The 143,826-nt window shown below is 44.4% G+C and overlaps 5 protein-coding genes across 6 annotated transcripts; 2 read left to right on the forward strand and 3 right to left on the reverse strand.

The window, feature by feature from the left end:
• Positions 1-6,229: 6,229 nt before the first annotated feature.
• LOC311498061 (rho guanine nucleotide exchange factor 26-like) lies at positions 6,230-30,897 on the forward strand. Its single transcript, XM_084558500.1, has 15 exons — positions 6,230-6,399; positions 6,864-8,382; positions 8,940-8,991; positions 9,080-9,222; positions 11,388-11,444; positions 11,690-11,850; positions 14,450-14,602; positions 14,726-14,855; positions 15,387-15,461; positions 15,653-15,742; positions 17,181-17,335; positions 22,331-22,540; positions 28,463-28,533; positions 28,750-28,854; positions 29,174-30,897. Exons 2-15 carry the CDS (start codon positions 6,952-6,954, stop codon positions 29,314-29,316), a joined length of 2,976 nt encoding a protein of 991 aa, XP_084414626.1. The 5' UTR covers positions 6,230-6,399; positions 6,864-6,951; the 3' UTR covers positions 29,317-30,897.
• A 245-nt stretch (positions 30,898-31,142) lies between these two features.
• On the reverse strand, positions 31,143-53,884 carry dhx36 (DEAH (Asp-Glu-Ala-His) box polypeptide 36). The gene is made up of 26 exons (XM_084558499.1): positions 53,146-53,884; positions 51,862-52,019; positions 51,580-51,693; positions 51,227-51,434; positions 50,844-50,882; positions 50,511-50,681; positions 50,330-50,409; positions 45,180-45,254; positions 43,750-43,916; positions 43,570-43,651; positions 43,320-43,460; positions 42,810-42,915; positions 39,757-39,844; positions 38,893-38,948; positions 38,678-38,742; positions 38,080-38,223; positions 37,539-37,656; positions 36,427-36,525; positions 35,659-35,832; positions 35,439-35,525; positions 35,244-35,327; positions 34,997-35,096; positions 34,790-34,880; positions 33,468-33,588; positions 31,896-32,048; positions 31,143-31,801 (listed from the first exon to the last, which is right to left on the reverse strand). The coding sequence occupies exons 1-26, from the start codon at positions 53,422-53,424 to the stop codon at positions 31,562-31,564; spliced, it is 3,240 nt and encodes a 1,079-aa protein (XP_084414625.1). The 5' UTR covers positions 53,425-53,884; the 3' UTR covers positions 31,143-31,561.
• Positions 53,885-59,701: 5,817 nt separating this feature from the next.
• Positions 59,702-69,008, reverse strand: LOC311498793 (putative G-protein coupled receptor 149; the record flags this gene model as incomplete). Its single annotated transcript, XM_084559527.1, has 5 exons — positions 59,702-60,214; positions 61,069-61,212; positions 65,833-66,335; positions 66,492-66,666; positions 68,040-69,008. 5 exons carry the CDS (start codon positions 69,006-69,008, stop codon positions 59,702-59,704), a joined length of 2,304 nt encoding a protein of 767 aa, XP_084415653.1.
• An 18,751-nt stretch (positions 69,009-87,759) lies between these two features.
• On the forward strand, positions 87,760-119,181 carry LOC311498446 (neprilysin-like). Of its 2 annotated transcripts, none has more exons than XM_084559039.1 (23): positions 87,760-88,567; positions 91,926-92,102; positions 93,362-93,397; positions 95,699-95,860; positions 106,587-106,667; positions 107,130-107,225; positions 107,311-107,429; positions 107,532-107,600; positions 108,168-108,302; positions 108,883-108,984; positions 109,106-109,242; positions 109,351-109,444; positions 110,114-110,242; positions 113,327-113,425; positions 113,522-113,599; positions 113,821-113,924; positions 114,251-114,309; positions 114,408-114,527; positions 114,815-114,948; positions 115,369-115,434; positions 115,985-116,080; positions 116,259-116,335; positions 116,515-119,181. In XM_084559039.1, the coding sequence occupies exons 1-23, from the start codon at positions 88,525-88,527 to the stop codon at positions 116,612-116,614; spliced, it is 2,313 nt and encodes a 770-aa protein (XP_084415165.1). In that variant the 5' UTR covers positions 87,760-88,524; the 3' UTR covers positions 116,615-119,181. The 2 variants fall into 2 exon arrangements, with proteins under 2 accessions (XP_084415165.1, XP_084415166.1); XM_084559040.1 differs by lacking the exon at positions 87,760-88,567 and adding an exon at positions 89,394-89,816.
• Positions 119,182-136,314: 17,133 nt separating this feature from the next.
• On the reverse strand, positions 136,315-140,076 carry LOC311498608 (extracellular calcium-sensing receptor-like). Its single transcript, XM_084559270.1, has 9 exons — positions 139,708-140,076; positions 139,520-139,606; positions 139,292-139,399; positions 139,004-139,170; positions 138,414-138,891; positions 138,108-138,338; positions 137,899-138,022; positions 137,323-137,795; positions 136,315-137,233 (listed from the first exon to the last, which is right to left on the reverse strand). Exons 1-9 carry the CDS (start codon positions 139,984-139,986, stop codon positions 136,793-136,795), a joined length of 2,388 nt encoding a protein of 795 aa, XP_084415396.1. The 5' UTR covers positions 139,987-140,076; the 3' UTR covers positions 136,315-136,792.
• Between the last annotated feature and the right edge of the window lie 3,750 nt (positions 140,077-143,826).

Below are 143,826 nucleotides of genomic sequence, written 5' to 3' on the forward strand. Positions count from 1 at the left end.
AGGTCCGTGTCCATTCTCTGATGAGGCAGAGGTTGTTTTGGAGGCACAAGCACGTTAGCTTGACTTTAAACTTACTTTTTTATGTCCAAGCAGAGCAAGCTGTGTTGGGAATTACCTTAGCATGAACACAGAAACATCTTTAAGAGAAAAAAAACAAACAAACATGCTATTTCTTCCTAATTTGCTCAAAGGTTTATGCTGTGTTCTGCCCGTCATTCATGTCTATTGAGTTGCAGAGATATCTCTTTATGATGTTGCTGTCAAAACCTACTTTTGCACAGATTGCAAAAATCTATGGCAACATAATAAGCTTCCACTGCTGCTTCCAGTGACACAGTCAATGGACTGTACTTGCTTGTTGATGGCAAATGGAACGGATCAGTTTATTGACTCAAGCGTGTAAATACGCTATAAGACCAGTAGCTTCCCAGAATAAATGATTGTGAACATCTAGCGCGTGGCATTTAAGTATTCAAGGACCAGATGGGCTGCTTAATGCACCATTCTGTTTGTTATATTTATCTGACAAATACTTTGACAAGAATATATTTTTGAAACGATCAAGCGTCTCAAAGTGGAAATGCAGGCATCTGCAACTGCACGTGTGCTTCTCTCTCGCTCTCTGTAAATACGCCTTTCCACTGTTTATAATTTGCATTATTTCAGTTGGCTGGGCAATGCAATATTTCTGAAACCATCCCCGCTAATCTATCAGGAGGCCTGATTCAAACCGAACCCAGACACCTCTGGGTGTTACACTTCCCGACGTCAGGACACAAAAACCGAGAATTATTCAGCTGTCACCTCCAGCTTTGATCTAATTCTGCCTTCTCCACCCATGCCCAGCAGTGCATGTCTCGATGCCACATCTACTGCAACATGCCAACTGCGGTGACATCATCATCCCGGGGCAGACGGCCAATGAGGGCCCGTGGGGGGAGAGTCAATCACGGGTCACTGCAGGAACGCCAGCCAATCGGCACAAGCCAAAAGGCCTGTAACCATGGTGATTAGCCTGGGTTCAAGCCGTGTATATGTGGCAGATGCCCCCCCGTGTCGGTTCCATATGCACTTCTGTACATAGACAGGCCCGCTGCGTTAATGCTCTTTTGTGGGTGGGTATATGCATGAAGGGGCACTCAGCTGAAGGGAACTCACTCGCACGCAGTGAGCTGTTGTTCTAGTTTTTTTTTTTTGCATGCATGCATAATGTGATCAATACATGTATTAGACAAGGTTGCTTCTTTTTTTTTTTTTTCTTTCCTCTCCGGCTTCCAAATGCACTTCCTGATTGCCGCACACTTTTCTTTCAGCAACTTGCAGCCACGGTAATTACAGTCGTTAGCTCTCCTCTGCATTGTTCTCCGAGAGGATGGATGAGGAGACGTGTGGGTGGCAGTGAAGGGTGAGGGGAGGGGAGGCAAGGACAGCGAGCAAACAGCACCGCTGAGTAGGAGAGGTACAATAGGCTGTGAGTCAGAGGGAAAACAGGAGCGAGGGAACAGAGAGAGGTACGCCGACAAAAGGTCAACGTGTGGAGGGCTTTTTTAAAATGCCAGAAGACTCAGAGAGCTCGGGAATGTTGCAGTGTGCTGCGTGTTATCTGTATTATGACTTTAATGTTCATGCTTGGCAGCAGTGACTCACGCAGGTAACTCAAGGTGAACAGAGAAGGAGAAGAGAGAAGTTCTGCGAAATGTTCCAAACCTGTTTGTACATTTGAATAGCTCGTGCTTGACTTGTATTTTTAAAGGCAAAGTGTTCAAAGTTTGCTGAAACAAAACTGTCTGGCTTCTTCTCTCTCTTGCATCTTTATTCAAAGATTTTTCTTTTCCTTTTTTTTTTTTTTTTTTTTGCCACATCTTCATCACAATGAGAAAATGATCTGACCCCTGAATTCTTGCTGCGCCCATTGTCTGCGACTGAACTCCCTGAATTACATGCCGCGCCACTTTTGCACAACAGACACCACAGTCATCCGAGCTATTTGTGCACGCAGCTCTGACTTCTGACTCTCCTTCCATTCTTCTGCGAGCGGTGCGTGTTTTCACTTCCCTCGCTTCTCGTCTCATATTTTATCACTCTCGCAGATTCAGTTCTGTCAACATCAGATGGGCCGGAGTGATACTGACACCACGAGTGCGCGCGCGACTTTCATTCGGTTGGCGGCTCCTTGCTGCTGCGCGCCTTTGCAGGCCGGATAAATGATTAAGTCTCAAAGCGTGTAAACATGCAGATGGTTTTCTTTTCTCACAGTTTGGGAGATAACCTACTGGGAATTTTCCTTCAAGCCCAGAAAAATGGAGATGAGTGAGATTTCATCTAAGGTCCTCACAGCCATTGAAAATGATGAGTACCAGAGCAGTTCTGAAATCCCTCCGCAACAATCATAACACAAATTATTATTTATGAGATAAAACTTGCTGTAAATACTTAAAAACACACCACATGTTAGCTTTTACTGACAACGAGTGAGCTGACTTCCCCCGTGCGTCTAAAACATGATTTCACAACCGCTGCAGAGACGTCTGCCTTGCAAATGCAAACAGCAGCGGCGCACGCTTTAGGTTGAACCTGGCAGGTATTTAAGCCGCTTAAATACAAAAAGAAGGCAGGTTAAGGCAATAATCCTTGGGACTTGGTAAAACAAGGTGTTCTTTTATTGTCATAATGCGCACTACATTTAGGGTATTAAAGCGCCTTGCGGGTGTTAGAACATTCATATGGTTTGGTCCGTACGTGTTTGGACTGATACGTTTTTTTCATTTAGGCTTTTTATCAACACGTATTAAGGACGCAGATATGGATACGAAAATAAGGCACTGCCAGTAAACGGTTGTAAATCCTTTGCCTTCCCTCCAAACAGATAAAATGACAAACAAATGTACAACTGTAGACCTAACTGTATGTATTATTTTCTTTAAGCAAAGATCTAGATCGTAATTGTAATTATTTGAAACATGTTACAAAATAATTCATATCTCCTTTTCTCTTTAGGATGAACTTGATGAACTATCGGCGCTAAGTCACTAAGCTTGTTTTGGCTTCGAGGGTAGCACATAGCCGAAACAATTATTTACTGGTTAGCTGTGTAGAAAACAGTCCTACTAAGCCCTACACTGATCTGCCACAACATTAAAACCACTGACAAGAGATGTAAATAACCTTTTCCATCTTGTGACAATGCAATGTTCTGCTGGGAAACTTCTGAACCTGGGCTTCATGCGGATGTTGCTTAGACACGTACAACCCAGCTAGACCAGACCAGGCACCCCCACCCCATAGCAATGACACTCCTTGATGGCCGCAGCCATCCCCAGCAGGATGCAGCCTGACACAGGCAGACAACTAAAAAAAACAGTTTAGGAGCAACTCAAAAAAACATCAAAGACAGCACAAGGTGTTGACCTGGCCTCCAAATTCACTAGATCCTAAACTGATCAAGTATCTGTGGGATGCACTGGAATACAGAGGCCCCTCCCCTCAACCCATAGGACCCAAAGGCCCGCACTAACAACATACTGTTGCCAGATACCACATGACACCCTCAGAAGGTCCATGTCCATTCTCTGATGAGTCACAACTGTTTTGAAGGCACAAGGGAGACCTGCACAATATTAGGAAGGTGGTCATAATGTTATGCCCGATCAGCGTATATGTCTATGCATCTTGCAACCATACTTCACGAATAACCTGGAAACATTTCTATTCCCCACATATAGTTTTTTTTTTACTCTTTCTTCGCAGTCACTTTCGTCCGAGACCTTAACTTAACCCCAGGTAGTTTTAAAGCAGCCTCTGTCCAGACAAGCAAAAGCTCACAGCGGCAGACGAAGCTAATGCTCTTACCTGGTCAACCTTTGATGTGTGGAGAAATAATACGGATATGTGGAGAAGCTGGGAGTGTAGGCGCTGTATAAAAGAGCTTGGCGTGGTCCGTAGACATTCTAATGCTCCACTGAAGAACATACCGGTTACTCACCCTGTTCTTCCTTCTTGTCCATTGATCCATGAAGGTTTGTCTCTTTTTCGACAGTCCACGAAGAGCCAGAGTAAGGATTACAGTCTTTATCTGGGCCGGGGCCTCGGGGCATCCGGGGTCTTCCATTCGGAGGTAAGTGTCTTGTGTGATGACAGAGGAAGTATGCTTTTTTTTTTTAAACCAAACAGAAGGAAATATATAGCTCCTGTAAACAATACAACAGGATAGGCTGCTGCACTTCCTCTATAGAACATAATGAGGAACAGTCTCAGGGGATCTGAGTGACAAATACAAGCAGGGAAATATAAAACAGCTTTGCGAGTAATCGATGGCGATAATCGTGATGGTGATGAGGCTGCTTTGGGTTTTCTTGACAAACGCCGTGGCGCTAGTGTTCCTAATATCGCCGTGGATTTATGGGGCGAATTCCCGCATTGTGCAAGTGATTAACATCAAGATGGAAGATGAGGATTATTGAGGCAGGAGTTTTTGAATTTGCAAAATGAAGCAATGATGACATCAATTTTCAGGATCTGTTCCAGAGCTCAAGTTTAATTAACATTTTCACCATGAAAAATAGGGCCGCCGACTGAACTGTGTCTGTATATGAGGATGCTGTTTAACCCTCAAGACTTTAATGCTTGTCAGCGTTAACTTCTGTTAATGAAGATTCAGAGATGGAAATAATAGAGACGGCCCTTGATCTGCCACTGGCCCGGGAACCACAGAGAGCGTGGGCTAGAAACAATTTGCACTCAGGTTACACATAATAGGCTGCCAAATCTGGAGAGTGATGACAGACTTCCCAAAGCCTCCTCCGAGTCTCATCAGTTTCAAATGAGGTGTGCCGAATAGCAAACACAATCGCGCCCCCTAGCGGTGAAATATGGGAAGTACTGACGAGCTGAACGGGCCACAGCACACACACACGTTGCTCCAAATAGTACAGGCGCATTTACAGCAAGGCCCCAGTTAGCTCCACTGAAATGGCTGGCATCAGTTTGGGAGTTTTCGTGTGAGCAGTCAATCTGTGACTTAAGTTGCTGGAACTTAAAGCGGATCGTTGAGTTTATTTTAATTAGAAAACACTTATGTCACACACCCAGAGTTGCGCAAGGGGAAAAAAATGCACTGATGCACGAGTTAACCATAGACACGCGTTGCACAACATTGGAACGGGAATGAAAAACAATAAATCCTCCAAGATCATATATTTACACTCTATATAGAGACCCCCCCCCCCCTCCCATTCAACTCCATTTCCAGCAAACAACATGTTTTGTTTTACATGTTGTACTTTCCAGCAGCTCTTAGGCCTACTAGTAACGCGCTGACAGGCATTACACAACAACCAGCTGATGCGATTTTAATCACTGTTTATCAGCGTCCATCGCGGCTGCGTGTGGCCGTTGCAATTTGCACCACCGACCACACGATGGCGCACGACAGCAACGGTCACAAACACGAGCGACTTTAACAGCCCACTTGATTGTATTGTATTGACGTTGGCTCAGGTGTGTGCAAAAAAATCTGCCCCAGTTAAAACGAAAATAAAAGTAATAAATAAAAATTAACAAATAAATAACTGTAATGTAATGTAACGACTGGGTCAGTACTTAGATAGATAGATTTTGCCAGTTTGATGTCAGTACCATAATCTGCTCTGTCCAAATGTATAGAAAGAGTTGCAAACAAAACAAAACAAAACAAAACAAAACTATATTCGTCGACAAGTAGAACAAATAGTTTACAGGTGGTAGTGCCCCCATAGAGCTTTGAGTTCATGGAGTTAAGCCGAGTTGCCTAACTGCACAAGAACTAGTTCTCCTAGATGCCTCAAGTACCTTGAGAAACTTTTACGCAGGCAGACGAGAGAATTAGAGTTTTACCAGGCAAAGAAAGGACCCAGAAAAAGTAGATGTTTTTCTTTTTCTAATAAATCCAATCTGTATGAAGTTGGGCTTTTTGGTAGATTAAACTATTATCCATTATACAAGTGAATAACTTTGTTTTAATGTCAGATGTGGTATTTGTTGTCACCAAAATGTCACCTGAAATCCACCGGATTTAAGTTCCTGTGAACTTGGGAGTGTTTTCGTCTCTCTACCTCTCCCTCTCCCTCTCCCTCCCCTTCTCTCTCTCTCCCTCTGCCCAGCTTCTCTCTGTCACTCCCTCCCCTCCTCTCCGCTCTGGAGTGGTAGAAACTCCTCTGCGCACTCAGCGCCGCTTCAGACGCGTCCTCCGCTGCGCGCACGAGTTTCCAGTCGATCAGTAACTCCGAGCTCCGCTTCCACAAACACTTGGTTTCGATACAATGCTGGGGGATCGCCAGTTGTCGCCATTCCTCCCAGAGAGGGTTGTTTTCCAGACGGCGCAGGTACAATGATCGCATTCCGCAGCGGATCGACCGATTAGGGGTAAGTTTGTATCCAAGAATTAACCTGCTGAGAACTTTCTTCTACCCGTTAATCAGAAAACCTTATGTTTATTTACAGATTTTTTATTTATTTTTTTGTAGCGAAGCACACAAACAGAACCAACTTGAGTTGAGATACAAAGAGATAAAAAAATAAATAAACTTGGTCTCTCTGTTGCTCTGTGCCATTGTTTCCTTTAAAATTACAGTAATTGCGCTCAGCTAACAATATCTTGCCTGCTTTGTGCTTGTAATTGGGGCATTTCACCGCAGTGAACATATACAAAAGAACCCTCAGCTGTCTTCTCTGGCTTCCCTTCAGTTCACCACCAGTTTCCCTGGTGGGTGTTTCTTAAAGTTTAGTTGCCAGCGTCTATATTGGATCCTTGTTAATGAGTAAACTGAGGGAATTTGGACAGGGCATCGAGATACTGACTGTCTTTCCTCTCTTTTGTTTATCTTTAGGGGTGAGATAAGTTCTCTCAGGGCCTGCAGTGTTTCCCCTGTGACCTGCGGTTTTGGACACAGATAGTGAAGAAGATTCAATAAAGCCATGGATATTGGTAATGATGTAGATTTGTCCAACAACAACATCATGCCTTTGTGGAGACGACGCACGGACAACAGCAAAAGCTCCCAGGAGTTGGGCAAATCCAAACCGCGACCCCTGAGCTATCACTTAAATGGGGTCTCGACCACGGACTTTCCTGTGGAGGACAGCAAAGGCTCCTTCACCTTGAGCCAGCCTTCTGAGAGGCTGTTGGTCGCGCCCTCGCGGGCTGACACAAACACCGTGGTGCTAAAGCACATCCTGAACAAGCCCTCAAAGAAGTCCCGAGTTGTTCGAAGCATCAGCATCGGGCAGTTCTCCAACGGACGCTTCGCTCTGTCCAAGTTTAGATCTGATGATAACAGATCCGCTTCGCTGGACAATAGGGTGTGTAATGGAGACAGGATAAAAGCGACTAATGGAGAGACGGTGTGGCCTGAAAAGCATTTCGAGGATCCCCAGACACGCATGTCCAGTCAGTCCAGTTTGAACTCACAGAGAGACCAGATTTCTTTTGGGACGGATTCACCTTCTCCTGAAGCTTTTCCTCCTAACTCTTCCTCTCCTGTTCAGTCTCCGCATACACCTAACAACAACCACTATGAACTCTCCTCCCTTTCTTCAACGTCCAGCTCCTCTCCTCCAAGCCGTCGTACCCTCACTCCCTCCCACAGCTCCACCTCCAGCATCCCCTCGCTCTCTTCCTTGACCTCCTCAGACCCCCCGACCCCGCGCTCCCCATCGCCGGTGGACAGGGGGCAGGTACCACTCCGACAGTCTCAGCCACCCTCGCCTGCATCCTCACAGGACCCCAGACATGCCTCTTCGTCTTCCTCCATGTCCACCTCACCCTCGCCGTCACTTTCCCCATCTGCCTCTCCTTCTCATTCCATTGTTCTCAGCACCCACAGCCCCGCTGCCATGAAAGTGGGCACCCAGCAGCTTATTCCCAAGGGCTTAGCGTCTGATATTCGGCTGTGCAAGGCACCTCCCGCTGGAACGCAAAGCCAAGGCTTGGCAGGACTGCTGGGCTTGGATCAGTCAAAGAGGGCGTTGAAAACCCTCAGCATGGTGGAAACAGGGGCCTACTTTTCTACAGGAGGGGGCCGCGGCGAGGGGGCAGACGGGGAAAGTGAGAGCCCGGGGACACTAAGGAGAGGCTTGAGGAGTACGTCCTATAGGAGGGCAGTTGTGAGCGGAGTAGGCATGGAGACGCCATCGTCAGATCTCAAGGCTCAACTGTTGGGCCGGCCCGTCGTCAAAGGATCAGAAATTGACGGTCCGGCTTCACCGGTTAGCCCAACAGGTTCTGGCACTGCTAGCCCTAGAACTGCCAAGCCTAAGAGCCCCGGGACACCCAAAACGGCCAGCCCCAGGATTTCAAAGCCTGCAAGCCCTGGAACGGAAAAGCCTAAACTCAATGGGAAACACAAGGTGGGTAAAACTGTTTGTCCAAAACAGGTACTGGTTGGTTGGGAAGAAAAGCTTTAAATTCACTGCTTTTTCGTGAGACACTCATTTAAAAGGAAGGGATATATTAATTTGGCTCTACCGAACCAGTTTTAAAATTGCAATTGCAAAACTCTGCAGTTAACAGTGCATTTCATTTTTACCAGGATTATATATGATCATTCCCAAAGCCGTGGATTTCCAGTATTAGCGGGCTGAAAGTCCAAATTGTTAAATTACGACACAGGCAGAGTATTGTGGAGCAAACTTAGCAGCAGCAACAGGACTTAGGACGAGGCCTTACAAGGAAACAATCAATGCGCTTGTTTAAAGACAATGACGTAATGTGACACTGCGCCCTCACTTGCACGCTTAAATACACAGTGGATCTGTAATTAGACGGGGGTCAATGAGGGAGGTCTTCAGAGAGGGCGCAAGCGGGTCACGGACAGGTGGCAGAGGTGCACGAGTGGATTTCATTTAAAGTCTGTGTGTGCCTTTCAGAGTTTGCCACTGCACTGATGCTCTGTTTTGTTTTTCAGAGTCCAGATAAGAAGAGACTTTTGACCAGTCAGCGGACCTTTGACAGCGAAGGTGAGAAACCGCCATCTGTTCTGCCCCACTCTTTCGCAGACTGTTCCTTTTTTTTTTCACAATATCTGTCAAACAAAATGTGTTTCAGAGGAGGAGCTGTACCAGAACTACCAGGAGAAGGCCTTGCATAACGATTCGGACGAGGACGCCGATGCCAGACGACCCAAACCCGATGCCGGCATCGTGGTGCAGTACCGACCCATACGTACCTCCTGGAGCCAGCTCAGCGTGGTTAGACACAATAACACTCACGCAGACATACATAGAGTCGTGCTTGCTTACATTCTTCCTCTCGTAGCTTCCTTCTTACTCTCTACATCCTGAGCGAAGACAGAAAGCTGAGTGTTGCGGCTGCTGTGCAGTCTTGGAATGCCAGTGCTCTGAAGAATGCTGTCATATCCAGTTTGGCCACAGTCCGTACCCATCCTCCCACCACTTCTGCTCTCCTCTGGCCCGCGCTCTGTTTATCATGGAGTACAGGAGCAGTTCTTCTAGGACTCGGGCAGGCTGGGAGGCAGACGCTCAGCCAGACCCACAGGAAGTCTTGGGAGCGCTGCCGGGCTTAATGCCAAAGTGTTGGCAAACTCTGCGTACTCGTCATACTGCAAATATGCTTAAAATGTTGCCGCTAGGGAGACATGTGGTAGCTGTGCATTACATAATATAGTTAAGGAGTGGAACTGAAGGACGGAGGAATATATTGGACGGGACTCGGCTAATTTAGTTTTCTACTAAGGCATTGCCATCTGTTTGTTTACTTGTTGAGCACTGGAAAGTGTTCGGGAGCAAAACCAGGTCACGGCAGAGGTTGAGGCAGTTAGGACTGGTTCAGAAATTGTTGTTTATACACACAGAGAGACTCTAATTAATGGGGAATTAGATTGAAACTGGAGAAGACGATCAGGAATGTCTTTCTGTCAGCAAGACAGAGAGGTGAACTGAGCACAGTCAGGCCATACCAGGCCTCTTCTAAAATAAGCCTCCTTTTCCATCACATCTGCCTTACAGCTGTGGATTTGTTTGTGTCCATCTGTGCAAATGTGTTCGGCCAGACGGCACATGATGTAACGCCGAGGAATCGATAGCCACCCTTTCAGACTTTGAAGTAAACGCTGACATGATTTTGTCGTTGTCGTGGTGTGGCAGGAAATTTCCAGCGAGGCCTAGAACCAGATGCACAAGTTGTCCTCATGCGCCTTATCAGCACGTCTCCTGGCACGCAGCTCCTCCCTCCTTCTTTGCGGGCACCTTGTTATTCACGGCTGGATGGAACATCGCATCCCAGAAATGTAACATTTCCTCGGAACTGACTCCGAGCACTTTTGAGCCACCTCCTCTCGTCACGCGGAGGTTGTGTTCGGCGTGAAACGAGGAAACAAATTCAAGCCACAAAGAAAAACTGATGATACCCAATTGATTATGTTCGAGGCACACCCTGTGAAAGTGCGAAACAGGGTCAAGTTCAGTTTGCACGGCAGACTGCGTTGTTGCTAGCGCACTAAAACCTTTCAAGTACATAGCAACAGAAGCCTTTGGAAGGTAGATTTGACAGAAGAGAAAGTAAGAGTAACACTTACAACCGTGCATGTGAAAGGAATCAAACCAGAGACCTGCAAGCGATGTTTGATCCGCCGCAACTTTGTTTGCTCTCAGTGTTTGCAGTAGAGTGTGGTGTAGATACCCCTGCAGAAGTGATACTGCCTGACCGGCGGTGGTATCACTTCCTCGTCACTTTATACCTGAGCAGAAAGAGAAACTAGTGGACGCGAGGAATAAAGACTGCTTGTCTGAGGCGGTACAGCGGAATTGTGGACTTGCCCAAGGTCGTATTGGTTGCGCTGTATTTGGTGAAACATGAGAAGCAGGAGAACGCATGCTTTCGACTCAGCTGGCCTTACATTCAGTCGAAGAAAGCCACAGCCTGATTAATTCAACAGCCCTCCACACCCGGCCCATTCCAAAACATCGCTTTGTTTCAGTCTTATTTAAATATCTGTGGACCGAAACCTGCCAGCCACATGCTTTTCTGCCAAATTGCACTTTGAAAGCGAGCGTAAGAATCGCCTGTACCTACGGCGTTTTTGTGGCCACAACAAATTTCCCCCTTCCCTCCCCTCGCCCTGTGCCTCTTTATTCGGCGGGGATGTTTCTTTTCCCGTTTCTACATCAACTTCATCGGCTCCCCATTCACTGTGGTATGCAAAGTGCGTCCTCCTTTGTGTGTGGGGGCAACAGCCAGACAAAAAAAAAAACACAGGGGCAGCCCTCACCCCTGCTATAAATGCAAAGAGGGGAGGGAAAAAAAGACCTCGTCAAACAAGTGTGACTCTGTATTCTCTGTATTCCCTGTGTTTAAAGTCTTTTATGACTTTTTTTTTTTTGTCTTTTCTTTGTAGGTAAAGAAAAGTGGCCTGTCTGACCAGATGACTCAAGAGGAACGCAAAAGACAAGAGGTAGGAACCATATTTTACTCTTGCATCATGGGCTATTATTGCAATGCGAAGGAGGGAGGACACAAACCCAAGTCTAATTCATGAGTAATGTTGTGTTCAGAGACATTCCAAATATAATGGAAGCTGACTGGTACGCCACTTGTTAATGATGGGCGCTTTTAGTAAATCAACACCAAGGCGGGGGAAAGTAAACATTCAAAATGTTTTTTCTTTCGCGTGACTTCCCCGTTGCGTTCCCTTCCCAGGCCATTTTTGAGCTGATCTCGTCGGAGCACTCGTACCTCCACAGCCTGGAGATCCTCATCCGCATGTTCAAGAACTCCACGGAGCTCAGCGAGGCCATGACCAAGACCGAGCGCCACCACCTCTTCTCCAACATCGCAGACGTCTGCGAGGCCAGCCAAAAGTAAGTTCTGCCTTGTCGTTTGCTTTATAATTGTCAGGGGGGGGGATTAGTTGCGTTGGTTGCTGCTTATTGTTTGCGGGCATCGCTCGGCGTGTCAGCGTGTGCGGTTTATGAGTAATGAGCTGGATAAGTGTGTGTCTCATTTGAATGTAATCGAGTGAATCCAAACGTTCCACGCGAGGTGTGTCTCTGAATATTTTTCCACGGTATGCCTGTACCAGTCACTCAGCGATTCTTGCATTGTAGTCAGAGCCGTTCTCAGCGTGGAAGGGATTGTCTTCGGGCAGTGCTGGGAACTTGTGTGTGTGTGTGGTCACATGTTGACAGACAGAAAACAGAGTCTGGGAAGAAGTGAGTGACACAACAAAGAACGAAAGGCGTGATTCTGGTTGTCAAGCCAACACGAACACTGAAGTGTTGTATCGCTCCCATGTACATTCTGCATTACCTTCAAGCACGCAAGCACAGACTGGGTGTTTCTTTTTTTAACAGGTGAAAGGTTCAATTTTCCAAATTTGCTTCTATGAGCCTCCCGAGTTTACCCGTCAGTCATGATTTTTACAGTGCGCTGTGTAATGACATTCCTGGCCAGGGTAGCCGTGAACTTCTAAAGGATCCTATAAACTGATGGAACAGCTCGTGCATTAGAGGCCCCTGAAAGCTGAGCCTGATGAAATCTGTGCTGCCTCAGCTACTACTGCCCTAGACCTGACTGCAAATGATTGACAGGGGGGAATTTTTTTGCCCCAAGTGTTCTTTCTGTAAAGTGACATCATTTCCCCAGGTGCTTTTCCATGAGATCAGAGTTCCTTCTGATAATGGGCTCGTAATTCAGTTTTATTAATATCGTCAGATCAAAGCAGTCCATTGTTCTTCTTTGCTTACAATGGAGAAAGTCCAAAAGTCGTTCTTTAGGGGCTGTGCGCTTCACTTAACCCTTAGTTTAGCCCAAATTTTGTTCAAGACCTACAGTATTTGAACCCTGTCGAACACAACTGGGACATTCAAAAGCATTGTCAAATCAAAACCAGTGACTGTTTTGAATATCTTGACACTGGGCCTTAATTTTAAAGTCTCAGCCGTAATCCAAGGGCTCCCAGCAAAGCGTGGGTTAATAAATCTTTAGGCATGAAATGAGGTTAAGCTTTCCTTTCCCTGTTGCCGAGGGTGTTAGTTCCCCCGGGACTGAAAGTGCGAGTGCGTAAAGTGTTTTTAAGACCATTTACCGACTTTATTTGGTGAAAATGTGTGCACACGTGTAGAGCGTTCGGCGCCTTTCTCGCGCTGCTGTGTTTGTGACATTTGCTCAAGGGTTTCCATGGGACAAAAAAATCATTTATTAAGTACACCGTCTACAAATATAACTGATTTGTCTGTTATCTGGAAAGATATCCTGTTTCATCCTGTTTTTAGACATGCTGTAGCCCATCTCACTCCCCTTTCCCATTCCTATGCAAAGGCCACACAGGAAAACTGTACCCTCCCCACTCATATGCACTGACAAGTCCTAAGACACAACATGGCTGGAAGCGCTAGTTAAACAAGGTGTTTTTACTAGGAACAGGTTCTGTGAGTTCTTGTATTAGTCTGTGTGCAATAGTTAGAGGAAATGTGAATACTTCATGTGCAGGTGTGCCTCTTATTGTAATTCATGTGGAGATGACGTTGACTCCATGCACTAAATCATACTTACGGTTTCTCTTCCGAGGCGCGCCGTGACAGGGTGCAGATCCCTGAAGGCTGATAAATGTTTTATTCCTCAGGACGTGCCAGTAGAGCTCTTTCACTTTCATTTATAATTCTTGGTCAGTGACCTACTTTTGTGTTTTTTCCTTCCCCCCCCCCCCATCACCCTGATTGATCTCCCCTACCTTGACCCCTTTCCTCATGACAGCATGCCATCGTTAAGGTCAATAGGTTTTGCCTCAGGAGGTAGTGCAGACAGAATTTGTGCAGCCTTGACCTGTTAATGTGTTGTGTTTTTTTTTTTGTTATCTAGTATGTCATGCCTTCATTAGAAAGGGTATAGTTCACAGTGCTGGGTCAAGCATGGACACAAGGCTACATGGTCACAACAGACATCGTTTCCTATAGATAGTCAAAGCTCCTTAGTGTGTGTGTTTGTGTAGAGTAGGTAGGGATGTGACTATGTAGGGGCTCCATAGGTCTTTTGTGGATGAGCTCAAACCTGTTCCAGCCGGTCAAGGTCAGCGTCCTGTGTCCGTGCAACAGTTTCCTGTTTGTCACCTTGGTCCGCTCATGCATAACACTCCTCCTCTTGAAGTTGGACCCGTGGCGTGCCGTTAAACTGGCCATCTGGTGGTGCTCAGGAAGAGGAAAAGCCTCTGTGTTATGTTTAATGGTAGGCTACGTCTATTTTAAGTGGCGGGGGGAGTTCCTCTTTTGTGATCGGGTTTTCAGAAGCGAAGTGTTGGCCGCGCTTCCCGCCTTCCTGACTTTGTATCCGTCGTTGTATCCTATATTTCCCCGAGTGGGGCATGACTCATGGTTTGATGCTCCTCGCTCCAGCTGTTGCCTTGCATGGTGTGCTGTAAATCCCTTGTCATAATATTCCTTCATCGCCGGCCTCTGTGTTTAGGTTCTTCAAGGACCTGGAGGACAGACACCATGAGAATATAGTGATCGACAACATCAGCGACATCGTTTCCAGGCACGCTCAGGCCAGCTTTGACCCTTACATCACATATTGCTCCAATGAGGTCTACCAGCAGAGGACCCTGCAGAGGCTGGTGTGAGTGGCCGAGCAAACGCACGCTATTAGATGTTCTTATCGTGTCATGGATGTGATCCAACATGCTTCCTCCAGCTCACTTCTGCCTCTCGCACCGTATTCTGCCTCCTTCCTCCCGTGCAGGTCCAAGAATCCAGCTTTCAAGGAGGTGCTGACTAGGATAGAGGGCCACCCTGACTGCAGGAACCTCCCCATGATCTCTTTCCTCATCCTGCCCATGCAGAGGATCACTCGCCTACCCCTCCTCATGGATGTGAGTGAACTAAATACGTTCAGTAGCCGTGGAGTTGGAACACTTTGTCTCTTATGCAACAGTTTGTTTATTCATACTGCCCTAACTAAGTCTACGCAGGGTGTGTTCTAACCTCAAGAATGTTTGTATGACCTTACGTCATTCCTTAATAATCTTCACTGATTTAACTCCTCTTCCCCCCTTCTAGTGTTTTTTTTCATCATATTTGCTTTCATGTTTCCTTTTATTCCATCTCCACTGCTGCGCCTCCCTCTCTTCCTCCTCCCTTCTTCTCCCTTTATCCCCCATCTCGCCTGCCTTCCGTCAGTGTCCCTCTCTTGGGACTCTGGGGGTTTATGCTCGTACACTCGGAGGCTTCTGGATCCTGAGAAAGTTTGGTTTCAGTTCATTTATTCCCACAGCTTCGATACTTTACCCTCTGCTGCTGATAGAGTGCGGTGTACACGAGTGCAACGACATGTCGTGGGTTGCTGTGCTTGAATCCGTGTACATCTAACATGTGCGTGCTGTGCTGTGCCTCTGTGTTTGCAGACAATTTGCCAGAAGACGCCTAAAGACTCGGCACAGTATGAAGAGTGCAAGAAAGCTTTACAGGCGGTCAGCAAGGTCAGTGGCCGTTTGAATGTTTGCAACATGTACATTTAAACACTGGAGTTTATGACTTTGGACAATGTCCAGTTCTTTTAATCTCATAATTATGAGTCAGCAAATTTCCAGCATATCTATACCCATGCTCTTAGCATAAATGTGTACAGTACGTTGTGATTAATTGATACATTGTGACTGTGTGTGCCCAGGTTGTAAGAAAGTGTAATGAAGGCGCTCGCACCATGGAGAGGACAGAAATGATGTACACCATCAACTCTCAGCTGGAGTTCAAGATCAAGGTATGGTGAAATATGCTTCTTGCCAAATGTCTGATGAGAAGATTGAGGCTACTCTCTACATGTGTCCTTTCACTAACGAAGATCACGACGTAATCGATGCAAGAAGGTTTGTTAGTAGATATGACCCGATGGTTGAAAGAGGTTGAAGGGAAGGGAAGAGAGGGGTTGAATGTATAGAAGGGATGATGGTTTTCAGATGTGGAGGAACCTAGGGAGTGAGGCTATAGGGTGAGGGGGGGGACGTCTCATGGAGCTTCGGCTTCTTGTCCCCCCGGTTCCTTTAATGAAAGATGGAAGAGAAAGTGAAGGAATCAGTGTTATCTTTGAAGGTAAGTGCAGGAAGTAGAGTGATATGATATAACTACTTGTCCTCTGGAGGGTCATGGGGGGGACTGGAGCCTATCCCAGCTGTCATTGGGCACGAGGCAGGGTGCACCCTATCGCAGGACTAACACAGAGAGACAGACAAGCACACTCACACCTACAGCCAATTTAGAATCACCAGTTAGCATAACAAGCATGTCTTTGGACACGGGTGGGAGGAAGCCAAGTACCCGGAGAGAACCCACGCAGAACATGCAAACTCCACACAGAAGGGCTCCAGTCGGCCGCGTGGATTCGAACCCATGAACCTGTAGTTTTGCAATGGATCTTTGGCTCGAGAATTTCCATTTCTGCGCTGGCATGCTGCATCGTTCTGTAATTGCGCTTGATGCACAACAGAGATAAAACGTCGGAGTGGATGGTATGTAGGAGCCAGATGGTGTGCATCACCGCAGCGTGTAGTCACATTTTTGGGAAGGTGCATGTGAGGCTACAGCGTAGACTACTGCATACCTACGGAGTAGATCTAGCGCAGCAGAAGCAGAAATCTACCTTTTTTTTGAGTCACTGTGCTATCCATAAATAGTCAGACCAGCTGGCAATATGGAAACATCAAGTGGATTTTGCAGATTTCTGCGTAGAACTATGGTCTTTATATCAAGCTAAGCTAAATGTCTATTAGCTATAGCTTCAGATAACTTATGTGTTGCTCTTCTCTTCATCTTACTCCCAGCAAAGAAGCAAAGGGGATTCCTTAAAGCTGTTTTTTTTTTTTTTTTTTTTTTTTAATTTCCTTGTATTACATCTGTGAAACCTGTAGTTATGCAGCCCTGCGCTGACATGTGCACACATGCAGACACCAGTCACAGTTGGCGACCATCTACATATACAATGCACACAGGGCTTGGCAGGTTCAAGTGTGGGGAAAAAGCTGTTTGGGATTCACATATGCGGCATATTCTCTTTCTGCATAGCCAGCTGTTCACACGTGCTCTTCTGCAAACCGTGATTTAGCATTGCCTGACAGCCACCACCCAGCGTTGCAGACATTTTTGCATTCGGTTCGGTTTCTCCTCTCCCGCTCATCGTGGTTATCTCTCTTTTCCTCCCCCAGCCTTTCCCCCTGGTCTCATCCTCCAGGTGGATGGTAAAGCGAGGGGAGCTGACCGCATTTACGGAGGATAATGGCATCTTCCTCAAGCGGACGTCGCGGCAGCAGGTCTACTTCTTCTTGTTCAACGACGTCCTCATCGTCACCAGGAAGAAGAGGTGAGTTCAGGCTGGGTGACAGAAAACGCTCGGGCTGTGCATGCAGCCAGATCCGGCTGACGTGAGTGAGACACAACTCACCTGTTGTAACTTGTTGAAGGTGAAAACGTAACCATGATCCTCTGGTTTTCTGTGTGTGAGTTTGTGAATCACAGGAGGCCTAGAGCTCTCGGGGACTTAATTTTGTCTTCTTCACCCCTGTGTTTGAACTTGTCCTGGGAAATACGCCTGTCCGACAGGTATTTTTGCCCGTGCTGTAAATAAAGCGAAACTTAAACGCAGGAAAGACAAAACAACTGCTTCAGTCACAGTGAGGAGTCTATCAGGAGCGCTGAGGGGGAATTTTTTAAAAGGTTAGGAGAGATCGATATCTCTTTACAATCGTTAATGCTGTAACAGTTCTTGGTGGGTGTGTTTATTGAGCTGAACAGGTGTAGTCATCTGAACCTGCGGCGACTTGGCACTCTGCGAATACGAGATTGTTGTTTGTGAATAGTGGTAGTGGTTTCAACATGCCCCGCTGCCATGAATCACCTGAAGCTAGTAAGACCTGCTCATTGTCAGCCCTGTCAGCGAGTCTGCTTTCCTCATCCCCCGTTTCCTCCAGTTTTAAGCAAAAAAAAAAAAAAAAAAAAAAAAAAAAAGCATCAAACGAGCCATAAAGAGGACTTCCTTGAAAAGATGTGGTTTTCGTTTGCGTGTGTGGCTGCATTCGTGTCTGTTTTTGCCCGAAAAAAAAAATAAAAAATCCTTCCCGTCCATCTCCCCGTCTGTGTCTGGAACTGATTGTCCCGCCACTTGCAGAATTCCAACGAATCATTACAAAAAAAAGGAAAAAGAAAGAGAACATTCCATGTGATATTTTTCTGGGAATCTGACCTGGCACCGCAGACTCCAGCAGTGTGTGGTGTCAGGCCTGGTGTTTGGAAGTCGGATTTGGGAAGTCGGATTTGGGGAAAAGGGAGTGCTCCGGAATTGGAGCGTATGTGTGTGTGTTTTTGAGTCTGCGTGCAGGACGCTTTAACGGGAGAAGCTGTTATAATATTGGTTTGTGCTGTGGGGAGGGCCGAAGCCCCGCCGTGGCACGCTACTACTCTGCACTCCCATTTGCAGTTATCAAAACAATAACACAGCAGTTGCACAAGGCCCGGCCAGGCACCGCCGCGTCGCAAAGTGTCCTGGACGTAATGGTATAACGGCTCCCTCTCTTCCATTATGTCTTGGACCGCGCGGGCGGCTCCCAAACAGCTACACCGAGATGCAATAACGCTGCGAGCCTGAACCCTCTCGGCTTATTCTCATCTCGTTCTCACAAGCTTCCATTTCTAGGAGTACTATCAAAACCAGAAGGGAGGGGTGAAAAGGTTAAAGCCACAGCACTTACACAGTAGAGAGAAAAAAAAACGTACCTTTGACCTTCTCATGCCTGTTTCATATTATTCCAAAATGAATATCTCCAGCTTTTTTTTTTTTTAGTGTTGCTAAACAGGACATTTGAAGACTTTTATTTCACCGTTGGGAAAACTGCTCGGGAAGCTGGAATGGACATTTATTTCTCTCTTTTCCTGAGCTCTATTAAACCACGGGCCACTTGATTAGCTGAGAAAATAATCATCGGCGCAGTCCAAAGCGGTTAAAGCTCGCTGCGATCGTTTAGGAGCTAGGAATATGTATCGATGCTCGAAAGATCGAAACCTCGGACTGTGTGAGTTTATATAGTCGGGATTGTTTTGTGCGGTGCCACCTCATTAAGTAACTCCTCAGACTGGATCCATTCTTGGACTGTCTGTTGGAAACCCACCCTGTGTCAGACAGGGGTACTGTCACGCACCAGGAAAGTGTTGATCGGCTGCACTCTGGCTCGCAGGAACACTTATATAACGCACCAGCTGGCTCCTCTCTCATCCTCACTTCCCCCCCCCTTTTTCCTGTGTGAGCGCCGGGCATCATCTAAACATTCATTATTGTTGAGGTTTTCATCTTTCTCCCCCTTTTGCTTTTTTCTCAGTTTTTTTTCCCCGTTCTTTTCAGTTGTCGTGACCTTTTTTTCTCTCTCTTTCCGTCTTTCTTTTTATTTTTTTTTTCGCCTATCCTACAATCACAGACTGGAAGTATGTGAGTGCCTGCCTCTTGTCTCTGATCCCATCACTTTCTGCTCTGTTTCTTCGACTCTGCCAAGTTTCAACACTTAGCATTAAACACCGGGCTCCCATCTCGACGTCTCTTTGAGGATTCGCCTCGGTCGCGATAACGCGCAGTGGGTGCCAGCTATCTCGGCCATCTCTGTCAGCGCGGTGATTTTCATACCCGCAAACACGTTCGCTCCTGCCAAAGCTCCCGCTGCGTGGGGTTTCCGCTTCGGATTAGCTCAGGCTTTATTGCCCCTCTTCCACGTTTCATCACCGGATACCACAGCTATTTCCTACCTTCATTCCTCCGCTGTTTAGCAATAGTCGGTCGATCCGCTCACCCGCACACGGGAGAAAACTCACCCCGCAAACATGTGTCCCCACCCATCCCGTTCCTCTGTGTCATGTAAATGGCATTCCAGGCATTTTACCTGTAGGGCTGCTGTTTGATGCAAAGGAGGCAGCGGTCAGCCGACTAGAGTCACACCTTTCCTGTCCTCACATCGAACATTAGGAATTAATTAGTCAGTAAATTACCTAATCTCACAGTAATGCTTCTAAAAAAAATATGTAAAATAACAGTTAATCTCACAGGATATTACTTTCCCAATTTAGGTGGAAGTCAAACATAGGAGCTGACATGCGGGGTGGCTATATTAATGGTATTAATTCCTATTTTAAGAGACCAAATGGAATGAAAACCTCTTAAATATCCATTAAAACGGTTCAAGACAGCTAACTTTTCGGGCTTTTAAACCGGCCTGACAACACACCTGAAGCTCACTAGTTAACATGTTATACGCCGATCGGGCATAACATTATGACCACCTTCCTAATACTGTGTAGGTCTCTCCTGAGGGCGTCCTGTGGTGTCTGGGAACAGAATGTTGTTAGTGGGGTCCTATGGGTTGAGGGCATTAGCCTCTGTGGACCATCCCACAAATACTTGATCAGTTTGGGATCTAGTGAGTTTTGAGATCAGGTCAACACCTTGTGCTGTTCTTCAAGAGTTGTTCCTAAGCCATTTTTGTGTGTCCGTGTCAGGCTGCATCCTGCTGGGGATGGCTGCTGCACCACATCCACACGGATAAACGCCAGGTCCAAAAGTTTCCCAGCAGAACACTGAATTGTCACATGATGGCCAATGTTATTAACTTCTCCTGTCAGTGGTTTTAATGTTATGCTTGATCGGTGTGTCGTGTTTGCTTAGGGGTGTCCAAAAAACAAACAATAGACAATTTGTGGTTTTCCACTAGAGCCGTGGTAGTTTTGCTAAGCTAGACTAACTGGTTTCTGGCTTCACAGCTTCATGCTGTAGCGCTGAAGGAAAGCAGAACTGTTCCTTTGGCCTGTGGTAACAGTTACACTTAACTGTTATTGCATTTTCTATCTCCTCCAGGCCGTGCTCGCTTTTCCTATTCACTTCCCTTGTTTGTTTTCCTTTTCTAAGTCTTAATTGCTTGTGGGCATCACATTCTGACCTCATGGTTTGGTGGGCAATAAGAGGCTCATGGGTAACAGTTGAACCTTGTTGAGAGCCTCCCATGCATGACTGGACCCTCCCACCAGTCGTGACCCCGGGGTCCAGAGTGTGTAAGAGAAAGAGAGACAGTAAGACGTGGACGGATACACTGTTCCCGTGCCACCTTCGCCCCTGCTGTGTGTGTGTGTGTGTACAGCATGGATCCGTGCTCTAACGCACATGCTGGCCTTATAATAAGCCGGTCGCTGTTCAGTAGCTTATTAGCTTGAACTGCTGTGTCAGTCTCAGGTTGATAAAACACATGAGAGCTGGTGCTCAAGCTCCTGTTCCCGAGAGCGCTATGAAAACACACACACACACGCGTTATCTGCAGGTTAGCGGTACCATTTTTCGCAATCAGCTCCAGATGTTTCTGCCGCGTACTGCCAGGAACTGGGTCATGTCACGCTCATGGGAACTGTAGGCACGCGGTACAGAAACCAGGGGGTAGCTGATTTATTGCAAGGATATGTAGAAAGCTGCATGTTTGGACTCTAGACTGGCACAGAATCTGAGACATAATGTCACATTTGATTACCTGCGCACTCTACATAGGAGCTGAGGACCAGGAAACTACTTCAGGAACATTCGGAAAAATTAAAATAAGGATAAAACTTCTATGAAATTATAGTAATATTTGGAAAAAAAGTGCACAATGGAAGCATCTAGTTCATGTCTGAATACCAAATATTCAAGATTCAAGAAGTTTATTGTCAGATACACAGGAAAGGTTACGCTGAGCAATGAAATTCTTACTTTAAAGTGGCAGCATAGAGGATTTTAATGTCAATAGTGGATCTTCCATCTTCGGAAAGGTACGTCTTTGGTGACTTTTCCACTCAAAACCACCAGCCGCTAGTCACAGGCAACTCGTTTTTTTGTTACAAGGTTAAAAACACACACCTGCAGTTACCACTTATTGCCACAGGGGTCAGCAAAGAGAACAATACTGAAATCTTTTTCCTCTTTCTGAGGAATAGTGTTTCTGAGTGACTTTGACTGTCAAATTCAGTTCCCCTCAGTTTTTCCACTGAAGTCTGCGTACCTAGGCATGATGCAGAGGACTGTACGACTCTGTTTGCGCATGTGACGCATTGTGTACACCGAATTTTCATGTGGCTTTTGTTAATGGATGAACAAGGGAAAGGGAATCTCATTATCTCGCAGCTTCCGTCCTAAAGCCGAAGAAAAGGACACGCAGATGAAGATCTCCATCAGCAAAACCTCAGTCGCAACGCTAAACATATCCGTCCAGATCTCGGCTGAATGAAGGCCGCTGAAAGACGAGCAGCTCTCTTGAATACATAAGCATTTCTATCTGTCTTGTCTTTGTCTCTTTGGCAGCGAGGAGAGCTACACGGTGATTGACTACGCTCTGAGGGATCAGATCTGGGTGGGTCCCAGTCAGCCCGAGGACCTCACCCTGTCGCCCGTCAGAAGCACCGCCGGCATGCTGAGCTCCCGGCAACCTGGCGCCAACCACCTCTTCCGGCTGAATTTCCGTAGCAACCACTCCGGGGGAAAGGTGCACATGATCCTCGGGACGGAGCTGCTGTGAGTGCTGTTGTATTTGCAACCTTTGTCCGTCTTAATTGCGCTGTCGTTGTTGTTTGACTTGCATTTCGGTTACAGATTCATGAGGCAATGGTGACTAATTTTTGCACCTGACATGACGTTAATACTGCATGTTTTTACATACACAGATCCGGCATAACATTATGACCATGTTTTAATGTCTTCATATTCTGTGAGAGAGAAAAAAAAAACTCACTCTACGTCAGATTTCTCTTCTCTTCTATTTCCTTTATGTGCTCCATGCCTTTTACCTTGAAGTAAGAAAATCCTTCCCCCATCTACAGCTCTTATTTCCGAGTCTTTTTGCGCCATTACAAGTCACAGGGATATTTTGTTACGTCTATTCTCAAGCCCAAGCCCCGCTGTTGTTGTTCATGTGACCTAGGAAATGAAGTCTAGTCCTCCGTTATACAGTTGACAGCAAAATGGCTCGTTGTACCAGATAGTGGTTTTGTTGACCTTCTTCTAGTCCGGGCATCTGTTCTAAGGAGTTTTTTTTTAAAGTCTGCTGGCTGTAGCTGAAATTAGTTTCACGTGCGGCGTAAACGATTACTCACGCGTCAGACCTGCACAGTCATCTGGGCAGCTACGGCGCGCTCGCTAAAGTTCATCTCTCGTTTTGCCTCCATAACTCTTCGTACGGCAAACAGAGCGAAAAGCGAGAGTGTTCATATTATATAACCAGAGCAAACAAAAAGGGGATCTGCCCTATATTTGGCTTCATACAGGGGTTTGTTTGTTCTAGCCAGTGTTGGGATTTGCATTGCAGACGCGCGCGCACGCACACTAAGGCGCACGCGCGCGCGCTTGGGTTTTAACTGTAATCATTTGCTGTGGTTTCAGGGCTTTGTTAAGGAGTGTTTTCATATGCACGGGGCCTGTTCCGCTTCATTCCTGCGTACTTAGAGAACCTTCCTCTAAATGCTCAGCGCCGAGGCTTGCGGTTTTCCGTTGTAGGCAGTGTTTTGTGTACATGGACATATCCACCGTGCACAATGCTGCCTTATAAAGTCTTATTTAAAGCCTTTTTCTAGTGTTTTTCTTAGGTTAGCCAAATTTCTCCAGAGTGTCGTCTTTGCCACTGCAGGTGTTGAGACTGAGTCCATAAACCTTTCAATTTCACTTCATGAAACAGTCGCAGATGAAAACATTGGAAGGGCTTCAGTCGATGATAATTAAACAGAAGCCTTGCAGCAACGCGCCAACCTCATTACAGCGGCTCGGTGCACGTACGGTTGCGTAAGGGACGAACTGGAAAAGCTGGTCGGTTAATCGATATGCAGGAAATTAATGTGCAGCCGTTGTAATAATATATATATATGATAATTAAAATGGATTAATAGTTTTGAGCTATCTGGAAAAATGCCCAAACTCCCATCTTATCAAATGTGCTGCATATAAGAACCCATGATATAATTATATATTCGTGCTACTTCAGTCAGTTGTTCGTGCATTTTACAAATGAAGACGTTATTGGCGTAATAGTTTACGATATAAGTAATTGTTAAGCCTTTCCGACAAGCGTGTCAAAGTGTGACTACGTAAAGTTGATCCGGTTATCTTTGATTATTTGTAATTAATGCTAATAAATCCTACTTTTAAACTGTTAAAACGTCACACTTTTCCACAGTACGTGTCACCTGCCGCTACTGAAAGCTAAAAGCTAGCTTGCTTTCTTGCTGCATAGCATCAAAACCTTTTAATGATCTCTTCAGCGGGAAGATATTAGCAGCTAATAACCATATAAACACGTGATCCCCTCATTTCCCTCTGGCTGGTATAAATACTTTCTTTGTGTGCGTGTTTGCCCTACGTGGAATCAGAACTGGTCTGTGGTTGACACAACTTTATTTAGAGGGCCGACTCTCATAAAAGAGACTGTTGAGCGCCTCGGTGGTTGTAAGGTTTGAAATCAGTGACGGCGGTCCGTGTTGGGCATCTCCTTCAATTGAGTTAATTCAATGTTGTCCATAAAGTCGGGGAAATTAATCCGCTTCTGTCTCTAATCATTCCTTCTGAAGACATTTGGGGCTTTCAGTTTAATTCAATTTGATGCTTTGAGGCATGAAATCTGCTGGAAATACAAGAATGAGACGGATGTTTTGGGTAAACGTAGTTCAGTCTGGTTGAAGAGATATTGTCCGTATAAACGCAGCCGGTGTTAAATGTGGCCGTTGTTGGTCTGCGTAGGAGGCAATTAGTGACTCACTGCAATCTGTTGCCCGCTGAGCCTTTCGATGGTACCCATGTGGACATGATGTGGACGCCTTGTCCAACTGGCTCCTCTGTAAAGTGTGAGTAGTCGTGGAAAGCCCCTAGACTCCGTCCTTTGATGGCATGCGTTTGGGGCCCTCGGCTGAGTGGTGATGTGAGAGTGTGTGGAGGTCTCTGCACTCCACTCACTGTAGGACTGAATGAACCGAGGGCAGTGAAGGGGGGGGGTGCCCTGGCAACTGTCTCGTTGTTACAGTGGTTACTAGGCATTGTTTAAGCGCTGCTTAGCAACAGCCCATTGCTAAGTGCGCCGTTTCCCACGGCTACCCCTCCCCCGACCTGCTAATACACCTCCCCACCTCCCTGCCCCCGTCCCTCCTCGCCGGCCCGTGTCTCATCTTTTAGACAGCAGCCAGCGTCTGCGCTTTTGTTTTTGATGACCACAGAATAACTTCCTCTTCCTCCGTCCATTCATCCCGATTTAGTGATCTAACCCGACGTGACACATGGAAGTGCTGTTACATTAGACGGTCCGTCTAGGAGCTTGAATGAAGCGGAGCGGACGAGAAAGCATCGTTTGCTAAATCTGGATCTGCGTTGTAGATAAAACTACTTTCAGATTTTTTTCTTTTTTATGATCTATTAAATCACATGTTCGCCCCGTTTTGATCTTCAAATGCTGCGCTGTCAGCTAGAGTGTCAACCTATTATTATTATTTCCATTGCTGGTGGATCTGTTGGTTATTTGTTTTCCAATAAATTCATTATTTAATCACAAAGAAATGTTCAGTTTAAGCCGTTACAGTTTGACAAATCAGAAAACCAGCAGAAAATCATATTTTTTTGATTGATTAATCTAATATTTTATCCCTACTAACGTTAAAAAGAAGAAAATCATTTCAGATATTGACTTTTTTACTCATTAAATGACAATTATTCAATTTCCTGTTTCTGTCTGACCAATCAGTTAAGTGTTTAAGTCGTGCAGTTAGTTAAACAGGAAATGGGTGTCATTTGTTGTATTACATCTCTGTTTAATTCAGTTGTATTGTTTTTGCCTACAACAAAACAGTCTCGTTATTTCAAGATGGTACGACTTGCTAAAAATAACTAGGTGTCGAGGTAGTCGAGGTGGCGTAGGAGGGAATGCTTCTGATTTGGATAGGACGGGGCGGTCAGCTGATTTGCCCTTGCTGTCACAGTCAGAAGTCACAAAAATGCAACCCAGTGCATGATGCCTTTGTTAATGAGTGTTAGACCAGTGACATGCATGACTGTGCTTGGAAAATAACTTTCATCCGCTAGAGAAAAACATACTTGCCTATATCGGTCACTTCACCGCTGAATTTAAGTGCAGCTCGAGCTGCAGTGTGAAATTCCGCACATTCAGACCAAAGGCGTGTCTACGTTTTATAGTTTTTTTTTAGAAAATAAATCTCAGAATTTGCCTTTTTTTTTTCTCATATTTGAGACGCTCAGTGTTTCTGCTTTCAACTCTGTGTACCTGGTGGCCTTTTTGATGATCTGACCCGGTGTATTACTGCGCAAGGAATAGGAAAGGCACTTATAGCAGAGTGATCTTCGACCTTAGCCGTGATGTAATATGCTAGGAATCCTCACAGACAGCTGGTTTGGAGATGGCACAAGGCCCTCTGTGTGGCCGCCCCCCGCTTTTGGCATTGTTTATGGACCTCCTCTTCCCCGTCTGGGTCCATCTCCCTTTACTTTTTCTGTGTATCCTTTTGTTTGGCGTGCTCATGTTAGCGTGCCTCCCCCGTGACCTTGACGCCGTGTCCAGTCCGGAGTCGGTGAATGGTGCCTCTCTATTAGCGGAACAGAGCCGCTACAGAAGTCTGCAGCAAAAACAGGCAGATACGCAGCTACGACACAAAGCGGCACGCATTATGTAACGGCCGCCGACCAAGCCGAAGGGAGTCTGCGCTTCTGGTGCACACTTACTCATTGTTGATGGTTTTTCTTACACTGTCTGGTCTCGTTTTAGTGATAATGTAAAATTTGTTGATGGGACTTTCCCGCTCTGGGTAGAGATGTTTTTGTCTGGGAAGTAGGGACTGTTCCCAAATAGCATTCAGGGAGGAGTAAACAGATTTGCCAGGAAAGGGTCAGGAGATGAAACTGAAATCAGATGAAAACCAGTTTCAGGGGAAGGTAGAAAGAAGCTGTTGTCGCTCTTTATCAGGTTGCGTGAAAGAGGTCTGAGGAGAGCTGATAGTAGAACGCCTGACAATGGATTTATGACTCTTGGCGTTCTCTCGCTCTTCAATATGAGTGGTTGAAGGCAGAGGGAGCTTTACTACCACGAATAGGCCGACCCTGCGTAGGCCTGCAGTCATCCAGAGTTGAGGAGGGCAACTATCTGCCGTTTGCAAAAAAAATAAAAAAAAATTCACATACCTGCACGTAAACACACTCCCTCGCAATCTTTCGGCGCATGCCTCCCAGTCGGCGGCGCATCTCACATACTGTGTTGTGCGTGCGCGTGGTTCTCGGCTAGCGCTGTGCATCCGTGAAGTATTTCAGCTGTTTAAGTTTGAGGAGGGTACCTGTCGCGATTGCGCGCATGCACTGTATCCGCGACTGTCGGCGTGCGTGTCCAGCTGTCAAGAGCAACAACCAACAGCTGTCTTTCCCACAGAGCTCAGATGCTTAGAGGAACCTGAGGAACTTGCACATTTAGTACAGAAAAGGAACAGGGAACATTGTTTTTCTTATGAATTTACTTGAATGTCCTCCATCTCATGTAAAAAAAAATATTTCCCACCTGGATTATGGGACAAAGTTCAACCTTTGGATTATTATTTAAATCCAAAGGTTGCACTTTACTGGCACTAATATTGCACTGTGGACAGAGATTGATGTGTCATGGTTATAAAAGTTTACAGTGATTTCATATCCAGTATTTTACAACCTTTCGCGTCCTAGAAAGGATCAAAACAGCTTTTGCACAATGGGAACACATTAACGAGGTCTGAGTCACGGGATCTGCCTGTTGAGATTAATTTGGGGGGGCCCCTTTCGACGGCGGGGGGGCAGCGCAACTGCTGCTCCTCGGTCCGTGATTGTGCGCGACGCAGGCCGACAGAGCTGAGTCACAGAGAGAGGCGACTTCTGGGTGATTTCCTGAACCCCCTTCGCCCCCCCCTTCCTCTCTAAATCCTTCAGAGCAGGTGAAATGAGAGATAGCGGTTTCGTGGAATCTGACCCCTGCAACCCCACCTCCTTTTTGTTTCTCATGAAACCTACACAAGAGAGAGGGGGAAAGCAAAAAGCAGGTCTGTTCCCTCCCGAGAATCGGCCTTTGTGCTCGCCCCTCTCGGTTCTCCCGGTCTGAGAGCACACCTCTGTTCCCTCTGCGACGGGGGACAGAGAAGAGGGGCGGGAATGCAAAAAAACTCGCTGGGCAACAAAATTATCTACTTACCCCATTAGAGTGTAAGGTTGTGTGCATGCAAGCCGGGAGTATATTCAGGCGTTGTCCCTGATACGCGACAAAGTCCGAGGGCCTGGCAATCTCAGAACCATCATAAGTGTCTTTTGTAACTGCGTGTCAGAAAACAGCAGTGTTTACCACACCTGCATTACAAAGTCAAAAGAATTGCTCAAACTTGAGTTCAAGCTGTCAAGTTTGGCGCGTTGTGACGTTAACATTCACTGTTGTGCTTTTAGGAACGAGCGCGCCCGGTGGATCAGTGCTCTGGGCCAGAGCGTCAACAACAAGAAGAGTCAGGACAGAACTAGTAAGTTGGCGCTAATGGCAATTCACCTGTAAGAAAAAGCTCCCTGATCTCTCAATTTAGCCTATGGCACCACCTTGTGGTTATTTGTAGGAACTACTATTTTTATATATTTTTTTAAATCACACTACAACAATTGCTTTTCTTAATTAAAGCGATATCCTGATCAGGCCGGTGTAACTCATCTTAAGTGATGCACGTGTCTCTGTGTTCGTCCAGACGTCATGCAGGTGGAGGTGATCAGAACTTACACAGCCAAGCAGCCGGATGAGTTGTCTCTGCAGGTGGCTGATGTGGTGCTGGTGTCGCAGTCTGTAGAGGACGGTACGTTATGTCTTACATCTTATTCTCCCGTTTTTTCTTCATTCTCCACATTTTCCGCCGTCACGTTTCACTGGCTTCCTTCCGTCTCGCACTTTCATACACTCTTCTTCCCTGCTACCTACCTTTCTCACATAATGGACCCGTTCTCTGTATGCGGTTTAAAGTCTACCTTGAAGCCAAAGGTCATTGCCTTTGCCGGTGACCATAGCAACTGATTTTCCCGATTTAAGAGCCGCCCGCATTAAAAAAGGACGGCAATGGCGTGAAAGCGACACACACAACGCATTCTTTTGGTTTTCATGCAAATTTCTCCTCACAGGTTGGTACGAAGGCGAGCGACTGCGCGACGGCGAGAGGGGGTGGTTCCTGACGGAGTGCGCCGAGCCCATCACGTGCCAGGCCACGATTGAACGCAACATGCAGAGGATGGACCGCCTGCAAGGACTGGAGACTAACGTGTGACGGGACGAGATGAGCCGGTGACCGCAGAAGGCTTTTTTTTTTTTTTTTTTTCTTCTTCTTCTTCTTCGTCGTGATGATGTTCAGTAGCAGCGTCGGCGACCCGTCTTCAGGGACTTGACGGACCGCGATGCGAGCTGCGCGCCTTCTGGATGTTTTCAGCGGGGTATAAACACAATCCGGCTGAATGTCGAGACGTACCGTCCGAGTTTCAAAGAACAAGACAGTCGAGAACAAACGCAGCGGAGGAGCAGAGATTCCCTTAATTACAACGCTCCCTGTGTGGGTGGCACGGTTTGACAGTGGGCTCTGTCACATTGATTCATTCCCTGGCTGGTTAGAAAACTTCACACCCACAGCCAAAGTCACCGCTTTCAACGCCCGGCTGCATGTTGGTGTGAAATTTGTATATTTTTTTTTTTCTTTAAGCATATTCTTTGCGACCGATGTGCGAAGTAATAAGCGAGCGCGGTCCCGCTGTAGGAGGCAAAGTAGACCGAACAGTGTGAAACCGACGGCAGCTCTGCTAATGAGCCTCAGGCCGTGTTGATCAGGAGCTTTGCCAGTAACAATGTAACTATGAAGATGTTGATTGTGAAAGTGATAATAAGGCACGAGGGTGGGGCTGTCGGCGTCTTCGCGTAGAAACCACTGTGAATGTTTCAGCTGCACCCGCGCGACACGATTCGAGCCGGAGGTGTCCAGCAGAGGAAAAAACAAAAAACGTGACTGGTGCTCGTCTGAAGCTCGAGGCACTTTTTAAACGGTCGTAACTAATTGGACAACGTGGGAGGTTTGATGTCGCGCGTCATGCGGCGGGTTCGGGAGAAGCACCCGTTCTCTACCTTTGCTGTTCGTCACCAGTTAATGTCACCGTCATGAATCAGACCCCGCATTTGTGTCACGGATGCCGCTATTCTCTCCATCCACTCAGCGATTTGGACGGCCTGAAATATCGCACGCACTCGATGCCAGACAGACAGCCAGCCCACCCGCCAGCCAGCCAACCAGAGGTGCGCGCATATAAATAATTCCTCTTGAGATTTATATATCTGTGATGTTTTAGAAGCTTGCTGAAATGAATTTGCGTTGCGCTGATGATGACGATGACTGCGAGGCCGGAAGAGACGAGCCGCCCCGCCCCGGCCCTCTGCTTTTAATGTGATTGTCCGGCGTGAGTCATCTTTTTTTTACTGTTGCCCAAGCTAAAGGAAACGAATGGCCGGGTCAGAGCGTGATGGCGACACCATCTATCAAGCCTAAATGCTGTGGGTCCAGCCCAAACGACGACGGTTGAGCTGCACAAAGTGAGCATCCGGACTCGAGAGAGAGAGAACGGCTTTGCGTCTGCACTCAGGGAAAAGTAGCTATTTGATACCACGCCACTTAAGCACGAGCCGATCGTGTTTCACTTCCTCTCCTTGTAACTATTGTAAATCATCTCAGTTTGTGTAAATATGTAAAACAGCCTGAACTGTAACGTGTACGTTTTTTTTTCGTAAATACAGATTTATATTGAAGAAGCTTGCCGTTTCACCCTTTATATATTTGAATCACCTGATAATAAAAATAAAAGCTGAACCGCTTGGAGCCTCGTCTTGTTTTCTGAACGATCAGAGAATGATTCCTCTTTTACTCCTTTGGGATAATAAATTAGCCGCGCGCCGACACACGCATAAATCCTCTGGTCATCGGCGCTTTCTTTTTTCAGGTATTTATGAGGCAACAGCTGTTAAATCAGGGGTATGCAAGAGCAAATGTTAAGTAGTTGATGTCTCAAAGCTCTGAACTAATTGTGTTCTCCCATTGCTGAACAGATTATGGATTTTGCTCATAAAGCTGGCAATATTTCAGGGTAACATTATTGCTTTTTATTTATTTATTTGTGTTTTTGCTAAATCTCAGCCTTGTAAGGCGGAGGAAGCTTAGCAGGGTGATGGTACATCTTTTTTTTTTTATTGCACAGGCCATCAGGTGCTGTTACTTTAAAAACTGGAAACTTAACAAAACATCTACTGAGTCTATTCAAAGATGGTCCTGGCAAAATGATAATCCAACAGGCAAAAAAAAAAAAAAAAAAAAAAGTAATTCAAGTGCGGGACATTTTTCAGTACATCGGCCTCCAATGTTTGGCCTTCAGAGGGAGACCAGCTGGTCAGAATAAATATTCCAACTAACCCCCGTGTCCAAGCGTGCCGTCAGTCACTTCAGAGGCTCCTCACAACCGGCCAAAACCCCCTCGCCACGTCTAATCATCGTCATCCTCGTCGTCATCGTTGAAGTAAACATGCTGTCCTCTCGGGGCAGGCGCCCACGTTCTGCCGTGGCCCTTGCCGCCGCTGCCGCCTGCGGGCTTCTCCTGGGTAGTGATGAGGTCTATGATGGCTGTGATGACGGCGCAGTCTTTGGACTGGCGGTTTTGCCAGTCCACGGGAGCCGGCTTGCGGATCTTCTCCTGCAGCAGGGAGTCCAGCTCTTTCTTTAAACTCTGTGGAGGCGACAGGAGAGCGAGATTGGTTGAAAAAATAAAAATAAAAACAAAGGATCAGTGTAGATTTGAAGCGAGCGCACGCTTTGCTTGCCTTGACGAGGTGAGCGATGCGCGCCGGGGATCTGAAGACAATCCACTGGTCCACCGCGATGGTCTCCTGGTCCTCGTCTTTCTGGATGGTGATGTCTCCCCCGAAGAACAGCAGCGAGAACGGGGACACCTCGGTGCAATCGTACAGGAAGATCTGAGGGCAGAGAGAGAAAGAGAGAGAGACGTGCTACTAACACACAGCAACAAACACATTTGCACGTTCGGTGACAGGGAGCGGCATCATTATGACACACCGTGCTGACAGCTATTCTGTGGTGTGGGCTTAAAGTGTCCTATTAGCGAAGGGAGGCCGCGTGAGTTTGAAACGCGTTCCGGTGCCTCGAGTGTGAGGAGAAATGTCATCGTGCCCCGTCTGCGAATCTCGCTAATGTGTTACACTCTTCATCAGCCTTTTTTTTTTTTTCTTCCTTCTATGAGCTTAACCGACAGCTGCCCATGTAGAGCAGCCTTCCTAATGGTACCCAAAATGAGAAAGTGTTTTTCCTTCCTCAAAATTCTGAATATATCACACGTTAAAATAGATGCTAGATGTGTCGTATGCACAAACAAAAACTCCAAGGCTCTAAGGTAAACCATTACCGGCTGCATATACAAGCAGCTGACAGGCTGAACAAAACATATTTAAGATTCGCAGGTAACAGATGGAAAAGTTGGAAACTGGCGTCAGACAGGCAAAGAAAGGTGGAGGGAGTGGGCAGGAGACGAGGGAAATAAAACGAAGGAGAGAGCAGGCACGACTGCATTTACCCCATGAATGTGTAATTTAATGAACCACCAAGGCGAATGCGTCAGAGGAGATAAAGTGTAACGTCATCCCTCGCGCTCAACCCTTTTTTTTTCTCTTTTCGACAGCCCTGATCTTCCGCTTCCTTTTCTCTCGCCGAAACAAACGACCTTGGCAATCTTGAGCTCTCAGAATACCTTATTTTTTACAGACACAAATGAACGGCTGCGCGCGCAAAGCCGCTCACACGCGGCGGGGTAGAAAAATACATCGAACGTTGGTAATAATGACGGAGGAATACAGCAAAACGCTCTTAAAGACAAAGACGGCAAAGTGTGAGAAAAAAGGCAGGGGCAGCAATCAGAAGACATGAAAGGTGTTTTTTTGTTTTCTGTTTTCCTGACGAATGGAAACATTGACAAAAAGAGGCGGCACAGAAAGAACAAAGACGGAGAGATGGAAGGGAGGGGAAAATGGGAGTGTGAAGAGGAGCAACAAAAAAAAAAAAAGAAAGAGGGAGCAGTCTGGAAACTGCATTGACCGTTTTGCCCCCCCCTCCATCACCATCTCTTATATTGTGTTGGGAAGCTTTGAAGAACAAGAGCCTTTGAGAGCGAGTTGAAAGGCAGTGTTTTAATCAAATATTCATTAAGTGCAAAGCTGGTGTGACACCACTGCCAACCTTTAACCACCGGCCCTTCTTCCCACTCGCTCGCACCCTTCAGAGGGACACGTGCGAAAGCGAGGAGACGCTCGGCAACAGGCGCACGCCTCGGAAAAAACACGCAACATACATACAGCAATGTGGAAACACAGCGGGTTACTCACGCTGCTTGTTCTCATCTTGAGGTGGTAAATGAGCCACGTGTAGTTGAACTCCGTCTCCTCGGCGTTAACGGATTTTGGGTGGATGCACACCTTCCCGTCCGCCTGGGTGTAAACCTTGACCCTGAGAGAGATGAGATGTAACGCAGGTTTAGGGATACGAGTAAACAAAAATCAATATCTCGGAAACTAACAAGGACACGAGAGGAAGCAGACAAAAGACACCGAGCCGTTTTCTTCTCAAGAAGGCAAGAACGACCTTAAACGTCTCAGTTGAAACACGTTTTTCCATTTATCGAGCTTTCGTCTTTTGCTCGCACAAAACAAGGAATTTGGAGGTTAGCCCCAGCAAAACCTTGCGCTGGAAATGACATAGACTAACTACTTATTTAGACTAAACCACACCTCTGATTAAGACAATAGCTCAAGGTTAGCTAGTACTAGCATAACACCCTGAATCTGTATAGTTAAGTGACTTGGGTGTAGCGGCCAATATAGATATGAATCAGCTTTGGTGATTCTTTCATGAAGAAGAAGAAATCAATACGTTGCTAAACTAATTCAGAGAGCTTCTAGAAACAGCCCATCAAGTGCCTCTGACTTGTTAATACAAAGCCTCCTTCCATTATCTGCAACGATGAAACTTGAGAAAAATTGCGAGGCAGCCTGCAAATCGACTCTAACATGAAAGCGCTCCAAAACCCCGCGTGTCAGCCGGGCAGAATCGACTGCTTGACTGCAGGGAACGAGCTGCCTGCACCAGACAGCTCTCTGACGTATCAACAAAACAAAGAAAAAAAAAAAAAAAACTGCTTAACCGAGCAAGGTCTTCATTAAAAACTGCAGAGCTGCGGTGCGTAACCTTAAAAGTTTTACAACCGGCTCTGCCTTCTGACTGCTGAGAATTATTTATGCGGAGGGAAGGACCCAGAATTCACCGCGGACCCGGGTCTGAAGCTGTCACCGGGACAGGCAAACAAAAGTGATGGCTGCGCTGTCAGAGAGTGTCTGTGCCCCCGTTGCGTGCGTCTGTCTTTTGCACAAAGGTCGCCGCCAGTGCCTATGACAGTTGCCTTAGGGTAATTTTATGATGACTGGATTGATCTTGAGCTGCAAAGGTGCCTTTGACCATTTTTCCTAAAACGGTCTCTTCACAGCCTCAGGTAGCTGTCACAGGACCCTTACACAACTCTTACCGGAGAGGTCTGATGAGATATCGCGGCGTGAAGGCCATTTCTCTGTCTGGAAATCAATGAGAATGACAGAATGTGCAGCCCTTTCCTGTCCGTCATTCCTCATCTCCCTCTTTAAATTATTACACTCACCCGGGCCTCTTTTTGCTATGAGACGGTCTGATCATGGCGACCTTTGGGTAGAGACCAGCTACAATCACAGCCTTGATTAACTTCTCATTGTCTGCGGGGACGGAGAAAGAGCAAATCAACACAGCTGCACTTACATGCCACACATCATTTTTTTATTTCTGCGCCGCCGCCTGTTTCTACAGAAACAGAAAAGCTCCTCTTAGTTACCTGAGTTGACGTTAGATTTGGGGTCTTTGGGGTCTCTGCTGCTGACAAAGCCGGCATGCATGAGATGTTCAGCAAACTGACCCTTCATATTGTGCAGCATCTGAAAGATAAAAGGAAGAATTACATCTAAAAAAGGATGCATGCCCTTAATTGGCCAGACAGAAGTCAATCCCAAAATATAATCATGGACTTATTTTTCCCCCTAAAAGCACTTCACTGTAGAGCTCTTGAAATAAGCCTGACTCACCTGGAGTGTATTTGCAGACAGGAAGTTGTCCCAGCAGAACTCCCTCTCATACCTGGCACCACGCTGCTTTGCTTCCTCCCAGCCCTGGCCAGTCAATTCATGATTATTTGACAGGTTCAGCTCACACAGCCAACCGAGATGAAAGAAAATTCAGACGTGACAGGTGTGGACAATTTAAAAAAAAAATTTTTTTACCTTGAAGGCATTGACAATAGTGAGGTGGTCACTCTTGGAGTTTCTGGACAGGGTCTTTCTCCTCATGTCTGCCATCTTCTCTTTACCCTGAGAGAGGACAGGTGCATTCAAGAACATTTCTTTAAGGTACGTTTTGCAATTTTAAAAAGGCAGAAGATAGAGAAACGTACGTGTGCAGCTGCAGACATAAGCTTTCATGTCTGTGAACTCGGCGACCTACCAGGGGTATGAAGAAAGGGTCTTTGAAGCTGAGTGAAGCAGCAATGGTGAGCACGGGGTCGAGGCAGCCCAACAGGGCTCCGAACAGGATGAGTTTGCCAATGTGAGGCTCCACGGGCAGACGGGCCAGGTGGACGCCCAGTGCCGTCAGATTTTCGGCGCGGTCCAGAGCGTTCTAGGGAAAGATTGTCACAATATCCATCAGAAAAGAACATATTTTTAGTCTCTTACACGGCACGATTGCCTTATATAGGCAGTATTCATTTAGGTTAATTTAAGTTTTCGCAAACAGTTCCTTTAAGCAACAAGTGCTGCTACTTAGGACTATAGATTTTCATTGTGTTTTAACCTTATTAGCAAGAAACTCTGCACCCTTTTAGTTCTAAACACTTGTAAGAAGTACAGATTTTTCTTGTGGCCCTCAGCTATTTAGCATCTGCTTCCTCCACAAAACAGGCTCCTTGAAACTCATTAACAAAAGATAACGCTTTGAGACAGGATACCTTGAAACCACATGCTCACGTCATGGAATAGTCTCTCTTCAATAGACTGAAACTCCGGTTTCCCAATAGACCATTGCAATTTTTGTGACTAGCACAATAGATTTTAACAGAAAAGGCTGAAACGATTAGTTAATTCACTTGGTGATCTGCAGGAAACTTAACTTTTTGGTTGTGGGGATTTGAAAACTGATCATTTGAGGTGAATTTTACAACATTTTATTGATGTTAACCCCTTAAAAAGGTTTTGAACGGTTACTCTTACTTACCAGATCAGTGAGGTTCTTGATAGCAAGGTTGACGGCCTTTTCAGTGGGAGAGTCCAAAGCTTTCTCCAAGAATCTACCTATAAACCCGAGCTTCAATATCTAGAGAGTGTAAATCACATTAGATTTCAGTAAAAGATCAGCGAAATCCCTTCAGTGCAGTTGGCTTAATGCCCCTTCTTCTAAGATACACACTGTACACAGCTGTTTTCAGCTGTTGCCACTTACAAGATGTATGAGACATTATGAGGCAGCCACATTAATATGCTTCTCTAAGTGCTGGGCCAAGAAAAAATGCGATGAAAAGAGCTGATACTCTGAGTATCCACATTTACTAAATGCGTATCCACTTCCACATCAGAGAGGGAGAGAGAGACATTTAAATACATCTAACGTCTACCTGTGGCAATCGGCGGAGTAAAGAAGCAACCACGTCTCTACGTCTGACTAATAGGGGTGACGCTGGAGTGTTTGTGCATTAGAGAGTCGGGTCAGGGTTAGCATGTTGTCAGTGTTTCTCTCACTTTAAGGACGGTCTGATGCATTAGTCCGCCTCTCACCCACCAGCTACAAAAACCGTACTACACACATATTCGAGCGTATTCTACTGAGCTGGTGGAAGACGCACGCTGAAATACACAAAGCCACCGGTGAGAACAATAAATGCAAACACTAGAGCTAAGTGAACTTTGGCTTAATGTTCCATTAGCACTGGTTAAAATACGTTTGAGTGGAGTATGAGGATTTACAAAAATGAAAGCAAAAAGAGACGGGGGGGAAAAAAATACTAAGCAGCTAAAGAAGAAAACTGCCGTCCATGTGAGAGAACAAGGCCCAGAAGAGGAATGATTATATTGTGGGCAAATAGAGAGAGAAAGAGCTTGAGAGCAAGGGGCATGAGTCAGACCAGGATGCTCATCCCTAGTTCTCATTAGGCAGGAGAGGCTGTAATTCAGCACAAGACCAAAAACAGCAGCACTGTCCTCGTTTCCCCCCCTCTGCACTCACAAAACTCATTCAGAGCAATCTTGTCCTCAGCTCAACTCCCCAGCCAACACCTATTTGTCTGTCTCTCTCTGTCACTGTGCCTGCCTCTTTCTCTCCACATACACAACCTTGATCTGCAGGCAGAGCTCCTCCAATGGTGTCCTCATGATTTCAGGTAACTGATAGGCGTCCAGCAGGCTGGCCCTCAGACCATTGTACAGATGATAACACTTCCCAGGACGCACTCTGAACATATGTAGATAAGAGAGTTGGGGAGAGAGAGAAAGAGAGGAAAAATGGTTACATGTTATACTAGTCCTGTGACAAGGGCTAAATTTAAAATCAGTGGGATGAAACTGCACACAGTAAGCAGCTCCTGCTAATTGGGGCTTGCTGCACTTTGATGTCAGAGCTATCTAACAGAGCAGGCGTCTCGAGTCACAGACTGGAAAAAAAAACCTGGGAGGGACTACACTTTGCCTTTCTCAGAGATTCTAGATATGAAAGAAGGAAGGAGTGTTTCGATAGAGAAGACTGACAGAGAGCTCAGTTGACAAATGAAAGGAAAACTAATACTTAAGATTGCGAGCCCAGAGGCTCGTAGTTCCTCATTATGATTAAATCTACAAATAACCCGGCATGTAGACAAACACACACACAGACACACACCTGCCAGCGCGTCCTTTCCTCTGTTTGGCGTTGGCCAAGCTAACCCACTCGGCCGTCATGGTGCTGATGTTGTTGTTGGTGTCGAAGTGCGTCTCCTTAATCTTCCCTCCATCTATCACGTAAACGACGTCATCTATGGTGATGCTGCGAGGAAGAGACGCGGCGGAAGAGAAAGAGGGAGGGAATTAAGATGAAATAATACACAAAAAAAACTTCAAAAGCAGTACGGAGCTTAGTTAAGACTCAGAATCATTCAGAAGTAGAAAATAAAATGCAGCCCTTTGGTGAGTTTAGAGACTATATTTAGAGGAGTGATGCGAGGGGGGGGGGCAGCTTCTTAATATGCTCTGTTTGTGTGAGTGCGGGCCTCTGTGCATGCATTAACAAACTGCCTGTCAAGAGAGTTCTCCATGCGAGCCAATATGACAGTACTTGTGATCAATTTGAAAAATGCATGTTAATGACTGAGAAATCAGCATCACGCTCGTACATAACAAATAAATAAACAAATAAATAACAAAACGCACACATGCATGACTGAATGAGACAAACTAATCTGCACTAATGCATCCACATATGGTACACTGTGCATACACACCTGGTCTCAGCTATATTTGTAGCAATCACTATCTTTCTAACTCCGGGGGGAGGCCTTTTGAACACCTGAGAGGAGGGAGGGAGAGAGAGAGAGAGAGACAGAGAGAGAGAGAGGACACTGGACTTTTATGATACTGAAAATGGAATAAAGAAGTACAATCTGCAAACAGAGAAACAGAGAGAGAGAGAGAGAAATAAAAACAGAACAACGCTGACCTGTGTCTGATTAACGGTAGGCATGAGGGAGTGCAAAGGGATGATAACAAACCGGTCTGAAACACAATAGGACACAAGAGAAAATCTCAAACAAAGCAACAGTTGCCAACAGGAGACTCAACTGCTAGAGCGCAGGGCTGCACAATTATTTCTTATATAACTGTAAGCACCTTATGGAGAATGTCGTAAGCCATCAACATTATGTGTTGACATATTGCTTAACAAAATGATACATAAATAAAATGCATGAAGTCCTATTACCTAATATAAAACTATATCTACATACAAAATGTGAATACATTACAGTTAAAGCTCTGAATCACTCCAAATGCAAAGCGTCTAATCAAGCTTGATTTGCAGTGGCTGGAAATTTCATAATTCACCTGTTTTTAAATAATGAATCAGCTGAAAGGCTCCTAATAAGATCCAGGTAAGGTATGTTATCAATGCATGTGGGCTGAAGGCTTTAAATTCACAATTATTCTGCTGAAATTGCTTGGTCTGTAAGTTATAAAAGTATATAAAGGTTCAAATTCGATGTCACAGTTTTCTAAAACGCTGCCAACTAACTGATTAACTATTTCAGCTCTACGCAGCTCTGTAAGAACCAGCTTATTAAACTTTATGCTTGTAGGTACATGGGGTTGAGGTGAGCACAAACCGCTTACTGTTAAACTGTACACATCCATCTTTTTGCACAATAAGGCACGAACCCAGTGAGGGAATAATAACCTAATTGCAAGTTACAGCATAATCAGCAAAGAGTTAGCTGAATAATAATATCTTTTACTCTACACTACATTAACTTGCAGGTCACTGGTATACACTTTCATGTCTCATATCCTGAACATGTGCTGTGCGTACCTGATCGGAACATCTGCTGAGCCATGAGCAGGTCATTGAGACCACTAATGTTGTCCCAGCCGGGCAGGAAGACCAAGATTGCTCCTTCCTGTCAAAGATACGAAAATAAGAACCACAGCCGAAAGACACAAAACCCAGCAGGGCGTCTGAAGAAAGAAAGGATGAGAGCACATGTACCTTTAGGAGAAATTCAGGGTGACACAGCAGCGTTAGAACAAGATACAGAGAAAATAAAGAAAACAATAATGCGTCCATATACACGTCCAGTTAATACGAAAATACACAGTATCTCTGGTAAATTATGTAATGGCTGTGGAAGGGCAGTCGAAGAAATAACGTGTCTATGTATCTAACTCCCAACAAGTAAAATGCGAGCAGTTAACAAACAACCTTTAAACCACAACCAAGTAAACTGAACAAAGTGCCCTTGTCCTTGGAGAAGTTCAGCCCGAGCAGACAGAGACGCGCTGCCCTCAGTTCCCAGCCTCCACATTCAGCCACACACTAGAGCTGCACTGACACTTCCTGCCAGCATCATTATGACAAGAACATCTTTCCACTACAGGGCAGCCTCTGCTTCACATTAACACAGCAGGGGCAGACTTGCTTCTCTCACAGCAGCCAAGGAAAAGGAAAACCAATTAGACCGGCATGACAGACTTAGTCCGATGTGAGCAATTCTCTGCACATTTAGCCGCTTGCCTGTGGCTGCAGGCAGCTGACCACTAGATGTACGGTGGGTCTCAGCCCCACATATCCAGAAGCAGATACAGAAACGACACCGTGGTAAAAGAGGACACAGAAATCTGTACTGACTGATTTGCAAATGTATTGTCCATTACCAGAGCAGACATAGAACATACATGCAAATGGGAACTATTAAGGTCTGGGTACTGTTTGATAATTGTTCATACTATACTAGGTGCCAAACTAAGGTGCCATGACTAATACTGACAGCATTTGGTTTATTAATTAAACCAAATAATAACCATCTAATCAAAGTAAACTAAATCCAACTAGGGCTTTTATGCCAGTTTGTAACAAGAACTGCTAAATATATTTTGGTCAACTTTTGGCGAGCTGGAGGGCATCCTGAGATGTGTCAAGAAATACGTAATCAGTCTTTTAAACAAATGCGAAAGCTCCCGTTTACAACATACACACGCAGATAAGTCTGCACGACGACGCCTGCGGCAGTTTCTAAAGTTTCTAAAGGAATGCCGTACGCACCAAGCAGTAAGGTCAGAAACAAATTAGCTAAATATGTCTTCGGTAATAATTTTAAAGACACAGACACCAACTCAAGGCTAATAATTAGGAAGCTTTAAGCCTGAGCCAAAGCTTCTGGAAGATGTATTTTTCCACGTCAAAGGCCTAAATTTAAACAAAAATTATTCTCAGGATAAAATTAAGCTGTTATAATATAACCCACCCTTTAAAAATAACCGAGTTATTCATTTCCTGAGAGAAATGACGGGTTTGTGAAGTTCAGACAGAAAAAGAAGCTTCTGGGCCCTGAGCGCCCTTGCCTTTTAATTAAAGCTAATTATTATTACCAGAGCTCAACCACTGGTAGCCACATGGGACTGTATATGTGTGTTAATGTTTCTCTCTCCGTGTGTGTGCATGTGTGAAAGAGGGAAGAGGAGAGAGAGGTGCAGGCAGCGTGCCTCCTCTCCACCTGACAGAGCTGCATCGTTACGCACACGCAGCACAGAAAGAGGCTCTCATTACTTCTAACTGAACATTAAATAACACTACAGTAAGTTTTGTACTGCTGGCCCACTATTTAGCAACACACACACACACACCATACCACCCACATCCATAGCTGCACCCAGCAGGCATTCATTAATGCCTGCATGTCAACTCCCTAGGTGTCTAATCACGGACCCCGGCAACATAATTAACCAATCATCACAGCCAAAAAGCCTGGCAGACGGCCCATAACCCCGGTTCAGAACGCCGTCATGGGGAATCAGCCTGTTCCCTCTCTGCCGTTTGACAATGCCACGGTGAATCAGCTGAGCGACTGGCTGTGGTGTGGCCGTGACTGATGGAGATACGGCTTCATATGGGAAAGGATAATTATTCTGTCTGTCTGCGTTAGTCACTCCTCATTCCAGGCCTGTTTTTTTTTTTTCTTTCTTCTCTCTTTTGTATGTTTTCCACAAAACAGCCTTAAAGTACCATAAATAAGTTATAGTTCCACTTCTCTTGGAAAAATACAGCGAGAGAGAAAATGTGTCAATTTTATTTTTGTTCCCTCAATTCTAGCTTAGATTTTGGTCTTATTAATGACAATAGACTGCACTGTTGTTTATGATATTGCGCTCTATTGTGCAGGTTCCACATACCGACACTAGGCTACACGACAACAGCTAGCTGAAAATCCAAGAAACATGCCGCAAAAAGAACTTACTGCACCTACTGATGAAACTTTCACAAATCCTTGGATTAAGCTCCGAACAGAGCAATGAAATGAAGCCGACGTAAAGATGACACTTAACAAGAACTGGAAAGCGAAAAAAGCGAACGAACGTGTGGTGGGAGAGCATCTGTTCGATCACTCATTAGCACAGATCCGCTGCCAGGATCGGCGTTATTTCCTCTGATCTGATGACACTCTGTGTTTGGGAGCCAGCCCTCTTGATCCTTCCATCTGCTCTACCTACGAATGCGCTGCACTTCGCTCCTTTTGTCGGCTTAAGCTTTCCGTGTCAACGTCATTAACTTTCACCCGATCGCATACCATCTTCCGTTTGGGCCGCTGCTCTTTCAGTCTGTCTGTGATTAAAAATGTTCAGAGGTTTTTTTATGATCTTAACATCTTCCAAGAAAAGTTCCGGTAACAGAAGCACTCAGAGCTTGTGATCATAACACGTTACTTAAAAATGACAAATCTGCATTAGAAATGTACCCAATTTCCCCCCGGGGATTAATAAAGTATTTCTGATTCGGATCCTTCTTTTTAAGAAGTCATATTTAAGACAGAAGAATTCTTGCCAGTTTCAGGCGCCTGCAGTGAACCAGACATACAAGGGTACGCTCACCTCTTCATTGAGCACAATATAACGGATCAGTGCCAGGATCAGCTCCAGATCGATCTTCTCATCACCGTCTAACATCTCCAGGGCCTCAACGGTGTTGTCAGAGTATCTGTGAAAGATAACACGGAGGCGATCGATAAAAACCCACCGTCTCGCACACCTTTAACGCGACAGGAAAACGGCTTCTGCTGTTCCCTTGTTTGTTGCTTGCGGTGTCACAACTCTGTTACGGCTGCAAGGGCTGTATATACAGTGTTTACTCAGCTGCGTTTAGATGTTTAGATGACAAAACAAGCAAACGGTCAAGTGCTGCACAGAATTCATCCTGCTCTGCTTTCAGGACAAAACAACACTCTCAAGACTTATTTACCCTTTACGCAGTGCTCCACTTGAAAGTTATTTATTTAAAAATGTGAACCGTCACAAAGCCGAATCCTCCCGTTTCCCAACTCAATAACACAACCTGGCAGCGGTTCTGCCAACGTAACAACACTGCTGTTCACACCAGCTCACCTGCCCTGCAATGTGCGTGCGTAACAAGGCCAGCTCTCCTTGTATTCGGCCTCTTTCTCCTCCTTCTCAGGTCTGGAGTGGCGCCCCTGCCAAAAGCCTCTCTTCCATGAGGGACGACGGTCCTGATTCGGGGGACGATACCTGGCAGAAATCACACCGTATGGTTCAAATAAGAGATGCCGTCGTTCCAGTTTGTTGTAAATGTGCATGTGAGGGCGTGGCGGTCTTTGTAGGAGTAGTGTGGTTCTACCTGGTCATCTCTATGATGTCCTCGAGTAGAAACTCTTCAACTGGGAATGTCAAACCTGGGATGTGGATTATTGGACAGTTGTCTAGATGGAAAATGACACAGGAAAAGGGGTAGATGAGAAAGTGGAACGATTTTTGTGGTAGCACAAAAATCGGTGAGGCTTTGGGGGGTGTTGCGCACCAAAATATTTGGAAAATTTCTCTGCGTTGAGCGTGGCACTCATCAGGATGATCTTGAGGTCGTCCCGGAGGCTGAGCAAACCCTTCACAATGATCAGCAAAACGTCCGACTGCAGGTTTCTCTCGTGAATCTCGTCCAACACCAGGTGACTGATGCTGGACAACAACCTGGCAAAAAAATGGAGAAAGGATAATTGCATGGTTGAGTTTAAGTCAAGGGATGAACGTCAATCAGGCATAACATTAAGACCACTGATAGGTGAAGTAAATAACACTGAGCATCCTGTGACAATTCATTGTTCTGCTGGGAAACCTTTGGACCTGGCATTCATGTGGATGTTACTTAGACATGTACCACCCACCTAGACCAGACCAGGCCCCCCCACCCTTTAGCAATAACACTCCTTGATGGAGGAATCCCCAGCAGGATGCAGCCTGACACAGGCACACACACAAAAACAACTCAAAAAACGTGTTGACCTGGCCTCCGAATTCACTAGATCCCAAACTGATCAAGTATCTGTGGGATGCACTGGAGCAAGCCTGATCCACAGAGGCCCCTCCTCTCAACCCACAGGACCCAAAGGCCCCCCATTAACAACACTGTGTTGCCAGGCACCACAGAACCCCCCCTTAGAAAGCCCATGTCCATTCTCTGATGAGTCACATCTGTTTTGGAGGTTAATGGGAGATCTACCGAATATTAAGAAGGTAGTCATAATGTTATGCCTGTTTTCCTCACATTTTACTGCATAATTCTTGAACCATAAAGCAAATTTGTTAATTTATTTTACATTCCTTCATGTTGTTTTTGATGGACACAACCATTTCACAGATTTGTCACAAATTAGAACATTTGGCACAACCTTTTTTTTCCCTCACTCACTCTTCCTACAAATATGAACTAATCTTAACTACTAAACACTGGTATATTAGATGTTTAGTTCTAATTTAAAAAGGTGTTTAACACACCGGCCTTCCGAGCAGATTGTCAACTTGTGAGCCGGCGGCTGTGCAAATCGACCCTAATGCCAAAAAGTTACAGCATTTTGTCAGACTACTGTAGCCCACAAATGACTCACTGGAGTCGTGCCAACTCTGAAAAACGCATGAAGCCAGACAACAAGGCGAAGCTGGCACTCTCACTTAGTCTGTGCTTTTTCTGAAGACACTCAGAATGCCAGAAAGCATGCAGGGATGAGTCAACATAAGCCGTGCGTGTGTATGTGTGCGTGTCTTCATTTTTCTGTCTACGAGAATGGGGACAAATACTAATGAATCTTCCACAGACTGTAGAGTCGACCGCAAATCAATCGGGACAAACAATAGGAGTGACGCAAAAGGAGGACAGACACGGGGACAAAAAGCAGAGAAGAGACACATTTAAACGATGTGGTGAAGATGAGGAAGCATCGATGGGAGCCGACTCACGTATCTGAGCGAAGCCACTGTAGAATAATGCCCGTTGTACAGTACAGGACCGAACCTTGTCTCCGTGGTAACCGGCTGTGAAACAGGAGGAGAAAGAAATAAGAAAAAAAATACTTTACATTTGTCAAATGACACAAGTTAAGATGAATGTAATGGGAAAACAAAGGTCGCCAAAATAAGTCTTTGTTTTTTTTTTGTTTTTTTTATGGAAGCTGCATTTTACTACTCGCACACAAATTTTGCTTATCAATTAGCTCGTTTTAGGTAATGTTACTTTCTGTAAAAAGTCTTCACAACAGCTTTATATCATGCTTCACCTAAGTATGAGTCAGCGGTAAAAAAAAAAAGAAGTTTATCCAATGAATCATAAAATTGCTTCTCATTTATTTTAATCCTAAACGAAGCAGAAATGACATGAAAAACATCTCACTGACAACTGAGCTTCGTTAAAAGGTTGTGTTGTATAATTAATGCAAGTGTGACATTTCAAAAAGAACTAATTTCAGGAGAACTTATTTTTTTATGAAGCCCAAAGTCCAGGGGAGAACTCAGAATCAGTATCAACGCACAATGAAAACAACCAAAGTAGCGAAACAAACTCCGCCAGCTAGACTGTTGAAAGAATATTATAAACCACCGATAGCAACGAGACGCATAATAAAGTGATCATAAATATAACATATCGTCTGGCAACATAAACTATTGAAGGACAAGGTTAAGAGAGGCCAGGAGGCCCCGTTAAGCTTCTGAGGTAAGCTTAAAGCAAATAGGAGCGGCTGGGCTTCTCCGCATCTCTTTCCACTCAATGGGCCGTGCCCCAGACTGCTTTCAGGGCCGTATAAAGGCTCTATTAATGTACAGCGGGACATAGACGCTGTAACCTACGCAAGTAACCTACGCATGTAGCCTACGCATGTAGCCTACGCATGTAGCCTTCGCATGTAGCCTTCGCATGTAGCCTATGCTGGTGCGAGCCATTTGCACTTGTTGGTCTGGCTCGCTCTGTAAAAACGCCTCCCAAACGTGAGTCGGCGCTGTGTCTTTTTTGCCAGTCGGTTTAATTTTTGTTTCTACTTCCTGCCTTTCTTTCAACAATAGCGACTGAAACTTTTGCCGAAATTTAGAGGGTGACACAGGAATCAATTGTCGCTCCCATCCCATCCCGAGCCCACAAAAATACTCCTGTCATATCCCGATCACGTAACTGCCCCCCCCCCCCCAAAAAAATCCTGTCCTTCAAAATCAACCTTATGGTGTTATCTAAAGTTATCAGACTCTGTTGCTCAACTTGCCCCCCTGTAGCATGTTTGGTTAATCGCGGTCAAATCACTGAGGTTGCCTTGGAAATTTAGGCTACACTTAGGGCAGCTGCTTTGTCTTGCTCCGATAGGCTACCAATCAACAACAAGCGTACTGTGGGTTTAACTGGTTCTCTTTTCTAAAACGAAATGCCTCACAATCTTTGGGCGCACTCACCGCATTGCAGTGTCATTTTTTAATTTAATCTCCGGCTCCGTCCCGCTCCCGCTGATTATTTGCTCTATCCCATCCCTATCACGTTACCAACAGTGAAATTGACTCTCGCACCGCGGGACTCCCGCGGGAATACCGTGACCCGAAAAATTGTTACCCTCTACCAAAATTTTGCCTAACACCAGTCATACAAATGTCTGTATGTCCGAACATCCTCAGTTAACATTTCCTCGATGTTTTCCATCTTTATTCATCAAAAACAATCAATCTGAAATTTCGGAGATGGAGAAGCAGTCGGAAATACTACTACTACTACTACTACTACTAGTACTACTACTACTACCACCACCACCACCAAGCGGACCAATCACAGCTCTTGCGGTCTGCATCACAGCGGCACGTAGTTACATTTCTGGGGAGGTGCTATGGTGTGCACAGGGTCTGCGTATGCTCTGCAATGTCGCCATAGTTACGGCGTCCAACTGACGCAGAAGCCTAAACCGCCTGTAACTGTTGCTTGCTTTACCTTCTTGTGCATACTAAGAAGGTCCAGTTACCTTTCATTTCTAATAGGCTAGAAAGGTAGTAGAGTGACCAGTGACCATAGGCTTTGTTAGCCCTTAACACAATTTAAAAAAAAAAATACTTATTGGTGGTGCTTTCCATTATATTTGTCAATTGTGACCGTTTTGAAATCTCATATATCTTACCAGAGACATCCATGGTCTGTGATCAGTGACAGTAACATCAGCCAGTGACAGCACAGCCGTATGAATAAAGCTCAAAGAGATGCCTTTCTAAACTGTCATCCTCTTTGATACAAAACACTATTTCAGATACTGTTGTCCCTCTACGGAGCGCTATGAATTATAACTTACAGTAACGTCATGCAACTAAAGAAAAAGACAGCTTGACGTGAATACCTTTAGAAAAAGGTCCAACATTCACAGTCATGCACCATGTTATCTTCCTCATTTCTTTGAGAATAATCATTTTCTGCCCATCTTTTTACTTCTAATCCCCTGCATCAGTCTTCCTTCATATTACGCGTGGCTTGCCTTTTCCCGCCCCTCTTGCTGCATGTGTCTCAATCTCCCACATACTCTTCACTCTATTGTATATAATTTATTTTCGATTGGCGCACCCTCTCATCTCCTGAAACTCTCTGCTCACTCAGGCTGCACAATACTAAAGTGCCTTCTGCCGCAGCTTTGTTCATCTCTTGCTCAGATCAGTATTCCCATCTCCTAATCCTTGCACCGCCCGTCTTCAAAAATAATTTCCTGTGGTTTTCACTCATCCAGTGTATTTCCCCATCTCAAGTTAAGCCTTCCATCAACAAAAGGCCTCTTATAATAAAATCTGAATTGGGTTTTGCAGTGATACAAATCAGACGTGCACGGTTTATATTTAATCTGAATTTGTGCTTTATACTACGAGGTACATCTCATATACCTGAGTCCGTTAAGCTTTGTGTCAATTTTGTGTTACATGCAATGTAGCTATAACATGGCACTGTATGTGTGAGGGAAATTCTTAAATGTCGCTTGATATTGTAATATTATATATGAAATTAACATTTGTGGATGCGACATGGGATTGTATGTAGGGTGGAAGCTTGTGGTATGGTCAGAAGATCTACCTGATGATAAGCATGTGGTTGCAAGAAAGAATGGATATGTTGTTGTAGGCTCCATTGTGTAACATGTTGTGACTAAGGGAACTCACATGAAGGAGTTCAGCCTGAGGGGGTCTTTGAGGCATCTCCTCTGTGTCCCTGTGTTCTGGAAATTTGTCACTGTATGTCACACAATGGTGGTTAAAGTGAAGGAGAAGTGGTATGTGTGTCATGAGATGTATGTTGAGATGTTAGTACAATGTGTTGTGTCAAGTCATATGTGATCTTATTATGTGACTACAGATAAGAACATTGTTTAGGAAAGTATAAAAGCTGAGGAGAGACTGCCTCTCTTCAGTCATCATCCGTCGCTGATGAGTGGCTCTTGCCTGCAAGCAATAAAGGTTTCTAGAAACTAAATATTGTGTCACAACTTGGTATTTGACCAACTCTCATCCGCACTAGACTAGCAACTGACTTGCAGTTGCCACGACAGTATGCTAACCAGAACATAATCTTAATTTAACATGTCAAAATCGGTCACACCCTAATCAGCCCACAACTGCTCAGTTGCGGTCTCCAACTTTATGTACAGTATGGACAGAGCAGTAACCACATTAGGAAAGGAAAAATCATGGAAAACAATATCTTTGATAGCTCTGTTAACCCTTCTAACAGCCTAACCAATTGTGACTCATTGCCAAGTCAGCTGTAACAGTGTTAAAGCTGGAGTGCAAGACTTTTAATAATAAATGAACATATAATTCCTTGCCAAACCATTTCACACAATGCCAATAAAGATTATCAGCCTCGGTTAAATCTCTCTGTATTCTGCAGTATACCAAATCTAGTATGTGGTGAAATTTCCTAACTGGCACACCCTTAATGACGCATTTAAGGCCCGATCAAATCTTGCGTTAACATCCAACCATAGCAATCTGAAGGCAAGTGGCGAGCTTTAAACACCAGTGGTCACACCATTAAAATGTATCTCCACATGCGTCCCCAGCCAGCACTGAAATCCAATCTCGGTTTTGCACTATGTATGCAAATAAACACAGACATCATCTGGGGCGCAGCAGAGTATCGTAGCAGCTGCCGTCTTTGACAGATCTCCACCACTGTGTCAGAACCACGAACAGCTGTTTGTTGTATGTGCGTGATGGTGAATTGATACATATTCTGGAACAAGCTGTGAAGTCTTTCTCACATGCATGAAGTTATTATACATTTATTGATCTCCCCCCGGCTGTTATTTTAATAGGGCGTCATTACTACATTACTTTTTCCAAATGAATGAGGCAAAGCGGCGCTTGCACAAGAGCTCCACTGCCGAGTAGGTGGTCTTTAATGTGACTCAGGACTCATTGTGTGTTCACACAACCAAAGGAATACAGTCAAATGTGATCTGATCACTGAGATGCACCATCAATGTGTCCCTGGTGTGTTCACAAATGTCACCTTAATGCTCTTGAAAACAGGTATTTGAGGATTATTTGTAGAAAGCAATGGAACTATTATATTTACCTAATTAATGGATTATTGTTGTGGTACTGTGGAAATTTCTCTGTATTTTTTAATCATTTCTGAAGCCTTTGACCTGTGTAATTACTCTCATTGTCAGAAGGGGGAGACAACCGTTTTGCAATGCACCTTTAATGCTAAACTTAGATTTTTAGGCATTTCTTTTGGTTCATAACTTCCAGACTCATTTCTAAGAACCAAAGTCATAACAGTCTTTATTATTGTTGATGATGAATCCCCCAAACTGCTCCAAGCGGTTTGTGAATGAAGGAGGATGACATACAGTTAGTTTCATGCATTGGAGCTTTTTTGAGCATTACTTTGAAATATTCTGGGTTGTCTTTCTGTGGAATACAATCTTCTTTGTTTATGGATACTCCAGTAGAAGTATCTAAAAAAAGATTTGAGTTTCCAAGAAGCATGTTTGCCATTTAAAGGGGAGGATTGTTCATTTCTAAAGTAAATGTTCTTCTGGCTCTGTGTGGATCATAATTTAATTTTACGCATCAGCATATATTTAAAAAGATTTCCTTACCTCTGCAATCGGATTTGGTAACCACAAGAATTTCCATTCCCTACACTTTCTGCCCTCTCTGCGGCTACACGCTCTGCTACCTGAGAGGAAGCAACAATAACTTTGACATGATATTACACACCTTAGCAACCACATTTATCAGTAGCCTCACAACAACATATAATCCCACACCAGTACATACCGAGATGGCACTGATGCGACGAGGCTGCGTGCAGACCACCCGGCACAGTGAGCCCATGCCTCTATTGATATAGTCATCTAGGATGAATTGAGGGACCTGAGTGGTCTTTCCACACCCGGTCTCCCCACTGACCACTAGGACACGGTTAGAGTTGATCAGCTCTACCAGCTCCTGTGGAATGATGGAAGTGGAACAGTGGAAGGATTAGGAGATAATGAGGATGATATGGGTTGATAAAGAAGATAAACAATTCAAGAATTCAATTTCAGTAGAAATGGAGTGATTGGCACAGACGAGTATTGGCTTTAAAAGAATATGGAATCAATAACTTGCCTCTTTTTTCCCATAGGATGGTAGTTTTTCCCTGAATTTCTGAAAACAAAACAGGAACAAATATTGAGGAAAAGAAATAAAACCAAGATCAGATTGTCAGTCATTTTAGGATTACGGTTTTTGTACATCCATATTATCGACCAAATACTAAGAAGCACCAAATTGTGTTAATCTGCATAGTGGCTTGGCAATAATGCAGTAATTTGGTAACATTATATTATTTTTTACATATATATTATACATTGTGTAGTGTGGTTTGGTCAACAAAGGTCAACAAAGGTCTGGTGTAGTAGACAAAGTTTTCAGTAGGTCCGACAACCTAGTTGATAGTAGAAATCTCAACTTCCATGCTGTACACATAAAACTTTGTGCTCATCACTTACCAGCATTTCTTTGTATTTGGGATCTGATTTCTTGTTCTGCAGGTCTGTCTTCAAGTACTCATCCAGTGACCTGTCTCTGACTACTTCCTGAAATAAGAACTCCAGATCCTTGTTTTTCTTTATCTGTTCCTCTTTCTCCTCCACTTCCTGATCTTCTTCATCCCACGTGTCTGGAGGCTCGTCTTTAGCTGCTTCTGTAGAGACGCCACTAAACAGAGACATGGAATGGTGTAAATACCCACAATAGAGTGCATTACCTAACAATACTGCTTATTCAAGAGCACTCAAATGGTAAATTTTTGGAACAGGAAGAACCTCTTTTCCGGTTGCATCTCATTTTCATGCAAAGTTACCGTTGTGATTTGTGAGTTGCTTTCTTTTTGCCCGGACTAAATTCTTCATCCTCTTCGTCAGACTCGTCTTTAACCTTCCATTTATGGTCCTCAGGCAACTCCCCGTCAAAGTAACTGATGGTCATGAACACGTTAATTAGATTCGTGCTTCCAGCAGTCAGAGCTGGGAAAATTAACTGACAAGACAGGAAAATTTCACTCTATCAAGCTTTTTCTTCATTGCGAGCTAAAAACTACACTGCGCAAGCCATAAAGTGGAAAAGCAACGCAAGCTGTTCTCACCAGTGACCACCACTATTGGCGGCGGTCTGCCAGTTGTTAGACGTTGAGGCTCGTGCACCCCTGCCGTCTCTCCCTGGGCCAGGCTGGTCGTTCTGGACAGAGTTGAGCAGCTCGGTAATGTGCTGCTCTCTGGCCTCATCCATCTGGACCACGGCTCGCTGCACACATAAAGGGACAGGGTGAAGTCCAGCCTTGAACTTCGCAGTAACTAAATCCTGTGACTTAATGTTACACCAGGGGTAGTGTGGATTTAAGCGTTTTAAACTTTTTACCACTAAACCTCACCATTATCCCTCTAAAACGGTGAAATACACATATCAGCGATACACACCGCTCACGTTTCAGTTTTAAATTGTGCAACATCAGTAGATTTTGTTTCCTTTAGAGGTTGAAACCAGTACTTTCACCCTTGTGTGTTCATTTGAATCTGGTTGGCAGATTCAGCAGGATTTTGTCCACATGTGCACAGCCTCTGTGCTCTGAACAAATTAAATCAACCAAATCCACACACTTTGCCGTTGACACCTACACTGCCTGGCCAAAAAAAAAAAAAGGTCACACTCTAATATCTAATATTTCGTTGAACTGCCTTTAGCTTTGATTACAGTATGCGTTCGCTGCGGCATTGTCTCGATAAGCTTCTGCAATGTCACAAGATTTATTTCCATCCAGGGTTGCATTCATTATTCACCCAGATCTTGTATTGATGATGTCTGACCACCACTGCGCTAATCCTTCTCCAGCACATCCCAAAGATTTTCACTTAAGCGGGGTTAAGGTCTGGACTCTGTGGCGGCCAATCCATGTGTGAAAATGATCTCTCATGCTCCCTGAACCACTCTTTCACTATTTGAAGCAGATGAATCCTGGCATTGCCATCTTGGAATATGCCTGTGCCATCAGGGAAGTCTCATTCTTTGGACACATATGTTGCTGAACCTAGACCTGAGCAACTGCAGCAACCCCAGATCATAGCACTGCCCCCACAGGCTTGTACAGTAGGCACTAGGCATGATGGGTGCATCACTTCATCTGCCTCTCTTCTTACCCTGATGCCCCCATCACTCTGGAACAGGGTAAATCTGGACTCATCAGACCACATGACCTTCTCCCATTGCTCCAGAGTAAAAAAACTCAGTGAAGAGTAACTTAAGTAACTTTTAAGTCACTCATATACGCGATGAAGGCTGAGATCTTGGTTCTTAAAAGGCTGACAGCATGCAATGATAACAGACAGAGACCCTGTCCAACACAATGTGGAAGAGCATGCGTCCAAACTCGTACCGATCTCCTGTCGGCTTGTTTCCTCCTCACGGCTCCATATCTCGCGTACCACAGACCAATCTCACGACCCTTCAGGTGTGGAGGAGGGCGTTCCCTCTGTCCACTTCCTCCTCCTCCTCCTCCTCCTCCTCGGTCCTGGTCAAAGTCGGAACTGTGTCCTCTCGAACCTCCACCTCCTCCTCCTCCTCCTCTGTCCCATCTTTCTCTGCTGCCATCTCGGTACCCGCGACCTCCTCTTCTGCCCCTTCTTCCACCTCCACCGCCATACCCATAACTCATACCGCTGTCAGGAACAAGCGGCCGCGACACCAAATTCAAAATAATAACCGTTAGCCAATTGCAGTTAATGAGTATGATAGCTTTTAGCTACCTGCTAACGCTACTCAGCCCACAGCAGCATCAATTTGTGGACCAGAGACTTAAGTTAAAATGTGTGACTCCGTCCACTTGGCTACTGACAGCTAACGTCTTGATTACTAAATGTATCACTTAAATTGTAGCCCATTAACTCACTCCCTAAACGACAACATGATGCTTTGCTAGTGTAACGGCTAATACGCCTGCTCGTTTCTATCCGGCATGTCGCGTCTTGATGCCGTCAGAACTTTCAGCAGCTGGATTTTGACGTAGCGCTCCGGGATTGGTCCTCCGCCCTGTTGTTTATCTGGGTGAAAATCCCAATTCCACGCACAAATTTACTCAAGGGATCATGAATATGTGTGTTTGAAATAACAAACGGGCTGAATCACGAAATGTATCAGTATTGGATTAAACACTCCATAAACACACTACATTAAAGTCTGCAATAGTCCCAGCTCTTTTGCTTGATTTTTTTTTTATACACTCATTGGGTACACTAGTGAATATGAATAAACTCTTAATATTCTAATATATATTCTATATGACAGTATAAACTCGTAGGTTTGTGAATTTTATAGTATACAGAATTTGTTTTAAATAACCCAAAGGACAGTCAGTTAATCTGTAGTTTCATATTGGAGGCTGCAGTTTGTAGAACTGTTGAATTGTACTGACAGATGACTTTATTATTTTGACAACCACATCGTATTTAGTGAGCTAATACGGTTAATGCAGTTAAACTGTTGTATTGCACCTTGATATTCAGATGGCTGCTTAATCTGTTCATGAATCAGATGATAACGCCAGCAAATTCTGGCAGCATAAAACACGCTTCTTAGATTTTAGATTATAAACAAAATATACTGTATATATTTCAAAATTAGGAAAAAATATTGCACACGCGCACAAATAGCCTCACAGCAAGAAGGTTCTGGGTTCGAATCCATGGGCCGACCAGGGCTTTTCTGTGTGGAGTTTGTATGTTCTCCCTGTGTCTGCATGGGTTCTCTCTGGGTACTCTGTCTTCCTCCCACCGTCCGAAGACGTGCTCATTAGGTTAACTGGTGATTCAAAATTGTCTGTCACTCTGTGTTAGCCCTGCAATAGACAGGCGGCCTGTCCAGGGTGTACCCCGCCTCTCGCTCAGTGACAACTGGGATAGGCTCCAGCCCCCCTGCGACCCTCCAGAGGACAATCGGTTACAGAAATGAAATGAAATTAAACACCATATAGAGGGTGTTTCGGGGTATCAGTGTTTACTTTACCATTTATTAGTTTGCAGAAATGCTTGATGCCTGAGTATGGAATAAACAACAAAGTGTCTATGTCTGATAAGGTTCTCAGTCACTCAGGTGATGGTGTAAATGCCTGGGACACCCAGCAGTTGGTTATAGTTTCAGAAGTCTTTTGGATGACATGTGTAATATGTCACTCAAAATGCAAGCAGCTCCAGTTGCCTGCATTTACCATTGAGATTAGATTATTTGGGCTTTCCTCCATTTTTCAACCTGCAAAGCATTAAGCATCAACAAACTGAATTGTGTTTTTCTCCACAGGCACCCGTAGGTGTTCTATGGGATTTAGGTAAGGAGGAGGGTCAATTTAAGACCCTTCAACAGGCAGCTATGGTGTACTTTGAACAACTATAATGTTGAATTATCCACTCCTGTTGTTTAAATACCCTTTTCATCCCAAATTTACGTGTATACTTTAATGTTCAAGTTCATCCACAACAATGGAAGAAAAACAGCACCAGACTCAGATGTTTCCACCTTCATGCTTTACATGCTCTTAATGCAGTCTGTTTGGACAACTTTCTACTGACAGATTTGGACTCATATGAAAACAACACACGTCTCAAAAGGCTGCTGTCTTATTCTCTGAACTAAACAGTTGTTTCAAATAAATGTTGAATCCCGTTTCAGTGAACCGAGACGGTAATTCTTTTTTATCTCTCAAAGCGATCCTTGCCGCTGTTTCTCACCTGTCTTTCTTGATTATATCCACAGATATGGTCTTGTTGTTCTGGATCCGTCTGTGCACCTTCTGTTCCTCTTTGCGCAAACAAACGATGCCTGATCTCGGAGCTTACCACGCTCATCTTTGCAATATCTGCAGTTGCTTTTAGCCTATTAGTTTAAAGGTAATTACACTTGAGTTCCCACAGGAGCCTCAGTAACACTATTTTTGTGTTTTTATTTAAAGCCGTGCTAAATTTTGCCTAACATTTTATGAAACTTTATGGAATTGCTGGTGAAAACTCATCCTGCTGCAGCTCAGAGGAACATTAGGGAATGACCTGTTATATGGGCTTTAAAGGTTACAGCCAAATGAAAAAGATCTACCTTGACTGCTACAGACTGCCACCTCAGAGGCTCTGGCTCTATGGTATTGCAGCACTGTGATGTACATATTCTATTGTTAGATTTAAAACATTTCCTTTAGATGCGGTTCTGGTCTAAAATGCGATGCCAAGTCATCTGTTTGGGTAAAATATTTGAATTAGCCTCATTATTTTATCATAACGGTGACATGACATGATTAGCTCTGGAGGATATCATGTCAGAAAACAACCCCGAAATCTTAAAGTCAGCCGCGTTTACTGGACAACTCTGCTTTGTTCTTATTACTGAACATTGTGGCAATTATTATTTTTTTTCATGTCTGTATTTCATCCTTCACTGATTTGTTTTAGAGTGTCCCTTTCAATAGCCAGTATCTAATGGATCATACTCTGCATCCTCTTGTTTTAAATTTTTGCCCAATCCTCTGTGCCGTGAAACACATTGAAACTAGAATAAAAATAGTGATGTGAAAAGGTGTGTGTATGGGGGGTTGAGTGGTGGTGGTGCATGATTCTCACGGGAGGGTGAAGAGTGGATCTCCCACCCTTAAGCCCTGTGTTGTTGCCAGCAAATATCATGCATCACCACTTTACAATAAACTTCTTCCTTTCACGCTTTCCGTCATCATCATAACAACAATGGCGCATTCAAGGCTATGAAACGTTTCCTTTTATAGACTGTGAAATTATTATTTTTTTTTCTGCAGTTTGTCCACATTTACCCTATTTTGCAATTCAGGGCAGACACGCAGAAGAGGAAGATACGTTCATAGACTGGGGAGAGTCATTTGTCTGGATAATATGAAATAATTGTTCTTTCTCTTTGTGTGAAAGATGAGCCTAATTTATGTGAAATCCTTGTCCCTGTGTATATTTGTTGAGGAGTTAATTTCCGTCAGCTTCATCCCATTAAACCCTCCGTCATTTGAAATTCCAAAAAGTAAATCAACATCAGGTAAACTTTGAGTCAGGAGGGGCTCTCGGGTTTTCACCTCAGCCGCCAGCGCTTTTATCCGTGCCATTATTTTTGAAATATGTGCGCACTATCACTGCAATCTCAGCTGGCTGGCTCTAAAGGGGAGAGATGAGGGATTTGGAATGAGCCGGTGACAGACAGTAAGCACTGCAGGGAAATACTGACAGAGTAAGGGAGAGTATATATATATATATATATATATATAAAGAAAGTATGAAAAAAACACACAGATAATACATCTGAGGATTTGGAGAAAGCCTTTTGAATAGTGGAGAGGTTGTGAAAACAAACTGATATGAGAGCAGAAAGGACTGGTTCGCAGGCTTCAAGCCTCCTCCCCGTTCTCCTCTCAGCGCTGTGGCAGACGTGCGATTCATCACCTTGTTTTCATGCCCTGAAGGCTACCTGTGATCCATACCAAACCATCTCAGACTCTAATGAATCATTTAGCCAAGACAAAGACTGAATGAAAATGAATGAAAAGCCTCTTGCTTTTTTTTTTGTTAAATCTTCATCTGGCCTTTTGCTTTTAGATTTTTTTTTTTTTCAAAATGAATGCTGGCACACATCTGTGGCGCATGTGTTAACTGGAGGTCTCAAGCAGAGCCACTGATGCCATATTTCGACTCAGGCTTACCTGCACCTTATTGTTTCAGCATAATCAGAGACAATTGAATGTGGGAGTGGAAAGTCCTTGAATCAGAGAGAAATTATAAAGCATTGGGAACGGCAGCCGCTCAAGGCCTTAGATTGTCGCAGTTTTTATATTGCTCTGCTGCTGTTTTTTTTTTTGCTTTTGAATTTGTCAGTTTTTCTCTTGCTCTCCTAAAATTGGATTTCCAGTCTCTCGGTCCTCTGCCATAATAACAGGTTCTCTAATTGCGTGCCATGCACAGATAAAATATATCGGCTAATTTGCGAAACCTGCCTTAAACACGAGGAAAGGTAATGTCTTTACTGCTAATTTCAGCACAAACACAAAACATATTGCCGCGGATTAGTCCGATTTCTATCATCCAGGGGGCACAGCAACCAGTACTGTTACATGCTATCTAGGTCAGTCTCCAGTCTAGTTCATTATTGTATTTTATTTGCCTTTGATTCTGTTGTATGGAATCCCATTTGAGCAGCTTGTGTGTTACCAGATAAGTTCAGATCCTTAATGAGTAAACATGCAAACATTAGCTGATGCATATTCCCATTTCCTCAAAAATAAGCCAACTAAGACTGAATTGATCAAAAGGATTTATGAGAACGAGAGACTCGAGAGTAGCCAAACTGTAGCCTTGTTTAACAGCGAGAATAAGCAGATGATGGAATTACTTCCACTCTGTCAGGCTGCAGGGATGAAGCGCCGCTCAGCCGAAAACCTTTGGCACCATTAACAGCCGTTAACGCCGAACACGGCTCTTTCATTCATTATTATTCACACGCCTGTACATTATTTTCTCTCGCACGTTTGCCCGGGAGCACTTGAAACAGGAATGCACCGCAATACCGTCGGAGGCAATTTTCTGGTATGAATCTTTAATGACAACAATCTTCAGGAGGACGGGAGACGTTGCAGCCGATGAAGTGGACTCGCTAAAGGACAATTCAAAAGCCTGCAAGTGGCAGTCCGCACAGCGTTGATGTTGCAGATCAAGAAACCAAACAGCTGACACACAGAAGACGCCACCATAAAACAAACTTAAATACATATCCTAAAAGTAGTCTAGAATACTTACAGTATTTTACTGCACACACGTGTACATGTAAGTATGCATATAAGTAATGATGCTGATATCATCTGGGAGCATAAAGATTTATAGGTTCCTGGAAGATGTTCACAGACCATGTTACCATAAAAACTGTACTTGAATACACAATACTATCTATGAAAAAACTGACTCCAGTCCTGAATTTATGCCTGTGTAAAGTGAGTGGTTCCCGGCAGCCGACTTGATTGGATGGGGAAATGAACGTTGCGGTCAGGCCGGGAGACGATCCCGTAAGGTGGGTCTGGAATGTACATTCATATGCTGCCTACTGTAGTAAAATATGCACAGTCACTCATGGTGGTCTGTCTCTAGTTTGATTGTATCAGCATGAACCGTGTAATGCTTGATAAACATGATAGTAGCTGGGTGCAAAGGAAAACACAATTAAAAGACACACACACACACATATATATATTTTTTCTATATATATATATGTGTGTAATAAACACATTCTTTTTAGGTAGACATTGAGATTCGGTGGCTGACGTCACAAAGCGCTGCTCTCATCCCCTCATCCGTATGGACAACGCTAGTCCTCGCACACTAGAATTCACAACACACGCTCGGATGAGTCAGACACACGGGTCAGGTGACCCCTCCCCTCACAGCTGAGTCACCAGTGACGTAGTTTAGAGGACTTGGTTTTACATCAGACATGTGATCACACCACGGCCTCCTCCTTTTCTAAGTTTTTCTTTCTCTTGCTGCATCTATTCTATGATAACAAGCAGCCATATGGTCTAAGTCTAGGTAGGAGTAACGATGCACTTCCAAAATACCGTTTCTCTCTCCTGTCCTCTCTCTTTCTCTCTTGTTTACCCCTAATTTACTTCTACCTTCTTATACAAGCCTATCTGTCTCTGTGTACTCTACAGGCAGGTAATACATGTGCTCTCGTGGTGTTACCTGAAGAGGAAGTACAAGAGTATGCAAACAGACGATTATAACAGTCTTGAGCTAAGTCTCTATTTAGGTCACCTGTCAGCTCTGTGAGAGTGGTGATCAGAAGGAACTCAAATGTGGAATGGTTCAAATGAAACCTGCAGCTTTTACAGTCTGAGGCGCTCTTCCAAACCGCCTCCCGAGAGGAGAGCCACCTTCTTGTTATTCTGCATGTCACTCGTCACTCTCCCCAGCCGTCTTCCTGTAGGCCTCGTTGAGCAGCTGTATCTCCTCCCGATACCCCGAGCTCTCCTGCGTCTGCCGTCGGCTGTTCTGCCGGTGGGCCTCCACCGTGTCGGGTATGGTGATGTTGATGGTCTCCGCCTCCGGGTTGCCGCCGCTGGGGATGAGCAGGGAGTAGGAAGCGGTCTCGCCCAGGTCGCAGGACACGAAGCGGTTCTCCCGGCGCGAGTAGCGCAGCGACGGCGAGCGGGCGTGGGTGGAGGACTGGCTGATGTTGGAGATGATAGACACGCTGTCCATGGCCTCCTCGTTGTCACAGATCTCCAGGACCTCCAGGTGGATCTTGACGTTGGTGTCTCCCACCCCGGCTCCTATTCCCATGCCCATTCCGATCTCCATGCCCATCCCTACGCAGCTGACATTCACGTCTCCGCCTTGGCCTCCCGATGACTGGTCGTCTGCACTGGGCTCGTGGCCAACCGACTTGGAGCGATACACTTCCACCTTTAAAGCAGAGAGACTTATAATACAGGCTAATCATAAGAGCAATATGCATTATACTGTTTATCTTATTTCACATTCCCTCTACTATCAGTTTAGCAGTGAAAAGCTGGCCGCCACAATACAGTTTTAAATAAACAAAATAAATTACTTTGTCAGCGTAAGTATAATGTAAACTTCTCAGCCTGTTCCGCTCACTTGTAGTTTTTATTGCTGCATGGCAAAGTCAGGCGGACGGCCTGACCAAACAAGGCCGTCATAAAAGCGGGTCATAAATGTTGCATGACCGTCACAGATGAATTGAAATGTTCGTATTACAGTGTAGACCGGTTTAACCGAACACAAATGAGTGTGTGCCGTAGCAAAAAGTATATGGTATAAAAAAAAAAAAGTAGTTGTAGATGCTGCAGAATGTTTATTATACCTGAACTATTCCTGTGTTAAAGGAATAGTTTAACAATGCCGATGTCTGTGTTTGAGGCATTGTGATATGTGACACTGGAGGACGCAATTAGCCTAGCTTTACTTACCGTAAATACAGCTGCAAGTATCTGATAAAAAAACTCATAAAATCCAGCTACCGGCACGTCTCACCAATTAATAAGTTACATGTTGTTTATCTAATACAAACAACAGCCTAAATTTGGACACGCCACCCTGAGGTTTTATGGGACCGCTGTAAAGCCCTCTAAAACCACTGCTTCCCTGTGCATGTTTTAATAAAGGCTAGCTGTTTCCTCTTGCTTCCAGTTTCATAATCTTATTAACTGCATTTCCCCGAATGTCTGACAACTCCTTTGTTGATTTGCCAGGGATAGATAAAGAAAGGAGTGTAGAAGAAAAGATTTCAGTTGTACCTTCTTGGCGTTGTTGGGGGAGATTTTGAGGCCGTCGCTGCTGACTTCATAGGTGGAAAGAGAGAGCGTCTTCCCGGTCGGTGCTTGCAGAGACACCGTGCCCTGAAAGGCGCACAGGGGGATCGACAGACCGCCGGACGACCGCTGTAAGGGGAAAACCGCAAAAGAGTGCAAGAAATGTTCAGCCAACATCCAACGCAACAACATCATCATTCATATATTAACTTATCACTTGAGAGCACTCACTAACTAATTCCATTTTGGCTGCTCGTTGTGTTACTGACAATACATACGGCTACAAATAAGACTTTCATCAACAACAAAGTCATTTTGCATCTCATTTCTGTTCTTTGAACTAAATGAGGTCAGATCGTGACCGTGATGTCAAATGCAGGGAGTGTTGATATTGTTGCCCAGCAATTTCTGACTCAAGATTTAATGAGGGGTTACAGGTGAGGCCCCTATAAACAGCACTCTGCTCTTAAGCATCCGACGTCAGGTCTCCCTGCACGTAAGAAGCTAATAGTGAGCTTTCAGGTTCACAGCAAAAAACACGGAGACATGATCAATAAGTCATTTGGCTGTTATCAGAATTTTTGACAAGCTAATTTAATTTGAATAATACAGAGTGTTATTCATCAATCAACTTGTATTTTTAATCATATTTCATGTTTTCCAGTAATATTTTTGAAATTTGTTGAGATCAAGTCACCACCCCGGGTTCATTCGAGTTGAGGAACCTGCATATATTGGAGGGAAAGGAGACGCACCCCGCAGTGCAACAGTGGGGAGACCGTGGCAGGTCTCATTAAGCCCCTAAATTATTTAGATTAGTTGAATGTAATGATCTGATTGTGGCAGCGACGCGGGACGGAAACAAAGAGGATGTCAATCTCCAGTCCTCCCTGACTCTGTCTGTTTTGCCCGTCATTGTCTTTCCATCGTTGTGAATGGAGAGAGACGCACAAAAGGGGAGAGGCAGAGCCCAGTGTTGAGCTGCAAACACACTGACAAGTAAATGAAATAATGCTCAGAACCCATCGATGTGGGAAGTACATTTGCGCTCTGGGTATTTTCACATGACCCATTTCTTTTTATTTTACATATTGCACATAATGAAATGTTGCCATCCTCTGAATTACTCTGAACAAAGCCGCTTTGCTTTGCTTTCACGGTATTGCCATGGCTCCAGACGGGAAAACAACTTTTTCAGTGGACGCATAATGAGGACGATTTTATTTTCTCGTGATACCATTGAATCGATTGACAGATTAGAAAACTATCCGGAAAAAGGCTGACAAGAAACATTATCCTGCACTAAAACTGTTTGCAGATGACAAACCCTACACTGTTAAAAATGTTCCTGTAAAATAACAGTAAAGAACTGGCAGCAGGGTTGCCATTATGTTACTGTAAAATTAACATTTTTTACTGTCATTAAAATTTACAGTTTTGTACCGTTATTGAAAAATACAGTATGGGACTGTTTATTTTTTTTATTACTTTCCTGTATAAAAATGGTGAAGAACTGGCAGCAGAGTTGCTATTGTGTTACTGTAAAATTAACATATTTTTACTGTCATTTTACAGTTTTGTGCTGTTATTGAAAAATACAACTTTGTTAAGATTACTTTCACAATGCTTTACAGTCAGTACTGGTTTGTTTAAAAATACATTATCAGTCTTCACTAAATTTACAAACTGTGAAGGGTCGCGGGGTCTGCTGGAGCCTATCCCAGCTGTCATCTGGCGAGAGGCGGGGTCCACCCTGGACAGGTCTCCAGTCTATCACAGGGCTAACACAGAGAGACAGACCCACACCTACGGCCAATTTAGAATCACCAATGAACCTAACCAGCATGTCTTTGGACGGTGGGAGGAAGCTGGAGTACCTGGAGAGAACGCACGCAGACACAGGGAGAACATGCAAACTACACACAGAATGGAACCAGTCGGCCCATGGATTCGAACCCGGGACCTTCTCGCTGTGAGGAATCAGTGCTAACCACCTCGCCACTGTGCCGAACAAACAGATCCAGCTTCCCATGTGTAGTTCGGGTTAAATTTCCCAGAATGCAAAAAATACAACATGATACCGTGATTTAGAAGGTTTGGATGAATGATTAGCGGTAAAATGCTGTATTTTAGGAAAACAGTATAGTTCTGTTAAAAGAACAGTAAATCACCAAAATTTCACAGTTTTTTGTTTGTATTAACAGTAGAGTGATGTATTCAAAAATAACAGGTTAATACTGTTGGAATTCTGCTGTAAATTATCTGTGGCATTCATAGCTACTGCACAATTACTTTGACTGTAATTTGCTAATTTGCTAATAATGAAATGTTAGAACTGTGAACAAACACTAGATTGTACCTATATTTTCAATATATATGAGTTAAACTTTAAGCATACGTATAGCTCCTATAAACAGCAAGACTGTAAGGTATTTGGCGTCCAGAGATCTTGGTATTGATCCTAGTTGTGCAATTTCAATGTAGGTTCAAAATCAATATATATATACTGTATATATTTTTAATTCTCTACATTCAAGCCTTATCGGTGGGAACATAATGCTTTTCCTTTACAGTTTGGGGGGGGGGGGGGGGGGATTCTCAGAAGAGTAGATGGGTTTGAGTTCCCTACATCTGAATGCACAATACATCTCCATTTCCCCTCAGGGGGGGAAAAAGGGCTGGCGAGCGCGCCCCCAGCTCTGCGCTTGCTAACAGAGTATAAAGTCACCGAGAGGGTAAAGATGTCTTTAAGCTCTAATTCCACCTCTCCCTGCGGATGCCGAAGGCCAGAAGGGCTGACAGTAAGGAGCGAAAAAGCTGGGTAATGACATCTAGTCTGCTAACGAGGAACAAAACACAAGCCAGGAAACGCCATAAATCCCCAAACTATTTCTTCTCGGCTTTCATCTGTTGTTTGCTTTCGTGTGTATGTACAGTACACAGTTTGCGAGCTAATTTTGATCTGGTGGCTGGGAGCTGAAGGGTTTGCAGGATGTGTGGAGCTTAATTTTCTGTCTCTGCTCTTTGGCTGTGCGCTGTGCCGTGTGCACACGCATACTGTTATTATACTTCTGCATCTAAAGACTCCAATCAAAGAATAAAGCCGTAGGAAGAAAACATAATATACAGGCATTGCTACTAAGAAACTAAGAAGTAGGACACACACACAAGCCAGCAGTGAGCATCTCCGACTTATACATGATGCAAAGTGAGCGCCAAAGCCAAGCTGAAGAAGCATGCTCCATGGATTTTCCACCCTCTGGTGATTTTCCTACCAAAAACACTTCAAACTTACAAGTAGAGCAGAGGAAGGAAGGCAAGGAGACAGATAGTGCATGCACGTGTTTTTGTATGCACTTGTGGGCATGCATGTTTCCACATCTGCTCATGTCCCAGTTAGTTCTGCGAGTCCAAAAAACAAAAAGTGTTCTAGAACAGAGTCACGGCTCGGGTTTCAAAGGTAATGCCCGCGGCCGCTCCGCTCTTTCACTGGAGCAGAGTGGAAGGCCGCTCTCTCATCTGCGTCCGGTACCTCCAACGCCAGGGCACATTAATCATTAGGCCTTTACGGTTTTGTCCTTGTTAAACAATTCAGTCGAGTCTCGCAAAACGCAGGGAGAATTAAGCTCCTGGTATTGCAAGAGGAGAGGATGTCAGCGGCAAAAGAGAGAAATGGATTAGTGGATGTGGTCCATGTGCCTCTGGCAAACTGTCTTGAGCCGCGTTGTTTACATTTAATGCTCTTGGACCTCGCAACGGCCGGCTGGAGGAAAGTATTGAGTGACTGAATAAAACATAACCTCATGAGCTCAACTTCGCATCTTGGCAGACAGACAACACGGCACTATGCATAAACAGAGCGCGCTCAGACTAAAAAAACAAATGAATTAAAAACGAATATATATATTTTTTTTAACAAAAGCATTCGCAAGCACGCGCAAGGGAGCTAACCTTGAGCGGAGAGAGATCTCACAGAAATGACTCTGACTCTGAAACTGTTTCAGTATCAGAAAAACTCGCCTGACTTAATCAATGACTGGCGCTGAATGTGAAGTGCTCCGATTTTCGAGTCTGCGGCGCAGCGATGAATGCATATTCGCCTTTGAAAGACAGCCCGGCATTTGTTACTTAAATGGCGAGCTTCTGATAGTATCTTGATCAATTGCTCTATTAGTCAGAATCCATCGAGGCTCAGCACAGATAAAGATATGCACGGAGAGGAGTGGGGAGGAGAGGAGTGGAGAGGAGAGGAGACAGAACTTTAACCATTTTATTTAAATCATACGCACAGCTCCCAGTCTGTCATCTTGATTATAAAAAGGCATGTCCGCAGATGCGGAAAAAACCCAAGGAGACACGGACCAACAGACACAACGTCAGACGGGCATTCAACTCTTTAAAGCTTGGCCGTGTAAAGACTGCATCCTCGTCCGCCAGCTGTGTCTCTGCGCAGGTGTGCTGCAGTAATTCGTTTCCTTTTTAACAAAATGTAAGCAGAGGAGGGGAAATGTAGAAACATTACGGTCCTGAGACACTAATCGTTCCTGAATGATTATCTGTATAGTACATAACCACACGTTGCACGGTCATGCAGCAGTTGTTTGACTACTTTAGGAGGGCAATAGAGTTTGAGTGTGTGGAAAAAATCAATTAATGTCAGCCATAAACCGCTGAATGACAGATACAAATGAGTTAATTTAATGGTTCAACGTCAGACTAATAAACCGACCCCTCTGGACAGCGGTGTACCTGTCTGGGTGTTCTCTCTGATTTACTCCTGCACCACTCCCAGTCCGTCAGCTCGATCTTCCGACACTCCTCGTGCGACAGCCTCCTCTCGGGCCCCTCGAACACCGACGACGTGTCGATGAGATTGTGATCCTGCTCGAGGTGATGAGGAGGCAGCAGAGGGACGCAGCGGAAGCCCTCGCCGTCTCCGCGGTCCTCGTGGGGGAGTGGAGGACAATCAGCCAGCGCCTCCCCTCCGCCGGCCACGGCTTCCAGCAGAGGGTCCGCGTGACAGGAGCTGTCCGCGGGGCGTGTGGTGCTGAAATCAAAATCAGGCCCCAGGCAGGAGAGCCCGCCACTTTCTAGTGCATCGAGGCGAGTGTTCGGAAAGTCACAGTTGAAAAGGCTGTGATAAGCAGGCTTCTCATCTGGAGGAATGCTAGGCGGCATGGCGGCATGTGACAGCTTGTACACTCCATAGCCTTGTTGGAAGGAAAGGTTGAACTCAAATCTTCTTTTCATTGCTGTGAAAAGAAGGCAGTTGGGTATAATTTTACTATAGCCTCACTGCAAGAAACCTTTTAGCCTCTAACTCAACATCAGCGTGGGGAACTTGCTCAGGGTTTTACTGTGGAAACAACCCACACCCGATTGTGCATTTATATTGCTTTATCATGTACCTTCGTGCGTCGGATCCCGTTTGCAGTTAATGAAGCATCCACACGGCATGTGGATCCAGCGCTCAGACAGCACAAACAGCGGGGTGACCGCGGGGGCAAGCAGGGTGAGGAAGAAGCTCAGGGTCTCCAGGGAGGAGCTGCGCGCGTTCACTGCGTGGCGCACCAGCACCAAAGTCTGCGAACGTGAGAGGAAAGGGGAAATTAATTCACAGACGAGCCGGTGATTCAATATGCATGAGGAATGGGTGGGAGGGAAACACATGAATGAAAAGAAATTACACAGACTCTTCACCCGCACTGGCTTTTATCGCTCCCCGCATTCTCGTGTTTCGCCTTCAAACGCGCCAGCCAACATTTGCACTATTGCACTGTGATTGAAGACGCTAAAATGATCATTAATGTGTTCTGCATGAGAAAATGAAAGTATTTTTATGAACCGCGTTTTGCAGCCATTCAACAAGTGCATCCTTCTGCTGAGACTGATTTTAAAATGTAAAGACACTGCAGCTCAACTACAAACACAGCCTATGTGAAGCAAGAATCTTCTTTTGTTTTTAACTACGACGACAGCGACAATATGCTAATCCCCGGGAAAGCAAAGGTCATTGGAAATTCATAGCATTTCTGAGCACTGATATCTTGACATTTTCTGTATTCATCACCCCACCAGTGCTGTTTCAGGATGGGAAGTTTGGAATGCCAGTTCTGTTTGTCCATTACTGCCTGCCTGCTGCACAGAATTTTATTACCGAGGCTGGAGTTTTTGTTTGAGCAAGTGCTGCAAGAAAGGTTACAACACTTGTGCAACAAGCACAGAAAAGTATTTCGCAATGCACCTCGGTGCTCGCTGCCCTGAGGTAGCTTTGGATAAAACCTGAGATCTGCTGTTGTCAGGGACTTTAAGGAAAGTTAAATTAATAAAAACCCGCATCACTACATGGAAGCTTGTTGTGAATATCAGTGAATATGAGAGACAGCCAACCAGGATGAGATGTATAAACAGTCCACATTATAAAAACCGTATAACTTATGGCATATAGCTGCATGAATGTTTAGAAATTTATGAATGCAATGATTTTTTTAGTCCTGTGCTACATTCGAGGCCCTGTTATTGGGTTTGTGCAATGCAGTGTCTCTTTGTTACACCTGCGAGATGTGAAACGTATCCATTAAAGGTTCTTTTGGGTAAAATTCACAGAGCAGAATCACAGATCTGCTTTTCCTACACACTATAAGCAGCATGTGTTTGGTTTTATTCAAGATTCAGTCTTGAAATCTTAGTGATGTGAGGTTGTTCCAAAACCATGAGACATTTCCACTTCTTTAGATTTCTAGACATAAGCATCAGAGCAAAATGGATCATAACTTTTCAATAAAATAAATCATAAAATGGGGAGCACTGGGGATTCAAACAGAACTACAGGGTGGAGGGGTTTTCAGAAAACAAACAAACATCCATATCTTACTATATTAAAGGGTTCTAAAAGTTATTAAGTTGTTGCTTTTGGTTTCAGCACCTCACCATTTTGCTTTTATCACGCTGCTTACCATCATTGGCATCCACAAAATAACTCGCAGGACCGCCAGGATCATGGAGAAGCGCTTTTGTGCAAACACGACTGGTGTGTCCACGACAGCAGATGTCCTCTCCCCGCTGACGCACACTGGGGACAAGCCGCTGTCCTCTTTCTCCCTGAGCTCTGTCCCGCAGGAACTTGGGCTCAGCTCGTTGTATGCGCCGAAACTTTTGTTCAGGCTGTCCCGGGAAAAGGACTGCAGATCGCACAGGGGAGTGGAGCCGCTCAGGCCCCTCGCCATCTCCACATAGCTCGGGTACAGCAAAGTCCTCTGGGGCTCTCTGGAGCACAGCAGCTGGTAGGTGAGCGGGATGAAGAAACACAACAAGCCGCAGAAGCACAGGAAATATAAAGAGAAGAGCAGCAGGATGTAAAAACTGTCGCTCTCCGGGAAACACCCGAGAGAAGCTGGCGTAAAGCTGCCCCATCCGCACAAAGGTAACACACTGACGGCCAGGCTGACCGCCCACACACCGGCAACTGCCCACAACACTCTTAAGGGCCGGCGGACAGACTGAAGCACTCCAAATCTCTTGGTGACATAAAAAGTATAGGCTGCTATTAGGCAAGCCTTCATATTGCTAGAAACACCCTGGAATACGTACAGAAGTCCAGATAAAGTGCACAAGCTGCCCGACCCTTCACTTCCATCCGTCTCCCACTGAAGGAGCATGAACAAGGAGAGGGGGACAACGCTGAGGAGGTCGTCCACCGACATGGAAGCCACAATGACACACAGAGAGGTTTTTCTCCTCATCCGGAGGAGAGAGAGCAACGAATACACACCTCCGACCAAGGTAACGGCGGCGATAGTTACGCACAGACCGAAAAGCAGCAGGCGGATTTGCCTCTCCATCTCGGTGGGGTCTGTCGTGTCGTAGGTGACCGTGGAAAGGTAGCTCTGGTTAGGCGCCGGGGAGCTGTCGTGCGTCGTGGACATCCTCAAAGTGGATCAATTTCTCGGTCTCTTTTGGCACTTTTAATGGGTCAAATCTGACTCATTCGCTTGTAAAGTGGAAAAATGGCACAACACGCGCAGCATCTTTGTAAAAAAAAACAAAAACAATCGGACGATGAGCGAACATCCTTCCCCTGATCCAACCGGGAACGCACGCGTAACTAAAGCTCTCCGGTGCCTTGGACGTGGAGCTCGCTCGCGTCTGCAGGCACTCGTGTGCAGCGCTCGACCCGCGCTACCAGAGCACCTCTCGCTTTCCAGCTGCTGATTTACGCGCTGTCGTCATCACCGTTCACGGCAATCACTGGGTTGGGGCGGGGTGGGGGCGAGGGGGGGCAAAACGCCTGAACGCAGCCTGCTACTACCACCGTCTGCATGGAGATGCTCCGATTCATTGCATTTCTTTTCATTTGTGTCGGAGGTCATGCCAATACCCACCCTGTGAGTCAGGGACATTTAACTGAATACAAACGAGATTTTTTTTAGTTTTTTTAGTTTTTTGTTTTCCCCTGCCAATGCAGATTTGTGTTTGTGTGTAAGAGGCCCATCACTTTGTGGCTAATTCCATTTGGAAACCAAAAAGACCATCTCTCGTTTGTCTGCGCGAGCCAGTTTCAGCAGGTTGGCTTTCATTGTTCTGTTTTCAAAGCTTAATTGAGTCAGGAAACTGAATGCCAGGGCTAAAATAATAAGGGAAACATTAAATTAGATAGCACTGGAGTGGTATCTCGTGACTACGTTGGGCTTGAGGCTCTCTCAGGACAGACTAAGTGCATGTGTTTGCATTTAGTTAGTCTGTGATACTTGTGTCCCTGTGGAGAAGCAGTCAGAACGCAAGAGGCCATTAAAGTTACAGAAGAAAACCATCCTTGCATGTCCCATCTAAGTGGAAGCTGTGCAACAGAAGCACACGTTCATCTCGTTTGTCACCAGATGCATTGCGATTAAACAGTTTGTACTTTTTATTATCCATGGATTAGCAGGATAACACTGGGAGGTGCAACCAGGTATATACATATAAAAGAGCCTGTTAAGCGGTATGCAACACTTTGCCTGTGAAAGCCAGTGTGTGTCCATGTCTATGTGTGCGTAAATCCTATGCACTGCCATGGCATTGGCCCTGTCTCATCCTTCCCTCTGGTGTTCAAGGATTTTCAGGCCTGCTCAGTTTGTTTTGCTGGTTCATGGGTGCTCATTTATCCTCATGGTGGCCCATAGATAAAAATATCACTCCATGTGCTGTGCCACGTTCATACTTCCGGATAGACTTTTGGACTCGTGCCCTTTTATGTCCATTTATTTTTACTCCTAGATTTCCCGCTCACCGTGTGATATCATTATCTGTGGACGCTCTTTCGGCCACGTGCGCGTATCGATGCGAATGCGGACGCGGAGCGTAAGAGCATCTGTCTCCAGGTCTTGTAATTAAATTATAGTTTGGGCTAAGTGACTTACAGCCAGTTTAATGAGTCAACTCTCTCCGGGGCCACGAGGGCGCAGAGGGGAAACAAGAGGACAAAAACACAATCCACAAGGGTGCATAAATACACACACAGACCGGCAGAGCTCAGCGTTACACATCAAGGTGACCTACTGTGTGTGTGTGTGTGTGTGTGTGTGTGTTTCCACATATTACATGCCATCGTTAGTTCATGTGTGCACAAGGTGAGTGCAGCTCTGTAAAGATTTCCACGGCGCGTCGGTGAGGGATAGAGTAAATGTAATGAAACAGGATCTGTTAGGGAATATGAAAAGCTAACACTCTGTCACAACACATCCCATCCCATCTATTAATGGAACAAAGACTCAAAACACATTTTTATCACGGCAGTCAGACGAAGGGATGGAAAGGACGGGACGCGTCGCTGAAAAATAATGACCATATGATAAATGTGCTAAAGGTATGTGTTGCTTTAGATGAGTTATTGAAATCCTCATACACCGATCAGCCACAACATTAAAACCACTGACAGAAGAAGTTAATAACATTGACCATCTTGCTACAATGCAATGTTCTTGCTGGGAAACTTATGGACCTGGCATTAATGTGGATGTTACATAGACATGTAGCACCCACCTAGACCAGACCAGGGACCCACACCCCATAGCAAGGACACTCCTTGATGGAAGCAGCCATCCCCAGCAAGATGCAGCCTGACACAGACACACACACACACAAAAACGTTTTAGGTGTTGACCTGGCCTCCAAATTCCCAAGATCCCAAACTGATCAAGTATCTGTGGGATGCACTGGATGTACCAGCAACATTTTATTAAACAAGAGAGGTGTTTTTGTCAATTTTATGCTCAGTTTTGATTCGATACGGTCTGATCAATAAATGATTTACATCAAATGTAAATTTAATTTCTCTCGGGTGTTTCTAACGGCCATGTTCTGCTTGATGAAAGAAACATGTCTCTACTTCTGCAGGCAGACACACATCAAGGCCTTCCTACCTGACACTAACTGAGGACTAGTGTAAGGATAAGCAGAGTTTAGTTACCTGTGCAAACCTGTCTGACAACCACTAACAGCAGTTCCCATTAATTTTGCATCATGTATTTTATACTACTGTCTGTAGAATGAAGCCTGTTGGTGACCGACGTCGTCCTTGCGTTAAAGGTCTATCCATCTATCTATCTATCTATCTATCTATCTATCTATCTATCTATCTATCTATCTATCTATCTATCTATCTATGTCTGTGGAATGAAGCCTGTTTGTGGCCGGCGCCGTCCTTGCGTTAAAGGTATTTCCTGACATTTCCAGTCTCCGCAGTCATTGCTGTGTCAGCTTCAATAAACATTAAATGGGGCTTCCTGAAGCCAAACTAAACGACATGAAAAGTAATGAAGCAAGAGTTTGGATTCGCCAATTACAGCCTCTTACAACATCTAATAAATCGTTCATCTGTAATATTGGCTTGGAAATGAAAATGAGACCATGGGAAAGATATGGAGTTGAACCTCGTGGTGTCTCCTCCGCAGTTCATCAGGAGCATGAAATGGAAGGAGCTAATCAGTGATAGATGGCTGTAATATGTTGTACAAACACCCCTTCAAGTTTATTAATAATGCACCGCGTTGCACGTGTGCTCATGTAGCCGCATACGTGTTCGTGCAAATCGCGCTGGCATTAATGGGCTGCTTACTGGCCTCTGTTGGAGCGTTTTCAATTCATCACAGTTTGTAACCTCAGATTTTTTTGAACTGCCCTCACTGCCTCCAAACACATATCCGCCCGCACCTGCACGCACGCACACACACACGCATAAACACACACCCACAGCATGCGCCGCCGCCTCTAAGTGCATCATTATCCTAAGTCACATCAAATATTAACGAAGCAGCACTTGACACAGAGATACAGAGACAGAGAAACAGAATGGAAGATTATATTTGCATAAAGGAGGGAAATAAAACTGAATGAGGAAAGGAAGATGAGTAGTTAGTGCCATGAATTTATAATGGCTCAACTCTTAATTGTGAGCCGAGGTGCTTCTTTTGGGGGCGCAGCATGTAAAATATAGACAGTGCATGCTGGAGCTGTTAAACCGCTGTTTTTTTTGTTCTTCTTCTTCTTCTTAAAAGAAGAATCAAAGTGTGCTTGATGTAATGGGTAAAAATAGCACACCGCTGACAAATCAGTGCAGCGCAAGCAAAAGCACATATAGGCCTAAAAGAGATGCCTGCATGATAAAAATAAATGTTTTCATACTGGAACAGTGAATGAAATGGCTTTGTTTGAGGATAAATGTATTCCTTCTGGAAGTGAAGTCGTGGGAAAACCACCACCACAAGCCTAAAAAAAGTTTATTGCGTCACGAGCGAGCGAAAAGAAAAATCTCAGCGGAGACCAAAACAGAGCTAAAACCTGAATGCATGTGGGGCTTAGATTTATTAGGTGATCCTAAACTGGTCCAATGGATGCTGGAGTATTCAGCTGTTCTGAAAAGTATAAACTTGGACGTGGTGGCCGGGTGTCTGCCGACGTGTTCCAGCCACATTCAAACAACAATCCGTGCAGCTCGTAGCCGACATTCACCGCGTTCACTGTGACATAAACCGCACATTGTGTAGTGTATTCTGTCTGTGGAGCACACGGTATTACGTGCCGCTCCGGGAGATAGGAGCGTAAATTATTAATCGGAAAAAGGTTATCAGGAAAAATCTTTTCTGTTGCGGAGAATTTTCTTTTTGCAGTCTGTCAATAAGTTTACTAAGGGCTCTCGCTGGAACAGTAAATAGTCACATTTCTGTATGGAATGAAAATACATGGTAAAAGTTTTGCCTTGCCAAATGAACAACGTATGTTGAATCTTAAAGGGGAATTGCCGTTTTTTACAACTTGGACCTTATTTCTGGCCTAACATACGAACGTTTACTCACCTATATAACTTTGGTGTCATTTGGAGTCGTTCGGACGATATTTAGATCTGCATATATCCATATAGTGGGAGTGACTGGGGCACCGAAACGCAGCCTCTAAATAACGCATTATCTGCCGCGAAACTCGTTCATTTCACCAGTATTTTGTTATGATACGCTAGAGCTATTCTCCGTTGAGTCCAGAGTTACCTGTTGTCTGTAGATTGACCTTTTAACCTCTGACCTGGATGATGCCATCTCTTGCACGCACCCCCGCTTATGATGGACGTCCTTACCGTTTTGAGCCAGAGTATGAGGAGCTCGTTGAAAGGAGGATGCAGGGGCAGAGAGAGGAACAGCTGGCCAAAGAACAACAAACCGATGCACGTCCGCGAATAAATAACAGGTAACTCCAGACGCAACAGGGAATAGCACTAGCGTATCATAACAAAACATTGGTGAAATGAACGAACGCCTCGCGGCAGATAATGTAATAAAATAATTTATTTAGAGGCTGGGTTTCGGTGCCCCAGTCACTCCCACTATATGGATATATGCGGATCTAAATATCATCAAGTTATATGGATGAGTAAACATTCATATTTTATGCCAGAAATAAAGTCCAGGTTGTAAAAAAACGGTAATTCCCCTTTAATTCGTTATGAATTAAACTGGATTTTGAAACATATTTGTCTGGACATTATTATTTTGGAAGTGGTTCAAGGTTATGAAAAGAAGCAAGAAGCAAGGTCGCCGTCAGGAGTGTCCGTCACCGTCAGCTCCTCCATTTCAAATATCAAATGTCAGAAACTCAAACATAAATCAAAACATTCAGTTTCGCGGTTGCACGTCACAGTGGGATTGAAACTGACAGCATAAAATTGAATTCAGTTTGGCAATTCTTACACCATTTTTGGCCCGAATTCTTACGTCCATGGGGATGTATCTCTGCAGAAAGTGTGCAGACACCCATCTGTGTGCACATCAAGGTCTGCCATCTATCATAGATGAGGCAAGTGCGATGGAAGGACATACCTTTGGGCATACTCCCATTACATATTGATGTATTTACTATATAAAAATAAAAAGCAGCAGTAATAAAACAACGGCGAGTGCAAGAACTTGTTTCTTCGTTGAATGTGTTGCCAATTCAAGGCAAGCCCGGCTGACCGTCAGAAATTCTTGTCAGACCACGTACAATTCCCAGCACCTGTTTCCACGGAAACAATGACAGTTCATACACAAACACCTTTTGCTCTCTGCTCTTTCTCCCTCTGCTAGTTTTTCCTTTTTCTTTTTTACTCTTTCGCACAAGCGCGCACACGCGCTAGCATATAGCGAGCATCAGCACTAATTGGCTGAGTTTGAATGTTTATTTTATACTTTTCCAAATGAGCTGTGAAAGTGGCTAATGGTGTACTCAGAGAGGGTTAAGAGAAGGTGACGTCCTCGTCAGTGAACCGACCTCTGCTGCACATTGCTCTCGGCCACAAAGAATATTTTTTTGAGGAGGAAGGAGTCCGTTTGCTGCCTGCCGACTGCAAATAACTGAAATTCAGTTTTAACAGAGGTGGAGTTAAAACAGGTAACACCTTTCGAGTGAGGAATAACATCCCTCTGAGTAATTCAGAGCTTTTGAAGGAGATTCAGATGAGCTCGGCTGATTTGCATTTGCAAAGGATTTTGCCTCATTTGATGAGCTGAATCAACTTTAACGCACCTGGTGGAAATGATGAAAACAAGGAAGAAGTCATCATGTCATTTACAAGACATGATGAGCATGAAAATGATGAATATTCCAATCCGGGTAAAGACCCACTCCGATCAGGCATAACATTATGACCACCTTCCTAATATTGTGTAGGTCTCCCTTGTGCCTCCAAAGCAGTTGTGACTCAGTTCTGAATGTTGTTAGTGGGGGCCTTTAAGTCCTATGTGTTGAGGAGAGGGGTCTCTGTGGATCATCCCACAGATACTTGATCAGTTTGGGATCAAGTGAATTTGGAGGCCAGGTCAACACCTTGTGCTGTTTTTCATGTTTTTCTGAGTTCCTAAAGCGTTCTTGTGTGTGTGCCTGTGTCAGGCTGCATCCTGCTGGGGATGGCTGCTGCCATCAAGGAGTGTCATTGCTGTGGGGTGGGGGTCCCTAGTCTGGTCTCGGTGGGGGGTACATGTCTAAGTAACATCCAAAAGAACACGAGATCCAAACGTTTCCCAGCAGAACGTTGTATTGTCACAAGATGGTCAATGTTATTCACTTCTCCTGTCATAAAGGTCATAATGTTATGCCTGATCGGTGTATAGGTAACTTTATATTAGAGAGTGTGCGTCACCAACGTTGTAAAACACCAAATAGAAAAGGATATCTTTTGGTAGAATGGTGTTCATCCCTCCAGAAGAGTTTTGGAGAGTCTAAGACAAGGAGTACCAAAGTTGTTATGATTGTCCAACACCTTTCCTGAAGGTGGCTTTACCTTTAATTTGTCACCAATCTTGAGGTGCTCTTGGCCAAATCCTCCTTTGAACAATGTATTTTTTTCTGTTCAAGGGAATCAGTGTATGGGCTTTCTTTCCTGCAAAACTCAATGAATAACTTGAAACAGTTTTTTCAAGCTCATGAATATAGCCTCATGAATAATCAGTTTATGGTCATTATAATGCATTTGTGTTTTTGTTTTGTTTTTGTTTTTGTTAGTTTTGTGGATTAAAATTCGGTTTAGCGCAAAAAAATCTATTTATAGAAAGAAGAGAGAAGTGTGCAGTGCCGATAATGCATATGGATATATGGTTCATATCAGAGTAAATATACATGGACTGTAATGATTAAAATACTTTGTCGTAAAACATGGTTGGATAGATGCTGCAGGCCGATATATAACTGGACACTGTTACCACAACACGTGTTAATTTTAGCACACTATTTTTTTTTTTTTTTGCTTTTGCGACACCGTCACTTTGGTCAGAGTCTGTTATTTTAAAATGTGCTCTACAAGTAAACTGACATATCCTTACAAGCAGTGCATTTTCACCATTTAACTAACTTTTTTACCATTTAATTTAATGAATAGCCATTCCATGATTTGCTCTTTCCGTGTTTCTGGATACTACTGTGATTTCATATACCCTATAGTAAAGTTTGTCATCCTGTGTAAAGTGGTCACAAGTTAAATTTAAGGGGTTATAATATGGCGTGAATTAGAAGACGAAAGCCAAAAAAAATAACATTTCCACAACTGGATTCAGCTTTATTTCGGAGAGCCGCAAGCCTAAAAGGATGTGTACCACTGCCTCATTCAAATCTATCTTGTCCATGTCCTTGCTGGAATCACTCATTTTATTCATAGTGTCCTTAAAAAGACCTCATGCATCTGAAAGGAAGTGATGGAGGGCAAATGTGCAGTCTTTGGTTTTTCCACTTGAGTAATTTTAGAATAACATTTTAAACTGCAAAGGCTGAAGATACTTCTTGGAAACCTTGAAGCATAGTTTTTGCACAGATGTGCAATGTGAACAGGAGGAAGCGTGTCCCACAGAGTTTCTTCTTTGTCCACCAGATGGACCTGTTGCACTGCGGAAGAGCTCGCCTGTGTGACGGATCAGCTGTGACCTAAGTCGAACAAAACCAATAATGGATCACTCAGGAGGAACCAGATATCCAGAATGTCGCCTAAAGCCGGCATGAGCTGAATACAGCGAGAGATGTATAACAATATATTTGTCTTATGAACTCATTCCTGCTTCCCTGCCGGTGTTACGTGCGGGACCTTGGTGCCGCTGTGCACATCCAGACTATGGGATCCAGTACAGTTTCAGGTGGGTCACTCCTGCAGGGACAGAACGCATCGAGGCATCTGACTGTGAAGAAATGTGACAAATTAGCTTTCTGTTTCTTTAACCGTCTCTCTCCGTGATCTCCAAACTCCATCACAACAACCTGCACCACGCTAATCAGCATAATGAATTCTTCCAGCATGCCTGGCTTAATGGAATCAATTACTTGTAGAATTGGAAAAAGAAAAAAAAAAATGCCAAGAAAAAAACGAGCACAGGATGGCTGCAAGGAGGACGTTAAGGGAGCCTACGTATGTGGTCATTTCTCTGCATAGAAACTGGTGATAGTAAAATGTCATTTGTTTTCTTTCTTATTGGATTGAACGACGGCTTTAAGTGAGCGAGGAGAGGAGATAAAAGGCGAGCATAAAAGGGAGCTGATGTGACAAGCCCATCTGTTTTTCGTTCGTGCACATGCATGGCTGCATGTGTGTATGCACGCACCGGGTCTTTCTCCCCTCTTCCCTGCCCATGTGCTCGATGTGTGTGTGTATATTTCTTCGTTAATGAGCAGACTAGAGATTTTCATTAAGGCCCCATTAGTACCTCCTGTTCCCTCCGGGCCCCATCTCACTACTGTGCTCTCATTCATTCTTCTGATGCAATAACCATGGAGAGGCAGAGAGCGAGAGTGAAAACAGACATGCCTCACTGTCACAGGAATTCAGCAAACTGCAATATATCTGGCACCACTTTTCAAATAAACTGACTCATTCGGACTTTGGGTATTTCGGCAAAAACAAAAAACAACAAAAACAGCAGCAGCGCGTCAGCTCGAAATGAGGCAGAAATGCAAAGAGGGATGGAGAAAATGATGAAATATTAGTTTTCACTCAAGAAACATTTCTGTATTACGCGTCTTAACTGACGGGCCAAATGTCTCAATTATACAAAGCAAACAGAGCGTGTGGGACCGAGGCCTGGTTCAGGGAGGCTTTCCATGACTGACATCTGTGCAGTAGCTTGGCCGTCGCCCACACGCCGCTGACAAGCATGGCTGGGCAAACTTTTAAAAACCTTTCAAGGAGCCGTGCTATCAAACTAGAGCACTCTTCAAAACACAGTGGAAGGGTAGCGACTCCCCTTACAAGTTAACTGGCAGCAGATTTCATCTTGGGAAGTGTGTTTTCAATCTTGGTCTTTCCAAGCCAGCGCGCATCTAAGACAGAGATGAGCAGTTTAAAAAAAAAATAAATAAAAAAATTGGCGCTGAGGTTAAAAAAAATAAATAAATTTCTTTTGAACATCACTAAAAATAACAAGTATGTTCCACCACAGGGGGTTAGAGCCAGGAATAGATGTTGCTGTGCTTTCATTAGAGAACATTAGAGGGCAGTGGCTTTACATAAAGCACCAAATCATGGTTACTGTTAACTAGTAAGCCTGTGCAGCCTACTGTGATTTATCATGATATCCTGACCTGTGGCATTATTTTCACTGCCCGTCACATGCACAGTTACCGCTGAGAAAGGTGGAAAATGCAAGCCGCAGTCCCCCGGTGCATCGAAAGTGGAAAACTGGACAACTTGTCCATGTCTGTGCTGACTTCTCAAAGACGGGCAGGGTAAAAGCATTTCCTGTCCGAGAATTGGGGACAGAAGGGAAGGAAGGAGAGGGGTGAGGGTGGGGGTGAGGGGGTTTGCAGAGTGTGTTAACCCAAACAGAAGTGTAGGAATGTCAGCGGTGGTCGACGGATCATGTTGGCACGATATGACAAATATTGCTCAAAACGCCACCAGTGTCAGCTGACAGAAAGCAGGACACCACACACACACACACACACAGGTGACCACATGAGCCAGGGCTATTATTCACAGCGACGTCTGTCACAGAATACAGTAGTTAGTCACACAGCCCAACCCCGTCCTCGTGATTCTCAGTGGACAAAACTCCCCCCTCCACCCCCAACCCAGGTCTCGGAAATCGGTCTAGACAGGCCTTATATTTTGATCATCAGCCACATTCATTCAAATCGCTTTTCAGTGTCGGGATTTGCATAAACCCCACAGCTGTTTTGGCATTGCTGTGTGCCCACGTTATGCCGTGCCTAGATTCCTGCTAAAACACGTGGCGTGGTGGTAAGATATGAAAGATACGAAACATTAGCAAACAAGAAGTGCATTGATATTTCACCTATAGTTGTGTTTATTTTTTATAATCTAAGACATGACATATAAGGTTGTCTATGGTTACAAGAGGTTTTGGCACATCTGCATGCTTCTGTCCCGTTTTAAGAGAACGTTGGCCGAGAGGCTTCTTGAAAAAAATACAAGTCCTTGCACAGACCTCGTATGTACCGATTTGTTAGAAACATTTAAAACATGAAACCATTTGTACTGAATGATTTGTGATTTGTTCCTGGAAGGTCAGCAGTTACGCCATCAAATCAGCAACAGTCTCGCAGATCAACAACATGTTCTTTTTAATGGCTCGCTTCTGATCTGTGAAGGACGAGAAATTGATTTATTAACCGTTAAAGCTTCATACCTGCATCGATCAGGCACATCATTATGACCACCTTCCTAATATCGTGTAGGTCTCCCTTGTGCCTCCAAAACAGGACATGGGCCTTCTGAGCGTGTACTGTGGTGTCTGGAAACAGAATGTTGTTAGTGGGTGCTTTGGGTCCTATGGGTTGAGGGGAGGGGCCTCTGTGGATCATCCCACAGATACTTGATCAGTTTGGGATCTAGTGAATTTGGAGGCCAGGTCAACACCTTGTGCTGTTTTTCATGTTTTTAGAGTTGTTCCTAAACCGTTCAATGTTATTCAATTATTCAGTGTTGTGGCTGATCGGTGCATTTCAGTAGTTTTGTTTTGGATTTGTAAATGTCTTTGAGCAGTTCTCAGTGTACGCAGTTCTGCTTTTAGTACAGTCAGTTTAATCTTTCCTGCTCCTTCATGGTCTAGTCGTTGCTCTTTCAATGCTTGTAGCACATTTCCTGAGGTGAAAGTCACTAATTCAAGATTCAAAGAGTTTATTGTGACATGCACAGTGTAATAACATGTTGCCGTCCACCTGAATGCCAATTTCTAACATAAAAAATACTGGAAACAGAATATAAAAAGATGAATATAATACAAAATAACTAGTGCAAATATCCATGTGCAAATGTGAGTGTAAACAAACTAATGCAGCCAACCTCCGTCAGATCATTTGTGTACTCAGACAAATCAGTATAGTGGGACACAGTCAAGTGGTTTATCAGTTTTTGAGAGCCCAGCACAGAGGTGTCACAGGGCAAGAGAACACACTCAAGAGAAGGCATGCTAAGTGGCCATGACTGATGAGGGCCATCTGAGATAATTCTTCTGGGTCTAGTTCAAACCGATTCAGGACGGCATACACACACGACCGACACAGATGCACATACTTCGGTAAATAACCAAGCAAATGAGCTATAATTCGGGAAATAATCCATATTTAATTTTTTTTAATGTGTCTTACTGAAACTCTCAAGGGAGTAATTCACCACGAGTATGGCTTAACCAATTTTAGGGCCATGCGTGCACACATGCAGGGGCGCATCGCCATGGCCAGCCAACCAGGAAATTGTTCTGTGAAATAAAACAAATTAAATGGTTCCACCAGATGGTTACCTTTTTGACATATTTTACAACGACAATCATAAACCTTCTTTAACCTGCGAAGGCACTACAGTGCACCGACAGTACTCCACAATACCCCCTTCCATCTACCCCATGACTAGTTTCTACTGGGGGTATAGAACAGGTATGTTTTTCCCTGGGGCCCCCTCAGAACCTAGGATCGGCACTGCTTACGTGGGACTGGGACCTGGCGAATTCTTGATAGCCGAGGTGCCTTGTCCTTGGAACAATGTGGAATCTAACGAGGAACACACAGTGTACTGGCCCTGAAGAACTCAGTCTGGAAAATTATCACACCAAGTCTGAGATCAAAGCTGCTGTAGCAGCATTCAACTTGACCTGCTCGACCTCAAGCTGTCAGCATGTGAGAGTCTTTGGAGGGACACGCCTATGTGTGTAAGTGTGCGTGTGCGTTCATGTCTCCGTGTGTGTGTGTGTGCCCACCTGCAATTTTTGGACCTGAAATTCCAGCCTAACTTGCACCCCCTACAGGCAGGAGACGTTACAGCAGAATCCGTTAAGAGCAGCAGGTTGAGGTGTATGGAAGTGGTCTGACAAAACATCTGCTGCCTGTTAAATTTGAGTGATTGAGTCTGCCAGTGAGCTACATCACTGATTCCTAAAAAAAAGGGTACTTGTACCCCAGGGGCTTCTTTTGTGTTTCCAAGGGGTTTGTGGAAGGATGAACTTGACTAATTTGTAAAAAAAAAAAAAAAACTAAAAAAAACTTGAAATTACAATTTGATTAAAAAAGAAAATGTCGGCAGTGAGCCACGAAATTAGATAAAGAAGAGGAGCCTTTAACCGTTTACCTGAAAGCAAAGAATAGTTGAAAGGGACAGCTAAATGTAAGAATCAGACGCATTTTGTTTTGTTTTAATAAAGGATCATTAACAATCAATAATGTAGGCTTGATTACCTGTAATACTGACGAAAAATAGTTTTGTCGTGATATGTAATAGGAAATAAAAGTTGAAATAGACACTTCCCTGAAGAGGAATGAAAAATAGTCAAAACGTGTTCTCCCTTCAAACAGATCTTGCGAGCTTGTGGTTGTGACACAGGAAAGCTTGGCGTTCAAGCGGTGACATCAGTCGTAAGTCGTAAGAGCACTGCTAGGCATTACTGGCGTCTAGAAGCCGTAGACGCATAGAACGGTTTAGCAAGATACTGTAAGAGCCTTTGAACCTTTCCTCTGACATGTTATAAACTTTGAAAGAAAACTCTATACAACTGAATTGTAATATATTAACTTACCACAAGAGGGGGCCATTTATGTGGACTTTTCTCCTGAATACAGTAAACCTGACCCCATTTGGAGCGTACATGTAGCATAACAAAAACATGGCCGAAACATCAACGCTCTTCCTCCAAATGGAATTTTACTGTATTGATCAAAGCACTGACTGTTAAATTGTACAAAAATGGATTGTAATGTAATTTAAAGTAGCTTTAAATGAAATCAAATCATCACATTTGAGATGTCACAGGCGGGTTGTTGATGAAGAGGCACTGGTTCTCATACGACAGGCGTGTGTGACTACACTGGACTAAAAGAATTGGGAATCACTGACAGTAGAGTGCAAACCAGGTCTGAAATTATTGCAGTCTAAAGAAAATAGTTTTTTATGTGATAATTACATCTAAAAGTGAATCTTCTTACTTCAAGTTAACAAGGGCATGCAACGCTGTCTGCCCCAGAACAATTTTTCATCCAACCACTAGGGGGCCTAAATGTTACAGATAGGCCACTTGGGGGCAGCAAAATAACACATAGTTATTATGACCCATAAAATGGCTAGATTGACGCTGACCCTGAAAAAAAAAAAAATGCAGAAATTTTGTAGTACAATACACTGATGAAAACTTGATCTGCGGTGTGATTGTGCATTCAACAAAACACTAATTTATTAGTCAATACATTACATGCTGGTACATGTTCTAGGTGCAGCTTAATGCTGTAACCTGATCTGCTTATTTCCACAGTTTACCTCCCAATCGTTGTGGTGAAAAACAAAGTAGATGCCCCTCCAAAGTTGTGAATGTATGAACGTGTTACTGTGCAAAACATTTAGCAGTGGTTAGGAATGATTTGCTGTTTTACCCATCCAGCAGACAAAGCAACATTTTATCATCTACGTTTCTTTTAAGTCCTTGGTTTTCATCATCTTCTTAGAAACATGTCTGTTGCTGAAGATGTTAAATGCCCCGTAACCTTTTTCCGTCTGCTGTTTGGTGCTGGGCAAGTAGCATGCAAATGTTTTTCTTTCAAAGTTTTGACACTTGTTTAATCTGGAAGTCATAACGGTAAAAGTACTGAGAGCGAACCGAAAGAGAAAAAGCCTGAAGGGCTGAAACAGCAAACTGAAAGATGCTGCAACATGTTGAGCCTTTTCTTCCATGACAATAAGCAGCCCCATTCATGTAAGGATGGTCACCTGATCCACTGTTAATTGTAAATTTCCAGTTTGAAAACTGACGACGTGAGAACTTGCTGAGTACATGAATTTACCCAACACTGTTCTCAGTATGGTCTGGTCGCTTTCAACACGTACTGGCACGCACAAGATGAAAGGACGGGACAGTTCCACTGAACTTCTTACGGAAGTATGTGACAGCATAATGGGCGCAATAAAGGCTCCAGATTTATGTTGCATTTGTGTTTCACTGTTAATATACATCTTTAAGAATGCGTATCAAAGCAGAATCGTGCACATAAGTTTATCTGATCGACACGGGAGGCTTTTGAAACATTCCGTTCCACATCAGCGGCATCTACGCTGTCAACCCGCCGTGGCAGAGCAAGTGGGGACATGTGAAGAGGGTAATTACTGATTCAGGAAAGGAAATGTTTTTTGCATTGTTACCGTGTTCATGACAACTGACGGTAATCACGAAAATAATGACGCGGGCGGGCAACGCTGGAAGATGCTGAAAAGAAAGACAGGAGATGTTTGCCCCACTTGTGCAATTCAAACGTAATTGGAATAACCATCATTGCAAAACCATCTCTGCACGAACAACAAATATAATTAAAAAAAATAAAATAAATGGATATGTTAACATGTGTTGACAAATATGTGGTGTGTTAATGAAAAAGGCTCAACAAAAGGCTCTGCAAGGAGGCTCGCTGTTATAGTCAGCACATGTTTTAGTGAAATTAATAGCTGGGATTGGACACGTAGTGATTATGGTTGAGGTGGCGTAAAGCTCCAGGGAGTAGATGTAAGCAAACTGCTAAAACCATGTTTGTGTGTGTGTGTGTGTGTGTGTGTGTGTGTGTGTGTGTGTGCGCGAGTAAGGAGAACATTTGTCCTGGCAGCCTTGCTTTGATATTGCGCCTGCTTCCCATGTGAGCACTTTGCTAATGTTTTATCACACACTGTATTTCAGACTGAGTCCCATAAATCACTGAATGCACCGCAAAGGCCCGGCAATTTCAGTGTCACGGACTTGTAACGAAAACCAGCAAAAAAAAACGTTTGTTAGTATTGTAGAAATCATTTTTCCGGACACATGCAATTCCTCCTAGATTACAAAAGCAAATTTAAAAGAAAAAAAAAAAGCAGAACAGAGCAGTCTGTGTCAGTTTAGGAAAAATATCATAAGTCTGTTCCTCTTCTCTCGTCCCCATGACGCCACACACTTCCGTCTGAATGCGTCTATCTGCGACTGACGGCGCTATGGTTATTAATGTGTGTGTAGCACATGTGGTTGTGTTTCTGCGATTCCGTACTTTGGGGCTAAAATTGGGTGTGTGTGTTTATGTGCGGCTGACTTTGAGGAGGGAGAACTGGACAGCCTGTCTGTTGCTGATAGGAGGGTAACTCCCCTGACAGTTCGGAAAAGGAGGTGCTGATAGAACAGCCCATCTGAGCGACCTTGATCCGAGCCAAAAGAACCTTCGCATCTCACATGCCGAACGCTCACACATCAGCCCAATGTGTGTTGCCCAATCAAAAATAACTTCTGGAAATTGTGGCAAAATTGCTGTCTTGTGTGATTCACTGGCATATGTGGACCAAATGCGGGACTGTTTATTAGTCATGGTTTTCGCTCGCAGTTCTCTGGGACACAATTCATCACAAGGCTGCCACTCAAAACTCTCAAACAGTAAAGGATGGAAATGTTCAATATTTTTAAGAAGTCGCTTCTTCTGATGCACAATCTAAACCACATGTCTTCAGATCAGATCAGAGGGGCATGTGTTTCCGTATAAATGTGGACACAATATCCAGGACGCATCTGCGCGAATCAGTTGGGCACGGGTTGCTTTCATTGAGAAGCGCCGTGAAAAGGTGCATGTGCGTGTCTGTTTTGTGTCTGTGTTTGCACAAGTGCACCTATTTTATTGTAACAAAAGACTGTTTAATACCTGTGTCACCCCGGGCTCAGTGCAATTAAAATCCAATACTCTCCAGGAGTCCATAACATGCTGGGTTTACTGACAGCAAACAGAGCTCAAATGGCCAATAGAGAAGGGGCTGTTGTGTTCACTTTTTTTTTTTTTTTGTGAACACAACAGTGGAAAATGTGATCGGGGAGGTTACACTTGAAGCAAATGGAGATCTTTCAGATGCGCTGACAGGCAGCTGCTGTGAAAACTGTTGTCGGTTCAGCTTCACAGATATTGAAAGAATACGCACACAGATGGAAATTCCTTGGAGGGGGCTCACGCTGCTCCTGATCAGAAGCAATGAAACATGGGCAGCGTGATGTTGTGGCACTTAAACAGACTTGTTTAGGCATTTACCGCGTATGTCAGGTGTGGCGTTCATAACTGACGACAGTGCTGTCATGGGAGCACATATAGAGATGAATGCAATGTATCTGAAAAACACTCAGTGGTCTTGGGAGAAAATGCGGCGACACAGTTATAGAGCCACAAAGCTTGCCCGGGATTGAGCTTGGGGAGGATGGATGGGTTGAAAAAACATTGCCTGACCCCAAGCTAATTCAAAAATGGACAAAGAGGTCGGGGATGAGTGGAGCTGAGCTTGGCGGATGACAAACAGGATGTATTTTTATCAGAGAAGTTCCGTAAAATTCCACCTCTTGTACCAAAACCATATTTAGGCTGTAAACATGTTTTTATTTCTGCTGTAAATGCGGATGTTGACTCGATTTTGGAGGAAGCCTCAAGTGGCCGCTGGGGGAACTGCAGTCTACGGCACCGCACTCCCATGTTGCCGTATTTTCCAGCCCTGAAGGTTGCTGCTTGGATTTAACATGAGAGGCTGACATTAGATAATCAGATAGGTAACGTTTATTTTCTACCATTGCTGTTCTACACTGATCAGGCATAACATTATGACCACCTTCTTAATATTGTGTAGGTCTCCCCTGTGCCTCCAAAACAGCTGTGACTCATCAGAGAATAGACACGTGCCCTCTGAAGGTGTCCTGTGGTGCCTGGTAACAGAATGCTGTCAGTGGGGGTCTTTGGGTCCTATGGGTTGAGGGGAGGGGCCTCTGTGGATCAGGCTTGTTCCAGTGCATCCCACAGATACTTGATGAGGTTAGGATCTAGTGAAATTGGAGGCCAGGTCAACACCTTGTGCTGTTTTCCATGTTTATTGAGCTGTCGTAAACCGTTTTGTGTGTGCGCGCCTTTGTCAGGCTGCATCCTGTCGGGGATGGCTGCTGCCATCAAGGAGTGTCATTGCTGTGGGGTGGGGGTGCCTGATCTGGTCTAGGTGGGTGGTACACGTCTAAGTAACATCCACATAAACGCCGGATCCAAAAGTTTCCAAGCAGAACATTAAATTGTCACAAGATGGTCAATGTTATTCACTTCACCTGTCAGTGGTTTGGACTTGTTGGGTCTAAGAACCACATAAAATGGTTTGGTTTAGCAAAAAACAGCTTGTAAAAAGTGCAGTTTTCCAGTCTTTGTAACACTGCTCTCCACAGGTGTCCTTAAAAATGTCTCTTTGTACAGAAAAAAGAGCTCATCTGGTTCTGCACCTAAATATAAAAATCTTGGACATCGGCAACAGCAATTAAACACGCACGCACGGAAACGATCAGTCACTAATATCGAGCAGACTAATCAGGTAAACTCTCTTGCTTCACCAGAAAAGGAGGTCATTTGCTCTCTGCAGTGAGGCACTCTGTTTTCTTCTCACTTTAACGCTGATTTTCCCCTTTTAGGCCGAGCTTCTTCCAGTATTTGCAGAGTTTAACTGCTCACACAGACGCGACCCCGCGGTGAACTTTGTTGTTCAAAGAGCGGGAAGCGAAAGGCCACCTGCGACGCGACATACAGAACAGACTGAGGTAAAAAGGACTTTTTCATGAGCCACACCGGCGTGTATACATTAAACGCTGGGGAACACTGACGATCAGACTGCGCAAACAAGCTTTTACGAGTTGAGTCAAATACATTATCACATAGTGCCAGGGACGTCTTTAATCTCTCAATATGGAGGCGCAGTGGGGGGTTGTCCAGCTCTGTAACAAGTAAACCTTTATAATGTAGATTAAACATCTTTGCAGCCGGTGCTGTTCTGTCTAAACAGAGACTGGGACATGTTACTGAGGTAGAGCAGTAATTAAATAAACGCCGTAGGCAAGATTTCTGTGATTTGCTGGTGTAATCTGTGTATACTTCTTGATTAGACAAAACCACAGCTTTACTGGGAAGCGGGCCGCGCCAATATGTTGAGACATAAACACTGAAATGCTTACGGTCCTGGTTACATCTTTAAGACTCACTAAAAAGCATGATGATAGCATGACGGTTTCAGATTGAGACTGAGCAGAGTTGGGATGCAACGTAAAGTATATTAAAGTGTTAATATTTCCTGTACGATTATGCAACCTTCCCGAGATCTGGCAAGAATCGGCTGATTTCTGTTGCATGCTCCCCTTGGATAGTTTATTGAAAACAGCCCTCATCCTGTGTTGACATGACGATCTGCAGCCCAGCATTGGCAACGCCGTAGGTGATGATGATTTACACTGGGTCAAAAACATCCTCAGCTTGAAACAATACACAACATCCAGCTGTTTAAAATGATATGAGCTCAACTTTATGTGGCCCTAAACATCTTGGATCCCGAGGGCAAATGCATTTTATTTATTTTTTTGTCGTTATCTCTTACTGTATATGTAAATGAGTGCAGCCAGTAGTTCACGTGAAGTGCTCACGCATCACTTCACCACACTGTGCCACGGAACCTGCGCCCTGGAGCTGTTTAGGCGCCGCTGACAGCAAGTGCCGCTGACGGGGTCACTTCTAAACGCCGCCCTGACGGAGGAGGCAGTGACTCAGTGGACGGGGGAACTTCACAATTCTACTTGACTGCCTCACTGTATGTCACAACGCTTTATAAATATGGGATCCCCCCCCCCCTGTGTGGATCACACACTTGACCAACTGCGCCGCGCAAGACTCTCGATGGATCATTTGAATTCGGCGATCCTCTCCGGGTAGATGTGGTACAGTGCAGGAGGTAGTTGTAGAGAGAGGGGTCTGTGCGTGAGTGCGCTTGTGCGTGTTTTGTGTGAATGTGCACTCCTAGAATAGAAAGCCAAAGGAAGAAGAAGAAGAAGAAGGAGAAGGAGAAGAAGAGGCGGGATCCGTGTGCTGAAATCCAGGGTGAAGCTAAATAGATCGCCTGCAGGAGATCGATCAGCAGTTCGCGCTCCCTTTGTGGATTTGATGGATGTTTGACCGGTGGATGTGATGCCCATATATATCATCGACCGAAAATTTCCCGACGTATCTGGTAAGTCGCCCGCGCACCCCGAGCGCTTCTTGCAACGCGGTGCCATCTGTGTGCGTCGGTGCCCATGAAATGTGTGTGCGTGCGTATGCGTGTGTGTGTGTGTGTGTGTGCTTGTTTGCGCGTGTGTGTGCGCGCGCGCGCGCATCATATTTGCGGGTGCGTGCGCGTCCGCCCCGGTTGGGTGACACGGGGCAGCGTGCACCAGTTGATCATGCCACCCCCCTCGGAGTTTCCGACGTGCAACAGGAGATGAGGAGCTGGCACGCATTTCGCTGCGTCTTGCTCGGCTGCGAACCACTGCGAGTGCTGCAGCTGAATATTTTTATCACTGGAGTTTAAACACTCAGATGAATGTGGTCCTATCAGAAAACGCCGTTCCTGCTGGGTATCCTTTAACCTCACTCTGCGGTGTCACTGGGTTCTAGCTGTTTGAGCAACGGTGATGCTGCTTTAAGTTTTCGGGTATATCACTTCAAAAGTTATTCTTACTATTGCATTTATGAAAAAAACATTAGGAAACCAAACTGATTTATATAGCACCTTCCACTCCACAACATACACTGTTGGCAGCTGTTAAATAGAAGTCAATAAATAAAGTAAAAGGTGAAAGGAATATGAGAATAAATATATGTAATTTGAAAACCAATGCTGCACCATCAAAATAAAAGCCATAATCAAAACACTGGGTTTTTAATTTCCCCATAAAAACATCCAGAGAGCTTGCCATTTTAATATCAAGAGGCAGAGTGTTCCACAAAGGGCATAAAAACAGGGGGAGGCCTCACCGGTGCTTTTATGGAAAGCTTTTAAGGAAAGCAATTTAAGAAGTGGACTTAATTTCAGCTGGATCACAGCACCTTTGGGCATCAAGACTCTTCACTCTCAAGAATGATTTTAATCTTCGGCGCGCACACGCCCCTGCGCTGGAAATCACATCCCAGGGAAGGTGTTATTTTAAGTTCAAGTAGGCCACATTCCTGTACTTATTCAAACTCAGTTATAGGTACATGGCATTTTCATGGCTCACATGGATGTAGATTACTCGGAGCAAGTGATCACGTGTTGACCTCTCTCTCTCTCTCTTTCTCTGTGTGTGTGTGTGTGTGTGCAGACTCATGTCTAAGTGAATGATGGCTTTAATTTTGAAAGGGTTTGTGAGCCCTCGCAAGACACGGAGCCTGTTTATGTTTTAGATATATCACGGCAGACAGACAGACAGACAGAAGAGAGACTGGAGGAAAAACTGAAAGTGAGAATTTTGACATTTCGCACACCTTTCTTAAACCATTATGTTGAAAACGCAGACGCGGCAACGCATACCTTCCAAAACGCACCCAACGCCCTGTCATGAAAAGGAAAAACACTGACAGCATCCAGCAGAAACAGTTAAAAAAAGAAATATTAGGAAATCTTCCCCTTCACCCCAGGATTGCAAACATCCTTACAGGCATCAGCCTTGATGAGTGATTGTGAATCACCGGACTCCGAATGTGCTAATTCCTAATAAAGAAACACAGCAGTAAGCGTTATGCATGAGTGATGGCGCATGACACTGACATACAGTAAGCGCTCCTTAAGACTCATACCTAACATGCCTCAGCACACCGAGATGGAGTCGCTTAACATGATTTAGAACCTCTCACGCCTTTTAACCTCTTCGCTGTTGCTTTTTCCCCCTTTAGCTTTCCTTCGTTTTCACGTTCTCGCCATGTCCCTTTTCACATTTTTAATAAATTCGTCAGATTTCCGGGCACGCGTCAGGATTGGAGCGAATGGATCCATCCAACGCGGTGGGCCTCGGCGACGCTGACACGCTCGCATGGCTTTATTAGAGCTGTGTGACAGTGATCTGTTTGCTCGCAGACAAAGTTTCTGCCCCCTCCTGCAGTCGGAGAGAGGCTGACAGGACGCTATGATTAACATATTAACTCGTGTCATCCCGCTGTTTCCATCTCCACTTTGTGTGCCTTTCAGTAATTTTCCTTTCCTCCCGACGCTTTCAGCAGTCGCAGAACCGAGTCACCACTGTAGTAAATCTCATGACCCATGGGGATATCACTCACGCTGCCGTGCTGGTGTAGATTTGAGAAAGCAGCGTGTAGGGAGCTGTGGTTGGATAATGATTGTAACAAGGGAAGTTTACTTTGCATTGGTCTATTTCTCTTCTTTTTTTTTCCTTTTTTTTTTTTTCATGGTGGGGATTAGAGTGTCTGTGGTTACGTGTGTTATAGCGGCGGACAGTAGGTGATGCGTGTCTGCTCAAAGGAAGACGTGAGACTTTGTCCTTCGGGCCACGCAGCGCTCTCATCTCAGCCTGCACACTGAGAGACCCACCCATCTGCACAGGCACCTCATGACACCAGCTTGTAAAAGCGTGTGCGAGAGCGTGGCTGTGGATGAGTGTTTGTGCGCAGTGACTGGACGAGTGTGTGTGTGTGTGTGTGTCTGTGTGAGGCGGCCTTGTTAAAGGATTAAGGATTAATTGCCTTCAGAGGTAGACTTAACTGCTCCTTACGTGAACTTTGTAAAGTTCTCCCTTGGCCCTTGAGAGGAAAACAACACTGTTTGCTAGAAGAGCAGAGGAAAGGTCTTCCTTGTTTTCTGTTCCTCAGAAGTGTGTTTCTTGTCTTTCTTTTGCCTTTTTATTTTTTTTGACTTGGCTCCAGTGTGCACCCTCCCGGGTAAGAACTTGCGTGGCTCTCACCTTTTGCTCCAAGACCGTGTGTTTTCTTACCGTCCTTTCCCCACCTCAGTTGTCTTTTTCTCCTCCGTACGTCTTTTATCTCCCATTTCTGTTTTCTTTCCTCTGATTGACCCTGAAGAAAAATTGTGGAACTTTACGGGATGTTTGCTTTATTCATGTGGAAATTAATAATGCATTCGAAGACAGTACGTGGCCAAAAAAAAAAAAAAAAACACTCTCACATTTCAAAAGCCTTTCTCTTGGTGACTTCAAAGAATAATTTTAGGTCGGAAACTAGATTTTAACTCATTCTGACAAGTGGCAAATGTGTGTCTTTACAGCATTTGGACCATTGGTTCATACTGTATAGAAATGTGCTTTTTTTTTTTTTTAATCAAACTTACGTATCTTTTTGCTGGTGATACTAAATGATGAAAAATTTATTTAAAAAAAGCCTGTTTTGTGCTAGCCACAGTGCAAAATCAAACATTATTCAAATGACAGTGATAGAAACATGAAAGCTGTAACATATACTAATATTAAAGAAGGCGTAACCAGGATGTGTTTAGCGTTTCTCTTTCTTCTTGATGAATGAGAATCAGCTGCCAATTAAGTGACTGGTGATAATACCCTGTCAGACGAGTTTTCAGCTCCACTTTATCCCTCGCCCTTTAGGTGAGTTCATACAGCCGGCACCTGAAGGAGGAGACCCGAGAATGACAGAGACCAACACCCCCAAGTCGGCTAAGAAGCCCCGCTGGACCTCCCTCGAGATCGGCCTCATTACCATTGTCTCTTTGCTCTTCATCGTCATCGTTGCCCTCATCATCCTCTTTGCAACCCAGAAAACCGGTGAGTGCTCCTTGGGATTGAGGCAAATAATTGAAAGTAATCTGAAACTCTGAGTGGCTTTTTTTTAATTCTTTGCCAGGCTTGTCTTAGTTGAAGTGTGGTAAACCTGATAGAAGGCATTGTGACTGATCAAAACAAGTGCATTATGTCATTACCAAACTGTGACAATTACTAAGGCAGGCACTCTCTCAACCTCGAGATTTACTTTGATATAAAGTGAACTTTTCAGAACTAGAGATTGCACCATGCGTCACTTCCAGCTAAGTTCGTGGCGAAATGGTGACCACAAAGAGCAGAGCTTTGTTCTGGGGCTTGCAGACACTCGAGCTGCGTGCTTTTAAGGCATAGAGCAAAAGTGCAACCGCTGAGACGGAAAGTAGGAAGCGGTGTACAAAGGTCCTTTTTTATTATTACTTTTTCATAAGAGTTGCTCCGTTGTGTTCTCGGGGCCTTTTATACTACCCATCATATTTTGGATTTGGTGCGAATTATGAAGAATTGTGTATATTTTGCTGTAGATTTCATCATATCATACCATGAGAAGCGGGTTAGCTATAAAGGCAACAGCGAAAATCCCCCCAACACCCCGCTTACAACAACATAAAAACAGTGAAACCTGCTTTAGGTCAATGGCACCATTTGATGGTTGGCTTTTAATCATAAACTCAAACTGGTGATGACTCAAGGGCCATGTTATGTCATACTAATCACTACTAACTACGAGGACTGTGCCATGAGATAAACCCGACATGGATAATAAAGCAGCTTGTTTATAGATCTGTGGGTTAATTATTACCAAATGCATTGACGGGGTGCAGACTTGCAAAAAAAAAAAAAAAAAAACTGACAGAAAAATGAATCTAATGAAGTTTGACGCGGTTGAGTTAATGTACGTGTGTGTTTCGTGCTATAAGTTGGTGTCTTATGCTTGGTAAATGTGTAAACCGCCGTGTCAGTGACTCGTCTCACGTTTGGAACCTGCTGTGTTCGCATCACGTGCATTCACACACAGCCCATGTAGGAGTGTATTCAAGGTCATATAGCAGCTTTCCGGTGTGTCAGAACATGTCAGATTCTCTTTGATTAAAACTGGAGCCGCCAGAGTGAAATCAAGGCTTCTCATATGGGTGGGAGAGGTGGCAAAGAAATGAGAATAAAGGAGGAGAATGAGCATTTGATATGATGACTGATGACTGCAAAAAAAACAAAAACAAATAAAAATACCTCCGAGTGATGTCTTGCTTTACATTTTCTTGCAGATGAAATCTGCACCACGGCTGACTGCACGCAGTCAGGTAAGCGATGTTTGTTTCTTTGTGTGATGTCTTTATTGTCTCATTCTGAAGTCTGTGATTTTCTCAGGGGAAGACAGAAATGGGAAAGCTCAGGCGGCTGCGGGGATTTCAGACGTATTTAAAGAAAATGGCCACTTCAAGTTTGAATACGTTTCGCCTGAGTCAGGTCCGACAAGCAAATAGCCCTGATAGCAGACGCTTGTCAGGTCATTGGGTCATTGGTCTTGGATGACCTCTGACTAAACCAACAAGTTCTTGAGAAACTGATAATGAGCATGAGCATGTATTTACACCGATTAGCCACAACATTAAAACGACTAACAGGAGAAGTAAATAACATCCACCATCTTGTGACAATTCAATGTTCTGCTGGTAAAACGTTTGGACCTGGCGTTTGTGGGGATGTTACTTAGACAGACCAGGCACCCAAACCCCATAGCAATGACACTCCTTGATGGCAGCAGCCATCCCCAACTCAACAACAAAAAACTCAAAAAACATGAAAAAAAAAAACAGCACAATGTGTTGACCTGGCCTCCAAATTCACTCGATCTCAAACTCATCAAGTATCTGTGGTATGATCCACAGAGGTCCCTCCCCTCAACCCATAGGACCCAAAGGCCCCCACTAACAACATCCTGTTGCCAGACACCACAGGACACCCTCAGAAGGCCCATGTCCATTCTCTGATGAGTCACAACTTTTTTGGAGGCACAAGGGAGAGCTACACAATACATCTCAAGCAAACCCATTAGGAGATCCTGAATGTGTGTCCAAAGTTGAAGTTGTTTTAACATGTCCAGGTTGTTGAACTGTGGAGCGCTCGTTGACCACATAACTGCAGCAACGAGCCAAGACCTTCCTGAAGGCCACAGACATTTAACGATAAATTCTTTGTCTGTAATTCCAACATTCCTGCCAGAAGACGTGTAACCGATACAGACCAGTGTCGCAAACCTTCTTTTCTTAACCTTTTAAGCAAATAGACCTCCGTCCTCCGGTTTTCTTCAATATAGCGCCATACATCGTCAAATTATTTTCACACTTCAGTGAAAAATGTCCACAGCAGTACATTTTCATGGATAACAAAAAAAAAAAAAAAAAAAGAATGTATAACCCTACCTCTAGTTTCCTGCAACAGATGCCAATTCATTTCTGGTGCGTTTTTGGAGGAGCTGGTGTCCCAATTCAGTCAGATTTGACAGACAGCCTTGTCACAAGAGATCTGAGAGGAAGCATGTGTAATTTAATTGCACCTGAAAAACACATTTTCAGCTCTCGTGCTGCACAGAAGCCAATTACGGACACTAAACTGTTGTTTCTTAGCAAATGGCTGCAAGTGTGTTTTTTTTTTTACTGGCCATTACCAGGATAGAGCCGATTTTAAGAAGGACGCATTTGATTTTTAAATGCGCTTCTGTGGTGCAGCGTGCTGCTCCTCGCTGCTACGCCAGCGCGGAGGATTGCGGGGAAGATCCGAGGCTACGTACCTCCACCACCTCAGAAACGAGCTCTCGTTTCAGTTCAGATCTGTTTACTTCGTTAGCAGAAATCTTAATATGAGCAGATCGATTCCACCCTCGTATCTGTGCATTCGTTATGAGGCCCCAGTTAGCAGCTGGTTAGTTAAGCTTTGCATAAGAACGGGGGAAAAAAAACAAAAAAAACCCAGCACGCCTCGCTCTCTCCGAATGAGAGCAGCCCTTAAGCTCACTAATTAAAACTCTATGTCACACTTGGCTTAATCCAAATAAAAATTAAAGTGACTGTTTTATGCATTTATGCATTAAGTGTTGATTTTCTGACTTCCTCTACGCAAAACACCACCGTCCCAGAGCTAACCTCCTCTCATATCAGTTTTTATACAGGTTAAACAAACAAGATACAGCGACGCTAACACAGAAAGTGTGCACAGTAAAATTTAGAAGCAGAGGTTAAATCTACTTTCCTTACTTTCCAGCGTTTATGCTAAGCTAGGTTTACCAGCTGTTGCCTGCGTCGTTGAATTTCACTGGCATATATCTGATTGCTCCTCTCACCCTGCACACAGGAAGGAATCCAACAAGCATATTTTCTAAAATGTCAAACTCTTAATTAGAGACATAACAGGCATTACTCACCTCCAGTTGGTAAACACTCTATGAATATCATGCTGGTTACAGGATAATTTTTACGGATGATGTCGTATTACTAAGGTTTTAAAATACATCTTGGTTGATTATACATTCAGCATACTTCCATATAGTGCGTCATGCTCTGTTCTTCCAGTTGTCTGAGCTTGCTTCCTCCTTCCCCATGCAGCGTCCCGTCTCATCGAGAACATGGACGCTAACGTGGACCCCTGTGACAACTTCTACCAGTACGCCTGCGGAGGCTGGCTCAAAAAGAACATCATCCCGGAGACCAGCTCTCGATACAGCACCTTCGACATCTTACGAGACGAGCTGGAGGTCATCCTCAAAGGTCAGGCACCTTTCACGCGCCCGTATCACCACAGATCTGCGTGCATTTAGGATCATAAGGCATAAGACACGAGCAGGCAGACGGAAGATGTGTTTAGATCAGTGTGCTGTACGTAGCCTATGATTAGGGGTTGTAAAGCGCCCAAGAACAGTGAGTCTTTTTCAGCCGGTGTACTTTGTAAGATTGCTGAGAACAGCTTGATTCAGCTGCTTGAAAATATGATCTGAAGAGGGCTGCGCTTCGGGGACGGCAGCTCTATAGATATCACAGATGCCATGGGAGTTTGGCTTCGGTGCCGCCACGCGAGCTGGGACTTTGTCAACGGAGCTGGCATAATCTGCGTGCGTGTGGACATGGAGTTCGGACTGTGTTCCAAAGATGTCAGCACATGATAGCGAGAAAAATCTTAACTGCAAGTTTGTGTGTGTGTGTCTCCGGTGTTTCGGCAGCATTTAGCAGCATCAGAGTCTTGTTAGTGTCCCCCCAGTGCTATAGGGTTGATACACAGAGGGTCTAGTTACTCTGAAAATATGTTTGTGCTTGCGGTTTTGTGTGCGTGTGTGTGTGTGTGTGTGTGTTAGACGCCATACTTCACCCCAAGCTGTCTGCGAGAAGGCCAGCAGAGTCCTGGGCCGAAGGTGCTAAATCTTTATGGGGCGCAAACTTTCCACGGACAACCAAAACTCTTCATCTACCATAAATTTACAATTTATAACCCGGCAGCTTTCACTGTAACACAGACCGCGTGGAGTGGCCCGTAGGAGAGTCGGAGTGATTCAGAAGGCTGCGAAAGATTGATCCTCAGTGGGAAAGCAACAGCCGGGTTTAAAGTGCAGCTTGTCTCGTGGACTCGGATAATTTGCACCAGCCTTGAGCACTTCATCTGTCCGGCCGTGATGGAAAAATGGAAAAATAAGCAGCGTGCAGTTTGTCATTGCATTCTCTCGCTATATTACTCGAGAGTTTGCCATTCATGACCTGCAGATGATTTAATTTTTAACCCGATTGCGGGTAGAAATGGATAGAAATGGATTACTTTTTCATAAATATGTATGTTTTGCAGACTTTTGCGATAATTATTCATCCTGGAAACCGTTCGCGTCGGTAACATTTCGTAAACCTCAGACATTTCTTAAATCTTACATCTTGTGCAGAGCGAGCCACAGTTGCTTTCGTGTTTTACCTGAGAAACACCTTTCTTCTGCAGATCAATATAACATTAGAGCTCGGGGATTGCTTGTAATGCAGTCACCAATTATTTCTGTACGCTTTTGTTCGGCGCACGCTTGGAGCGGTAAGTCTGCATCGCTGTTCTTTCTGCGTGGTGTAATTATGAAAGTGCATTGCTGAAATTTTGACACTCAGAGGGGCCGCCGAGGAGCATGATCAGTTTAAAGAAACAACACAATGCATGGCCGCGCTTGTCGCACCGCACACTCCTTAACATACAGCCCCCTCTGTTCTGCTCCGTCCTCCCCTCTTTTCCGTGGCACTCTTAGCGCTCATAAAAATCGCACACAGGGGGGAAGAGGGAAAATAAACATTGCCCAACAAGGGCTCGTTTTAGGCATTTTGATACCGTATGCGCATTTACGTACATGGCACGTCCGTGTGCGAGGCGTCATCTCGCACTTTGCCGTACTTTTTTTTTTACTGCGATCCGGTCGGTTTTATCAGGTCTTAAAGTGGTATCTGTTGAAGCTGCGATAAAAAGAGGGAGAGGAGGAAAAAAATAAAAAGATGACAAAAATAAAGTAAGCGGAAAAACATCGGGCAAAGAGCAAAGGTTCATGTGTCAGAATCATAATTGCTCCAAATGCGGCGCTGGGACTGCCAAGTAACTGGTCCTAATCATTTAACAGCTTAAAATCACCACCAACCGTCGGTGTTGTGCTCGTTCCTTCGGGCTGCCTAGCTCGCCAGTCAGTGCTGGAATGTCTCAGATTGTGCTGTGCACACACGTGTTCGGGTTTACTCTGTGGAGCGCCTGGCCGTGCAGATCTTTGAGATTTTGAGAGAGAGAAATGAAAAGATACTGCTGTGTATTTAAGATTGGGGATAATCTTAAGCAAGAAGACATTCAGTAAACACCTAAAATTGTTCTCGGTGAGTGATGTGTGTCGAGGAGCCCCGGCAACGCGACGCCCCGGCAGAGTTGCGACCCCTGCTCTGGAAGTGACATCAAACACGCAACCTCTGATCCCGTGGGCTGGCCGCTGCCGGCTGCTTGGATGCCACCGCCCACTGATGGACGGATCCCTCTCCTGTCAACAGCTGAGGGGCCTGGAAACACCTGGATACTGCAGCGCTCCGGGCTGCATGACAGCAATAAAAGAGGCAGCATGCATGTTTACGTGCCTGAATAGCTGCGAGGATTTGTGGTTGCTTGTAAATGCCTCGGATTGTTCTCTGCTGCCGTAAAAGGCCATAAATGATTCATAATGAGGATCCGCGCACTTATCGCGACCACAGTAGTGCGCGTGTGTGTGTGTGTGTGTGTGTGTGTGTGTACGAGTCTGTGTGAGTTTTGTTTTCCACCTCCCCCTACTCAGGTGTTACATACTGTGCAATAATCTGCCCAATTGACCATGAGCATTTTAATCACTAGCCAGTTTGTTCCAAGAAGAGGGAAGAGAGGAGTACAGCAGGCAGAAGAGGATGAAAGAAAAGATTTCCATCCAAACAAAAAAAAAAAATAACAAAAAGGCTGAGAGGGGAAATCTAAAACAAAAGGAGAATAAAGGAAGGAGAAATAGGTGGCGAGATACAACAAAAAGCATGGGTGCTTGGTCCTGAAGTCAGGAAGAGTTCTAAAGATGATGGTACTTTGAGAAAGGCTTTGAGGAGGATAGGTCAGGAAATGCGAAGCAGCATGCGGCAGTCGTCTCCAAGCTGCACCTTATGTGCTTACACGATCACGTCAGTTGTGAGTGTGGGCAAAGAGCTCCTCTTCTGCAGAAAATGAGGCGCCTCTTGCACGACTTCAGGTCCCCCACTGCACAGAAGAGAAGTCAAACCATGCTAGACATGTAGCTTATGTTTCTTGTAGTATTTGGCACCACCGATAGAGTCAAAGGGACATCTGTGAGGTAGCTGTCACATCAGAAAATAGTTCAGTTGTTTTTTACGACACGCTGCTAACAGTCTGGACTTTCCCCCCCCCCCGCGCGCGCGCGATATTCGCTGAAGCAGAACATATGTCAAACGACGCTGACCACAACAAGACTTACGAGATTAACGGTTTGTTCACATGACCCCGATCATATCAAAATTCCAGTCAGGACCTCTGCAGAACAGAACACCATAAAAACCCAGCTTCTCATAAACATATCAAATAAAGATAGCGGAGCAGAGGTTTGCAGCCAAGTAAAATTATATGAATATTGATGCAGTAATTCACAGCCAACAATAATATCGTGAACATACATCCTGAACTGAATATGTTTTTGCCAGCCTGGGATGCTTATGGAAAACAGGAAAGGGTTCAGACCTCCACTAAGGTAATAATCTGCCCTGTTTGCTGTTCCACAGCCAACACTGTACTGGGCACAGTATATACCGTACAAGTGGCCAAGGGGTATTTTGACTAACTACTAAGGATTTGAGAAATATCCAATCAGTGTGGATGGTTATTGTAGCCAGTTGAAGCAATAAATCCCTTATATGCTTGTGCCGCCACTGTTGCAACGCCGACACGTAACACGATACGCTGACCATGCCCGCCTGCCCAGCTTGAGGGGGGGGGGGACTGGAAAAGCTCGAAGGGATCTCGAAGAAGCACGCCCGTGTCCAAGTGAGGATTAAAACACGTATGCGTTTTAAAGCACACATGCATGGGCTTCCTCTTGGTTGGCATTAGCAACAGTGTCCAACAGTAATGGCCCAGTGCTGAAATTTACGGCTCATGGTTGAGCCTCCGCATTTTGTGCGAAGGCGGCGGCAGCAGCAGTCGGTGTTTGCGCTCTTTAGGTCAGTTTCTGAATGTACCAGCAGTAAGGCAAGGTTAATGCAGCTGCAGCCTCTGCCTCTCTCAGCCGGGGCCGCTTCTCCCTCCCGCTGCGACGTGAAATAAATACCAAGTCATCAAATCTGCTGACAAAAGTAGACTCATCCATACATCCTCTGCACTCATCAGCGTCAACAGATGCAAACGCTGGAAACGCTGATGGCTTCGATTGCGAGCAGGCTGAGTACTTTGAGGGGGAATTAGAGATGCCGAGAAAAAAACGTTGCTTTTGTTTATCCCTAATTCATACAAATAGAGGTGTGGTAGAAAATCTGCAAAGTGCTCTTTTAAGGAAGTTTCTGAACGACTATTCTCCCCGCAAGAAATATTCAAGGCAATCTGCATTCAAATTTCTTTCCAAAACAGTGTCGACTCATTTCCACTTTGACTTAATTCACAGCGTCTGCTTGTAATATACCCAAAATAAATCCTTTATGGTCATACGCTGAAAACAAAAAAAAAAACAGCAACATTAAAAACACTGTGAGTTAAATGCGTCGTGAAATGGGAAGCAGTCAGGAGGAACTCAAAATTTCAGATTCCGTACCGGGCCGAGTGGTTCGGCTCAAATTGACGTGATGTCTCAAACAAACATCAGGTGGCACAAAAATCCATACTCAAATAAATCCAAATACCCGCGCACACACACACACACACACGGGGCGAGAGAGAGAGAGAGAGAGAGAGAGGGAGAGAGTGAAAGGGTAAGCCTTTGCTGTGGTTAAACATTACCACCAGGCAGTCAGTAATCCAATCACACACACATGATCTGTGCCCTTTTGCAGGAAGCGCCCTGTGAAGGGTCTATCGCAGGACTTCATTACAGTTAAATGAGCACATAAATAGTGCACACATGGTAATGAGAAAATGGGAGGATTAGAAACATGAAAGGGTTGAAAGTGGCTGAAGTGAAAAAGCGCCGATGCAAGAAGTGGAACATGTAGAAATAAGGGGAAAGAAATGAAATTACTCGGAGCAAAAGGAGAGAAATTGAAATAAAATAATGGCTGCGGCTTTATGCTTCCAAGACCCCTTCAGCTTTAGTTCGAGGTGACGAACTCAACATCAATATTGGAGGAACTGTGTGGGAGATGTAACTCGTTAAACGCATTACCGCTCGAACTGAAGGATTCAAATGCAATCGCGCGCTCAGCTTCCAAACGCTCCTCGAGCAGGTGTGTGCTTTATGTGCAAACCAGCTCATGTGTCACTCAGAGTATATTGCTAGCTCAGAGCTGCGAGCTGTCTGTCGGCAGGAGCGGAGAGGCGGCGAGGCGAGGGAAGAAGACTACACCGAGGCTCGTGGATAAACAATAATTCATTAGAGAGCCATCAACTTGGGTCGGTCTGTCGAAATTACATAACCGGCCTGTATCAGTGGCCGCTGCTCGCTAATCACCCGGGGTCTCCACCCATCCTGACCGTCGAGCACAGGGCTCGTCTTTCTGAGTCTGTTGCAAACATTTCGTCTCGCGAGCCGCTCTCCATTATGGATTGCCGGAAAATCGGCTTCGCGCGCAGCCGCCAAGCTCTGGGGGTACGCCGCGCTGACAGGTTCTTGGAGGGCCGCAGTTACAAATAGCTGTTTCCTGTTCAACAGTGGTCGAAATCCGTCTCAATTCATCTCTAAAACATCAATGTTTTTCATGCCTCTTACAAGATGTTGCACTACTTGAATCCAGAAGCGTGTCCTGTTTTTTTTCCTTCCCCGTATTGGACGAGAACAATGTCTTGCTTAATAAATTGGAATGGCCACTTTGGATGGGTTTCCCCTTCATTAATTTTATAGCAATCGAAATAACAACCAGGTCTGAGACTGATTAAAACAGTTTAGCGGCCGATAAGTCACTTGCGTAATCATTTAGGGACATAGTGTTGTACCCATTGATTTATTTCAAACTGACTGAACGGAAGATCAAACAAACAGCAAAACTATCCAAATGCCTGGTGTGTCTTCTGAAAGACAGGGAAACATTTTTTTCCCCCATAAATTATGCAGATTAAGACATGATGATACGATGTGAAATAATAAGAATAAAGAAAAACGGCTCGTCTTATATACCCTAACTGCTTATAGACTTGTTTGTATTGTGAGCGGTGCGTTAGTCAGTCCCCCGGAAAATTATAAAGCGAGAAAGAAAAAATCTAATTTCCCTCATCTTTATCTTCTGATCCCAGCCCACTGCGACATGAGTGATGGACTCAAGGGAGAGTTTCCTGTCAGCTGCCCGCGCAATTTAGCCTCCGTCTTCTTTCCCGTATTGATCTCGGCATTGCACCGAAATGTGCAGCGTGCTGGTGTATATCTGCTGATGCAACATTTATAACATAACTTTATAAGTGACAGGCGATGCTGAAGGAAGTCCTGGTGAGATAAGTGATGGTTTGCAAAAGTCGAAAGGCTGCCCTAGATACATGAAAAGGAAAGCGCTGTAGAGTCTTTCCTTTTAATAAGTGAGTTGTTTTTTAGTTGTTGTTGTTGTTTTTGTGATTTCAAAAAAAATGAGTTAGAGATTGCTGCCAGGAGAAAAAAAAAACAATGTATCCACCTGCACCGAGTAACAGGTTCTTGTTAGTTCATGTCTGCCGCGTCTTGTTTGATCTCTAGGCTGTAAAGAAAACAGACGCATGCTGTGTATTTTGTGAACAGGTGAGCCTTAAGAGTCCGACTTTGTGAGGAGAGAGACAGTTGCCACTATGTTTTTATTTAAAAATGTGGTTTCGGTGATGTTTGCTTGTGTTTTTCTTACGTCCCTGCGGATTTACAGTGCATCAATGCACTTGATTAAATCAATCATCAAATCAAATCAAATCAAATCAAATTGTCATTCAACAAGATCTGTGCAGACTTGGTTAAGTAAAAGACTCAGTTAAAATAAGTTAAAAGACTAAAAGTTAAAATAAGCAAAGTGATAGGTGGTTTATACTTCTGCGCTGAGTTGATGCAGAGGCTACGGCGACAACGCAGACCCTAGTGCCGTAACTGACGTGCACCTCCCCAGAAATGTAACTACGCGCCGCAAGCTGTGATTGGTAGTAACATGTTTCTGCTTTAGTATTTCTGGCTGCTTCTCCATCTCCGCAATTTACGAATTGATTGTTTTGGATCAATAAAGACGGAACACGTCGAAGAACGGTTACCTGAGGAGGTTCGGAGATACAAACGTTTGTTCGCCATTGTTGAAAGTGAAGCAGGAAGTGGAAAGTGAAGCAGGAAGTGGAAACAAAAGTGAACCCCACTGGCAAAAAAGACACAGCGCCGACGAGCGCTTACAGACGAGCGCACAAGTATAAATGGCTCGCACCGGTGTCGGCTACGTGCGTAGGTTACGGCGTCTACGTCCCGCACAGGTGTAAACTCCGCTTAAAGTGCACTTCCTGGACCAGATCAGCAGTTGGACAGTCTAACAGCTTGTGGAAGAAACCTGCTGAGCTGTCTGTAGAGGCCTGTAAAGGGTCATGGGGGGGTAGCACCCTGAAGAGGCCACCAGCCCATCGCAAGGCTAACACAGAGACGGATAACTTTGCATGTTCATTCTCCTACACGCACACCCTATTTAGAATAATCAGTTAACCTTACATGTGCTTCTGAAGCTGAGCAAGACAACAGGTAGAGGTTGCACATTCCATGCAGAAAATCCCCATCAACACAACTCACCCCTTTATATTACTGTATTTCAAAGCTGTAATATAAAGGCATGCTTTAGGGCAGGACGGCTTTAAGTGGCTGGTTGGAGCCGTCACATATTTTTGCAAGGAGCCAGGCCGAGTCTGGCAAGATGGCAACCACCAGAAACAGCATGAAGTCAAAACGGATCTTCAGCAAACATATGGATGAGGATCCGTCCTTCTTTATATAGAGTCCACGGTTCAGACCCATAACCACCTTCGCAAGCGCTTACCACTGCTACGCCGTGCCACCTGGCTCGGCAGTACGTGTTTTATATCCCGCATTTCGTTAGATGTGAGCGCATGTGGGCGCCCATGCTTGCCGCTTCCGTCTGACAAACCCCTGACAGTGCCATTGTCAAGTGCCAGCTGCAGGGCACTTGCATAAGAGCCAGGATTTGCTTTAGGCTCGTTGGATTATACAACATGCGCTTGTGTTTGCCTCATGTTTTGTCTGGCGAGATAAAAGGGAAACTTACCTTAACTTAGCTATTTTTTTTTTAATTTTTTTTTATTGTATTATTAAAAATAGAAGGAGCCGGAGGAATTGCAAGAAGTACACGCATTGTACTGAAGCATGCACTGTTTGCACAGCTTGACTTGGCTCGCCAGCTTGATTTGCTGGATGTCAACAAGCGGGAGCTTTGTGAATGGAGGGAAGAGGCATTCTGAAACGCTGAGCGGGCGGACACCAGACATTTATAGCTTATTCAGTCTCCAAGAAGCCAAAACAAACTCCACGAGCAAACTAGTATTTTAATTTCCCCCCAGCTCTAATGCATTATTCTAAATTTCTACATGAACACGCGGTAAAGAATTCCTGAGGCAGCTTCCATCAAATGCGATGGATGTAAATGCACACGAGTTCCTAATGACATGCATTTATTTATTTTTTTTGCAACGTGAAGCACATAAAGGCTTTTTTTCCCCTCTTCTATTTAAGTTGTCATAAACAACAGCGATACCATTCACAGCCATTAGCGTACATTGTGCACGCACAGGAAGTCTATTGCAGACTTAAAAGGGATTTACATCATGCATTATTCATGACACGGTCTGCACAAAAACAGCCACACGTTTTATGAATAAAGCCGCACAGCCTAGAAGAGGTAACGATCTGTATTTTATTATTAATATTATTTGATTTATTTACTTTTTTGCGGGGGGAGATGGAGCAAAAAACTAACAAAAAAAAGACGAACCTAAAAAAAAAATCTACATTTTTAAAAACAAACAGACAAACTACACGGAGAATGAACTGCCAGCTGATAATGTCTTTTTTTTTTACAAAATGAGATATTTGCCGCGCGTAGTGATTTATTTTCCACGGCACTCGATTAGATAGCTCTTTGTTATGAACTGTGTGTTGCTGGAGTGACTTAGTCGGGATGTGAGCTCCCAATATCTGACAGGAGAAGCCATTTCTCCAAATTAAATCCCACTGCACAGAGTCTTAAAAAGACCCATTTGGACGGTGGCAACGTGTCAAGACAGCCAGGCTTTGGCGCTGAATGAAAAAGCCTCACCTGGAGTGAACTAACTAACTTTGAGATACCTGTTGAGTGGGTGTGAGGTCGCGCGGGGCCGAGGGAACAGCCTTCCCACGACAACACGCTCGGCTTCGCCGCAGCCATTTCCTGCAAACATTAAAATCGCTGCGTGGGTTTTCGATTAAACCTTGACAATGTTGAAATTTGTTTAAGCTCATCCTCGTGTTTGGCGCTGCTAAACGGCGATAGCAGTTCCTGGATGGATGGTTGCACGTTGAGGCTACAATGTGCAACTCTGTGCCCCGAGGCAGCAAAAAGAAGAGAGACTCGGTCCCCTTTGCGCTTGCCCTCAGCGGAGCAAGTTTACACCGCTTATCACTCATTTTGATTAGCTGTCCACCTGGAAACGCTACCCAGCCCGGGGCCGGAGCTAACCGGCGTCCACGTGCGCACAACAGGTGTTGAAGAGGCAATGAACGCGGGCTGTAAAAGCGAGCACGCCGTTCTTGTTTCCACACGGCCCTCCGCCGCCACGCCTTCAGCTTCGTTGCTGCTTGAATTTCTTTCCGCCTCTTTCTGACACGCGGCCTGAACTCACGAGCTTCGCCGTGATTGCCGCCGGCGTGCAGAGAAGCCAATTTATGGAGGCTAAAAGAAAAAAAAAAAAAAAAAAAGGCATTCCATAGTGCCGCTCTAATTTGTGGTTTACATGACAGCGCTGACCTCTGCAACAAATGATCCAAACAATCTCCGTCAACCAAACAGAAAGATTAATTGCGGGGGCGGCTCGTAAATAATTAGCGTTTAAATATTTATCCAATCACTCAAGGTAAAGACCGGGCCGCGCACGGTGCAGGGGAACATTTTGACATTGTGTAAGCGCGCGCTAGGTGTTGTTATGCTTTTCGGTTTTTCCCGTTTTCGGCGAGCGATATAATGCTGCATAAACGCCGGAATAATGAAAACCGACTGAAGTCTGTTCATGAAGGGAAAGTCAACATTAAAGGCAGGTTCGTTCCCTGCAAACTTTTAATGCGCCCTCGTAAGGATATTCAGTTTTGTCATTAAACGCTGACCTCAAAACATATGTCGCCCGAGATTGTGGCAGTCAGTTGTGGATTTTGCAGGTAAGGTTACGATTAAACTGAGGAGGACAGCTTTGAAGTAGATGTTTCCCGCTTCCAATGAATTCATAAAATGTTTTCTTTCCTCCCATTTTTTTATTTATTTTTTGTTTTGCCACTGGTTTCCAACCATTACCAGGCTTCCGAAACCATCATTTCATGTTCGCTGCCACTTTCTGTCAAGGGGGAGTGAGAACATGCCTTAATTTAAAATGATTAAATGCATCTGGATGGCAGCTGGAGTCTATTCTGAGTCTGCAAAGATGAATAAATATATATATATATAAAAACCTCTACATTGTACCTGAGGTTACACACACTGCTCTTTCTTCCCTCTTTTCTCTCAGTCTGCATTACCACAGGTACAAACCAATTCCTCTTTTATCTCTGCCACTGTTTCTTTCCCTTCACGGTTGTTTTCTCTGCTCTATTTGTAGGTGTCCTTGAAAAAACCGTGGAGGGGGAGGCTGCAGCTCTCACCAAGGCTAAGACCCTCTACAAGTCCTGTACCAACGAGAGTGAGTCAGCACGCAGACGACGCTAACGCAGATCATTCCTTTTCGGCTCGTCTAATGCCCTAAAGTGCACGGTGTCACTTTTATTATCTGTTATCTGAGGTTATCTCTCGTTCGGTTTATCGTGCCATCAAAGTCTCATTAGAGCTGTCATAACAATTTGTGTGGCTCATTAGTTTAAGCGAGAATTACTGCCGCACTCCCAGCATCACTTGGTACGAATAAATGCTCGCGTCAAAGGCTTTTCGGCTTATAAGTCGCATCAATAAACTCCTCAAACGTTCCCACACTCGCACGGATTAATTACGCTTTTTTAAAAAAAAACAACAACGCTACATGACTAATGACAAGGTTTTTTCTCATTTCTTAATTACTTTTCTGAGTACTGATTGATATAAAAGAAATGCACCCTCCGCTGCCGAAAACTCACCGCTGTTTGTTTTCTGCTCGTATCTCCGCTTCAAGGTTTGATTGAGCTCAGAGGGGGCTCTCCTCTGCTCGAGATGCTGCCCGACGTGTTCGAGTGGCCCATAGCCGTGGACGACTGGGAGACCACATACGGTAGGGGATTGTTTTGTCCGCTGCCACACAGCGTGATGCCATTTGCTCTGTGACATTTATGTGTTCCTTTTCACTTTCCCGTCAGGGGGAAGATGGAAGCTGGAGGATGTCATTGCCAAGCTGAACGAGAAGTACGGAACTCAGCTCTTGGTCAACTTCTTCGTGGGCACAGATGACAGGGACTCCAACTCACATATAATTCATGTACGTGCGCACCTGTGGCTTTGAAGGCCCTCACCTCTTCATAAATGATTCCTTTGGCTTACGTAAATTAATGCAGAATCATCGTCTCCTTCTCTTTGCCAGTTTGACCAGCAGACGAGCCTCGGCCTCTTGTCCAGGGATTACTACGCCTGCACTGGTCCCTACGCAGAGGTAAGCTTGAGCTGAACTTCACATGCGCACACTTGTTCTGCGATTATGCACAACGAAACCAGCTCCATGTGTTCATTTGGGCCAGTGCCACCGAGTCTGGGTTCCATGTCCCCTGGATGGTTTGTTGTTTCGGGAAACATGGTGCTCAACAAATGACGAGGGCAACAACTGAAACGTCAGCGCGTCGGTTAGCTTGTTATTTTTTATTTTTATTTTTTTTTTTGTACGCTAAATCGGTCCTGAAACCGAGCATGCATGTGACGATTAAAGGCCCGCTTTGATGCGAGTAAGTGGTGGTTAAAATCTAAGAGGCAAAACAGATAAATTAGTTGTATCTATCCAGACCAGATGTGAGCGACTGCAGCACGCACGGCCTGCTCTGGTTTTACTTTACAGTTCGCCATCAGCTGTTGATTGATATGCAGAAAGCAGTACTTAACTGCACGCAGCTCGAGGCAGGCCGATCTGTGCGCGCTGCCACCTCCGGTTTCAGTCACCGACTAAATTCGAACCGATGAGATACATATATCATGAACGAGTGTGTGTGTGTGTGTGTGTGTTTGACAGGCGTGTCGGGCCTACGAGCAGTTCATGATTGACCTCGCTAAGCTGATCCGCACTGACCGAAGACTGGACATCAATGAGACGCGCATTAGAGAGGAGGTGACGCGAGTTATGGACTTGGAGAGGGACATCGCCAATGTAAGCATTGATGCTTTCTTCTCCTAGCAGAAGAAGCCTGAATGGTTTGTCATATCTGAGAACGTCCTCTTGTCTCTTAAAAGACGTTGTTTCCCTGTAGCGTTGCATGGCGTAGCGCTTATGTTTTTGCTTCTGTCGCTTTGCTTCACACATCACAAGGCTTTTACATGCAGGACAACCTCCTTGTCATCCATTTGTTTGCCCAAACCTCTTTCCTCTCTGTGCGTCTGCGGCCCCAGTCTTGAGCAGCTGCTGTCTAAAAACAAGCTGTTAACCAGTCTGATCCCAACCCAACTACTTCTCAGACATCAAACAGGTTTCCACTCCACCTTTGTCATTCCGCTCTGCTCCGCTCCGCTCGGCTCTGCTCTGCTTACCGCCATGCTTCACTTCCCCTCCACTCGGCTGCTAGCTTTTACGAGGAAGTCACTCCGTTCGAGCTCTGACATTTACAGACCCGAAGCCTCCCGGGATGCCGAGCATGTTTGATACCGCTGGACCTGCACTGTAATTGTACTCGTGCGTCAGGAAGCAGGTAGGCGTTCTAGATATTCAGCTTCTCTGTCCCACTCTGTCCAAGGCCACAGATACTCCAGAGGACCGTAACAACCCAGTGTTGCTTTATAACAAGATGGAACTGGGGGACCTGAACGCCAACTTCACCCTTGAGGTTGAATCACAGGTAAAAAATGAACCATTTGTCTGACAGATTTTTTTTGTTTGTTTGTTTGTTTTGCCTTGTTTCCTCATTTTCTCCTCTTCGTCTGTGCTTTTCTTTTTTTGTTTTTTTCTTAATCCTAAAGGTATTTGACTGGAGTTACTTCACAGCCAAGATAATGGACACAGTCAACATCAGCGTTCCTGATACGGAGAAGGTCATAAACTACTCCCCCAACTACTACAGAAGACTCAACCTTATCTTGGCCAAATACACCAAGAGGTGTGTCTTTATATGAGTGTGCGGATCAGGTTGTGAATAGGTCAGCTGTTACTGATACACCGTGGCTTTTGTGTAAGTGAAAAAAGTTTATTTTTTCTCTCCTGTCAGGGATCTGCAGAACTACATGGTGTGGCGTTTTGCCATGAACATGGTGGTGGGCCTGAGCAGAGCTTACAGAGACACCAGGAAAGCTTTCCGCAAGGTACGCAGCCGGGATCCCGACAGTGGCTCCGGTAGCTTTAGAGGTGGATTTGCGTATACGAGTGCGGCCTTCTGCGTTGCCGCGGCAGGTGCTGCTCAAGCGACATTGTCATCCTTTTTTAAAATGAACTGCAAAACAAGCTGAAGCCAGCTCAGCTTAGATTTGTGGCCCATCGAGACACATGTCTTGGGTGTCAGTATGTAGCTTCACATCACCAGCTCCCATTGAAACTTGAAATGGGAGCAGCTAGTGATACATTACGTTAACGTGTTAGCATGTTAACATTTGCAAAGTAGACACCAACTGTATATGAAGATGGATGACAGCAGGTTTTCAGATGCCGTGATTTTAAAAATACGCATGGTTAAACACGGATGTCACTAGTTCTAATTATCCTATGTTGCAATACCCTTTCTATTGACAAGTATAAACGCTCTAACAATCATTAGGTGTCCACACACAGCTCTGATCATATCCTTGCCCCTGGTTATAAATGAAATCGTCTTCCTAATCTAATCATTTCCCCACTGCCCTTCTTATCCTCCTAAATGTAATTGCAGCATATAAGCGCGGTGCAAATAAAGAATCACCACGAGCCTCTTTAACCAATATGCTGACTGCATTATCTCGCATCTCTAATTGATCTGTGCCCCGTTATTTTCCCTGCAGGCTCTGTCTGGCACAACATCGGAGGCGGCCGTGTGGCGACAGTGTGCGCTTTATGTCAACAACAACATGGACAACGCCGTAGGGCGGCTCTACGTGCAGGAGGCCTTCTCCGAAAAGAGCAAAGAACTGGTCAGTGCGTGGCGGATGGTATCGGTTTAGATTCTAGGGAAGCGTAAACGGCTATAACAGATATCCTCTGTTGGACCCGTTGTAATGCTTGTTTATTGGCGTTTGGAAGTGATAACACAGGAACATTCATCTGCGAGGCATCTCAAAAACAGTGTGGGAGTTTATGTATTCAGTTATTCATGCATACGCTACAACACGCTGTGTTTGTTACAACTGGCTCAAATAGGAGCATAATAATGGACACAACGACTCTGTAAAAGTTTTTGCATAAATATTTATTGAAAAGGATGAATAATGAATGAAAAAGCATATAGCAAGTACCCCCAACGGTGCTGCTGCACGTTGGTGTGGCAGACAAACCAGAACACAAAAACAGCCTATATACCGTTGTAGGCTGAGCCCGCAAGTCGACATAGATGCTTGTCAATCAGTTAATGGAGCTGGAGCAAAGCACCAAAGCGAAACAGCTTGAAACAGTGTCTCCGTCACCGACCTATTTGTGTTTCTGCCGCCTCGTGTCTCCCCCACCATATTGTATTTTTTGCCTACGTCCGCTGAAAGCAGCTGAACAAGGTGTCCTTGTTATCATGATCACACCACCCACACTGTAAATCTCAACTTTGTGACTGTGTGTGCGCCAGCTCCGGCACGTGACTGCGCGCGTCCCCGTGAGTCAGACTGGCTGTACACATCTGTCGTAATGCTGGGGGGGCCTGAAATATCGTAATTCTCTGTCACCGCCTGGACCCCGGCCAGCGCTCCGGCGCGCCGATCCCACATCTGACCCCGTGTTTGTGAAAAACGACACAGCTCATTTGAGCATCCAAGTGCGTATCACCACCCTTGTCCTCAGATACGTGGCCGCACTAGTGCGCGCGCCGTGTTGCGCCCGCAGCTGGCACACATGCTTCGCTCTTCACATACCAGTCTTCTTTAAGCCACAGAGATATGTTTCAGACATGTTAACTTGTGGAATGTAACTAAATGCATTGACAGAAGTACCGTACTTGCATTTTGAAATAGTTTATTTTACAGAAATTGAAACTTGATGTTTTCTGGTTGGTAAATTTGGAGATTGAGTAAATGAGATCAAACTTTAAAGCAGCGGATTATCACCAGGGGAAAAAGAATAATTTTATACCGTGACTGGAAATGGTCAATTAACAACTAATTTCTGGCTGAAGGTCAGTAGAAACTATAAAGAGATATTCCAGCCCAGATCAGTAATCAGCAAGAGCTCATGTTTCAGTTTAGTGTCCAATCACCAGCCATCTAGGGCTCCATACATATGCATATGAAATGCCCAGTGTGGTACTGCATTAATTGGCAAACAAAAAAAGTTGGAAAATAAGTCTTTATCCCACTGTAGACTTTTCTTTTTGCGAGCTGCAAATATGGATGGCCAAAATGCAGCTAATTAACAATCTTGCGCAGAAATAAAATAAAGCGAAAACTACCGGGTTAGTGGCAAAGCAAAGTGTGTTGTCCGAGTGGTCATGCAGTGTGCTATTGTTGGGTCTGCCGATGTGAAGACACACAGCTTCAGAGACCCTAAAGACACATAACATCTCAGCCCAGATAATTGCTGGGCCATGTTTCAGCGTCCAATCACCATCCAGTCACCATCCCAGGCCTCTGTCCGTCCATTTACTGGTGCATGCATCCTTTGATCCTGGGTAAACGAAATGCAACCGTTTCATCAAGAAAATGTTCACTGAAAACATAATTTTCGTTTTATTCAGGTCAGAATGTAGTGTAACGCCTGCACACAACGCAATCTCACGTATGATAAAAGCTTCCTCGCTGCGGCCACCGCCAGCGTGGTGTCCGAGCGGCCACGCAGCGCGCCAGTGACGGGTCTGCTGATGTGATGACACACTGGGATGCCTTTGTCCGCCCACTGCGGTCTCAGAGCACAACTGTGGTTAGAGGCGCCTGAAGGGGCGACCTTCGCTGCCATTGCGATTGTCAGCTTTTCTTCTTTCTGGTTTGCTTTCATGGCTCACTCTTTTGTGAATTATTCCGACTCTATTGTTGCATTGTTTGTGTGCAAAAAAAAAAAAGAAAAAAAAGAAGAAGTAAAAAATGGCATTTTTATGTCTGATGACCGTGGCACAGAGAGCGGGTTTTGCACAACATTGCCCCATCAGAGGCGTCAGTCAGTCTGTCTATGCGCATGCCGCAACACTCTTGTAAATACTGTAACTCAAGATGAATGAGTTCTTACACTTACGCCACAGGTTCCCACTGAAAATTTAGATTCAGATGTGGATTTTGGAGCACCTCGTCGTGGGAATTTCCGTAAAAAACCCACAAAATTTTATCATCTCGAAACTACTATACCTCTGCGAATGTGTTATATGAAGAACTGAATGCTGACATCGATAATATTTGCTCAGCTGCGCACATTAACGTGCTTAACAAGAACAACGCAGGTTATTTTGTTGTAATGTGTAGTTAAATCCTTTAAGTGCCTCTTCCATGATTTCGACTTAAAAGGCTCAAGGTTATTTCAGTTTACTGAAACTCCAACCCCAAAACTGCTGAATGCTTTCATAAGCGAATGTAAATTTTTAAAATATGTAAATAGGCAGCACTATTAATAATGCATTTGTGCGCTTGCAGTCGGAACAGCAGATATTTACAGTGGAGGTGTTTGATACAACGGGAGGAGTCTCTAAAGATGATGCATTTCTGGTTGCCATTACCTCACTCGATTTTTATTAATACACAGAGAAAGCTGATGTCACAATAACCTCACTGATATTATTATTACACCAACGCCTCCTTCCTCCTACGCGGCGAGCGTGTCACCCTAAGTGGTTCGGCGTTGATATGTGACTATGTAATGACGAGGCCTAATTCAGGGAAGTGATTTTTTATGGCTTCCTTGCACACGATGTTGCAATATTGTTTTGTACGCTCCATTGTCTGCAGACATTGGAAGAAAAACCCACACGGAAGAGACTATGTACTGACTCACAGATGAGGGTTTTCGGTTATATTTTATCTGTGACATATCTCTGGCTGTTGTCGCTTAGTGTCTTTAAAGTGTGTGTGTGTGTTTGTTGGGATGGGTTTCAGATGGAGGAGATGATTAAAGACATTCGGGAAGTGTTCATTAGCAACCTCAACGACCTGACCTGGATGGATGCAGAGACCAAGAAAGCAGCCGAGGAGAAGGTAATGCATGTGAAATCACAATTATCATAATGTGTTATATGTATTGTCTTCCATTCTTTCGGGCTGCCTGACTGAATTTGATCTGCTTTTGTGCAGGCCCGAGCCATTCGGGAGCGGATCGGCTATTCTGACAACATCATGGATGACAAATACCTTAACAACGAGTACAAAGACGTGAGTTTCGTTAGAGATCCAGCCATGCATGCTTTGCTTCTTTGCTTGGATTAATGGAACAGAACACGGCGTGGGTTCACTGCGGCCGCACATCAGTTCTGTGAAAACATCCCGGCGAATTCTTGGCCTTTATGAGCTTCGCCGGGGGAATATATGACCGGGCGTTGATAGCTCTCATCGCGTCTAATCCTCCCGTTTCTCTGGCTGTGTGTTGGTGTTAGCTGAGCTACAGTGCAGAGGAGTACTTTGAAAACATCCTACAGAACCTGGAGTATGTGCAGAAGAAACGCCTGCGGAAACTCCGAGTCAAAGTCAACAAAGAGGAGTAAGATTTCCCGTGGGGGGAGAATTAACCAGCTTATGTGGAGTAAATTTAAAGCTGCAACGTTACATCAGTAATATTAAGTTTTTTTTTTTTCATTTATGCTTGGTGTGACCCATTATCTGTCTCATACCGAGCACGGTGCATTCACTTTCTCCCACACAAACTCCCACTCACATATAGAGTTCAGCCTCCCACAGCAGGGATGCTAATATTAGCCCGCTTATTAATAACTGCAGGTTAATTTTTATACATCTCATCAAGTGTGAATTATGCTGCGCTCCTTGCTGTACCGCCACTTTAATTCCACCGTCCTCATCTTTCTCCAGGTGGGTAACCGGAGCCGCTGTTGTCAACGCCTTCTACTCATCCAGCAAAAACCAAATAGGTATTTGACATGCGAGGCTGCAGGACGCATCGAGTAATAAAGAAAGAAAGAGAAAAAGATTTAGATTGCTTTGTTTTCTCTCTTTCCCCGGCGCCCAGTGTTCCCAGCCGGCATCCTTCAGCCCCCTTTCTTCAGCAAGGGCCAGCCTAAATCTCTCAACTACGGCGGCATTGGCATGGTAATCGGTCACGAGATCACGCACGGCTTTGATGACAACGGTATGACTTGCAACGCTTTTGCTCTCTCTTCCTCCTGGGAGCAATTTTGGCAGATTGCGCTGGTATTTGGATAGAAATGTTTCTCTTGTACCTGGTACCACTTCAGGAAGAAAAAAAAAAAAAAAAAACGAGGTTATTGTGTTCCACTTCAAAAATGCCAGTACTCTTTTATAATGATGTCCACTCAGGAATACAAATGAAACAGGAATATGCAACTATCAACAGCAGCGTTTTAAACACTGCGTTCAAATCTTATCCAACTCGAACCTGACCTCTTTTTCTTTCAGGCCGTAACTATGACAAGGACGGCGACCTGAAGGACTGGTGGACGCCGGACTCCACTCAGAGGTTCCTGGAGCTGTCGAAGTGCATTGTCGATCAGTACGGCAATTTCTCCTGGGACCTGGCCAATGGACTGCACGTAAGTTCCCTGCTTGTTTTCTCATTTTAAAAAGATTCGATCAGTTTTCCCTGCAGCGTTTTCTATCTTTATTATCACGCGCCTCGCTTTATCTAATTTATTTGCTTTCTTCTTTATCAGCCTATCTGTCTGTCATATTTCTACCCTCCCCACCCCTTCCCTCCAGTTCTGCATCTCCTCTCTGCTTCAGGTGTCTTTAATATTTCGTGTTGACATGTCTATCCCTCTCCCCCTCTTTGTCTCTCCACCGCTGTCCTGCTCCTTTGTTCGACGCTTCTCTTATCCCCGGGGGAAATGATTCCTTATATCCCAAAGAGTGATATCTCTATGATTTGCTGAAATACAGGAAAGATATTTGTTTCCCTTGTCCTTTTTTCCCTGCCAGTCGTTGTGTTCTCTGTCCTTATATCCCCCTTCTAGTTAAATGGTAACAACACCCTCGGGGAGAATATTGCTGACAACGGAGGGATTCGACAGGCGTATCAGGTAATGAGCCCGAAAACAAAGGAGGAAAGCCTGTTTAAGAGGTTTACAGACGAGACAGGAGGGGATTCAGTCTGTAGTTACTGTCACCTGCTTTGCTAACATTCGCAGACAAGTCGTTTTGCCAGGTCACTGAGTGTCTCATTAGCCGCCGTAAACACAGCAATAAAGGACATGATGTCGCTGCTGACTCTGCCAACGTTGACTGGGGGGGTCAACAGAGAAAAGGCGCGTTTACAGTCGTTTTGCTCTTTGGGGATCAAGTGCAGACTGGATTTATTTAATAATTAACAAGATCTCGCTACAGACGCACAACATACTTTAAGGGACGTTTCAAGCTGGAAATCAAAGGTGAACATTAAGGGAATTAGACTTTTTTGTAAAGAGCTGGCAGGCAGTAGTCTCAGAAAATATAACATCTTTGGTTTATTGCTATATTTAGTGGTACTAGGAGCGCATTCATTCAGCCATTACCTTATTGGTTGTCTTTATAATCATTTTTGTAATGCTCCATGAGACAAGATTGTGAGATAAGCTTGTGCCATTCCTTTAGGCGTATAAGGACTATGTGATGGAGCACGGAGAAGAGCCACCACTGCCTGGCATTGACCTTTCCCACGATCAACTCTTCTTCCTTAACTTTGCTCAGGTAACTGATTGGTTGTTTGATGGACAGATGGTTGAATGACTTGATGGACGGTTGGATTATTGGGTTGAGCGCCGAATCTGATGATTGTGGAAGATGAATAAATTGTAAATAGCAGAATATACTGGGACGAATATTTATTTATAACGCAATACATCCTTGTATTTTTATTTTTTTTTAGGTGTGGTGTGGAACGCACCGACCAGAGCAAGCTGTTAATTCCATTAAAGTGGATGTTCACAGTCCGGGGAAATTCAGGTAACGCGAAACCAACAGTGCTTTCTTTACATCAGTCAGCCATGCGCTTGGGGGCAAAGAGCAGAAAACAAATTAGAGCGGTAGCTAACTTCTTAAAGCCTCGACAAAATGATTTCAAGCCACAATATAGCGCCTTCAAACGCCAGCCATCAATCTTCTTTTTCCTCCGTGTTTCACAGGGTGCTGGGCTCCCTTCAGAATTTCCCAGAATTTGCCAAAGCGTTCAACTGCAACAAAAGCAGCTACATGGTCCCCGACAACGTCTGCCGCGTGTGGTGATCCACAGATCTCTGGGATGGGTCGTCCCCCGTCTCCCTACAGTACCTCTCCCCTCTGACTGTTGGAGCACTCAAGGGGGGGCTATGGGGAAATGGAAGCTTCCCTCGTCCTCTTTACTGGATGGACCACGGCTGGCGGACTGACACTGCAGTATGCACTTCATCCCAGGACAGCCGTAGACTGTGCCCTCACAGGCGGACGGAGCACTGTCCCTCCGACTCTGATACTGTAGTTCACTCAATCAGCCTGATTACTCTCCTCCTCACTGGATTCAATCACTCCTCGTGTTTTTATTTCCGCTCATCTTGTTTTTACTTGTCATTTATGAGTCCGCCAATGTGTATCTGTGAGTGCGTATGTGAGTGTCTTTCGGTCAAAATACTGTGCAAGCAGTTGGCAAGAGAGGGGGGCAGGCAGACAAATGTGCTCAACCCACTGGTGTATGAATACACCACACACCCACTCACACTGGTATACATGTAACAGGGCTGAACCACTGTACTGTATGTGGGACTGAGCTGTATGGCTCTCATGAAACCTCAGGTGGTTTCAGCCTTCATCTACATGCTGACATACTCTACAATGTACTCGAAATGTACTCCTTGTTTATACATAAATCTAGATTAGATAAATTATCACAGAAAATCTGAACCTATTTTGTTGAATAGACCAGTTAAGTATTTAACCGTGATCGCATATTACACAGTACTGTTCTATATTTAATGTTGATGATCTCGCTGCAGTTGACAGCTGGCTGCTGTTCGTTAGCAGAATGAAGATAATAAACCAAAATGAAGTTTTTTGCCTTTAAGATGACAGCTGGTCATGAATCACTGAGATGACAATCGACAGACACCAGACCCTTTCCTCGTGTTCTCTGAGCCTCCCGTGTGTCTCAGTGCGGATGTATGTCTCCGTGTGTTTTCCAAGTCTTTGTAAGTCATTTTGTATCACTGCCTGCTGTTTTTGTCAAGCAAATTGGTAATGCCTTACAGTCGTGTCGCCGTGTGTGAGTGTGTGTTTGTGTATTCACGGGAGAGCAAAGGTTAAGACAATGTTTCATTAAAGAAGTAGTTTGACTTTTTCCACACGCTCGTTTGCTTTCTTTTTCAGAATCAGATGAGGAAATCGGCATCACTCCCATGTCTGCATGCTAGCCCGCTGTCAATTAGCTTAGCTTAGCAAAAGAGGTTAAAACAGCAATGACCACGTCACAACTCATATATTTAACTAATATAAATTACAGAGTATAAAACATAATGTCAAACATGCCGAAACTGGTTTACACGGATTGCTAGCCTTATGTTGAGAGAACACTGCTGCCAGGCAACCGTTGGCGTCGAGAAACCCCAGAGGCTAACAGTTTAGCAAGCTAGCAACCAGGTGACTTTAGTGCAGCAAAACATAATAAAAGCACAAGGAAGTAGAATATATTGACATTTTCCTCAGACGTATTAGAAAGTTATCAAGAAAAATATGTAAGGCTATGACTAAATCACAATATATTAACTTGCCACCCACTTCTGCCATTTCTGGAAATGTCAGCAAACGTGAACTATTACAAGAATGCTAAAAACAAGAGGCCTATCGACTTTTCCCTTGAACACGATAAACGCAACTCCGTTTGATGGCACCAGTAAACATACTCTAGTCACCTGGTAACCGAACAGGGGCAAGAGAATTCACTTTTTTGTCTTAATGAATTACGTGTCCACAAATGTTGTTTCCAGCATTTCTGTGATAACAGAAAGGAAAGTAAACGGATCCGGTCAATGATGACACAATTAATTTCAAATACCATGCATTTTGCAAGTGACGGTTTGGGTTAGAGTCTTACGTCTGCCGCGTTTCGGCATTTACGGCGGCAACAATTCGGCGAGTTGTGCACCAACATTTTTAACCAACTTCCTAAGATGTTGTTCTGATTTGGGAAGGACATTTTTTTTTTTTTGCATTATTTCAATATGGAGATGATTTAACGAGAAACACAGTCAAATGTATTTTAGTTTAAAATGACATGAGAGTGGTATCAATCTTCTCAACTCTTGACAAGACAGTGAATAAGTTTAGTACATGAAAATGTTGAACTACCCCTTTAAGAAAGGAGCATCGATTTCTCAATTTGATCTTGATTTGATCACATGATTTTTTCTAATCATTCTTTTACAAACAAAGCAAACAGTTAATCGTTCAACGGTAGGTTCATCTTATATGATTTTAACTCTGAAAACAAACAGATTTTTCATAACCGCGTGTATTTTTCTGAATGCAGGTGATTGTGTAGCGTCATTGAATCAAAATTCACTGTTTTGTATCGCTTTTTTATTTCTGTGTTAATATGTAACTGTGAGACTGTGACTCAAGGTTGTTAATTGTGGATTTATTTTTATTTTCGCCTTTTATGTAGAAATTAGTGCAGAGAGCGATGCACCATTACAGACCACAGACTGAATACGTGAAAACAACACCCCACATGTACAGTCTTTATACGTTGTTCCTACTTCTTTCTTTCTTCCTTTCTTCTTCCTTTCTTTACTTACTCTCACTCCACTTGTAGAAAGACAGATATACCTCAGTTGCCTGTATTTAGATATTTTATAATAATGGCCGATTGCAGTCTTGAGGCGCTTTTTTTTCTCTTTTCTTTCGAAATAAATCTTTAAATAATAATCTATAAGTGACTGTTGACTTACAAGGAATGCGTGAAGTTGTGTGAGTATGCGTTGTTTTCGTATATAGATGGAGTTTGATACAAAGAGATGTTAATTAGCTCTTAAGCGTTGACGGTTAACCTTGGCAGAAAGCCTAAAAAAATGAGAAATAATAATGTCAGGTGGGACTTAAACTCAGTATTGTGATGAGTGTGGATTGTATCTTGATGCTCACGCTGCTTTTGGACATCACTTATTTAAATATCTTAAATATCTTATGAATATTTCCTCTCACCCCTAGTGCTCTAACAGAATGTAAACCTATAGATGGATTCAGACATATATTCCCTCACTCATGTTCCATCCATACATTATTTTCATTTTGAGGAGTATGTTAGCCATAAGGGGGCATACTTTAATTTTGAAATTTCCACAGAGAGGGGGCGAAGTTCCTAGTAGCTCAAATGTTTTCTCCACTAATTAGACCTATAAGCATTGGAGAATTAGAAGCCAACTATGAAGTCTTTCAAAAGTTAGACACAATGCAGACAAATGATTGTGCAATATCTTTATGGCCGTTCCCAAGCTACTGGCCTACTGGTAAATATACCCCATGCTGCAATGAACCAAGCAAGCACATTTCCTGGCACAGGGATGGCTCGTACCCTGGCTGAAACTGGAGAGGCAAACGGTCAGGGATGCGCAGGGAACTGAAAAGAAGGAAAACAAGACAGAGCCAAAGAGAATTATAACGCACAGGATGTATAGGACAGGCATGCCAAGGAGAAGCACCAGAAATATGTGCACACTTTGAAGCCAAGTGTCAAAAAATATCGTGAGGGATGGGGGAGTGCAGCAGGGGGCAAGGGCCAACACACACTTGTGCAAATATACAAAAGTAAAGCTGGGAATATCTTGACCTTTATTTAGTTTATTTCTTCATTTTTAAGTTTTTTTTTTTTTTTTTTTCCCCACCGCAATGCATAAATTTTAGCCTATCCGTGGTTTGCACCCCCATTGTTTCGACTAAACAACTCTAATGTGAATACATACCTCTCATTGGCGGAGCAGACCAAAGGCATTTTTGGGTTGTTTTTGCTGGATTCCACAAAATGTCACCATTGTGGCAGAGTCAAACGGGCTGGCTTTGAAAAACAACTACAGACTGGATTTCTGTTTGTTTCATTTGTTAATTTGCTCTTTATGCTTTATTTCAACTATTGCAACAGTCCCCCCCCCCCCCAAGTATTCTAACAGCTAAAGTTCAGCACGCGAATTGCGCGTGAGCACGTTTGTACCTCTCTCAGACTCATTCAAGTATTGTCTTTTTTTTTTTTTTCTTTCATCTGAATGTCAGTGTGCAATCACTCGCTTAGTGCCAAGCCTCCCCTTTTGCTCTCGCTGGCTGGTAGCTCGTTGGCAGATAACTGAAAGTTCACACCACCCACTTTCCTCGTGCTCTCACCCTCCCTGTCATTAGCAGCTATGCTAGCTAACATCACAGCTAACATTACAACACCTCAGCATGTTCCTGGGAGGCTGAACAGAGTGTTTTGCACTTAGAACATTATAGACAGATTTATCCCAAAGTGACATGGAGCACGGGGGCGTGGGGGCCGATTTTGAGCTTAAGCAAAACAAGACACTTGACTACATTTAACAGATATATCTCTGTAGAGAAACCCATGAGCGGTGCTTTTAAACCTTAAAACTTGATGACAGTTGTTAGAAAGTCACCCATGCCAGACCCGGCCTGCTCCCTCCCGTGGTGCCCTCTGGTCATAAAACGACTCAGTTTTCTTTCATTCGCCCTTTGGGTGACCCTAACAGTGGGTGCACTGGTATGTGTGTGTGTGTGTTTGTGTGTGTTGAAGGTGGCGGGGGGCAAAGAAGCAGCCTCTGGAATGCCTGTCCGTGTGTGGTAGCGCTCGAGGCCGTGCGTAAAAAAAACACGTTAAACTACATACGACGGTATGCGAGCGAACGTAGCACTTACAAACAGTAGATCAACACACACGCACACACAAATTATGCGTTAGGATCAAAAGCGAGAAAAATTTTCAGGCATGATAATTAGTGTGGGTATTGTGTTATTTCACACTTGATTCGAAAAGAGCTCTTTCTGCCGAGTGCCCTCTTACTGTGCACTCATTGTTAAAGGCCACCAATATTCTGTAAAAAGTTTTAATTGACGAGGCTTTAATGTCAAAGAAAGAATCTGAAAATGTTACTATTATTAAAGCTCTCGATTTAATGCATAAATTGACTGCTTGAATTTAAAAACACATTGCATTTACCCGGTGCGTGCTCAGGGAGCAAAAAGGAAACTTAAATGTAATTTATTTTTTTACACGTCTTAAGCTTTTACGCGTTTAATATAAACCATTTGCAAATGGTACATATCATGAGCCTGAACCATTCAACATTTACATTACAAATGCTGGAATTCAAGCATAAACATTCACAGACGGACCGTAAATCAAACGCCTCTTCAGTATAAAAAACATTTCAGTCGTGAGTAATGACGGAACATTTTGGAAAATTTGTCTCAATAATGTTTCTCTTCTGAAAATCCAAAAATCTTAATGGTGAAACTCCAGCTCCATAATTAATGTAAAACAGTGACCTCCTGTGGTTGATTTGCATATCTGTGTTTTTCAGCTCAGCCTGCTGTGGACATGTTTAGTTTACTTTGTTAAAAACGAAATGATCCGAGGACTATTAAAGGATTATATATAATTTTATTTATTTTTTTTTTACCGTCAGATAGCTGCTGTCACTTTCTGAACAGGATCTCATTTCTCATCCACACATAAAGCTACATGTTGTAGCCTGCTCTAATGACGTGTGTTCCTACTGACATGTACACCGATCAGCCACAACATTAAAACCACTGACAGGAGTTAAGTTAACATCACTGACCATCTTGTGACAAGTCAGTGTTCTGCTGGGAAACTTTTGGCATTCATGTGGATGTCACTTAGACATGTAGCACCCACCTAGACCAGACCAGGCACCCCTGCCCCATAGCAATGACACTCCTTGATGGCAGCAGCCATCCCCAGCAGGATGCAGCCTGACACAGGCACACACACAAAAACAGTTTAGGAACAACTAAAAAAAACAACATGAAAAACAGCACAAGGTGTTGACCTGGCCTCCAAATTCACTAGATCCCAAACTGATCAAGTATCTGTGGGATGATCCACAGAGGCCCCTCCCCTCAACACATAGGACCCAAAGGCCCCCACTATAACAACGTCTTGTTGCCAGACACCACAGGACACCCTTAGAAGGCCCATGTCCATTCTCTGATGAGACAACGGTTTTAGAAAGGTGGTCGTAATGTTATGCCTGATCGGTGTATACCGGAAAAAAAGCCATTCATGCTGTTTTTGCTCCTCATATTCTTTTAGTGCTAATTGCGATAGTTAGCAACTGCTCTCCCTCTCAAATAAATAAATAAATAAATAAATTAAACATCACATCACTTTTATTCCAGATATTACACCTGTAATCTCACAATTTTAGAGATGATAATTGTACCGAAACTCCTTTCCCCCACGCCCCCCCCCAGAAATCCAATTTTCACTGCTACCACCACTAACCACTGATCTTCTCTGAGGCAGAAAATAAGTGAAAGATCAGTTTCCTTTCTGTTACATCTCAGGGAGCACGGTGACACCGTGGACAAACGCAATTCCCGTTACCCGCTTCGAGGTCAGGACTGGCACTTCGTTGGTTCAGCTTGTGCATCACAACTTACTGTCACAGGTCCCTCTGTAGGGCTTTTCTACTGCAGGTCACTTTGCTTTCCATTTCAGTGGTCTTGTTGGGCAAATATCCATCCATGAAGCCCAACAAGCTCAGTGGGCTGGATGTTACACATTGTTGACATACTGATGCACAAATGGCCAAATGCTTTAAAGTAAACTTCAAAAGAGACATGCCATCGTTCTCCTTCAGTTTTTAATGGTCTGGAATTAAATAATTTCACTCAAATTTGCTGACGTATTTCAACTGCATTGCGTAACATTGGCTTGCATCGCCTCTAAAACGAGACGCATCACTACAATCGCTGCTTTCAGAATGTGAGTTTGTTTTTTTATTGATTTCTTCTTTAAACCACAGCTGGATCTGCCCTACAGCTACTGTTCCAACAAACACATGAATTCCCCATGAGTCAGTCGAGAACATCACCTTTCTGCATGCAGGGCCCCCTTTTGCAATCCCCCCAAAAACAAGCTCAAGATGCAAAGGGGACCTGGCTTTGCCCACAACAGGCTTTCAGACAACCTGCCTTAGGCCAGGTGACGCCAGGGCCAAAGTCTACAAACACAAGTAGCGTTAACTTAAAACATAAAGCTACTTAATATGCTGTAGTCATGTAAGCATTACTGGCAATTTTTATGATGTTGTTGATGCATTCCAGTGCTCACAAAGCTTTAACGTGCACCTTTTCTTTGTTAGAACATCTGTGGGGTCATAATCAGGCAGGTTCCATATTTTCACCAAACAACTTGAGGCAGAATGGCAACAAACATCCAATATAAACAGCAGACAGAGTTAATGTAGTGTTAATGCACCACACCTGGAAGACATCTTATTACGCAGCGCCATGTGGTGTACCTGTAATGACGCCAAACTGGAGCTCGCTGTTATTGGTGCATAAAACACCGTTATTCTACCAGCTACAAACAACCTGATGCTGCAGAATCGTTACGTTGCATGTGTGTTTCAGCGCGACATTTTCCATGGGGTGCGTGTGTGTGGAAGCGGTCGCCGATTCATTCACACGTGTTTCTGCAGACCCTGTCGGGATGCTGCGGTGCGGAAAGTTTCCATCTCAACCTCATTACCCTGTCGGAGCGATTTTTTGCATCTGGTGCACATGCTGAACCTGACACCAAACGCGCAGGCTCATTTGGCCCCGCGCGGGATTATGAGGCTTACACCTCTTGCTTACTGGAAAGTGGATGTGCCACAACCTGCAGTAACGACCAGACAATCTAATTCCCCGTTATTAAATGCAGACTCCCAAATGCCCTTTAAAGCTGACAGCGCTACTATTATAGGATTTGAGACTCAGCTGTAATGTCAACGGTTGAGCTGGCACGAGGGGCAAACAGGAGTTGTTTGACTGCTCCGAGCTGGGATCCTAATGCGGGCGGAAACGTTCTGTGCTTAATTCAGCTTTAATCTCAATTTGAGCAATGTGCATAAACACTCAACAAACACTTCAGGTGCACTAGTTATGATTAAAAACTCCGGCTGGGCTGTTTAAACACGGCAGCTAAAAGTGTTTAAGAAAGCGCAGCACGCCACACATATATTTCTTTCCATTGTTATTACATTTTTTTTGAGTGTGCGGTACCACTTAAAATAAGAAATTAAAAAAACAGACTTGCGGTAAGCTCGGCGATGGCATTTCTAATCCTAACCACCAATATATTTGATGCTCAACTATGTGACAAGAATACAGACGCATAAACTGTTGCGCTGCCATCATAGCAATTGTCATTACCTTAGCTTACGCCGTGCCCAAACTGTATGATGAAATGTAAGGGGACCGATTACGCTTTTTTCATATGCAGCAGTATACAGTGTTACGATGCCAGAGATTCAAATAACGAGACAAACATACGTGAAAGTGATATCTGAGAGCCAGACCCTCAAGCTCCAGACTGCTCTGAATACTTTGCTCTGGAGTTTCCTTTTTTTGTGTGACGCGTTACACGTCTGGGTCAATCAATGTACACATTTTTGCAAAACTGTCTAGTCTAAGAGTGGATTTTCTTTTTTTTTTATTTCAGTTTTGAATCATGCAAGTCCCTTTATTTCCCCTAGCCAGCTTGAATAGAATTGTAGGGATTTAATGTAGTTTAATGTTCTGCATCACACAGAGAACAGTTGGTGATGCCAAACGGAGAAGGTCCTGCTGTAATCTTTGCTGCTGCAGATGTCCACCCTGATCACTCTCGTACTCCGGGGTCGGATTCGGGCTCGGACGTGTTTCGGGCGCTGCCATTTCCAGCCAAGAACGAGGATTCTTTTTAGTACTTAATTTGGTTCATACCAAATAGGATTACAGTTACAGCCGGTGACTTTACAATGCCAAGAAGACGAGGGGTGGCGCTCTCGCAAGAGCAGAGCTAACACTGACAGTTTTCAGGCTGAACCAAGGTGCTGCACATCAGGCAATACGAAATAAATATGGATTTTTGTTTTTAATTTAAGTAGTGAATCAAGCAAGGCTGTAAAACGGTGTTCGGTAATGTCTCCCCTTTTATTTCCCCTAAACACAAACCCAGTGTTCATCCTCAAACTCATGTAATGATTTCCTTTTATTGTGGCTTGCTTTTTTGTCCTTTAAAGGGAGGTGGGTCCTCACAACTTGAGTAATACAAGTGCACACTTTCATTACGCTGTCGATCTCTTAGTCATACATATGTATTTTTTTCTTTCTTTCTTTCTTTCTTTTTTGCAGTACTTTATCTCTGAAGAGCGCTGCTAAGTGTTCAGCGGCTTGAATATGCAAACACCGAAATGGCTCACATCTGATATGTTCATAGAAACAGCTGGGTGCTCTCATTAGGACATCCACTTAATGGTTGAGTTAATGGATTACAATCCATGATGCCTAAAATTGCTATAATTCAAGAAGATTAGATCATGCACCCCAAAAGAAAATTGCACGGGGAAAGAATCATGAGGAAATTGCAGAACTATGTTTATTTGATTAATATAACACTGCAGACAATTATTCATAGCTCACAGCCACAGAAACTTTGTTCTCGGCTTAACATCGTCACCGCTGGAACATGGCCAAGAGCCATATAAATTTATTGCTCAATTTTATATATTAAGCATTTATCTATTGCACACATGTCTGCCAAAAAAGCTGACAGTAAGTTTCTAACAGAAATTTGATATCAGGACGTAGAGATGATCTTCTCTCCCCCGTGTCCCCTGGAAAGAAAGCTTAATTTGCGTGATGATTTCAATTTCTTCTTCACGTACCCTTTTTCTGCCAAAGAAAGAAAATCAGAATCCATTAGTGTAACAAACACACGGTCAGATTTGAACTCTGAGTAGCATTTGATAGCGTTCCTCTTAAGTATTTCTTTGCACGGTACTGTACAATGTCATTTTGATCTAATGTTGAGGCGAGGTGAAGCGTGAAGTCACCACCAAATGCAAGGAAGGCGCGGGTGTTGAAGTTCAGTTTTATAATTCATCCAACAGTTAGAATATGTGAGAATAATGCACAGTGTAAGGTCACATAAGATGACATGTACCCAAGCAAAAATGAAGACAAAGTAGACAACTGCCAGGCAGCCGACAATCCACCCCACCACCAGCAGGACGGGGAATAATTTGTGGGATGAAGCTTTTGGATCTGCAAAGTAAAGAGACAAATATAGAAACAATAACGATGCATTTGGGAAGGGTGCGGAAGGATTTACTGCGAACAACTCTGCGTCATCTTATGTCTTAGTCTTCTGGATGGAACGGGAATCGCTTACCTCTCTTGGACACGGCACCTCTCTCTGCGCTAATCTTTTTGTTGTGATGGGTGCAACGCCAGGCTCCATGCTGCGAACAGTTGACGTTGGCATCCGGCAAGGCGGGGTGGAACAAATCTGGCGGACTTGGAATTAAATCCATCCTTAGCCCTTCTCCGGTCCCATCTAAGTTTAGCCTGTCTCCTCAACATTTTTATATATATATATATAAAAAAAGCTTTATATTACTGACAGGAACTTTTTGGAGGTGATGCCATTGCTGTCACCTCCTTCTCTCTGTGGACCAGGTCCCAGCTGTGCACGGCCCAGAGCTTCTCTTTCAGCATTCCCCAGGAGGAAGTGCTGCAGCTGCGGCTGGCAACCTGGTCTCTGGAGGGAACTCCGGGTGTTCAGCTAGGTCAATACATTTCAGAAAAACAGCATCCGATGAAAATTCATGTATAGCTCTGGTGTCTTAAATTCATATTGATATTTATTTGATAAAGATTTTTGCCACTGACAGGTTGAGGAGGTCGTTTGTTCCTCAGGCCATACGACTCTACAACTGGACTGTGGGTCGTGGGGTCCCAGCTGTCATCAGGCGAGAGGCGGGGTACACCCTGGACAGGTCTCCAGTCTATTGCAGGGCTAACACAGAGAGACGGACAACCATTCACACTCACATGCACACCTATCTACTGTACCTCTATCACCTAAGTGAACAATGACTGTAAAAAAAAAACAGCTAACCTGGCCATAGATAACAAGTCTGACAAATTAACAAGCAGATTAATATAAAGCTATAAAAATATGTAATATGCAGGGATTCAAGAAAGAGGTAACTTTCTTGAGTCCCTGCTGGTTGCCGGTCAATGAGCATTAAAATCCCAGCTGGTTGTTTCTACACATACACCCATTAGATATAACATGTCTATTAGGGAACTTCGGGAGTGTTGGGATGCGGATTGGGCTTTGTTCACGCAGAGGTAGGCCTGTCGCCGGCGAGGTGAGCAGAGGAAGGGAGGGGAACAGTAATTACCGGAGACCTCTTAAGAGCCAAAAATTGAAAGGATGAAATGGAGGAGCGCAAGGAAGGGGGATAGAGAGAGAGAGAGAGAGAGAGAGAGAGAGAGAGAGAGAGAGAGAGAGAGAGAGAGAGAGCTCAGGTGGTCTACAAACTAGAGAGCGCGGGAAGAAAGAGACTGCGGAAAAAAAAACAGAGAGGACACTCGTGGCGTAATTGGATGAACACTTGCAACTGACAGGGTCGGGTCCTGAAAATGACAGCTCTCCTTTCCCCCCCCTCCCTCCAACCCCTCTTGTTGTTAAGAGGCCTCTCTAATCTATCCCCCCCCCCGCTCATTGCGCATCTACACAAGCACCCTCACATGCCGATGTATAGCCCGGGCATCTGCGCGGCGGGATCCGAGGCACGCCGTGCTGGAGGTCAGACAGAAAATATCCGTCATCTGCTATCACTGCAGAGATTTACTCCATTACTGTGCTAACTCCACACCATTGTACACCGTGTTCTTCCCCTTTGATAACAATTTTGCTCCTCCTGCTAAGCCACAATCTAATTTTCCTCCTTTGTGGTTCCTTGGTATCAGATGCATTATCGTGCTCTTTGTTCCCTTTGGTGCAGCAAGAAAATTACCTGTTGCTCGTTGTGAGCATCCATTCCTGATGCGGAGCTGAGCACATTCATTTGCATGATTTTAATCTCTTGCTATTTTCATCACTTTGGATCAATGCTAAAATACTCCCAACTTGGTTTCCTTTGATGCACTCCTATCTTCCAGATGCTATTAGTACATTGCTCCTCTGCTCCTCTGCTGGCTTGTTCTAGCTTCATGCAGGAGAGGCTCCACAGACTGAACTGGAATTTGAAGGTGAGAAGGTGAAATCTTCCTGTTTTCTTTTTCTTTTCTTGAACTCTAGTCAACTTATATCTCGATTTCTTATTTCTGCACTTATTTTTCTGCGCCTCAGCTACCGCAGTTCCAACCACCAAGCTTATCACTGGCTTCAGTCCATCACATTTGCAGCGGAGGGAATGAACAATAACCCAGACCTCCTGCTCAACTTGGCTATCTGGCAGCTGACACGCGCCTCGGAGAGCATCACTCCGTTAGCAGCCATGACTGTGGTAACTGGACGGCGCATTTCTTTATTTCTTTTTTTTCTTTTTTTTTGGCAAACACGAATGTGGATCGTTGCCCACGCCGCCAGTTATTGTTGGTGATGCATGTCCTCCGGCATCTATTGTTGTGCCAAACACACTTGGGGTGTTTGATATCGTCCCCCGGCGAGAATAACTAACGTAATAGTGATTTGTGTTGCTTGTTAGTTTTGATGCAAAGTATTTCTAGTTCAGCGCCATATGCGTCTTCCCACTTTGTGTTCGAGCCGCAGCGACACACTGCAGTCTCACAGGAAGAAGCTTGTGCATTTGGCTGTCTGTGTTCATTTTGTAATTTTGCAGTTTCCCTTTGGCTTCCCATGCACTGCCCCCAAAAAGATTCCTTTATGGCACTGCTCATAACTTATATAATATAACTCATATATCTTTATTCATTTATTTTTATATTCACTGTCACTGCCTGCTTTAACTTTCTTTCCATCTCCTCTGTATATGTGTCAAGTAACTCTTCTTACTCTTCACAGGTAAGCCTCCCATGTGTGTTTGATGGATAAAAGGAAGTACCATGCTGTTCGCTTGCTCAATGCCCGGGGATGCTGCACGAGCGCAGCCCACGCCTGAGCTGTTGCGCCTGAAGGCGTGGACTTGCCAGGGGCTAGTGTTTGCAGATGATGATTTTAGGCAGATTTGGGATTCAGATGTTAATGAATGCACTCAAGGGAACTGAAGTGTGCGTTACCTGGGATGAAAAATTCAAGCAGTGCTGTGATACCACACTTTAAATGTGTCCCCACGAGTCCTCTCTCTCCCTCTCTCTCTCTCTCTCTCTGCTTTCGTGCCACCTGCAGCTATTCATCCAAAGGCGACAAAGCGAAGGATTGTTGAAAGCGCTCGGATTTCCTGATGACATTTCTTACAGATCAAGATGCAAAGGTCATTTATTCGCTGACAGTTAAACTTTCATTTTCCTACAGATCTTGTCAAGACTTGATGCACCCACTCGAGTTCATAGCACACCTCTGATTGTCATCTCATTGTCTGAAGAAGTGGTCTGCCGGATACGCAATGGATTGCTAATGAAGCTTGGGTCTCATATGGTTCTGCTTCAGTCCCTAACATTCCTTCATTGGCCGGGTCCATTGGATTCACTCTGCAGAAGGCTGATGTCACTGGACTTGGAACCTCTCTGGCTTGCATTAATCCCAGCCTCAGTTTATGCAACTCCGACCGTTCGTGACGGAAAATAGTTTCGATGCTCCCTCAGTGCTGGCATGGGAAAGACATCAGGCTCAGAGGTCACAGATGAACAAAGCTTCTTTCATCATTCAGCGTTTTTTTTAAAGGCATGCACGGATCAGCCACAACATTAAAATCACTGACAGGAGAAGCTGAACAACATTGACCATCTTGAGACGATGCAATCTTCTGCTGGGAAACTTTTGGACTTGGCATGGATGTAATTTAGACACGTCCCACCCACCTAGACCAGGCCAGACCAGGCAACCCCACCCCATAGCAATGACACACACACACATAAACTGTTTAGGAATAACAGCAAAAGAACAGCACAAGGTGTTGACCTGGCCTCCAAATTCACTAGATTTCCAAACTGATCGAGTATCTGTGGGATGCACTGGAACAAGCCTGATCCACAGAGGCCCCTCCCCTCAACCCATAGGACCCAAAGGCCCCCACTAACAACATTGTGTTGCCAGACACCACAGGGTAAACCTCCGAAGACCCACGTCCACTCCCTGAGGAGTCACGACTGTTTTGGAGACACAAGGGAGACCTACACAGTATTAGGAAGGTGGTCATAATGTTATGCCTGATCGATGTATATATGAGAGATAGAAAAACGAGGGATGCAATCACAACAAAAGGAAATCATTACATTTGAGGATGGAGACTTGGTTTGTGTTTAGGGGAAATATTACTGAATGCTATTTTACGGCCTTGCTTGATTCACAAGTGAAATTAAAAACAAAAATCTATATTTATTTCATATTGCCTGATGTGCAGCCCCCTATTTCTGCTTGAAAGCTGGCAGTGTTAGTTCTAATCTTACGAGCACCAGCCCTCATCCTCTTGCCGTTGTAGAGTTACCAAGAGCAAACTGTAATCCTCCTTAATGTGTACTCTCATTGGTTTGTACATAGCAGTGCCCCAGCTAGGAGTCGCTTATTATCTGTACAAGCCTGTCTGTGCCATGAGCCATGCAATAAAAGAAATGCTGGCCTGTGAACTTTCTGAAAAGGTCTATTCCTTTAAGGCCGGTGTCCAGGCGGCAGACTGTGGAAGTTAATGAAATTCCACGAGCTACAGATGTTATCAGTTTCAGAGGCGATAGAAACTGACCTTTTCCTCTATCAGATAGCCCACTACATGAGAGAAGTGAACTTACTATGAAGGAATGGATGAACTTTGACCAGAAAGTAGACCTGGCTTATATGATATACTGTAATCATTTGGTATGTATCAGAATGCAAAACAATAGACTTTGTCCCTGTTGGCCATTTTGTGAGCTTTCAATTGTCAGAAAGACACACAGAAAGTTTTACAATGGCATGGACGGAGAGGTGTAAATAACATGAATATATTGATGCTGCTTTTTAGTGATCACACGTTGACACGTTCAGAAATGGATAAGACTAAATCGCTGTGGTAACTGAACTGCTTGTATTCAGTATGCGAAGTCTTGGTCCTCCAAGGAAGGCTGTACAGAAAGGCCGATCTGACTGCCTGCCTTGTGCTGAGGGGAGAATAGCAACAGCACTTTGAACAAGAGGGTTCATTATCTTGAATTATTGCTTGAATAAATACATATTCATAACCCGAGAACAGCGCTTCTTCACCTGCATGCAAAGGTAATTATATACATAAATAATATGTCTGTGGTGGTTCTCAGTCATCCAGGTCATGGTATATCTAAAAAAAAAAGGCAACTAGACTTGTAGAGACTGGACTTCAAGAGGTTTTTGAAGTTGACTTTAGCGCTTTTGGATACATAAATAATACTTAACCTACTTTCTGCACAGCCTCTGTGTGGGATCCGTGGCTTTTCTTTTTTCTTGACATTCATAATCGACCTTCCAGTCGTCATATTAACATTAAGGTGGTATTCTACTGCAGCAAAACGAAAGCAAACCCAGGCCAAATGTAAACCCCTGAAAACGTTTTATTCTCTATAGTAAACATTAATGGATGCGAGTGCTGCGTCGCATTGGCCACTGATAGTAAAACAGTCCGGGGAAAAGTGTTTGGAACACACACGCAAGTTTTTGCCCCCTCTTTGGATCGTTTCCCTGGAAAATCAAATCCAACCGTTTTGCTCTTGTTTCTCCTTCGGTGCGAAGATGCTTGTGAGCGTTTACAGCCGAGCACAGAGCAGCTTACCCGCCAGGGCCGCGTCACTGTCGATGCGTGTCTGAGGCTCGCTGAAAGGAAATGCGGCTTCGGTTCACCAACGTCGCCGCTACCTGTGCACGCGGACGGAGGAGGTGGTCCGAAGCCGTGTAGGGGCAGGGCTCAGGGGCGGGGCTTATGTTCGGAGCAAACTATTTACATCACTAGTTCGTCAAACGTTTTTGCTCTCATACCACTCATAACAAACTGACTGCATGGATTTTTATCGGCTTTTCTGCGCCGACAGACACGCCACATGTTTCTACTAAATGTAGAAAAAGCTTCAAAGGTCCACTTTAATCATCCAGTGTCCCCTTTAACAAAAACAACAATTAAAAACGACCGTTGAGGTAATGTGCTCTTTCAAAAAAAGGGAGTATTTGTCTCCCAGTGATTGCATTTTAAATGTCTTTGCAACTTAAAATGAATCAACAATAGTAACATTTGTAATCATTTGTCAAACTGTGAAACTCTCCAGCTGTGTCAAACTTTTTCCTCAACATTCCACCTTTTTTTTTTTGGCGTTGTAAAGCTAAGCGACGTTTGCATAAAGAAAAGCGTTAACACAACGCTTATTTCACTCTCTTGCATGATATGTTTCTCTTTCTCTGTTCTGGCTCAAACCACGCAGCGTGCATTCCCCTGCAGTGTACTGTCTTTCTTTCAGTGACCCTATGGGAGTGGTCCTTTCTAACATTCTGCTGTTGGGGCAGCGTTGACTGCTGCCACGTTTTTTTCATATCCCTTTACTATTGACGTAGTTTTATCTCGCTTCTGTAAATTGTGAACCAACAACTCAGAGGTGAGCTTCATGCTCCTGATGTTACTCTTTCACACACACTTTAATTGAACATCCAGCAGTTTGGTCCTATGTGTTCATATCGGAACGGCTTCCAACTGCTCTAATGTGATTCATTTCTGTGGGGATTCATGTGCATCATTACACTTTCACGCTGTCTTCCGTATGGGCATCAGTTACACAAATAGCCTTCCTCGCGGCCCTGCAGCTTGCAAACGGCCTTCTGCTCAGAATGCGAATTTTATAATATGATGCCTGCTTCAGTGAGTGCCTTTGTATTCTAAACAAATATCCCTCTCCGTTTCCTGACTCAGCCTTATTTTCCCAGGTGCTGATCAGTGCACTGCGGCTGACCCTGCCTCCGCCCCAGCCTGCAGAAATAGATGATTCTTGAATGTGCAATGGGGTCTGTGGTGGGAATCTTCTCACTGGTTCTGATCAGGAGATGTTTGTGTCAGGCTACAGTAGCTCTCATAGCTCTAGTAGGTGTACTCTTGGACTGCAGACCTATGAGATTCTCAAGTTATAGCCTTGTCTTCTGTATCTTCTCACCAAAGGGTTTAATCATTGTCTGAGTCCTGAGAAAAAACTCCAACAGATACCTGATGGATAAGATAGTGGGAAATACAAATAAACAGGGCAGGATAGAGGATCTTGAAAGAAAGTAAGATTTAACTGTATGTGTTACGTGTTCCCTGTAAAAGTCTCATATATTAAATAAATAACCAACACAAACAAACTGACCTAATTTTAATCTAACGTCCCTTATAATAAAACATCGCCACTTTTCTTCTTGATCGCCGTCATTAATCCTTGCATTTTAATGTGCTGGTGCAAAAATATCCGAGCCATCAGCTCATGAGATAGTGCGGCGCTAACCTGATGACAGCCCATCATAAACGTTCGCTCATCAGACGGCGGGGTGTGTGCCGACGCAGAATGGTTTGCACTCGCACACATCATTCAGGGTGAGGAGCTCTGTTTTGCTGCCTCTAGACTGCATCCTGTAAACACATTTCTTATCTGTCCTCCCATTTAAGAGCACCCGGAGAAACGAATCTGGCGCCTAATTATATTAACACGATGATTCATGCCAGATCAAAAACAGACACTGTTTCTTTCTTTCTTTCTTTTTTTTTTTTTTTTTTTTAAAAAAAAAAACCCTTCTAATCATCGGGTTCCCTATATAATGGAGACAGCCACGTGGGCTCCGGTGAATGGTGCTATTATGGTTTAGGCCATTAGTTTCCGCTGCTAGTTTCTATGGCGCCCATCTCCTCTGTGACTACTGCTCTTAATACATAATAGGTGATACAAAAGAGAATGATACCTGAAAAGAGTTGGTATCAAGAAGGAGGGATGACAGAAAGCCAGGGTTATGGTAAAAGACGCTGTGATCCTGAAAAGAGAATTTAGGCCGCTTCAATTTGTGCATCGTCTCTAATGTGTAGCTCCTCATAATGGTGACACAAAGTCATTGGTAAATGCGCTTTAAAATCATTTTCCGCTGTGCAATGAATTCTCTAATGCCGTCATTGGTAACGATTTACAAAAAGGGGAGGAAAATGGATAAAAGTAATATTGCACTTCATAATAAAATGGGCCAGCCCTATAGCTATGCTAAATGCTACCGGAATAGTTTGGGGTTTAAACAAATATCCAGTTAATATGTTTTCCTTGTGAATAACTTTCCCTTTTGTTTCCCTTTCTCATTTATTTCGCTTGTATTGTCTTCATTTTCAGACTTTTCCCCCTGTCGCTTTAAAGAACCTGTCCGCGCTTATGGTAGCAATCCAGGCAAGAGACCTGACCTCTTTCTAACTCTGTCACTTATGCTGCCTTGATGGCTCAGAATAATGGTGCCTGTCAGACTAAAATTGATACATAACGGTAATCGCCGCTTTTATAATTGCAATTCCCCCCCCCCTCGAATTGCTTCTTTTGGCGCCGACATGTCAAAATTAGGTGGGAGGGAATTTCATTTCAAATGGCATGCTTCTCAAGTCAAAGTCACAACAAGTGGGCTGTCAGCGGCGCAAACTGAAGGCAGCTTAACTGAATATTTGCTTAACGGCTCTACAAACAAGTTCCTCAAAATAGTGTATTAAGCTGAAGCAACACTCCTGATCATTTGAAGCCAAATGTTAGAGGCTGCGACACATTGATATTTACTGCAGGGGTGCAGGAATTTATTGTGAGCTGTTTGCCTGGTTTAAGCCTCAGCCGTGTCTCCGGCTCGATCGCCGCTATTACCATATCGCATTTCCCCTTTTGTATTCACGACGCCGTGTTTTGAATTACTTAGTATTATAACCTCTTGGTCATCTAATAATCATCTGGTCTGCCTTTGCGAAAAACACAAATGAAAAAGTTGAGTAAACTGCTGTATGCAGGAGGACGTTTTTGCATCTCCCAGCCTCCCTGTTGTCCTTGCCTCACTACCAGCATACCTATGGTGTCAATTTCCAACATAACCTGTGTTAACATTTCTAGTGATGCGTTTCTCATGAATGCCGAACCTCTATATTCTCCACAAGCTCTCGCTCTTTTATTTTCACAGTCATATTCCACATCTGTCTGACCGTAATTTTATGGCCCATTCGTTTTACAGCAGAAATTGCCACATAGCGTTTTCTCATTCAGACCAAATTAATTATTTAACCCTGAAACCGAGAGATCTGTTCTGATTTCCTGAACTAAATCAAGCAAATATTTCTATTATTTGAGAGATTACTCTTTGAATTTAATCAGACAGAACGTGCACAACGAAGACGAATCAATTCGCTGCTTTACAGTCGCTGATATTTGCAGCCGAGAGGGCAGACGGGGAGATAGAAACGGCAAAGGGTAAAGATGAAGGTTTGAAATGAATGTGAATCAAGTAATACAGTGTAAATAAAGCACTTTTGTGCATCCGCCACTCCCACTGCTTTTTTCCCCTATCCGTGATGGACATCCAAGAACCACCATCTTGCCATCTTCCAATTTATTCCCCTGCGTTGGGAGGAACAACAGATCAATCAGGGCCGGATAATCAATGTTAGCCCGAGAGCAGCTGTGGGAGCCAGGAAAATGTCTGAGGTTTTAGTTTGTTATTGCAGGGAACAGCCAGGCGTGATGTTTATATGTAAAGGCCTCTGGAGAATGAGGATTTAATTATCCAATGACAGCTGGGATTTCTACAGAGCATACCTCAGGAACCCTGGGCCTCATCATTCTATCTCAGGTCAAATCAGCACGGGCACCGCCGCCAAATCCCTGTCAGATCTAGCTCTGATCTGTCCTTCACATTTCCTCCTTCCTGTCAAAGGAGTGTCTCGCATGTTGCTAGAAAAATAAAACCATTTGATCCCAAGAAGTATGGTGTTTCGTTTCGTTCTTGATACTGTATGACCGTGATTTGTGTGGGAGATAAGGGTGAAGACTCAGGGGCAGCGGTGGTGTGTCCACAAAGGTTTTATGACAGTATGACTGTTCATTTCCTGATGGGATATGATAAATGTGAGGCGAATGAGATAACATTGACAGCACACTAGTACCATCTGGTGGTAAATTGTCTTCGGTACCACTTGCACACATTTTATTCTAACAAAAGTCAACAGTTTGAAAAGTAAAATTACTTTTTAACCCCTCTGTACAAGAGCATAAAATGCGCACTGGATGAAATGTGGTCTCCTAAAATTTGACTGAGGCACCTTTGGACATCAGGTGTTTCCTAGTGTTCTTTTCTGGCTTTAGTAGGATTATGTAGCACTTTGGAGCGAAGATGCAGCCCAGCAGTCCATAACTGGAGGCCAAGATCGCGAACACTTCCGTGACCGTGGAATATTTCCCCGGAGAACTGATGTAGGCGGGAACGAATGCCACCCACACGGCACAAAAAATGAGCATGCTGAAGGTGATGAGCCTGGCCTCGTTGAAGTTGTCCGGAAGTTTCCTCGCCAGGAAGGCCAGGAGGAGGCAGATGCAGGCCAGCAGGCCGATGTAGCCCAGGACCAGAGCGAATGCGACGGTTGAACCTTCGCTGCACAAGAGAATCACGATAGCACTCTCGCGTGGCATCAGTTGGTGTGGGGTGGGTGGAGCGACAACCAGCCACACTGTACAGATGATCACCTGCATAAAAAAAAATAAATTAACATTGTGTTTAAACATTTCAATTTTAAATATTTAAATAAAGTGTATAAAAAGACAAAAGTCTTTACCTGAACCAGTGTACAAACGGTAATGATTGCCCTTTGCTGTGCAGCCCCAAACCACTTCATGACATTACTGCCTGGAAGCGTGGCTTTGAATGCAATGAGCACCACTATAGTCTTCCCCAGAATACAAGAGATACAGAGCACGAAGGTGATCCCAAACGCCGTATGGCGCAGCATGCAGGACCACTTAGACGGCTGGGCAATGAAAGTCAGAGAACACAAGAAACAAAGAGTCAAGGAGAAGAGCAGCAGGAAGCTCAGCTCAGAGTTGTTGGCCCTGACAATGGGGGTGGTCCTGTAACAGGAGAATATAAAGACCACGACACAGGTGCTGAAAGAGCCAATGAGGGAAATAGCCATCAGGGTGATGCCCATGGCGTCGCTAAAGGAGAGGAACTCCACCCGTTTGGGGATACAGGCGGTCCTCTCAGAATTGGACCAGAACTTTGGCAGGCAGCGCAGACACTCAATGGCATCTAAAGGAAAGAAAAGAAGACCCTGAGTTGCTATACTGTGGCTTTTGCACTGTAAGGGGGGAACGATTCCAAAACACAATGTGGCCAAATGGCCTTTCCTCACCAGTCTGATTGCTAATCTCCCCGGCTTTACACGCCACACAATCATGGCAACAGATAGGAAAATTGGGTCTGATTGCCTTCCGGGTACCTGGCGGACAAATGTTGCTGCATACTGATAAGGGAATCTAAGGAAAAAAACAAAAAATAAAAACTGTACTAGTCACGTACCAAAAATATGAATACATATTTCATTCCAGTGAGAATCCCTACTTTGGTTTGGTTGCCATTCCATATAATGTTCTGCTCCTGGATTTGAAGTTTTTGGCTCACCGCTGTAGAGGATTCGTCAAATTTGCCAATAGTGACAAACTCCATCTCTCCATCTGACCCCAGCTGCCAGTTAACCAGGTCATACATGGCCGCAGGGTCGCCGTTTTCATCAAACTTGATTTCATCACCAAATGAGTTCAAGTATTCCACCTGCTTTATGTAGTGGAGGAGCTAAGAGAAGAAAGTGTACGTGATCATGTTGCAGTAACTCTTATTAACGTAGTCTAAATTAGTGAACCTATGTACCTGCCATGGCTGTATATTTTTTGAATCTGGACAAGCCTGCTGAGGAAATGGTCCCTTTCCCTTCACACAGTTTCCCATAGCCTCCAGTGCATGGGCAATTGCATACACAGCTTTATAGACGTTGTAGGAAATCCTTAGCTGTGACACGTCTGAATAGATATTCGTTATGCTCCTCAGCTCTTCTGTTCCAGAGCATGGGGGTTTACCCTCAGTTTTATGTTCTTGACCTTCACCCTGCGCGCCCAGGCTGCACTGAAACACCTCTTCCCAGAAGGGTACCAGGAAGGGATCTTCACGAGCATCTGGGCTTGAGGGATTTAAGCGAAGCAGAAAGTCTTGCAATCCGGGGATGTGTGCTCGTCGAATGGCGAATCCCATAGAACCCTGGAGGATGCGGTGGTACTTTCGGGGGGTGGAGAGGACAGCAGCTGTGCTCCAAGCTTCACTCGCGAGCCACTGTATCCCGGTGAGCCCCTCTCTGATTTCAAGAAATGTGCAGAAGGTATTTATGCATCACAGAACCAAATGCATCAGTGCATATATTATAAATATTAATCATTTGTGGCATAATCCAAATAAAAGTGTCATGCCTAAGTGCTTCATCAAACAGTGCTGCTGCATCCTGTTCCACGGCAAACACTAGAATCACCCGAGCCCCGGACGAGCGGATGTTGGAAACAATGGATGAAATTGCAGCCTGCTCTCGGTGCTTGGGGATGATCTCATGAAGGGCAACACAAGCCCCTAACCTTCTAACCTAAGACAGCAATAGAGGAGATACATGATGGCTTAGTTTTTTTTTAAACATTACAAAGAAGGTCCAGTAAGTCATGACACTGAAAATTAAACAATTCTTTCTCTGTAGGTGCACGACCCACCTCATCTGCAAAAATGTTTGCCCCACCACGACCGTAGGCATCATCACCTGCAATCACACCAACCCAAGTCCAGCCAAAATGTTTGACAAGTTGTGCCAGTGCATCTACCTAGCCACACAAAGAGGAAGATAAAGACAGCAGGAAATGTGCAATTTTAGAAAAAAGGAATTACGTTTTTGTTTGTGTATAGCGGTTGGGAGTAATCTGACAGTGCCTGCTGTCTCCCACCTGAAAGAAGTCACTAGGCATGGTCCTTAAAAAGGCAGGAAACTCCTTTTTGTCACTTAGGCAGGCACAGCTGGAGAAATAGCTGACCTGAAAAGGTTTTTGTCAGTTCATTGGACAAGGAACTACTTCAAGAAAACATTGAAAGAGTGGAAGAGTGTTGTCAAGTAGAAATGATGAACTTGCTGTACCTGTGGCACATGGAAGACTCCCAGGAAGCGGGCCACTACGAGAGACTGAGTGGAGCCTCCGTCTCCTATCACTGCTGGTACTGTGCCACGACAGGTGTCTTTACTGTGTGTCGTACCTTCAGCCCCTGAGTCGTTCTCGCTACGCATTAACTCCATGGCAGCCTTCAGAGCCTGATGGGGTGTGCTGCACGAATCGTAGATTTTATAGCCGAGCGTTACGTTGGGAAGGAGTTCGCCGTCTCTGTTGATCTCCTCGATGGCAAAGATCATAGTTTGCATCCAACGGAATGTGCGAAAATTAAATCTGGATGAAGAGAAGATTCGTGCGGAGGCATTTTAAATTTTCATCAAACTTAGTGTGACACACTTAAAGCTTAATCACAAATGGACTGACTGAAAACAGCGTACCTGGTGCACTGCGTGGGTGGAGGCGTGGAGGTAAAAGTCAGACTGGGCTCCTCCACATTGTCATGAAGGGAGAAGAGTCCTCCTAAGACGATATCGCCAGTTTTCTCCAGGACGGGTAGGGACAAGCTGCCGGGAATTATTTTACATTGCAGGCTCTGGTCTTGGTGGGATTTGTACGGAAATGTCCCACTCCAGAGGAGACTCAAAAGCACAAGCCTGGCATTTCTCCATGAAAGACCGCGCTCTGCTGATCTCCTCCAAAAAAGATCCATCATTTCTATAAAACAAGTCACCAGTAGCAAATGTATGTTTATGCCAGTTCAAGCAATAAATCTCTTGGTCAGAACGAAGCAAGCGCCAGTGCACAGAAAATAAATCATCGTTACACCATACAGAAACAATCACAAGGTCAATAGAGGAACATTATTGTAAAATGGAACCAGTTATGTTAAAAGCATTTGATCAGCCTAAAGATTAGGTCCTTTTAAAAGCAAGGTTAATCGAAAAATCGAGTGCCGAGTCTTCACTGAATCAACAGAGCACAGATGAACATCCAGCCTTCAGTGTCAAGTCAGAGATGCTGCCCCGCAGCCTCTATATATAACTCCTGTTAGATTGACAATCTTTCCACTGTGCTGCCGATCAAAGGAAAAAAGATCCCCTGGTTCCACAACAAGCAACAACAATAGCAGGGATATGGAAAGGGTACTTGACGATAATGGAGAAGGACATGAGCAGTGTCATGTCCCGGCGCTATGCCTGACTAGGCCCAATTCATCCGTCAGTGATGCGAAGAGGCAGACAGTAGACCAGTGTCACCAGGGGCTGCTACATTACACTACATGTAGTGACACTACCTTTCAAGCACACTCACGCACACAGCCACAGCCATGTCCCTTCCATCCCTTCACATGTTATTGCACTGACTTACATTTGTTTCCCGGAAACCTCCTTAAAGCCTAAAACTAATCTTAAGTACCACTTTCCTGTTAACCCCTCTTAACGCATACTTTTACTTTTATCTAAACCTAGTATTAAGCAGAGGATTTGTGCAAAGTCTTGTTTTTTGTCCCTGAAGGGAAGGCAAGACCTCACAATGTTACAAGGTTACACAAGAGCGTAAGGTAAATTAAACAGTGCATTATTGAATTGCATGTTACAAGAAATTAATAATTTGACATGAATAGTGATATATTGTGTAAATAATATTTCTGCAGTCGGTCACCAGATTCAGAACATTTCCTGGCAACCTTTACATCATATATCGAGTATATCTGCTTTTCCAAATCTATCATTCTAGTTTTACTTCCCTCTGTGGGGTAATATGGAGATAATGAGTCATTAAGGCGTTGTTCACATCATTATCAATATTAACCCTGCAGGCTACAAAACAGAACACCACTGCAAGTGGAGCAAAGAGCATATTACAAGCTTAAAGGGTTACTTATCCACCTAATACGTCCCTGTGTGACGCTAAAAAAAAACAGAGGTTTCCCTAAGACTCTAAAAGCTAGGATGCAATAGTTTCCTTTTTCTGAAGATCTAACAAGATCTTGGACTCAAAGGACCATGTGCTCTCTGGGGAAAGGGGTCTGAAAACAAACTGATTAAAAGTGAAATATAATGAGACGGCAATTCTTCACAGTCGTCCCCGCGGGGGACGTGGGCGTTGAGATAAGCGAAACCCGTGGGGAGTTGGTCTTCCACTTGGTTCTGTTAAGAATGTGTACGAACGGCAACAACAAATGGTAGACAGTCATATTGATGGATGACAGGAGTAAAACGTAATATATGACAGAGCAAAAGCAACCGTCTATATGCAGACAGACACGGATGAACTGTCGCTGAGTGGGAAAAAATAAAGTCGGTGAAGAAACAGAAAAACAAAAAAGGGCAAAAGAACAGAGGTAATCTGAGCAGACCAAGTTCAAAGGTGACTGTTTCATGGCCAGAAGGTCCCCTGTGTTGTGGCGAAAGAAAAGGAAGCATAAAGTACAGGCTAATGCACCCCTGTGGCTTAAATGAAGGAGTCCTTCAGATCTTTCTGGGCTCAAGGGAAAACACTAAACTACATCAGTCAGTATTGCATAGTTCGGCCACCACCACGGTGCAGGAGAAGGAGACTCCTCCTGATTGCGAAATGTTTTTATGAGGAGCAATCCAGAGCCTGTCCTGGTTGTGTAGAGGTGGGTAAGTTTGTCATTGCAAGGATACTTAACATGTCGTGGGTGTTTCACTATGCAATTTTTATGTGTTCGTCGTTCCCTTGAGTATATTTTTTTATAACTTGAATGAGAACTGTGACTGCATCCTTAACAGCAAGTCGGGCACATTCTCAACGAGTGTTCGGCTCCGCCAGAGTTGGAACTTGACACTTGACTATTTATGATTTTAATAGACAGAATGTGCAGACAGGTGCCACAGATGGCAGCATCGGAGTCACTTTAGTATTCAGCATATTGCGGTGGAGCGTGAAGGAGTTCGGGGATGAGGGTCTATGCCTCCAAGCCTGGAGGCCATGCCTGTAGAGAAGGGAGGATTGCTCCCCTTCACTGCACTGAGAGAAAGGATTTGAGCGGGGCTGTAACCAGAGTGTCGTGGTAAAAAGGAAGCTGAGAACAAAGGTGCAACTCTCGATTAACATGCATACCTATGCAGGTTTGGAATCTGAAGAATTAGAGCAGACAATAATAAACTCAGTCAATAATTAAGGGTCTTTGGCTTGATTCGGAGGCAGTTCAGTTCGTCTTTCACGCAATTTATCTTAAAATAAAGATCTGTGCATTGGTATTAGTTTTTTTTTATTTTTAAACAAACCGGTACTGACTGTAAAGTATTGTGAAAGTAATCTTAACAAACAGTAAACGCTGTATTTTTCAATAACGGCTCAAAACTGTAAAATGACAGTAAAAATATGTTAATTTTACAGTAACATAATAGCAACCCTGCTGCCAGTTCTTTACCGTTTTTATACAGGAAAGTAATAAAAAAACAGTCCTACACATTTTTATGTGTAAAATGTGTACATTTTACACATAAAAATGTGTTTACAATGTCATACTGTATTTTTCAATAACAGTACAAGACTGTAAACTTTAGTGACAGTAAAAAAATGTTAATTTTACAGTAACATAATGGTAACCCTGCTGCCAGTTCTTTGCTGTTATTTTACAGGAAAATTCTTAACAGTTTGTGGGTTTTACTTCATCTCCACCACTGCCCCGAAGTCTAACGCATGTGGAATCATAACGCATACTTTCAACTCTCCCTGTTTCCATATCAACCAGTTGGGCTACCTTAACTAAATCCAACACTGGGGGCACACCTTTTGTCATAAGAACTACCTGTTTGTACTTCCAGGTTGTTTTACAGGGTTTAGCAGTCTGCCGTTTTGTATCCCCTCCTTGTGGATCTTTGGTGTTCGCCAAGCAGGCACTTTGTAATAAAGACATTTTTCCCATTTTTGGTTTTGCTGAAATAATTCAACTTTGTGTTACTTACTTTTATAGCTATTTTTTTTATGCTGCTTCTTATATGTAGCACTGACGGGTCTAGCTTTGCAATTTTGTTGTTTTCCACAACAATGACAATAAAGGGCATTCTGATTCTTCTGATTCTAATGAACTTAATGAATATAGTGGTCTTAAGGGTCGTACATACAGGAAGCAGCGACATTGTGAAAAGAGCCCATGGAGTGTTGAGGAAAACCAA

The sequence above is a fragment of the Chelon labrosus genome, assembly GCF_963514085.1.
Source record: "Chelon labrosus genome assembly, chromosome: 13".
NCBI lineage: Eukaryota > Metazoa > Chordata > Actinopteri > Mugiliformes > Mugilidae > Chelon > Chelon labrosus.

What these genes read in the sequence shown, in the direction of transcription:
- dhx36 (XM_084558499.1), bottom strand. Translation starts at nt 53,424, where the DNA reads ATGAGTTATGGGTATGGCGGTGGAGGTGGAAGAAGGGGCAGAAGAGGA. An exon ending in TCAAGAACCTCACTGATCTG is followed by an intron (nt 35,833 to 36,426) that starts GTAAGTAAGAGT and finishes ATCTTTCCCTAG; the next exon opens with AACGCTCTGGACCGCGCCGA. An exon ending in CTATTGTCAATGCCTTCAAG is followed by an intron (nt 35,328 to 35,438) that starts GTAAAAAAATTT and finishes TTGACTGGCCAG; the next exon opens with GGCTGGGAGGAAGCAAAGCA.
- LOC311498608 (XM_084559270.1), bottom strand. Translation starts at nt 139,986, where the DNA reads ATGCAAACTATGATCTTTGCCATCGAGGAGATCAACAGAGACGGCGAA. An exon ending in CTGTTTGATGAAGCACTTAG is followed by an intron (nt 138,892 to 139,003) that starts GCATGACACTTT and finishes TCTTGAAATCAG; the next exon opens with AGAGGGGCTCACCGGGATAC. An exon ending in GGAGATTAGCAATCAGACTG is followed by an intron (nt 137,796 to 137,898) that starts GTGAGGAAAGGC and finishes TCTTTCCTTTAG; the next exon opens with ATGCCATTGAGTGTCTGCGC.
- LOC311498446 (XM_084559039.1), top strand. Translation starts at nt 88,525, where the DNA reads ATGCCCATATATATCATCGACCGAAAATTTCCCGACGTATCTG. An exon ending in GGCTGACTGCACGCAGTCAG is followed by an intron (nt 93,398 to 95,698) that starts GTAAGCGATGTT and finishes TTCCCCATGCAG; the next exon opens with CGTCCCGTCTCATCGAGAAC. An exon ending in CACAGTCCGGGGAAATTCAG is followed by an intron (nt 116,336 to 116,514) that starts GTAACGCGAAAC and finishes CGTGTTTCACAG; the next exon opens with GGTGCTGGGCTCCCTTCAGA.
- LOC311498061 (XM_084558500.1), top strand. Translation starts at nt 6,952, where the DNA reads ATGGATATTGGTAATGATGTAGATTTGTCCAACAACAACATCATGCCT. An exon ending in ATCGTCACCAGGAAGAAGAG is followed by an intron (nt 17,336 to 22,330) that starts GTGAGTTCAGGC and finishes TCTCTTTGGCAG; the next exon opens with CGAGGAGAGCTACACGGTGA. An exon ending in GTCGCAGTCTGTAGAGGACG is followed by an intron (nt 28,855 to 29,173) that starts GTACGTTATGTC and finishes TTCTCCTCACAG; the next exon opens with GTTGGTACGAAGGCGAGCGA.